Genomic DNA, 144,179 nt, shown 5'->3' on the forward strand with positions numbered 1-144,179 from the left:
TGTATAAAAGCGCCAATTCTGAGTGATTCTGAGTTGTATGAAAAATGAGAAAAACTCGGGTTTGCTTGTGCGACCATGATTAAGGGCTTAGAACATGTACATGTACGAGAAAAGCACAATCTTCGTCGTAAATGTTCAGGTACGGGGTAATCCAGGCGTCTTGGTTTAACCAGAAATGATGTCTTCCTTTTAAAGATTTTGGCTTGATAGTGCGATATTTAGTAAAAGAGGTATTACGATAAGTCTTCTCTACATTGCCTGTCATCATGATATATTATGATCGTTTTGACTTTAAGTTCCAATTGATCAAGCGTCAAGTGCTTGATTCCTATTTTATTTTGAGTTGATTAGTGTGTAACCCAGGGTTATACATTTGTTTCATCACCTTCCATTGTAAGTTTACTACATCTAAAATGATAATTTTTGATAATGATTTGCATTTTTAAACATATCACTTCTTTTATTCGCCAAAAGCTTGGTTCGAGTCTTAGTCTATCGTTTGCCTATAGCCTGGTTTGAGCTTAAGTCTATCCTCGTTCGCTAATAGCCTTTTTCGAGCTCGAGTCTATCCTCGTTCGCCATCAGACTTATTCGAGCCTATCCTTTCAGCGAAAGAATGGTTTCTTATTGATGAATGTGTAAGTTAAAACGATTTTCATCGTCAGCTTCTTCTCGTATTGAGAAATACTGCTTGTCTGACACGTATTTCATGTTATCCGTTACACATTTTTTTTTTATTTTTCTATTGAGAGAGAGAGAGAGAGAGAGAGCTATGTTCAAATGTTTTTTGTTCGTTACTTAAGGTGTATATACATACTCAATAAAATGTGTTCTGATCATGTTCATTATTCCTTGTCATTCATTGCCAGGTATTCTTGGGAGCCTTTCTGAGCAAGGATTCATTCCTGTAAGAGGACTTATACTTATAATACATATATTTAAATATACATATATGTCTAAAGTTCCATGATTTTCAGCAATGCTTCCGGAACACCTATATGTATCATCCTTCTTTCTTTCTTGTGGTATGAATTGTTATCCATTCGTTTGTCTTGCGGCAACAAGAACGTATGGAAGTCTGATGATTAACACTTGGTGAAATATTGACTCCGGCATTCCATATGTCCATTATCTTCAGTGACGTCATTGAAGTGTTGACTGTGACCTTGATATGTATTTGGGGTCAAAGATGATGGACACACAGAGAGTGTGCTGTCGGCATTGAATGACACACGCATAAGGATTTTTTTCGCTTCCATCGTCCATTGGATTCCCGAGTTCATTTCTACATCACTGAATATCGGTAACACTCATTGGTGAGCTTCCTCTGAAAAAGTTATGCAATGTACAATATATTTACTCCACATGCCTGTATTTTATCGACAATCTTAAAGTAGCATCTATGTTTTGTAGTGGAAATTGTTTTTTCCATATCGATAAAAGATTTTGTAAGCTTTAGGAATTGTAAAAGGCACACGAGATGTCAGAGCCTTTCAAAACAAAACGAGAGTTAGATACAGTAGCAAAATGAATTAAACTGCACCAAACAGCTGTTTTGTCCTTTTAGAAGTTTTCGGTGATGCTAAGGGCTTAAAGTATCGATATCTTGGAGACGGACAAAATTGAAGATGGTCGAAAGAGACAACAGAGATATTCAGAAGAAAAAAGACGATAGTGGAAACAGATAAAGATTGCTTTAGTCGCTACGTATTGATTACGAGATGGTTGCAGCAATTTTAAGAGTATTCTCTGTAAAAATTACAATGGTATGAAATGCGCATTGCAACTAACTCATTTTCTCTCTATGTAGCTCTGAACACAAGATAATATACGACCCTTGCATTATACTATAAAGAGAAAAACAGCCATTTGGTCGCTACAAATTCTAATTCTACACATAACCAAACATTGATGATGTTCCAATCCAGCACATATGCTGAAATTATACTCAGACGGTCATTTCCTACTTGGTTGTAAATATCGAATCAAAATACGTAAATCTTGGAAGCTGACCAGTGTTAGTACTTACGCAGTCGTTGAATTTTCCAATCAGGCTCTCGAAACTTATCCGAATAACCATCGAAGCCTACCCACAGGCACTTGCATAGAAAATGAGAATAAAAAAAAGAAAAAGAATCTGGACAGGCTGAGGGAGCAGTTTGAAAAATGGTGTTTTGTTGGAGGAATTCGGCGATGTTTTCAGGGATTATTGTGTTTTGGATGTAACACTTCGTATTGAGTGACACGGTAGGTTAAAGATGAATGTTTCTAGATGACGGTAGTATATAGTATGCTCCATGTCAGTTTGAATAAATGTGTTTTTTTAGTCGATTAAAGTGTGGTGATGTGCCGTTTCACTCGTGCCGGAGTTGCCAACCTTGTACTTAACAGAGTACATATACCACAACTGTACCACTGTCATATAAAAAAATGATTCTATGCAAACGCCTGTGAGCGTACCTGGTGCAAATAGTCTGTCTGAGCGTGATAAGGATTTCAGCATCAACACTGGAAATTACCCGATAGGTAATGAAGTTCTGCTGTTGAGAGGGGGTGAATACACAGTCGTACCGGGTAAAACATCTGACGGTTACTGATTGGATTACTTCGACGTCATCATTTACAAATTAACCACCACCCTCTCATAAAAGCATCTTCGATGTGATGAATGAGAAGGATTCTCTAAATAATTGAGTTTTAGACATGCAATCAATCAACCATTAGGTGCGTGGCCTTGACTAAAACCAGTCATTAACCAATCCGTACACTATGTCAGGTCACCGTTTAAAAAGTAAATAAAGACATTATTGTTTGCAAACCTCATATAAATAGGGATTGAAAACCCGGCAGGAGGGATGGGTATTTACCATCCAGGCAAATAAGAATGAGAGACAGAAGGGAAACTGATTGAAGCAACAATGTGTGATTTTATCACTTTTTATTCTAAATCTGGGCGTCAAGTAGTTTCCCCATACCTTGTTGATTTAGTAGGAGTAGGGGCGAATATTTTTTCTATAAATACTTACCAGATGCAGACACCTGTAGTTGCAGTATCCGGATTTGCCTCCTCCCCAAATGTTTTGAAACTCCGGCATCATTTCGGTCATCCAGACTACACGTGGCGTGTTCCGTCAGTGGTTACAATAGTGGCATCAAAGGGGTCTGCTGAGTTGGGGAAATCACAACTTAATACCAAAGATTTTGTTAGCTTTCACTAGTCACTGAATAATTGGCTTACACCCGTGAATATTGATCCACCACAGTTTCGTGAAAACGATTTTTAATTCAAGATATTGCATATAACAATTTCTTAGTGTTTTGTTTAGTAACAGATGACGTTCTCTGGAACCTAACAGAGATTTAGGTAGACCACCTTTTGTTTGGTAACAGATGACGTTCTCTGGAACCTAACAGAGATTTAGGTAGACCACCTTTTGTTTGGTAACAGATGACGTTCTCTGGAACCCAACAGAGATTTAGGTAGACCACCTTTTGTTTGGTAACAGATGACGTTCTCTGGAACCTAACAGAGATTTAGGTAGACCACCTTTTGTTTGGTAACAGATGACGTTCTCTGGAACCTAACAGAGATTTAGGTAGACCACCTTTTGTTTGTCCGGAATTGGCAATTAACTTCGAATTCGTGATAATGCATATTTGGAAACACTTAAATATATCCAGCATATAGTATAACGTTTTAAGTCACACATCACTGTTACAATATTGTGTTCTTCATTTCAAAATTATTGAGCGACAGTAAAATGTAGGAAAAACCTTGGGTATATAATAAATTAAACCAGTTAATTAAATCACAGAATAATAAGCAACAGCAAACAAAAACAAAAAAGCCCAATTAATTAATGAAAAGCAATATCAACACTCTTACATAGGCCACAGATTTCGTCTTTCATCAGACTTACGGATACTGTGTTGGTCAATCATCAGATTCAACGAGATTTTCTTTTCACTCGGCTACATTTTGTGTTGAAGAAGAGGTCACATTTATAGAATTCAGTGATTTGAATAATTTTAAACATATTTTTGTAATATGGTAAAATACAATGTGTATATTATAATTGGATAAAATACACTTCGATTAGAATTGACATAAAACGCATATTACAATGTAACAACATACATGCTTTGGTATACACAGGCTAGTAATTATAATGAGCATTATGAAGTAAGACTATACATGATAATACTCGATGTTCACTATCAAAAAAGCATCTTATTCTAAATGACCTTGACATATTTTGGAAAGTTAAGAGAGTTTACAACATATTTGATAATTTCAATGTCTTTTCTATAAATGTAATGCAAATTTTAAACATTCCTTTCATTTTCAAAGTTACGAACACCCGTTTTGTTCTGTTCTGTTATTTTTCATGTCTTTGGTGTTACCGGTAACTCAGATTCAAGAGTGTGTGACTGTTAGATATCTATTGGGAACGGCAGATTAACAATAGGTGAGGTTGCTGTACGGGTTATCGGACAGTCGCGATACACCATGTCTGTGGAGCAACAAGGCACGAATTGATGGAGACGGAGGCGTTCGCGGGGGTAGATGCGGAGTCGTCTCCAGGGGTGGCTTCGGTGGTGGAAGATGTGTATCAGACTCAAACATGTTCTTCATTTGATCACTAGGGCGAGTTTTGGTTGCATTTTCAACTGGCCGGTCACTTCAAAATATATGAAAAAGGTAGTGCTATCATGCGGTTGAAGATTTCCATCAAATGTTTCTTGTTTCCGCATTGGTGTTCCCTTATCGAAAGACCTCTGCTCCCCACGTGTCCCCGACTGCCATAGCCCAAGCAACTTCATCATCCAAGTTTTACAGTCTATTTTTTTAACTCATACCATCGATTCGGTTCATAAGTACACACCTGATCCGGGATTTTAAATTTCCGTATCTTGCCCATTTCATACTCAATCTGTATTTGTAATGTATCCATGTTGCTAGACTGTTAAATATTTTACAGGTAAATTACAGACTTCTTGTTCTTTGGTCTACTGACACTTATAATTAATAGAACACATCCGTTTCCATTAAAAGAACCACTAAACTGTGACAAATCCGGCTGCCGCTTGGGGCACATATAAAGTAACGGCGATACAAGGCATTCGCCGTGGTAAACAGCCTTATAATATAGGACACTGAACTTTTGTCTGGAAACACTTCTTTTCAGGCGAATCGAAATAACCTAATAGTTTCAATATTTCTCTTTAATTAACTTGACTGACTTCAGAATATCCAATTCCAGATCTAATACGATAGACGTCTATGATACCTAAAGATACTGAAGTGCTGTGACTCTTCCACATGTTTAGTGAATGGCCATCGGGCTGTTCATTGTATTGAATAAATGATATAATGCTGCTATATTTTTGTCGCCACATATTCCTGGCCTTTTGAAAATTATGAAATAATCACAATGATGTGGTATATACTCGATTCTTTCATTATTCTGCGCGAGTATTCCAACACACGGCTCGCAAAATATTATCAAGAGTCCTTGGACTCGATCTTCATCCGAAAGCTAACCTTACATATTCCTAAAACTGATGTTTCCACATATATATCCCATATATACATGTCATTGTGAAAGATGTATGGGTAGCAGCGTAAATGCATCAGATATGTCAGTCTTACACATAGTTTTGTCTCTGCCTTCTCGATAAGGTCATTGACATTGATCATGGGACGACAAGATATATACGATGAGGCGTGGTTTACCTGAAAACACTCTCCGTTAGATGAAAAAGGGATATTTCCAACGGACCTGGCAGAAAACTTTTACTAACTTCGCTATTTATATCTTAATATGCGACTTCGACAATAGATAGAGAATATTAATGGTAAGAACCATATCACATGCCATATCCGCCCTCGACCTCAGACCTCGGGCTCAGGATAAATGATTATATTAACCTGATAAAAATATTTACTGTAAAATGGCAATTAAAACTCATGTATGTTAGTGCTAACAAGTAGACGTGTAGTAGCGTGGGGGTAGCAGCAAATGGACATGGTCCCGATGATAGTGGACTAAAGTGTACTTCGCATTGTGTTTACTGTTTGATCGTTCAATTGTCTATGTCCATTCCTCACCCCACCCACGCTACCGTGGTTCAATATCCATTCCGGCGGGATGCCACGGGAAATAATACTAAAAGTCCCAAGTAAATTTCCACATTTAATAAACTTCTTTCAAACTTAACATGTTACAAGATAATTTATATACAAAACTAGGTAAGTGATATATCTATTCACCATATTGGCTCATATCCCTAAGCAGGCAGTTGTGAGGCTTCTGCTACACTCAGTTATCGCCCTATATACTCTTGTAGTCCATACATTGAAACTATTTACACTTTGTACAAAATCTACAAGGCTAATGTCTGGTACAATATTCTTGACTTTTTGCTACGCCAACATCTTGAGTCTGGTTTTAATTTCCTTCCTTCCCAACCCACTAGGTTGGCTGAGTGGCAACTTTCCCAACTTATATCTAACTTCCGGTCAGATCTGGGCAGTTCCGTTTGGATTCTTGCCCTTATATTATATTTTCCTGAAAATTTTTCTGAAAAAGAGACTAAAGCATGAAATGAAAAAATTGAAATTGTTTTATTATACTATCATACATTTTAAACACTTCACATTTCAAACAGTGAAACTATAGAGCAAAAACACAAATACGCTTTCGTAACTAACAACACTTAAACAATATCAGAGACACTTCTTATCTCTGTCGTTATTGCGTGAAGATATTGGGACATTGTGTCAAAAGGTGTCGGGGGTCCGTACCCAAGTTACTTCTTGGGATCCCTTATAGGTACTCTTACCGGATGCTCAAAAGTGCCGATATTTACAAAAATATATTCTGAGCATGCCTTGCTCAAAGAATGGTAGCAATAATATATACCCACACCCTTACTGAGCAGAACTGACTAACAATGATTACATATATCAACTACATGTAGAGCAAGGGGCAAAACGTCCAAAACGCTCCGGTTTTGTACATCAAGTTTATTTAGCTGTGTATTGAGCTCCTCAATTTCCTCATCAATTTTATTAGAAATGCCCCCATCTCCATCATCATAACTACCGAACCCCAACCAAGGGTCAATGATGGTGGTTCGTCGTGACTCAAACCCGGAATCTCTAGGTAAGTTTACAGTCCGTGGTAAGGAGGAATATGATGTTTTTCGGGTGCGAGCTTCTAAGCTAGGACTTCTATCACGGCTAGCTGACTGCTGACGCAGATCTTCAATGCGCTCATTTACTGATTCCATGGCATCTTCGTATGATGCCATTCTTTTAGGTATTTCAACAAATATTTATTACTCACAAAATACTGCTCAATATATATTAACAAAGATCAACTGATATCTAAATTGATAATAATAAGTTAAAGTCACAGGGATCCCACCGCTGCCACCAGTTTTTGTAACGTTTCGGAGTCTGTACCCAAGTTACTTCTTGGGATCCCTTATAGGTGCTCAAAAGTGCCGATGTTTACAAAAATATATTCTGAGCATGCTTTGCTCAAAGAATGGTAGCAATAATATATACGCACACCCTTACTGAGCAGAACTGACTAACAATGATTACAGATATCAACTACATGTAGAGCAAGAGGCAAAACGTATCTACCTATATCTGCTCACTACTTAAGCAACACTAAATATCAACTATCAATATATAAAGTATATAGGAGCATGTAATGTACAGCTTTCTTAGGGACCCAGTACTCTATGAGTACTCAACACCAGACTACTATGCATGTATCAAAGAGACATAACTCGTACAACACTCGCACAACAGCAAGAAAGCACCGCTGCTCACAGTCAGCTTCAAGTACCAGTGCTTAGAACAGAGCACTCAAGAGCACGCGTTACAGCGTCTGCTCACTACAGCAGAGCCCGTATATCTCTATACGACCGCTCTAACCTACTAAATGAACTTGAGTAGAGCCCGACTGAGAGAAAGCACTATTTCAGCTACGTCTACAGTCTGCTCACTCACTTCATCTCGGGTACCTGTAAAGTGCGAAACAAAAGCAAAACGAAACGAAACGAAACGAAATCAAACGAAACGAAAAATGAAAACATTGAAAAAATAGATAAATAGACAATTTTAGACTATACATAGGCCTAACTGTACCTTTCTCATCGGTGTTAAAACAACACATAGGAAAGAATGAATTTATTGCAATATTCACTCGGTTTTTTAAATATAAAATATTCTATTTCAATTATATGCTTAATCTACAATTTATAGGCGCGCAAATCGCGTAGTGTATTGGTGCACGCTCGATCTAAAATCACGTGACAGAGGTGATTGTAAGTAACTCCTTTTATAGTAGGAAAGCGTGGTGTGTATCTGAACGCGAAAAGTTCCGGGAAAATTGCTGGACTTGAAAAGCGCGATTCATATAAAAACGCCGGCTTACACGCTGTTCTCAATTAAATCTCAAACGTACGTCACCATCGGTATATTGACTCACACCAGAGTGTCCAAAACCAATACAACAAGCATGCTGGGTATTTGCTAAAACAATACATGTCCCCTAGTTGTCGGTCCCCGCTGAAATATAGTAACAGTGACCTTGCCCCAAAACCCTTGAGACTCGAACTTGATCTGTAGCTACTGATACTGAAGAACGCCTAGAACACCTGGACGTACTCTCCTATATTCCTTTGTTTATATTTGCCCTCGTTTCGTCTTTTTAAAATCAAAACTTTAATCTTTTTCATACGACGACACTTTTGTTTTTGAAAGCGACCTTGACATATAAAAAATGTCTTTACATTATTGTTTATGAAATAGCGTGTGCACTTTGTTGTCAGTCGCCACTGAAATGTTTAAAACTTGGTGAAATAATGGCTACCGCGTTCGGTATGACCATGTCCTTCATTGACGTTATTAAAGTGTTGACTGTGACCTTGACATGACCTTTTGTTGGCATTAAACACAAAGGACACACAAGGAGGATGCTGACGGCAATGCACAGCGCAGGCACCGGGGTTATTTGCTTCCACGGCCCATTGGATTCCTGTAGTCATGGTGACGTCCAGGAATATTGGTAACACTCGCCATTGTTGGGCTCCCCCTGAAACAGGTACACAGTGACACATTTACATGTATTTACTTCGAAGGACTAATTTTATTGATAATTTCAAATTAGGATTTGCATTCATCCATGTTTATAGTGAACAAAAATGTAGTGAATATTAATTAGAGCGTATGTAACCCGACCAATATTAAGGGAAGAACATGCCTATTGTATCGCATGTCGACGAATTGTGACCTCCTACCCCGGTCATGTTTCCATGGCTAAAGAACCTAGAGAACCCCCATAATATTTCAACTTTTATCCACTGTTTGTTGATTGTATCAACGACTATAAGTTATCTAGGATCTTCTTCGATTACTATTTTTAAGATTAAAATGATCAAAAGAAATCTGCTGCATCCAATGAAACACTTGAATTTTACTTCTTATCTTGTCTTTTTCTATTCTTCCTTTTTATATTTTCTATGCATCAAGATCAGTCTGTAATATCATGCCAATACCATTTCAAATTTGTATATATACACACGTCCACCCCGAGCCGTAAGTTTAAACGAGGGTAAACATGAACAGATGTTTACACGAGTGCGTTTAGAAATACTTTTTTTGTTTCTACGGTATATCTTTTGTGATTTTCCATAATAGTTCTATAAAATTACATACCGTAAGCGATCATTTCAAACGTAATTCTTTCTAGTTTAAAAGGTGGCGTAGAATTTCACACAAAAATCATTTTACACTAAACAGAAAATATTTCATAAATGTTTAAACTGCCCCCTAGAACACAATATTTAACCTGTTGAAAACCCGGAAGTAAAAATTCGCATCTTCAAATCTCGTGATACTTACTCAGACGTGGGATTTTCCACTGACCTATCCCGAATTTATCCGATATTCCAACAAAGCGCACCTGGTACATGTACGTGTGTTGCTTTATAGTGAGAAGAACGTCTTGAAAGACCATTCCACCACGGCCAACTGTTACTTCTCCGTTATTTCTCCAGGAAATCCAAAATGATCTATATTCGTCACAATTCAATGGGTTATTTACGTTCTGTGTCATCTGGTAGCTACTTCCTTGAGCAAATATCGCCACTTTCGTGTTCCCCCATCCTCCTATGATAATAAAAAAACGATCATCCGAATAGTGTTCGGATTCAAACAGCTGAATTTCTACATCATAGCATGCTTTTACCTGGAAGGTAATTGCCGTCTCCTGTGGAGAAGGCGTGAACACGTAGCCGTACCGGGTAAGATAGGTGATGGCGGAGGATGTAGCTAGTTCAACGTCATCACCTGCAAAGGATATTCATAGAGTACTAATTGTGTTGACGCACAATGGAGTTGATTGCTGTAGGATAAGGTATAATCAATACAAGATGATAAAGCTATTTTATAGCTGTTTTATATGGATGTGAAGTTTGGGATTTTTGTAACTATAAACTTATTGAACGTTTACACCTGAAATATTCTAATATTCTTTATGTTAAAACGTCTACACCCAATTTTATGATATATGGAGAACTTGGACGGTCCCCACTTGATGTTAATGTTAAAGTTAGAATGATTGGATGTTGGGCTAAATTGACTAAAATAAACAGAATAAGCTATAGTGTCCTATGATAACTCGTCTTGGTTGAAATATATGAAAAATATATTTGAAGAATGTAGCTTATATAGATATATTTAATAGTCAAAAATTTTCAAGTATAAATTGGCTAAAGAGTACTATATTTTATACACTTAAGGCATTTTTTTGCCAAATGGAGAGATGATAAAACTGAACTCTGTTTAGAGAATTATTTACTAGAACTTACTGTAAATTTAGAACAGGTAATACAAAAATACTAATTGGAAGTGGTAGATGGTCTAATATACCACGTGAAAAAAGAATATGCACTTTATATAATTTAAGAGAAATAGGCGGCCAATTTCATTATTTATTTAATAACAACTTATACTCAATAGCAGACACAAATATATGTTTATATATTATTCACAATACTGATGCCTATCATGTTTTACCATGCATCATTGTTATCCATTTGTTAATGTTCATAAATAAACAATTGTCATTGGCATTGTCAGTTAGTTGATTGCTGTATGATAAGGTATAATCAATGAACGATAAGCTGATGCTTGTACACGCGTATTACTTATGCAGGCTCAAAGAAGTTGTATATAAAAAAACACAAGAGAGGGCCGACAGGTGAGCGAAACTGTAATTCTAACTTAAAGTCGATAAACGAGGACAACTATGAACAAAGGATAGAAATACAATAAGACCATTTAGAAAAGTATGACTTGTGCAAGACCAGGTATTTCAAAAGGATGAACTCTTCTACTTCTAGATTGAATTCGAGTCATCTCTTGTTCAGAGTAGGATACAGAACCAAACAACGGAGCCACCAAACGTTTCAACAATCATCAAGTAAGTCTAATGTCATATCGCAAAAGGAAACAAAATGCTTCCCATTGTTATGAGACATAGAACTTCATTATGTTTTCCCTTAATCTGCAACATGTGTTATTTATGATTTAAGAAGGGAAAAGAAATCTCACAACTTATAATCCGTCGCTTTAAGAAGCCATTTCTCTGAAATATCATGTTGCAGGCATTTTGATAAATCACTAGGTTAAATTCGTAATACAATCATCGGAATGGTCCAATAAAAATCACGCTATACCCAAGATATTCAAGTATCATGAGAAAGAACTCGTGTTTTATCATCAGTCGGCAATCTGGACAGTGACAAACTGTACTGAATATTTGGTAAGCTACATAATGTATTAGATTGTCTATTGGGAAATAACGTCTTATATATGTAACAGTGTCATTATTTCATGACATTGATGCATTTTAATATTCTATTCTACTTGTGACTTATATGGTTATATTGGCTCTGCAGAATGGAATATTTACATGTACAGAGTACACATGTATAGTGTTATATGTGCATGATACCTGTGTTAGCCTGTTGGTAGAGTTAAGAGGTAAGGCTATTTTTATAATGGAATGACCAGGGGTCAAAGCTCACTCGCGCTTTTTGGGGTAGCATCGATATCACTAGCTCCCGTACTAGATGACGACACGGTCGGACGTGTACTCCCGTACTAGATGTCGACACGGTCGGACGTGTACTCCCCTACTAGATGTCGACACGGTCGGACGTGTACTCCCGTACTAGATGTCGACACGGTCGGACGTCTACATGTACAAAAGTATATGCAGTAAATATTGTTCAGTGCACCTTACATCGTTTGCTAATTATCTGTAACACAAGTTCCGGCGTGCGGGTTGTGTTCTCGGGAGTAGGGCCGTCTTCGTTTCAAAGAGGATTCTTTACGGACATTTAATACGCTTTTGAATGGAAAAATTGTCTGCTATTTCCCTCATTACACAGTATTTAAAGTCTGACACAGTTGTAAATTACTTGAAATGCCTTTAAACGAGAAAATGTGTTATTTCTGCAAATATGAATCACGTCATATCCGATAAAACAGTACAAAGTCACATGTAACACAAACACTATCAAACCAAACCGAATTGTTAAAGAGACCATAACTGTAGATCAAATACTTATTAAATAGTAATTTCTTCCTATAGATAGCGAAATTGTTTTAGGAAATAGTCTTTCAAAATATTACGCCTGAGAGCATTTCCCAAAAAAGTTTTTTACTTAAAGTCACTGAAACATGGACATTGTCACACAAATAGGGATGCGTAACACGGACACTGTCACACAAATAGGAATGGTTGACATAGACACTGTCACACAAATAAGAATGGTTAACACGGACACTGTCACACAAATAGGAATGGTTAACACGGACACTGTCATATAAATAGGAATGGTTAACACTAGACACTGTCACACAAATAGGAATGGTTAACACGGACACTGTCACACAAATAGGAATGGTTAACACGGACACTGTCACACAAATAGGAATGGTTAACATGGACACTGTCACACAAATAGGAATGGTTAACACGGACACTGTCACACAAATAGGAATGGTTAACATGGACACTGTCACACAAATAGGAATGGTTAACACGGACACTGTCACACAGATAGGAATGGTTAACACGGACACTGTCACACAAATAGGAATGGTTAACACGGACACTGTCACACAAATAGGAATGGTTAACATGGACACTGTCACACATATAGGAATGGTTAACACGGACACCGTCATACAAAGAGAAATGGTTAACACGGACACTGTCACACAAATAGGAATGGTTAACACGGACACTCACACCAATAGGAATGGTTAACACGGACACTGTCACACAAATAGGAATGGTTAACACGGACACTGTCATACAAATAGGAATGGTTAACACGGACACTGTCATACAAATAGAAATGGTTAACACAGACACTGTCACACAAATAGGAATGGTTAACACGGACACTGTCACACAAATAGGAATGGTTAACACGGACACTGTCACACAAATAGGAATGGTTAACACGGACACCGTCATACAAAGAGAAATGGTTAACACGGACACTGTCACACAAATAGGAATGGTTAACACGGACACTCACACCAATAGGAATGGTTAACACGGACACTGTCACACAAATAGGAATGGTTAACACGGACACTGTCATACAAAAGGAATGGTTAACACAGATACTGTCACACAAATAGAAATGGTTAACACGGACACTGTCACACAAATAGGAATGGTTAACACGGACACTCACCCCAATAGGAATGGTTAACACGGATACTGTCAAACAAATAGGAATGGTTAACACAGATACTGTCACACAAATAGGAATGGTTAACACAGATACTGTCACACAAATAGGAATGGTTAACACGGACACTGTCACACAAATAGGAATGGTGAACACGGACACTGTCATACAAATAGGAATGGTTAACACAGATACTGTCACACAAATAGGAATGGTTAACACGGACACTGTCACACAAATAGGAATGGTTAACACGGACACTGTCACACAAATAGGAATGGTTAACACGGACACTGTCACACAAATAGGAATGGTTAACACGGACACTGTCATACAAATAGGAATGGTTAACACAAGACACTGTCACACAAATAGGAATGGTTAACACGGACACTGTCACACAAATAGGAATGGTTAACACGGACACTGTCACACAAATAGGAATGGTTAACACGGACACTGTCACACAATAGGAATGGTTAACACAGACACTGTCACACAAATAGGAATGGTTAACACGGACACTGTCACACAATAGGAATGGTTAACACGGACACTGTCACACAAATAGGAATGGTTAACACGGACACTGTCACACAATAGGAATGGTTAACACGGACACTGTCACACAAATAGGAATGGTTAACACGGACACTGTCACACAAATAGGAATGGTTAACACGGACACTGTCACACAAATAGAATGGTTAACACGGACACTGTCACACAAATAGGAATGGTTAACACGGACACTGTCACACAAATAGGAATGGTTAACACGGACACTGTCACACAAATAGGAATGGTTAACACGGACACTGTCACACAAATAGGAATGGTTAACACGGACACTGTCACTACAAATAGGAATGGTTAACACGGACACTGTCACACAAATAGGAATGGTTAACACGGACACTGTCACACAAATAGGAATGGTTAACACGGACACTGTCACACAAATAGGAATGGTTAACACGGACACTGTCACACAAATAGGAATGGTTAACACGGATACTGTCACACAAATAGGAATGGTTAACACGGACACTGTCACACAAATAGGAATGGTTAACACGGACACTGTCACACAAATAGGAATGGTTAACACGGACACTGTCACACAAATAGGAATGGTTAACACGGACACTGTCACACAAATAGGAATGGTTAACACGGACTACTGTCACACAAATAGGAATGGTTAACACGGACACTGTCACACAAATAGGAATGGTTAACACGGACACTGTCACACAAATAGGAATGGTTAACACGGACACTGTCACACAAATAGGAATGGTTAACACGGACACTGTCACACAAATAGGAATGGTTAACACGGACACTGTCACACAAATAGGAATGGTTAACACGGACACTGTCACACAAATAGGAATGGTTAACACGGACACTGTCACACAAATAGGAATGGTTATCACGGACACTGTCACACAAATAGGAATGGTTAACACGGACACTGTCATATAAATAGGAATGGTTAACACGGACACTGTCATATAAATAGGAATGGTTAACACGGACACTGTCACACAAATAGGAATGGTTAACACGGACACTGTCACACAAATAGGAATGGTTAACACGGACACTGTCATATAAATAGGAATGGTTAACACGGACACTGTCACACAAATAGGAATGGTTAACACGGACACTGTCACACAAATAGGAATGGTTAACACGGACACTGTCACACAAATAGGATTGGTTAACACGGATACTGTCACACAAATAGGAATGGTTAACACGGACACTGTCATATAAATAGGAATGGTTAACACGGACACTGTCACACAAATAGGAATGTTTAACACGGACACTGTCACACAAATAGGAATGGTTAACACGGATACTGTCACACAAATAGGAATGCTTAACACGGACACTGTCACACAGATAGGAATGGTTAACACGGATACTGTCACACAAATAGGAATGGTTAACACGGACACTGTCACACAGATAGGAATGGTTAACACGGATACTGTCACACAAATAGGAATGGTTAACACGGACACCGTCACACAGATAGGAATGGTTAACACGGACACTGTCATACAAATAGGAATGGTTAACACGGACACTGTGACACAATTAGGAATGTTTAACATGGACACTGTCACACAAATAGGAATGGTTAACACGGACACTGTCACACAAATAGGAATGGTTAACACGGACACTGTCACACAAATAGGAATGGTTAACACGGATACTGTCACATAAATAGGAATGGTTAACATGGACACTGTCACATAAATAGGAATGGTTAACAGGGACACTGTCATACAAATAGGAATGGTTAACACGGACACTGTCATACAAAGAGAAATGGTTAACACGGACACTCACACCAATAGGAATGGTTAACACGGACACTGTCACACAAATAGGAATGGTTAACACGGACACTGTCACACAAATAGGAATGGTTAACACGGACACTGTCACACAAATAGGAATGGTTAACACGGACACTGTCACACAAATAGGAATGGTTAACACGGACACTGTCACACAAATAGGAATGGTTAACATGGACACTGTCACACAAATAGGAATGGTTAACACGGACACCGTCATACAAAGAGAAATGGTTAACACGGACACTCACACCAATAGGAATGGTTAACACGGACACTGTCACACAAATAGGAATGGTTAACACGGACACTGTCATACAAATAGGAATGGTTAACACAGATACTGTCACACAAATAGGAATGGTTAACACGGACACTGTCACACAAATAGGAATGGTTAACACGGACACTCACACCAATAGGAATGGTTAACACGGATACTGTCACACAAATAGGAATGGTTAACACAGATACTGTCACACAAATAGGAATGGTTAACACAGATACTGTCACACAAATAGGAATGGTTAACACGGACACTGTCACACAAATAGGAATGGTTAACACGGACACTGTCACACAAATAGGAATGGTTAACACGGACACTGTCACACAAATAGGAATGGTTAACACGGACACTGTCACACAAATAGGAATGGTTAACACGGACACTGTCACACAAATAGGAATGGTTAACACGGACACTGTCACACAAATAGGAATGGTTAACACGGACACTGTCACACAAATAGGAATGGTTAACACGGACACTGTCACACAAATAGGAATGGTTAACACGGACACTGTCACACAAATAGGAATGGTTAACACGGACACTGTCACACAAATAGGAATGGTTAACACGGACACTGTCATACAAATAGGAATGGTTAACACGGACACTGTCACACAAATAGGAATGGTTAACACGGACACTGTCACACAAATAGGAATGGTTAACACGGACACTGTCATACAAATAGGAATGGTTAACACGGACACTGTCACACAAATAGGAATGGTTAACACGGACACTGTCACACAAATAGGAATGGTTAACACGGACACTGTCATACAAATAGGAATGGTTAACACGGACACTGTCACACAAATAGGAATGGTTAACACGGACACTGTCACACAAATAGGAATGGTTAACACGGACACTGTCACACAAATAGGAATGGTTAACACGGATACTGTCACACAAATAGGAATGGTTAACACGGACACTGTCATACAAATAGGAATGGTTAACACGGACACTGTCACACAAATAGGAATGTTTAACACGGACACTGTCACACAAATAGGAATGGTTAACACGGACACTGTCACACAAATAGGAATGGTTAACACGGACACTGTCACACAGATAGGAATGGTTAACACGGATACTGTCACACAAATAGGAATGGTTAACACGGACACTGTCACACAGATAGGAATGGTTAACACGGATACTGTCACACAAATAGGAATGGTTAACACGGACACTGTCACACAAATAGGAATGGTTAACACGGACACCGTCACACAGATAGGAATGGTTAACACGGACACTGTCACACAAATAGGAATGGTTAACACGGACACTGTGACACAATTAGGAATGTTTAACATGGACACTGTCACACAAATAGGAATGGTTAACACGGACACTGTCACACAAATAGGAATGGTTAACACGGACACTGTCACACAAATAGGAATGGTTAACACGGATACTGTCACATCAATAGGAATGGTTAACATGGACACTGTCACATAAATAGGAATGGTTAACAGGGACACTGTCATACAAATAGGAATGGTTAACACGGACACTGTCATACAAAGAGAAATGGTTAACACGGACACTCACACCAATAGGAATGGTTAACACGGACACTGTCACACAAATAGGAATGGTTAACACGGACACTGTCACACAAATAGGAATGGTTAACACGGACACTGTCACACAAATAGGAATGGTTAACACGGACACTGTCACACAAATAGGAATGGTTAACACGGACACTGTCACACAAATAGGAATGGTTAACATGGACACTGTCACACAAATAGGAATGGTTAACACGGACACCGTCATACAAATAGGAAATGGTTAACACGGACACCGTCACACCAATAGGAATGGTTAACACGGACACTGTCACACAAATAGGAATGGTTAACACGGACACTGTCATACAAATAGGAATGGTTAACACGGATACTGTCACACAAATAGGAATGGTTAACACGGACACTGTCACACAAATAGGAATGGTTAACACGGACACTGTCACACCAATAGGAATGGTTAACACGGATACTGTCACACAAATAGGAATGGTTAACACAGGATACTGTCACACAAATAGGAATGGTTAACACAGATACTGTCACACAAATAGGAATGGTTAACACGGACACTGTCACACAAATAGGAATGGTTAACACGGACACTGTCACACAAATAGGAATGGTTAACACGGACACTGTCACACAAATAGGAATGGTTAACACGGACACTGTCACACAAATAGGAATGGTTAACACGGACACTGTCACACAAATAGGAATGGTTAACACGGACACTGTCACACAAATAGGAATGGTTAACACGGACACTGTCACACAAATAGGAATGGTTAACACGGACACTGTCACACAAATAGGAATGGTTAACACGGACACTGTCACACAAATAGGAATGGTTAACACGGACACTGTCACACAAATAGGAATGGTTAACACGGACACTGTCATACAAATAGGAATGGTTAACACGGACACTGTCATACAAATAGGAATGGTTAACACGGACACTGTCACACAAATAGGAATGGTTAACACGGACACTGTCACACAAATAGGAATGGTTAACACGGACACTGTCATACAAATAGGAATGGTTAACACGGACACTGTCACACAAATAGGAATGGTTAACACGGACACTGTCACACAAATAGGAATGGTTAACACGGACACTGTCACACAAATAGGAATGGTTAACACGGACACTGTCACACAAATAGGAATGGTTAACACGGACACTGTCATACAAATAGGAATGGTTAACACGGACACTGTCACACAAATAGGAATGGTTAACACGGACACTGTCACACAAATAGGAATGGTTAACACGGACACTGTCACACAAATAGGAATGGTTAACACGGACACTGTCACACAAATAGGAATGGTTAACACGGACACTGTCACACAAATAGGAATGGTTAACACGGACACTGTCACACAATAGGAATGGTTAACACGGACACTGTCACACAAATAGGAATGGTTAACACGGACACTGTCACACAAATAGGAATGGTTAACACGGACACCGTCACACAAATAGGAATGGTTAACACGGACACTGTCACACGAATAGGAATGGTTAACACGGACACTGTCACACCAATAGGAATGGTTAACATGGACACTGTCACACAAATAGGAATGGTTAACACGGACACTGTCACACAAATAGGAATGGTTAACACGGACACTGTCACACAAATAGGAATGGTTAACACGGACACTGTCACACAAATAGGAATGGTTAACATGGACACTGTCACACAAATAGGAATGGTTAACACGGACACTGTCATACAAATAGGAATGGTTAACACGGACACTGTCACACAAATAGGAATGGTTAACATGGACACTGTCACACAAATAGGAATGGTTAACACGGACACTGTCACACAAATAGGAATGGTTAACACGGACACTGTCACACAAATAGGAATGGTTAACATGGACACTGTCATACAAATAGGAATGGTTAACACGGACACTGTCACACAAATAGGAATGGTTAACACGGACACTGTCACACAAATAGGAATGGTTAACACGGACACTGTCACACGAATAGGAATGGTTAACACGGACACTGTCACACAAATAGGAATGGTTAACACTGGACACTGTCATACAAATAGGAATGGTTAACACGGACACTGTCACACAAATAGGAATGGTTAACATGGACACCTGTCATACAAATAGGAATGGTTAACACGGACACTGTCACACAAATAGGAATGGTTAACACGGACACTGTCACACAAATAGGAATGGTTAACATGGACACTGTCATACAAATAGGAATGGTTAACACGGACACTGTCACACAAATAGGAATGGTTAACATGGACACTGTCATACAAATAGGAATGGTTAACACGGACACTGTCACACAAATAGGAATGGTTAACATGGACACTGTCACACAAATAGGAATGGTTAACACGGACACTGTCACACAAATAGGAATGGTTAACACTGGACACCGTCATACAAATAGGAATGGTTAACACGGACACTGTCATACAAATAGGAATGGTTAACACGGACACTGTCACACAAATAGGAATGGTTAACACGGACACTGTCACACAAATAGGAATGGTTAACACGGACACTGTCACACAAATAGGAATGGTTAACACGGACACTGTCATACAAATAGGAATGGTTAACACGGACACTGTCACACAAATAGGAATGGTTAACATGGACACTGTCACACAAATAGGAATGGTTAACATGGACACTGTCACACAAATAGGAATGGTTAACACGGACACTGTCACACAAATAGGAATGGTTAACATGGACACTGTCACACAAATAGGAATGGTTAACATGGACACTGTCACACAAATAGGAATGGTTAACATGGACACTGTCACATAAATAGGAATGGTTAACACGGACACTGTCACACAAATAGGAATGGTTAACATGGACACTGTCACACAAATAGGAATGGTTAACACGGACACTGTCACACAAATAGGAATGGTTAACATGGACACTGTCACACAAATAGGAATGGTTAACACGGACACTGTCACACAAATAGGAATGGTTAACACGGACACTGTCACACAAATAGGAATGGTTAACACGGACACTGTCACACAAATAGGAATGGTTAACACAGACAGTGTCATACAAATAGGAATGGTTAACATGGACACTGTTACACAAATAGGAATGGTCATCACGGACACTGTCACACAAATAGGAATGGTTGACATGGACACTGTTACACAAATAGGAATGGTTAACACGGACACCGTCACACAAATAGGAATGGTTAACACGGACACTGTCACACAAATAGGAATGGTTAACACAGACACTGTCACACAAATAGGAATGGTTAACACAGACACTGTCACACAAATAGGAATGGTTAACACGGACACTCACACAAATAGGAATGGTTAACACAGACACTGTCAGATAAATAGGAATGGTTAACACGGACACTCACACAAATAGGAATGCTTAACACAGACACTGTCAAACAAATAGGAATGGTTAACACGGAAATTGTTTCTGATGACATCCCAAAGTTGTAACGAGCTTTGCTTTATCAACGTTTCTTAGATTAAAATAAATACACTTTAACTTGAATTTTTTAACAAAAAAATCATGTTTGGAATATAGGAACAATCCTTAATTAAGGAAGATTTTTTATTAAATCCTGTATATTTGCTATAGAAATTTAAGATTAGGATTTCCCTCTGTTAAGTCACATTGATGAAACTGAAGGCAGAAAAGATATTATGTACTTGAATCCCTGCGTCCGAAAGTACGACGGACCATACCATTAATCTGAATGAACCCTACCGTAACTCTGGACGGACCATACCGTAACTCTGGACGGACCATACCATAACTCTGGACGGATTATACCGTAACTCTGGACGGACCATACCGTAACTCTGGACGGACCATACCGTAACTCTGGACGGACCATACCATAACTCTGGACGGACCATACCGTAACTCTGGACGGACCATACCGTAACTCTGGACGGACCATACCGTAACTCTGGACGGACCATACCGTAGCTCTGGACGGACCATATCGTAGCTCTGGACGGACCATACCGTAACTCTGGACGGACCATACCGTAACTCTGGACGGACCATACCGTAGCTCTGGACGGACCATATCGTAGCTCTGGACGGACCATACCGTAACTCTGGACGGACCATACCGTAACTCTGGACGGACCATATCGTAGCTCTGGACGGACCATACCGTAGCTCTGGACGGACCATACCGTAATGCTGGGCGGACAATACCGTAACTCTGGGCGGACAATACCGTAACTCTGGACGGACAATACCATAACTCGCGCATAAGAGTGGAAGTTACACAACAGGTTCAATATCACAGTCTAAGTAAATGTGTATAATTACGTCATCACTTACATTTGCAGCCAAAATGAAGAATATCCAGCAGAAAACATAACGCAGTGTAACAGCCATCATGACTTCTACTTATGTTTGATCCGGGTAAAGAATAAACCACACCTGTTAAAATAAGTTTAATTTGATCATCTGTACATGTATTGCCCATTAATTATTTATATCGTAATTAACTTGTGATCGTATATTTCCCTAGAGATACCTTATGGAGGCACGTTGGTGTAGTAGTAGGACGCAGGGCTTTGTGTTAGGTCGAGATCCGCACTGGCGTTGTGTGTGTATCCTTAAGAAGTTACTTGGCTCCGTTGTAAATGAGTATGTGATAGAGCAGTGCAAAAAATGTCATGCGTAAGCTGTTTGCACCGAATGGTATATTCCCCGGTGAGTAAAGAAAGACATTGGCTGGTTGGATAAAATTCATCATTATCTTTTTTTATTATTGTTATCTGCTCAACACACAGTATGACGGTCACAGTGTGCTTTCATACACATGCAGTTTTAACAACGTGGCAATGTCATAATATATACATTGTACATGCTACCATCAATAATCAATGCAGTCTATAAAAGTCTACTGAATACGGCAGTGATCGGAGCCGTAACAACAGATCATACAGACCCTAGAGCTATTGTAAGTCGGGGATTTGGACTATTTTGAAAAATAACAGCATTTTATGAGGAAAATTTCAGGACCATGCATTTCAATTAAATCCAACAAGTGTAACAAGAGAAGAAGTTTAATACATGTTTTTCAAGATGTTGGTCATAGTGGCCATCTTGGTAAGCACACCGATCAGAGAAAGAACAACATTTGGTCGGAACTTGTGAGGGTCGTTTTAGGCAAGACTGATCTCAATATCATTGTAAGAACCTGAGAAGTTTAAAAGGGTGTTGTTAAAAAAAGAAGAAAAAGAAAACATGAGTATACAGTCATATTACAAAATGGACGTTGTAGCTTGCCATATCGAACTTTTGACGAGGCCCAAACTGTCAACACATTGTTGTCTTCCTTTCGTTATCATTCCCACCAACTTTAGCTTAATGGTACCAATGGAACCAGAGAAGAAGTTTATCATGTGTATTTCAAGATGGTGGAAATGGCGGTCATCTTGGATTTCAAACTGACCTGTAAAATAACAACATTTAGGTAGGCTCATTACAGGATTATTTCTGGCAAGTTTGTGCTGAATTCAACCGGTGGAACGTGAGAAGTTATTAATGTAAAAAGTTCATAGCACGGCACACGACGACGAATGAAACGCGATGACATTTAGGGTCCACAGGGGGAGTTTTCTAATACATACTTAACATAGAATTAGATTCCTGTGTTAAATTGATAACATTAGTCGCTGTCTGTCGTACCAATGAAGCGGATGTTCTTTTTTCTCAACAATTAGCCGAATAGTTTGAACTCTGTGAAAATACTTCTGTTATTATAAGCGGGGGATTGGAATGTTCCACAAGATTACAGGTTAGACACACAAAAAACTATGTACGATATTACCAATAATTGTAAAATACAGAGCGTACGTCAAAGTTTGATTTAATAGATATTTGGAGGGAAAACAACCCCGACTATTACAAGCTAAGCTGTATTATTTTTGGTGTCATCTGATCGTTTACGTTATGCTGAGTAAATGTGATATTGGTATAAATTTAAATCTGATCATTTCCCCATTCTATTATCTTTAGATTAAATCCATAAAACTGTAATTTGTATGAAAGTATAGAAGGGCTTTGTTTGTGTTTTTAGTGTTAGGTAATATAATACCCGTAGAGATTCGTAGTTGGTGCTCTCTGTACCTGGACGTTTGGAGCTTTGAGCCATACTCAGGTATCATTACATGTATTACTATTGTATAATCTATTTATTTGAAATGTAAGGATGGATAAATTCTTTACTTGTCTTTTAATTGTGGACCTTTGTAGAAGTTTCAGTCATTTTGTCATTGTAAGAGTTATGTCCCTTTGTGTACGCGAGTTGTGAATGTATGGCTAGCTTGATAGTGTATTTATTATTGTTTCATTATTTGTTACAGAGTGTCCGCATTTTAAAGATGACGTCTTGTAGGAATAAAACCTCGAACACAACCCCGTGGACTTGTTGTACAATAACATCACCACTATTACATATATAAGTACTGTTGAATTGATAACACAGTATCGATCGAAGACCTCAATCCTAACTTTAGAAAATCTTACCATATTTATGTACCTGTTATTCGGCATAGCCGTATAATTTTCTTTTGTTCCCGGATATGACGCGACAGGTGGCGTTACTGGTCAAGATGAAGTATGTGATTGGTCAATGTAGCGGTAAATGCAAAATGCAGACATGCAGTTAAAGACGAAACAAAATTAAGATTGAATGCAAGCTGAATAAGTGGATGTATCTATTCAAATGACACATTAATAGAATCATATTCCTTATTCAAATGCAGTCTTACTCTTATTATCTCCAAAAATGATTCAAACTGATATAATTTTGTTATCCGTGCTGAAATTGCGCATTTATTAATTAGTTCGTTAATTTATTTCACCAGCAGTTTTACATTAAAACCACCAGCATTAAAACTATGCCGTTTATCTTTTTAAAAGATATTTCTTGTTTTTAATTCAATTAAATTCAAACTGTATTTATAGTCAATATATAGTCTACATATCGGGGGTAACAAATCAATATTAGCTCTAATGAGCCATTTAAATCGACTCAAACAGTAAAAGACATGCACAGATACAAAATGATATACATGTATATAAAAATAAATAAAATATAAAAACATACAAGTGTATTTACCTGATTGTGAATTAAAAAACATATATTTTGGAACTTCAAATTGATTAAAACATTGTAAAAACATATTCAATATACATTTGTATCCCGAGGTAAATGTCTCGTGCAAAAGTCAATACAAATGTAGAAGCTATTAAAAGTATCATTAATAATAAATCTAATGAAATTATCAATGAAAATGTGGGCCAATATTTGTTGAATTGTAAATATGGTCGATGTTACATGTACCGCCAGGTGGCGCTGTAGCATACTCCATAGGTCAAAATTTGCATATCGTAGACACAGGTCACGGAAGCGTTTGAAAGGAAAAGATGGCTACACAACCTCACAGCAAGAAAAGAGTGTGCTATTATTACGACGGTAAGTACATCACGTTTTTACATTTTGTATCCCTTCTTTAAGGCAACACATCTGTTTATTTAGAACCACACTTGTTGTATTTTCGGTTGTTGCCTTTTAACCAAACTCTTATCAAGCCGGTGCCCCCTTTGTGTACCCGCGGTTCCATCGTGTTACGCTGAAGTCGTAAAAATCTAATATATTTGTAAACGCACGATTCTGTAGAAAATATTGCTCTAATTAAATAAAATCAATTATGTTGTTGCAATGATCAAAACGGTTAAGCGTTTTTTCACTTCGAAATAATTATTTTGGCGTTTCAAAGCGTTTGAAGTTCAGCGCGAGTGCAAGGGAAGTATGGAAGCCCAACTTCAGGCTTTGTTCGCGTACATAATTTGCAACTTCGTTTGCAGTGGTTTTAGAAATAATTTACGATATTTTGAATGCGCTGACCTACAAGAAAGCTACTACTTGCAGTTTTGACATGTATGTGGGTGTTAACATTCATGTTTGACTCTTGCAACGAGAAATTTGCTGTAATTTACTGAATATATTTGTATGGAAGCCCAGAAAACATGGGGGTGAGATTAGGCCTGTGATTCAGTGAATGAAATGGTGTACTCTAAAAACTGGTAACAATATCGTCCTGTTAGTATGCTAAGATGTCTATCTTTTTCGAGGATCTATAAGGACGGTATATAACAGTTATATTTGATTAAATGGGTGTTTTGGGATGAATAAATATCTCATTTATCCATATATAAGGAAGATGTTATGTCACATCTCATGATCCGATTTTATTGTATTTGCACCAAAATCTTAGTCACATCAAACGGTGACAGAGAAATCCACGTTTTCATATAGCAGTGCACTCTCAACAGACATGGTGTCAGGGCCAGAGGAAACTCAGACTGATATTTGATGGGATTTTTATAATTTTGCACCTTCATAATTATAATGAACCAATAAAAAATTGGGGTTGTATGGGCAGTGTGAAAAACTCTAAAAAGGGTTCTGGGGAAATTATTATGCTAGATGAATAAATATTTATTATGAAAGTATTTGAATTTCAAAAAGTACATTTTTACCTTATAATTAGGTTAACCATTAGCATTTTAATTAGTGGTAATATGTTTGGAAACAACATTGTACAATCATTGTCAATCAGTCCAATGGCTGGTCTATATAAGTAACCAACATACAGGGCTTTTTCTATGGGCTTTTTGGGGCCGTTAATGGGCCTCATTCCCAATTGGAATTATTTCATTTTAAAGCCAAATTCCCAAAATTTGCAGTTTACTCCTGGAAAAAATGAGACAAAAAGGATCCTTCCCAAACCAGTGAGAAAAAGCCCTGACATATATTGTTTTATTTCCCTTTGTGGTCATTGGCTTTCATTTAGAAAAAAAATTATACTGGCTGTAATTCCAATATTCTAAATCTCATTGATTTTTAAAAGTACCATGTCCATGTCCTGTTACATATTTAGCCTTACATAGATCTGTAAATCTAGATCAACAAAATCGTGTGATAATCTTGTTTGTGTAAATGTAATATTATGGAATAACTGGTACTTACAATATATACCTTGTGTATAACAATGCTAGTTATGATCTGGACTTGTTGATGGGTGTATTGCAGTGATAAATCTAGGATTTATGGTTGTGGGTCCTTGGGACCCACAAGTTTTGAATGTATGGGTCCTAGTAACTGCTGCCGCAGCAAAGCGACAAGGTGGGGGAGGGTGCGGGAGGTGGCAGCGGCCCCCTCTTGCTAGGGGGGGATGGGGGGTCTCCCCCAGAAAAATTTGAGAATGTAGATGCAAAATCCTGCATTCTGAGCATATTTCAAGTAACAATTCATACTTATTACTTTTGACATTGTCAGAAATGTTCTTTTTTTTAATTATATCATCACAAAAATTAATACTGTATGACTTCTACACCTCATCCCTACCCAGCCTAAAACATCCTGGTTACACCATATATAAAAGACAGTACAAACTGAAATAACAACAAGTATTATTTATTTTCTTAACATTCAGTAACAAGTACATGAATGGTATGATGTACTTGGCATTTCACTAGTCTACTTTAAGGCCTTCAGCTTGTATAACCACCTCTCTTTGCCCTCTTTCCAATGCTGCAATGTTGCCTCAAAGTTGTAATCTTGTCTTGATGGCCCGAGTCTTACTCGCATCAGCATGTCCTGCTTATCTATATTAAGCCGATTGCGAGAGGGAGTCAGCGTCTGGTTTTGTACGGAGAACCCCCTCTCGCAACCAGCTGTGTGAATGGCAAGAGTGAGGGCCAACTGTGCCAAAACAATAACATTGGGGAATTCTTTTCTGTGCAACTTATTGATAAGTGATAAGCCCCCAGAGAATTTGCATCAAGTCACGAGGGTACTGCTCGGCAAGGACTACCCTTTTCAGCAACGCCCATTCAGACTTAGTATCTGCCTCATTTCTGGTTTCGCCCCCTCCCCCTCTTCATCTATTACCTTTTCTCTCACAATGTTATCAGCAGGACGCTTTTCTAGGAGAGAAAACAGCGTTTGCTGTCCCTTACCCAGTCGTGCAACTTTTTTGGGAGGCATGTTTGTTTACATTCGAGACCAGTGCACTGAAGTAATGTGCGATTGGCTGGTTACAGAAATTAATATCCAATCAGCACGTCGCTTTCGTATTTCGCTATAATTAGAACAGAAAAATTCCCAGTATGACAGCATCCGGAACTCTTCGGGCTTTTCCTGTTTTCTCCAAAGGAAGAAAAGCGAGAGGTGTTCCGGACACATATGATGAAAGTTTTATTGACGACACGGAAAAGCATCTTTCGATTTTGGTCAGATTTATTTGTTAACCAGTTTGATATGAGGTTGTGCAACAAATTAGGCATATCTACTATTTAGTATGCGTCCCTAGGACGCCCGTGATTAGAATATGTGCGTCCCTTCCGATTTTTATGCGTCACAGACGCAGGACACGCACGTAGATTTATCACTGTAGTGTATGATTTGATGATTGTCTCTTATTCTTTTTGACAGGCGACATTGGGAATTACTACTATGGCCAGGGACATCCCATGAAGCCTCATAGGATACGCATGACCCACAACCTCATCCTGAACTATGGCCTTTACAGAAAGATGGAAATTTATGTAAGTTAGTTATTCAAACATCGATAAATCACGTTTTTATATCATATTTCAGTTTATATATTTCTTGCCTACTGCTGAGTTGGAACACTAATCTGGTGTAAGCCTTGAATGTCTCAGCTAACAACGTTAACTTGCTGACAAAACATTTTATTATTATTATAAGATTTACTTCAGGTAATTTTGGTAGTGCAACACTATTTCCTCTAAATCACATTACTTGAATACTGCATACCCCACCTCCTAGATCCACAGCATAGAACATTTCACTGGTTGTTAATTATAATTGTATGTTTATTATATTAATGGGAAATATAAAACGCCCATAAAATGCTATCTCGCAAGAAAAAGATTTCCAATCCAACTCTGACCATGTTTGAGTAGAATTTGTCTTATTTGTCCCCATGTTCACACTGATATGTTGACAGGAGGCAAGAACAGAATGAAAAGATGTAGGGGGGGGGGGGGGGGGGGGGGGGGAGTAATTTGGATATTTTGGTTATGTGACTGGTCAAGAATGTGTTATTATTTATTGTGGAAGATTTCAGTGTTCTAGTGGAAATATTGATTGTCATGTTTGACCAACAGAGACCCCACAAAGCCACACAGGAAGAGATGACTAAGTTCCACAGCGATGATTACATTAAGTTTCTAAGGAGTATCCGACCAGATAATATGTCTGAATACAACAAACAGATGCAGCGCTGTAAGTTTCTTCATTTGCAAGTTCATGTCACAATCACTTCTATCACCATGAAAATAAAAAGATGAAGTTATTATATATATACTTACCCAGAGGGAACAAATATCATTGAATAAGCAGATATTTCATACAGACAAAACATTCTGGAATTGGTGATACTGATAGACATGGTTGGCTTGATAGTCCAGTTCAGTATAAGTGTTTGAGGAAACTATATTGAGTTTATGTCAGAAATACAGTTAAATCCTCTTTATGTTTTTGTTGATAATTATAAAACTTTATCACTGAAGTTTATATATACCTATTCATATTCATTTATTCCTTTTTTAATCTACTCAGTTTCCTCAAGTATTTTTAAAATAAACATCTAAAACAGAACATGAATCAATTGTGCATGCAGAGTTGCATGCACGGATGATAAACAGAAAAATGTTGGTTTGTTTACGAATTGCTTGGAAATCTCGCTACAAATTCATGGTGGCTTTTTAAATATAATCTATCATCATTTTTTGTCTAATAGACCCATGTTGACTCTGTAAGTTGTAGATGAAGCTGTTAATTTACACAATCCTTTTTTCGCCAATAATGGCATATTTTTTCACTTACATATATTGAGTGGAGAACCACATTAAAGATGCCCTGTAATCAGTGGGTAGATTCCAGGTTTTAATTCCAATTGTAAAGAACTGGTATTGGTTTTCATATATCATCATTAGGGTATATATTTTCTATCGTTCAACATACTTTTGTAATTTTGTAATACATTACGAAAACAGAGAGGCTTTCATGTTTATTTTGGTCTGTTGCAAACAAATTTTAAACAATTTTTCCAAAACCCTTGAAATAAAATCACCTATCTACACTACATGATTGCATTGGTATGAAGAAAGACTTCAGATATAATTGTGTGATCCATCCTTGGGAACTTATCCGTTAGCCATCACAACTTACTAGAAAAAAGTTTATTTCCCCACTTGTACTGTTTACTTATTTGCTAATTGTACTGGAACATTTAAATATGCAGCCAATATGGAATGATTTTTCTTGCATGCTTAAGAACATGGCTTTGTCGTTGGAGGTCTACAAGCAACGGGTCAAGTATAATTTTCATGTCCCAACATTTAATACATGTACGTCGTACCTGATGACGTCCACTCTGATTCCAACATAATGTCATAGATTTGACTTGTTTTCCACAGTCAACGTTGGAGAGGACTGTCCAGTGTTTGATGGCATGTATGAATTCTGTCAGCTGTCTACAGGTGGATCTGTAGGTAAGTGTGAATTCTCTCTGCTATTTTGAAATGATCTGAAGGTAAATATCAATTCTGTCGGTCGTCGTCAGGTGGACCTGCAGGTAAGTATGAATTCTGACAATATTTAAATGTTTGTGTGGTTAAATGTTCTCAGTCCAACTGTAACGTACTCGACTGGCAACAAGTACCTGCTCAGCAATAAGTTGCCTTCCTATATATTAATGTAACCATGTTGCTTTTAAATATAGTAGAAAAGCCATTTAGTAAGGCAATGAGTTCTTTATTCCGAATTCGACAAGGTATCACACACAGCACATGTTTTAGAGAACGGGAACAAGAACGAATACAAATTACTCTGCAATAAATATATAAAGATATACTAAACACTGAGTAGGACGAACAGTAGAACTTACACACACATACATAGCTAAGGGAGATAACTCACTATTATAATTCAAATAAATAATTCTATTTTAAATAGAATTACTAAACTGTCCCAGATATAACCTTTAACATACAACACCACACCCTGTAACATGTAATGCCAATAAACGAACAAACACATACACAATACAATCTGGGCACATTTAAACAGACATCTGAACACAAATATCACATTTAGTATATAAAATGATAAAATCTAATAAAATTAGACCCTGTTACATTAAGACTTTGGATACAGGCCTACTTTCGGTAATAACCCCCTCCCAAATTTTGTTCTTGTCCCAAAAATCTAATATAATATAAATTTAATTTGAATGTTTAAAAAACAGACACTATTTAAAAAAAAAAAAGATTTTGTTACAGTACTTTATTAAAAGGTTATGTTTGTTTTACATATTGTGTAATGCCTAATTAATTGATAATCAGATCAATAGATGTGATGGTCATATCGACTGATTGAAAAGCTTAAAATCCTGGCAAGTTAATTCATCCATCAAATTTATTAGTGAAAGAGATGACAGTGATAGGTCAATTAATACCTAATATTCAAGAAGGTTAGGGTGATAAACTTAAGCTTCCATGTTGGCTATGTTTAAACAAATGCAATATCACAGTCCTTTTGACACCCTGAGTGGAAGACCGAGTTGAAACACCCGGAGGACAAGTCGTGGATTGTCATAATTTGGCCTGAAAGTCTGAATTCTGGAACAAATAATCATGCTGCAGTCTGTATGACTAAAACACTTGTCAACTGGCCTAGTTACTACCAGTAAAAACTATTTTATAATCACATGATCACTAGTGTTACTTCCCTTCCATAGTGTTTGTTCAGCTTCAAGATAAGATACTATGACTTAAACTCTGTCGGCTGCTCTCGTCCAATTGACGTAAAGTTTAGCACATTGTTACTGACAGGTGTTATGTACAATGTATGTTACAGAAACAGAGACCTAGTTAAACGTGCAAGGCATGTGAAACTTTACAGTTGCACATGAGTATTGCATTATAATTTCACAAGACTACTGTACATTTCCTTAATTATGCACTCATCTTTTCTACTACTGTGAAATGTTAAAAAAAACAACCTAAAATACCAATGAATGCCTATAATACAAACTGAAAAACAGAATACTAACACATATTTTAAAGGGTAGGCATAGATTGTCATTATATCAAAAACATTCGGCAATAGCCTCTTCCATTTTATGTACTTTGTATTTGCCAAAAACATAAGTTGGTATGAAACATGTTTTAGAACCAGGTCTAAATTCGGCCATAAGCCCCTATAGCAGGAACAGATATTTATTTTAATTTCTGCATTATTCAGATCGCTACAATGTCATAATATTGTTATCGAATATCTTTCAGCTGGGGCAGTTAAACTGAACAAGCAGGCATCTGACATTGCCATTAATTGGGCTGGAGGTCTTCATCATGCTAAGAAGTCGGAAGCATCAGGATTCTGTTATGTCAATGATATTGTCCTGGCTATTCTAGAACTTCTCAAGTGAGTTATTTTACTGTAATATTAAGTATGTGTGGGAATTTCATTTTGTAGTTACAATGTGTTTGATGAATTAGTAGCAATGACATTGGTGAATTCATCCTACACTGATTAATACTATATTGGCTACATTGGTAATATTTATTTGAAAAGTTTCTTATATATAATTAGTCTTTATGTAAATCATAATTTACTTTTCATCAGTTGCCTTACAAATATTAACATTTTAAGTTTGCTGTGGAGTATGGCGATGTCCTTCATGTAGAAACTGCACTATTTACTTAGTTAATCAGGCACATTAGGCTGACCCTATATCCATAGACTATAAAAAAGATCAGTGTTTACGGTATGCTTGAACTTGATTATCCAGATATCACCAAAGAGTGTTGTATGTGGACATCGACATCCATCATGGAGATGGAGTTGAGGAAGCTTTCTACACAACAGACCGTGTCATGACCGTCTCATTTCACAAGTACGGAGAATACTTCCCAGGCACTGGAGATCTCAGGGTAGGTCATATTACAAGTAGGGGGAGTACTGCCCAGGCACTGGAAATCTCAGGGTAGGTCATATTACAAGTAGGGGGAGTACTGCCCAGGCACTGGAAATCCAGGGTAGGTCATATTACAAGTATGGGGAGTACTGCCCAGGCACTGGAGATCTCCGGGTAGGTCATATTAAAGTATGGGGAGTACTGCCCAGGCACTGGAAATCTCAGGGTAGGTCATATTACAAGTATGGGGAGTACTGCCCAGGCACTGGAAATCTCAGGGTAGGTCATATTACAAGTAGGGGGAGTACTGCCCAGGCACTGGAAATCTCAGGGTAGGTCATATTACAAGTATGGGGAGTACTGCCCAGGCACTGGAGATCTCAGGGTAGGTCATATTACAAGTAGGGGGTAGTGTTGGGAAATCGGTTGAAAATCATAATCGATCATCGGTTGGAATCGGATACCCTATTCGATCCGATAATCGGTGAAATAATCGGTTTACTTTTCCAATGCATTTATAACTTTAATATCTTTAAAATTCCATTGAATATTAGTAACTTAGCATGGAAATAAACTGTTTTCAGTTATCTGCCTTTGTTTACTTTATTTTGTGTTGTATGTGTACTGTATGCTTCACCCCCTCTCTAGTATGTGAAACATAACTTCCTGTTGAACATGATAAAGTCTCTAATATGTTAATGCCACTTAATGAATCACTTAACCAGTTCCTTTAAGCACTATAGAAAAGGGGTGTTCCAACTTTATATGTTTTTGGGATTTGAGGATTTCTCAAAATAATTTTAATTACTGATCATGAGGACACATCAATCACAAAAAGCTACAATCAAGAAAAACAATATTTTTATTAACAATGAAAACAGCTCAATTGAGCTATTAAACTGATAAACAATAATTTAGTATAACAGACCAATAACTAAACATTCTTGACTAGACAATTGACAGTTTTTGACATTTTTGACAAACCATTCTTTTCACTAGAAAATAATAGTTAACATTTATTGAACATGAACAAGGGTGAAAAACTCACAAATGCAAATACAATACATGCACTCAAATCTCCCTGGAAATGATTGTTTTTTTTGTCTTTGCAATTTGGCTACTGGGGTAGCTAGATACTAGTGGATAGTAGATAATGTTCTGTAAAATCCTGATACAACATCACATCTTTTGATAAATGCAGCCGATATTGTTGGTTGAACTAATTTTGTTTCAACTTTGTCTGATCGTGATTGTGTGGAATTTCCCGACGGTAATTTGTGTTCCCCGTCAATATGGGCTCTGAAATTCGTAGTATTTCCTGAAAACGACGGAAGAAAATATTAAGTTGATACTTGTTCAAAGATAATAAATATACAACTGACAAGCGTTCTAAACGGCTGATACAATTTTGAGTTTACAAATGAAACACATGTTACGTCTGCCGTACGAGTTTGTTAGCTTGGTCTAGAACTTACCTGTATTTCTGTAAATCTTGCGGCATAGACGGCAAACAGCTTGCGTTGTATCCAAATTCTTTTTTTGATGGTGGTTCATTATCATTAATTTTATAAAATCCGAAGAATTTCCAAACATCTGATTTCGTTTTGGAGCCTGGGTTTGGGTATATTTCCCTTAGATTTTCTTCAGCGGCCGCCATCTTGGTACGGGCGCGTTCGATTACATATACTGAGGTTCGTTCGTTTCGGTACCTTTTTATATTTGCCGATGATCGATTGTTGATGTTTGCTATCGATCATCGGCATCAAGATGCTATAAACGATCGCTAATCGATCTTTACCGATCATCGTCCCAACACTAGTAGGGGGAGTACTTCCCAGGCACTGGAGATCTCAGGGTAGGTCATATTACAAGTATGGGGAGTACATTGACTCCCAGGCACTGGGCATTTCCCGCACCACCCCGGTTAAAAGTTATTTAATTCAAAGCGTTATTGTATGACTGTAATTTATTTCTGTATTCCTCCCGTTGGATAGATAGTTTACTGGAATAGCCCTCGGTTAAACTTCTAAACAATTTTCTGTAAATTAATAGATGTGTATCATACTTGCTTAATACATATTTTCTAACCACTATACAATTAAATATATATGCATCGTTTATGTTTTTTTTTGTCTTAGGATATTGGTGCCGGCAAAGGAAAGTACTATGCTGTGAATTTTCCTCTTCGGGATGGCATAGATGACGAGTCCTACGAATCTATATTCAAACCGGTATGTTAAAAGTGAATGCATCTACCTTATGAAAGTATATTACATATAGATATTCTACCCAATAATTATATAGAATTTGGGTCAGATGAGAGGCTTTGCTTGAGAAAAAGGATTTAACCTGGTAACCATCTGTAATTTTGTGTATTGTGGAGTTTGGCAATACTTTGAAACTAAATTGAAAATAGAAATATTTTAAGGATACCAAAAAGAGAGACTGGACAGTGTGTCATTTGTTTCTAATCCCACTTGATGAAAACCTAAATTTCATACTGTAAATTTTAGCCTCCCAAAACTTCACAAATGATACTAATAAACAAATGTTTACTTTTTATGTAATAATAAAAATCACTTGTATGAAAAAATCCACCTTGAATCAAACTTACGAGTTAAGTATGTCTGACCAGAATGTGATGGAGGGTGGGGCAAACATTTTGTGTCTCTGGTCATTTTGAGGGATGAAAATGTTATAAAACTAATGGTGTGTATAAATAGGTGATGACCAAAGTGATGGAGATGTACCAGCCTAGTGCTGTAGTGTTACAATGTGGAGCTGACTCTTTGTCTGGGGACAGACTCGGCTGCTTCAACCTCACTCTTAAAGGTAAATGTATTAAACTTAACTAAGACACCTAGCCTTTTTTAAAATTTAGTGTGTACACTTTATATTGACAAATTTAATTAAAAATGCATGTTCAGTGTGTTACTCTGAATTAATTATCCCAGTGGTTAATCTGTTATGCAGAAATATCTGTTAATCATGTATACATTACGTTTTTATTCTGGTTTAGAAATGTAAACAACTGTCCTCTTTACTGGACTCAATATTATACAATATTTATGATATAATTTCTAGTATACCTGGAATACTATATGCACAGTTATCTCCCCTGTAACAGGTCATGGAAAGTGTGCAGAGTTCATGAAGAAGTGGAATCTACCTCTGTTGTTATTGGGAGGAGGTGGATACACCATCAGGAATGTGGCTCGCTGTTGGACTTACGAAACATCTATAGCTCTGGGGGTAGAGATAGCTAATGGTAAATGTGCTAGGGTGGCTTCACATTAATTTGGTAACAATTAACAATAGTTTGGAGTTTGATGTACTGCTATATATCACAGCAACATAGCCGTTTTCTTAGCAACTCACAAGTTTTCTTCGATCTAGACATAAATATGTTGGCACTAATACATGTCCATTATTAATACAGAATGTAGCAGCTCCAGGATTTTTGAGTCCAATAAAATTTGATTTCATAGGCTTTAACCCTTCCTCTTTAAAAAAATATTGATACAAAATATTCAATTAATTATTTCAAACATGTCATTAAATTTTGATGATGTGTAAGGATATTGAGGATTGAAATTGATTGTTTCTTGGTTTCCAGAATTACCCTACAATGACTACTTCGAGTACTATGGACCTGACTTCAAGCTACACATCAGTCCATCCAATATGGCCAATCAGAATACAGGAGAGTACATGGACAAGATCAAGTAAGCCAACCTGACTTGTATTTTTTTTCTTTTTTTCAATAAAGAAATAATTTTGAAAAAATTTAATATTCTCAAAAAATTCAAGATTCTCAAAACACTAACATAAAATTTATTTGCATACTAAGCAAACCCTCACTATACCAATGTCAGAATCTCAAATGCACTTTTAATTTTGTATCATGTTAGGGTATAGCATTTCTAATGTTATTTTTCTACAAGAATGAAACGTCTTTTTCAGAACAAGACTGTTTGAAAATTTGAGAATGTTGCCTCATGCTCCTGGTGTCCAGATGTCAGGTAGGGACCTATTGTTACTTTGCCTATCCCATAGGGACCTGTTGTTACTGCGCCTATCCCATAGGGACCTGTTGTTACTGCGCCTATACCATAGGGACCTGTTGATACTCTGCCTATCCCATAGGGACCTGTTGATACTCTGCCTATCCCATAGGGACCTGTTGTTACTCCGCCTATACCATAGGGACCTGTTGATACTCTGCCTATCCCATAGGGACCTGTTGTTACTGCGCCTATCCCATAGGGACTTGTTGTTACTCTGCCTATACCATAGGGACCTGTTGATACTCCGCCTATCCCATAGGGACCTGTTGATACTCCGCCTATCCCATAGGGACCTGTTGATACTCTGCCTATCCCATAGGGACCTGTTGTTACTTCGCCTATCCCATAGGGACCTGTTGATACTCCGCCTATCCCATAGGGACCTGTTGATACTCTGCCTATCCCATAGGGACCTGTTGTTACTGCGCCTATCCCATAGGGACCTGTTGTTACTCTGCCTATCCCATAGGGACCTGTTGATACTCTGCCTATCCCATAGGGACCTGTTGTTTCAGAACAACCTTTGGAAACTTTGTAATGTTGCCTCATGCTCCTGGTGTCCAGATGTCAGGTAGGGACCTATTGTTACTTTGCCTATCCCATAGGGACCTGTTGTTACTGCGCCTATCCCATAGGGACCTGTTGTTACTGCGCCTATCCCATAGGGACCTGTTGTTACTCCGCCTATCCCATAGGGACCTGTTGTTACTCTGCCTATCCCATAGGGACCTGTTGTTACTGCGCCTATCCCATAGGGACCTGTTGTTACTCCGCCTATCCCATAGGGACCTGTTGATACTCTGCCTATCCCATAGGGACCTGTTGATACTCTGCCTATCCCATAGGGACCTGTTGATACTCTGCCTATCCCATAGGGACCTGTTGTTACTCTGCATACTATGAAGGGGCCAGTTGTTACTCTGGCTACCTTATAGGGAACTGGTATTACCCTGAATACCCCATAGGGACCTGTTGTTACTCTGCATACTATGAAGGGGCCAGTTGTTACTCTGGCTACCTTATAGGGAACTGGTATTACCCTGAATACCCCATAGGGACTTGTTGTTTCCCTGCCTGCCCCATAGAGACCATGTGACATGACACATAAAAGGAGGACAATTCAAGTTCGACTTTATAAACATTTTGAAAGAAGGGGACAAATAAAAGAACCACTTACCTGTTTTTGTGTATTCTGCAGATGATGTTATTTGACAGGATGTTGATAACAGTCAATTATCTTGTGTCCACTTATATTTGTAGTTAATGTTGATTTATTTTCCTACCAGCCATTCCTGAAGATGCTTTAAATGATGAAAGTGATGATGAAGACAAAGAAAACCCTGATACTCGTGTGTCTATCAGGGCTAATGATAAAAGAATTGCCTGTGACGAGGAGTTTTCTGACAGTGAAGACGAAGGTGAAGGAAAACGTGACCGACAGAACTACAAACCCAAAATCAAGCGACCTCGCACTGATGACGAAAAAAAGGAGGGAGAAAAGGGTAATATATTTAGATGGGTGTTGACTGTTCACTTATTCAAAAGTATCTATCGTAATAAAATACTTCCATCTTGTCTAATTGATCTCTGTATACAGGTAATTATTTTATAAAGGATTCCAATACCTAGATATTTCCTGATATTTAATATCATAGCATGCAAGTTGTGTAGTAAGTTATTGTTCTACAAATCTTTGTAAATATTGTTATTCAGATGACATTGTTCTACAAATCCTTGTAAATATTGTTATTCAGATGACATTGTTCTACAAATCCTTGTAAATATTGTTATTCAGATGACATTGTTCTACAAATCCTTGTAAATATTGTTATTCAGATGACATCGTTCTACAAATCTTGTAAATATTGTTATTCAGATGACATTGTTCTACAAATCTTTGTAAATATTGTTATTCAGATGACATTGTTCTACAAATCTTTGTAAATATTGTTATTCAGATGACATTGTTCTACAAATCTTTGTAAATATTGTTATTCAGATGACATCGTTCTACAAATCTTTGTAAATATTGTTATTCAGATGGCATCGTTCTACAAATCCTTGTAAATATTGTTATTCAGATGACATTGTTCTACAAATCTTTGTAAATATTGTTATTCAGATGACATCGTTCTACAAATCTTTGTAAATATTGTTATTCAGATGGCATCGTTCTACAAATCCTTGTAAATATTGTTATTCAGATGACATCGTTCTACAAATCTTTGTAAATATTGTTATTCAGATGGCATCGTTCTACAAATCTTTGTAAATATTGTTATTCAGATGACATCGTTCTACAAATCTTTGTAAATATTGTTATTCAGATGGCATCGTTCTACAAATCCTTGTAAATATTGTTATTCAGATGACATCGTTCTACAAATCCTTGTAAATATTGTTATTCAGATTACATCGTTCTACAAATCTTTGTAAATATTGTTATTCAGATGACATCGTTCTACAAATTTTTGTAAATATTGTTATTCAGATGACATTGTTCTACAAATCCTTGTAAATATTGTTATTCAGATGACATCGTTCTACAAATCTTTGTAAATATTGTTATTCAGATGACATTGTTCTACAAATCCTTGTAAATATTGTTATTCAGATGACATTGTTCTACAAATATTTGTAAATATTGTTATTCAGATGACATTGTTCTTCAAATCTTGTAAATATTGTTATTCAAATGACATTGTTCTACAAATCTTGTAAATATTGTTATTCAGATGCAAAAGAGCCTAAAAAAGATTCACCTGCGGAGAACAAAGAAGAACCTCCTAAAGCAGTGGCTGAAAAGAGGTGAGTTGGTCGTCATAATTTTATAACAAACACCTGTTTTTGAGAGATAATAATTAGACCTCACATGGTAATAGTGGGTGAAGTGATAAATTAGAGGATATAATATTAAAAGATATTGACGATAAAAATACTTTCTAATTTCAGTTCTTAAATAGTTGAAATATTCTTCATTGTTGCATGTCTTCAAGTGAGATGTTACTATTAAAGTTTTAACCAATTTCTGTTTTCTTTTTCTAGTGAAGAGAAGACCGAGACAGCTGAAAAGAAAGGTATGAAATCAATAATGTTTTAAGTGTTCACAGTGGGTAATTAGGTCACCTGAGACGAAGTCTCAGTTGACCTATTGCAATCGCCTTTTGTCCGGCGTCGTGCGTCGTAAACAATTTACGTTTTCAACTTTTTTTTAAAAACTGCTGAACTAAATTCAATGAAATTTTACAGGAAGCTTCCATGGCTGAGGGTGAACCAAAATTGTGAATTATATGGTCCCCACCCCCCAGGGGCCTGAGGGGCGGGGCCAAAAAGGGTCAAATTGACTAAAACTTCAAAAATCTTCTTCTCTACTCTCAGATAAGGTGGAATCAAACACTCTTCATAGATGAAAGGGTCTTAAGGTGCTTTACCAAAATTGTGAATTTCATGACCCTGGGGTCTCATGTTTGCCCCTGGGGAGGGGGTAAACTTTACTATAGTTTATATAGGGAAATCACATTTTTGACTATTATTTGTTGGATTTGTATATGAATTCATTCTAACTTGTATCAAATTATCAGCATGGGATGACAGTTTGATGGTATGTACATGTTGGCCCTAGTTGACCCCCAGGGGCTGGTGGGTGGGCCAAAAAGGGTAAAATTTACAAAACTTTCAAAAATCTTCTTCTCTACTCTTAGATATGGTAGAATCAAATACTCTTCATGGATGGAAGGATCTTAAGGTGCTTTACCAAAATTGTGAATTTCATGACCCTGGGGTCTCATGTTTGCCCCTGGGGAGGGGGTAAACTTTACTATAGTTTATATAGGGAAATCACATTTTTGACTATTATTTGTTGGATTTGTATATGAATTCATTCTAACTTGTATCAAATTATCAGCATGGGATGACACTTTGATGGTATGTATATGTTGGCCCTAGTTGACCCCCAGGGGCTGATGGGCGGGGCCAAAAAGGGTCAAATTGACTAAAATTTCAAAAATCTTCTTCTCTACTCTCAGATATGGTAGAATCAAATACTCTACATAGATGGAAGGATCTTAAGGTGCTTTACCAAAATTGTGAATTTCATGACCCTAGGGTCTCATGTTTGCCCCTGGGGAGGGGGTAAACTTTACTATAGTTTACATAGGGAAATCACATTTTTGACTATTATTTGTTGAATTTTTATTGGAATTCATTCTAACTTCGTTAACATTATCAGCTTGGGATGACAGTTTGATGGTATGTACATGTTGGCCCTGACTGACCCCCAGGGGCTGATGGGCGGGGCCAAAAAGGGTCTAAATTAACAGAAATTTTAAAAATCTTCTTCTTACAGCCCAAATAAGGTAGAATTAAATACTCTTCACAGATCGAAGGGTCTTAAGGTGCTTTACCATAATTGTGAATTTCCTAGCCCTGGGGTCTTGCATTTGCCCCATGGGAGGGGATAAACTTTACTATAGTTATAGGGAAATCACATTTTTGACTATCATTTGTTTTATTTGTTTTGAAATTCATTCTTTCATTCAAATTTACTTGTTTAAAGTTAAGGGATTAATCAGCCAAGAGTTCAAGTCTGACATAGAAGTGTAAAAGGTGACTGAAGGAATGGTCTACCCAAGTCTGGTTTGTGTCGGTACCTGATTAGAGAACCTGACCAGTTTCCTTACTATTGTAAATCTTCAGAGGTGTAGTGTGTCTGCAGCTTAGCGCTCCCTTATATAGGCTCTGGAGGGTGGTGCAGAGTGGCAGGGGTGGCGCAGGGTGGTGCAGTCCTGTGAGGGGTGGCGCAAAGTTGTCAGATGGCTTGGGGTAGTATCGGAACGTTTTATTGCTCCACTTAAGAAAGGGTTAAAATCCAAGTATAAATAGACAATGGTTTAAGTTCAAGTAGAATGTATTGCGTTCTGGCAATAGGTGCAGGTCGACGATTCCGCCTGGTGCGTGTATCATATGTGTCTGGTAAGGCTCCATTCCTTGGTAAAGTGGTGTGTTGTGGTTATCTGTAGTATGTGTTGGTGATTCTTAATGTGAACTGTTATGTACATGTGTACCGAATGATGTTGACAATTGTGTGACGTCATAATATAGTTGTGCTGTAATTGTGACATCACTTAGTTGTGATCACCTATGGTAAGATGGAGTATGGGTAGTCTGGTGTATCTACGGTGGGTTGGGGTTCTAACTTGGATAAATCGTTGGGTACCAAGTAGGTTGTACTACGTTAGTAGTAGTTATAGTTTTCCCGATCACATATAACTGTCGCCATAAGCGGGTCCAATAGGTAAGGTGCATTTAAAGGAAAAGGACACAATGAAGGAATGCCTGAGAATGCAATGTTACCTTGGACATTGATCCCCAGTGATGTCAGTGTCCAGTAGTATTCTGATTTTCTCCTGCGAGAGGTGGATTCAGAGGATGAGGGATCCGTGTGCAGGATGTGAATGATTTTGATAATATACATCCTGTAATGAATGTGATTCGAGGTTGAAGTGTAACGCTACTGGACTGTCTCTTTGTATTCTTATGTCCCGTAGGTGTTCAGCAATGCAAAAGCGGAATTTGTGTTTCGTTTTTCCTACGTATCGTTGTTTGCATTTAGAGCATATGATGAGGTAGACCAGGTTTTTGGTTGTGCAGCTTCTAAGTTTGCACGTGTACTTAAGTTTGGAGTGTGTGCTAACAATACTTATATTATAATGCAAAAAAAAGATACAAAAATGTTTTATAATTTTTAATTTATCAGGGCTATTACATTCTTTGTCTCATCATTATTGTCAACTGGGAACACATTGACAACCTACAGTTTTAATTGATGGTATTTTTCTGAAAGGTCTTTGACTATGAATAGAATTTCCATCTTAATTATCAAGTCCTCTGTCATCCTTTTTTAATTCCTACATCCGACTCATCTGTGTCTGTACCAGGATAAGCTGGTCGGATGATGTCAAGAAGTGTAATTTCCCATTCAGAAAAAATACCCTCAATTTTGAGTTTATTTCCTATACCGGTAGCAGTGTTATGATTAAAAACATGAGCGAGATATTTTATTTCTTCCTACAGTTATTGTGCAATTGTGGAACTCATGAGAGGAAGTCGCACTGGCATATTTCAGCTGGTTGTTATTGTATCCGACACAATTACGTACATCGTAATATGTTTCAATACAGGCAACGTTTTGATGTGTGAAGAGAGATCAGTTGTCTGGCTGTCAGTGTCTACATTGACAGTGACAATACAGAGTTAATTGATACTTTACCTGTTCAGGGGTGTGGTTGTCAGTGTCTACATTGACAGTGACAATACAGGGTTAATTGATACTTTACCTGTTCAGGGGTGTGGCTGTCAGTGTCTACATTGACAGTGACAATACAGGGTTAATTGATACTTTACCTGTTCAGGGGTGTGGCTGTCAGTGTCTACATTGACAGTGACAATACAGGGTTAATTGATACTTTACCTGTTCAGGGGTGTGGCTGTCAGTGTCTACATTGACAGTGACAATACAGGGTTAATTGATACTTTACCTGTTCAGGGGTGTGGCTGTCATGCAGTGTCTACATTGACAGTGACAATACAGGGTTAATTGATACTTTACCTGTTCAGGGGTGTGGCTGTCAGTGTCTACATTGACAGTGACAATACAGGGTTAATTGATACTTTACCTGTTCAGCACTAGCCACCCCTGAACACTGGACAAGAAAAAATTCCTTAAACGGTTAAGTCTAAAAAAAAATAATCAGGAAATTAGATTACTTATTGTCTGGAGGAACCTCCATATTCACTTCAACCAAAAATAGTTGTATATTATATAGTTTAAAAAAGTTGTATATTATAGAGTTGTAATTGTGTTCATTGTTATATTATAGAATCTTCAACACCCCCTAGTAAACCTGAACAGCCAGCAGAGACAAAGGAAGATACAGCAGGTGCAGCCAAGATGGAACATTGACAAGCCATGAATGTGGACCAATCATGACCTGAATAATACGCTGGACCATCTAGAAGGGTCACCAGATCAGATCTGACATTGTTTATTTGTCCAGGATAATGACAGGAGATTCAGACACACTTTGTTGTCAGTGCTGGATGTGTGTTCAGCCTTGTGAGATGTGTGCTAGTCGTGACTGGAGCATGTCACAAGTTCATCACCAGTGCGTTGTCATTACTCCTATATTGGACATACTTGATCAGCATGTGTTCATTCTACAGATATGTTATCACAACTCATACACAGTAAAATTATTTTCCTGTGGAATTTATTACTGTTGATTTTATGGATGGAGTTTAATTCATACAATCACCAATATTCTGCAGCCACTAAACTGTTGCAGATAATCATATTTATTGATGTCATACAGTGTATAGGGGGAGGGGGATATAACCTGTTTGTTGTCTGGGAACATACCTGAGATTTATGTGAGTGCTGTATATCTGTATTCTACAGATTCGGGGTGTGTTACACCAACATAATGATGATTATATTAAAAAATATCGATGAAATCTTTGGAATCCGTATCAACCTATTTGATGTCTATATGAAATAATGATTTTACTGTATCTTGGAGGTATTATATAATATCACAACTATTGTGTTGTCGAAGCTTCCATGATGTACATAAATGTATTTATTTATGTGTCTATATTATTGACATGGACAGCATCGAGGAATTTTCATCAATTGGATAATACTTTTAACAGCCCCCTAAGTGTAAAGCTATTTTATCAATAATGTCACAAATTTGTGTTTGTTGATTTTTGAAACCTAAGTCAGTAGATATCCAATTTCTTGAGTTGAAGGGGAAATATTAAGATAAAAGTAAAATTTGTGGTTGATATTTTTATATGAAATGAAGAGAAAAAAACTTAATGGTAGAAATGATTATTAATAGTCATGTTTTTCATGATCACATGTTATATTGTGTTGATCTCCACCATTAAAGTTGTTCTTACAATTTTTTTGTGATGTACTTGTTTTTTTCCTTCCACTGACCATTGTTTTCTGTTTCATAGATAAACAATTCTGCTATCACCATTAATTGAGAAGCTTTTAAAGTGCTTAGTGAATACCTATATGCCATGTTCAACAAAAATTGTCCATCTATCTAGTGAACTTTTTCCGAAAAGGACTCAAATATGATAAGAAATGACTTTAACCATGAATTAAGGTCAAATTTGTTCAAACTACTTCTCACAAAGTAAAAGACTTACATGTAGAATCATACTTGACTAGAAAGTTCCTGCGATAGTTTTCCACAAAGTTTGTGGAAAGAAATGACCTTGGTCCATATTCAAGGCCAGAGGTGTCAAATGTGTTGAAACATTCAAACGACTTTTATGACAAATGAAGACATAGAATCGTGTTATTTGGCTTGTAGGATCCCGAGATCGTGCTGCTCAATGTTTGTGATAAGAAGTGACCTTGACCCATAATTAAGGTCATAGGGGTCAAACAATGACTTCTCTCAAAACGGAAAGGCCTAGAATAAAGTCCTTATGAGACTGAGCGAGGCAGATCCATTGGGCCTCTTGTTAGTCATAGGTGGCATTTAACATCACCTTTGTCTGTCATGCATCTGTGAACATTTTACATTTCAACAACTTCTCTAAACTTCCATGGCCAAAGGACGACCAAACTTTGGGACATGGTCTATACCCTAAGTGACATGGAGATCGAGGCAAAAAGGATCAAATTGATCTTTGAAAATCTTCCCAAGATCCAGGTATGTTGATTCAAACTGTAAGAATCATTAATTTTACATGTAAACAGCAGCGTGATTGTATGTACATATTGGCATGTACATGTATTAGTCCTGACTGAATTGATTAATTTGATGACCTGGTATCTCGAATTTCCCATTTACTAGTTGTACAAGAAAATCACATTTTTGAGAATGTTTTGCATAATCTGGCCCTCGCTGTCACCCAGGGGCTGATGAATGGAGTGAAAATGGTCAAATTGACTAAAATCTTAACAAATTCTCAAGACCCAATAAAAAATTCTTGGTAGATGGAATGAGTTTCAAATTTCATGACCAGGGATCCTGCTTTAATTTACCCCTGGGGAAGTCTAAAACTAGTTTATACAGGAAAATCACATTATTAAACATCGCTTGTTAAATTGCCAGTAGAAAAAAAAACTTGATGAGAATTATTAGTATGGGGTGGCAGCTTGATGGCATGAACATATTGGTCAGTATTGATAGAAAACAATATTGGCCACTACTCCTACTATAGGGCTATCATTTTCTATTAATATTAAACAGAAGCAGACGTCTCATTGACTGAAATATTCAGAACTAAGGTGACTAGTAAGGACCATGGGCCTCTTAAGCTTGATGATTTTACGAGATGTGTCGTACTTAAGAAGGCTTGAAAAGAACCATCCACTGACATTTGCGGCATTGGCCAGTAGTGCCACCATCTTCCTCTAGTGTAAGATTGTATTAGCAGAATGTTTAAGCTACAGTTATGATTACTTCGCTAGTATAAGGTAGGGAAGGTTAGGGTTATCATGACGCTCAATGACTCTAGCAAGAGAAAGGCGTTCAGGTGAAAACGGGGGAATGGTCAGCAATCAAGGACATGCAGGATGCAAAAAGCGGCCTTAGACACAGTTTGACCAGTACGTCAAGGAAGACATGGTCTGATAATATCAATCCACTCACAGGCAACAGTGGAAAACGCCTGACTTCAGAGAGAGAATGGCATTGGTTCAGAACACATGAGGAGGGAAGGAAGACAAAAGCTGTGGAGAATGGCTGCCAGATTGTCTGGACAAGAGGAAGCGACTCACCTGGCAGAACATCTGGAGATATCCACCAGCTCAGCACGTTCTATCTGACGTCTTAGCATCGCCGGTCAATCTCCACAGACCGGGTCTGGTACCAGATCCTAATATGTGTACTGTGCAGCAAAAGGGGGTTCTTGGACCATTTGCTGACAAACTCTCATCAACACATGCACGTTACACGCGGAGGCATAATGATGTTATGTAGCTTGTAGATCTTACCATCAAGTTTGTGAAGGAAGGCCGAAATTCAATATCGCACGGATCCAAAAGGAAAAGACAAGACTTTTGGCCCATGGAAGTGGATCTGAACGGAAGATAATCCTTTAGAGCTCTCATGTTCAACATCTCGCTGTTGTCTAAAGGGGAGCAAGAAATAAAGAAATTGATATTGGCAGAGCTGACTCTGCCATGAGTATGAGAGGAAAGGTGCCAAGTACAGGAAAACGTTGGCAGTGTCGGGAGCACAGGGACTACATGTATTTGGACCTCCCCTAGTGTGTATAGCACATTTTGAGATGTTTTGGGGGCTAGATTAAAATTCGGTAAAAATGACTCCCCCGGTGTTCATTATATACAGGACTAATGTAATCATTATGTACATAAGTCCTGTATATAATGAAAACCGAGGGAGTCATTTTTACCGAATTTTAATCTAGCCCCCAAAACGTCTCAAAATGTGCTATGCACACTAGGGGAGGTCCAAATACATGTAGATTGTAACTAATTCTCAAGTCCCTGTGGTCGAGAGCAGGTATGACAGACGTGGAACTTGCTTTAAGAGGTTAGGTGCACACAGGCAAAATGTCTTCAAGTCAATTTCAGGTTGACCTGAACAGAGCGGAATAGTCAATTCATTTCAAGACTTTTTTCAGGTCAATTTCTGGTCAATTTCTTGACATTGAAATTGACCTTGAATTTCTTCCGTGTAGAGTTCAGATCAAATCAGACCAATTTCAGGTCGATATTTTTTTCAGGTCAAATTTATCTCAAAGTATTTTGCCTGTGTACCCTACTTGGGCTAGCTAAAGATCTCTGGCTATTTTTTGGTTCTGACGCCATACCCAAGACCGACATTTGAATGATCCAGTGGTCGCTATTTTCCTGTTAGAGACGTGTGTTTTTAGTGTGAATGAGGATTAACACTGGCGGAGTTCATATACTTTCTGAACGTGTCTTTGACATAGGTCTATACATACATTTATGACAGACAGATAAATTCCACTGCCTTTGAAAAACACATCTTTTATAGAAACCAAAGAATTTAATAGTTTTGTTTGACAAATATGTGACGTCAACATATGTTTGACTGATAGAGGATTTTTTTAACCGTTTGCCATCTGCCGTTCAAGAAATTATGCATACCCAATATATTTTATTGATTATATAGAGAATTCTTTATTGAATCTTAAATAAGATTTTTAAAAAATCAATCCAGTTTGTCCTTTATTGTATGTACTAAGTATTCGGTAATCCAGAGATATAGCCGTGCTAGATACGTCTTCATTTTAAAATGAAAACAAAAAACAAAAAAAACTCTAGTCTATAAAGTTCTATGTCGCAACTGAGCAACATATTACATCTTATAATACACCTGTCGAAAGTATTCTTTATTATGCCCATGAAGTATGGGGAATTAATAAAGCGGTAGGCCTATAGGGGAAAAAAAAAAAGCTTGGTGTAAAGAAATCTAGGTCGCCAACCTCTAGCAAATACACAATTGCTTAGAATGTTACAATATTTTTTTTTAATTATTGAAATCTGATAATTGTATCTTAACGGAGGCATGTAATTTTCTTATATGGAAACAGAGGAAGAAAAAGAAAAAACCCAGTTGGATGGTTTATATTAAACAAAAGTTATTTGAGCTGTATTCGGATATGTTTGGGTGAGACAGACACCAGCCGATATCAATTTTTTGCCTAAAATTAAACAGATAATCAATTATCATTCCAGCCAAATTTTGTTTAATCGAATGTCTCGAGTAAGAAAAAGTCACTTTTCTGTTTCATCTAACTAAATCTTTACCAAAACAACCGAAGAATTATGATAACTAAATTGTCTTTCTGTACATAATTTAGCCATAGAATCCGGAAGTTATAGGGGATAAATATTAGCAGGTGTTACAGATATTGTTTAAATTGTAATTCATTGGATGTTGAAGACGAATATCAATTTTTTTTGTCGGTATTTTTCGGATATTATGAAAAAAATGTAAATAGAAATTTTTTACACAAACCGTCAGTTTTTAATTATTTAAGGTTATCGAACTATTGTCGAACTATTGAATTCAAACAATCAAAAAGAAATTTGTTAGTAAAGTTTATTTCAGAAGCTTACAAAACAACAATTTTTGGCCTGAATGTATTTTTCTGTATCACTGTCTGTCCGATTGTCATCTGTTCGTCTGTTCGTCCGTATGTCCACTACGATAGCGATCTTTTTTTCATTTTTGTACGTGTATATAGTTACAGCAATAACTTTTGTTCTATATTGGGTGTAACATTCTGTTAATTAAACTTAGCCACATAGTGTAGTTTACTATATTGCTGAAATAATCTAATGCTATGTATATGTATTGTGTCGCTCTGTAACATGAGTATACATATGTACTGATGTGCCGTAATTACGGCTAAATTTAGTTAATGCAATGAATGAATGTGAATGGTATACACCTGTGTATCCACCTGTAGTACTATAGTCTGCATATTAAAAGTTATATGGTTGTGTAATTGTCTTGTTTACTGTGAAATACACACATAGAAATATCACAAGATGGTACGTTATACCGGTTCCAAATTAAGATTTGCATGGTGGAAAGTCTTCGCCTTGTTGTATTGTTGCTATGTGAAAGCGTCTAAGTTGTCAAGTGCAAACTTGATTTGATCACGTGATACCAACAAACATGGCGTACGTCTGAACGGGCACCTGCATGGAAGTGGCTGTCATTACACAGCTCTATTAGTGATAAGATTAATCATTGGTGAGTTTTTAAAGATGATTTAAGCGAAATATACACGTATTTAATGTTGGTTACTATTCATATTGGAGTGCCATATGAATTGAAGGTAAACGCAGACAAAATTATCGGATATTTTAAAGTCCAGTAGGATCGGAACATCGATCAGATCTGGACAACTGTCAACTATATACTTGTGTTGAACTGTGTGTTGTATCAGTCTTTGTTTTCCTACTATTGAATTGTCAATTACAGCATTGTGTGTTGAAGCTCGGTACAAGAATAACCAATATTGGGAGAAAGTATATATAGTTATTTTTATGTGTACTCCATGCTTATTTTGTTGATTGTTATTGATTTCATTTTGGGAGGGGGAGAGGAAGAGGGGTGTAAAATTGTATCTATGGATATACAATGTTAAACCCTGATTAGAAATGTAAAGTTCTGTGGTAGACCCATTCAGTCTGCCAAAATACTAGAAGGAGGGATATATATCCTACAACAGAACGGATACCCATCCTCCCATTCCACTTCCCCTTCAATCTGCACCTCTCTGCAATGTCACACCTCCCCACATACCACACCTCTCCACATATCACACCTTCTCTAACAGACCACACCTCCCCATATGTCAAACTTCCCCACATTCCAACCTCCCCACATATCACACCTCCCCACAGACCACACCTTCTGACAGACCACATCTCCCCACAGACCACACCTCCCCACACGCCACACCTCCCCACATGCAATACCTCCAGACTTTCCACACCTCTCCACATGCTACACCTCCCCACATACCACCCTTTCCACATACCACACCTCCCCACATGCCAACTTCTCCACAATTACCACACCTCCTTACATGCCACACCTCTCCACATGCTACACCTTCCCACATGCCAACCTTTTAGCTTCCCACATGCCAACCTCCCCACATGTCACAAGGCCCAACATGCGACACCTTTCCTCATGCCACATGTCTGCTGGGGACATGCCACACCTCCCCACATACCACACCTCTGATGGTGACATGCCACACCTCCCGTAAGGCACATGTACTCATAATATGTTTTCAAATCCAATTTAAGTACAGGATATTATAGGAATGCAGCTGTTATAATGTACTCTAGCATTCAGCAACATAAATAAATAAGTCCTTACAATGCAGATTTGTCAAGATCCTGATCAATTTAAAACCAGTTAATATTTGTGATACCTTTCCTTAGTCTTTTATCTTCTGATGCATTATACGTCTCTGTAATAAATGGACATATCATTTAACTGTACAAATTAAGTGTCAGTTAACTGTACATATTAAGTGTCAGTTAACTGTACACATTAATTAAGTGTCAGTTAACTGTACAAAGTGTCTATTAACTTGTACAAAGTGTCAATTAATTGTACGAATTAAGTGCCAGTTAACTGTACAAATTAAGTGTCAGTTAAAGTGTCAGTTAACTACACATTAATTAAAATTCAGTTAACTGTACAAAGTGTCTATTAACTTGTACAAATTATCAGTTAACTGTACAAAGTGTCTATTAACTTGTATAAATTGTCAGTTAACTGTACAAAGTGTCAGTTAACTGTACAAAGTGTCTATTAACTGTACAAATTGGAAGTTAACTGTACAAAGTGTCAGTTAAATGTACAAAGTGTCAGTTAACTGTACAAAGTGTCAGTTAAATGTACAAAGTGTCTATTAACTTGTACAAAGTGTCAGTTAACTGTACAAAGTGTCAGTTAACTGTACAAAGTGTCAGTTAACTTTACAAATTGGAAGTTAACTATACAAAGTGTCAATTAATTGTACAAAGTGTTAATTAACTATTAATTTTAACTTAAATTAACAAATTAAGTGTCGGTGAACTGTACAAATTAATTGTCAGTTAACAGTACAAGTGTCAATTAACTGTACAAAGTGTCAATTAACTGTACAATCTTAAAGAGGCTTGCCCGCAGAGAGATCAGAAAAATTGGCTAATAGAAAAAGATTTTTTACACATGACAGATTGTTGGAATTGTTGAGTTTTTCATTTTATTTTCCTTATAAAACGCTGAAAAGTGATATTAAAACCTCATTTTTTAAATATTATTTATTTAATCGCAACCCGCAATAAGTCCCCGCTATAAAGTGGAGTCTAATTTGATTGACACATCAAAGAAACAAGCACTGTGCACAGTGCCGCACAGTGATAACTTCAAAGGCAGCGGCGATTTACAAAGAAGATTTGCCGTTATATTCCATACATTTCCCTCTCAGGTTGAGTTTTAAAACGTCTTTTAAATACATATTCTGTAATTGTTTTCAAGTAATAAAGTCGGAAAGCCTCTAATTTTGTCACATAGAAACGTGTACTGAAGTTTATTTAGTGATAGGAGATGTGCCGTTTACCGGTCCGTCTGCGGGTAAGCCTCTTTAAATATTGCCGTAAATACCTGGTTACCATAATTGTATACTGTAATTTATCTTTTTTTATTTATCAAAGGAGAGGGGAAAAGAATAAAAAATGATATGATTATCTATAAGAAGATGTATTGAAAATAAATTTTGTGATTTCATCAATGCTTTATATAAACTTTAGACTCCTAAAACTGATATTTCTTATTATCAAAAAATTTATAACTGTTTGGTTTTGTATTATAACCCATATTAAAATCAGTTAACAACCTGCAGACAGCTAATCAGTTAAATAATTAAGCTATATACCATCATTATATGTATTCGTGTAAATCAGACTGAATTTCCATTTGTGTAAAATTACTCATGTAGGGAAATTTACTGGCACTTGTGTGTGATTGTTTACATTAGAGACAGCACTGTTTTACTGGCATTTCTTTATATTATTACAAATGAATATCTAAAAGTGGACGATTCTTTTCTATGCTACCTATGAATAATTTAGTGATGATTTTAAAAACAATGTAATATTTCTATAAATAACATGGCAATTTCATCTACATGTACATGTATATTGTGTAGGTAAAAACTATTATTATCATCATATATCATCACCGATACAGGCCATTGGTATGGATTGTATAGTGACGTAAAACATTTAACTCTATTGTGAACTGATTTCATGGTTGAGTTATTTCCATAAGAAATACTTCATGCCTCGGGACTCCATTGTGAATGTTTAAGGTTCTCCCATTGTAGGGTATTTAACTATAAGACTATTCCCCAATACAGACAGAAAGCCACTACCAGTGTGTGGAGTTCATCCATCAGAATAGTAGATATTTTTAACCATTCTATAGTTTCATTTTTTCTCATTCTGAGCAGGAAAGATGTAAATAAGTTAACAGTGTTAGTGAGATAGGACTGAACACAGGACCTCCAAACCATGTATAAATAGATTCATTACAAGTTGTGTGACATGTAGTATTTCCTGGAGAGTCTTGGGAGAAGTTCTAGTAACGATGGCAGTTGTGTCTTATTATTGTAGGTAGATTGATGTTTACCTGGCAGTTAATTGATGTTAACCTGATTTTACCTGGTGGTTAATTGATGTTTACCTGGTGGTTAATTGATGTTTACCTGGTGGTTGATTGATGTTTACCTGGTTGTTAGTTGATGTTTACCTGGTGGTTGATTGATGTTTACCTGGTGGTTAATTGATGTTTACCTGGTTGTTAATTGATGTTTATACCTGGTGGTAAGTTGAGGTTTACCTGGTGGTTAATTGGTGTTTACCTGGTGGTAAGTTGATGTTTACCTGGTGGTAAGTTGAGGTTTACCTGGTGGTTAATTGGTGTTTACCTGGTGGTAAGTTGATGTTTACCTGGTGGTTAATTGGTGTTTACCTGGTGGTAAGTTGATGTTTACCTGGTGGTTAAGTTGAAAATAGAATTCCTGCTTCCAGTGCAATTTGAACATTGTTAGATTCTTAATTACCATCTGAAGACAAATAGACATCAGGACGATGTTGATCTGGAAGTAGAACTGTGATTTGCTGGTGGAGTTGTATTCATTTGCTGCATTCACAACAATGTTAAGTATCGGGGTCAACTTGTCTGTCTCTGACATATTTGGAGACAGAATCTCTGGGTGGTTCCTTGATTTTTTACAGTTTTTTTTTTAAATTTGTGTTCACAGTTTAACTTAATCACCATCACACTACTGGGAAGTTGTGTTAATTTTTCAATTTTTTATACTAGTGTGATAATGATTCCTATTCCTCAAAATCTTAGGAGTCAAATTCAAGGTCATGAGTACTAAAAGTGATGTCCTAAGGTTTATAAGGATGCAATGTTTTAGTATAATTTTTGTTAAATTTTCCAGTTCTCTATAGATAAATTTTGCATTGTTGTAGATTATGTAAATTAATAGTTTTCAAATTCAAAAAGTATAAAGTTTACATTGTAGATATTGAAGGTTCAGCATAAATTCCTTTAATTTGGTGATGCTTGAGCCTGAAACTATTAGTAGTTGCAAGGTTTAGAAACATATCTTAAACCGTGTTTTAATCATAAACTGTGTTCACAGTTTGATATTGAGTATGCCCTATATATATATAAAATATCATAGATGTTGGTATATCTTATTGAAAACCGCACCTCTTATGCTTATTATAAACAAACAACTTTACCTGATCAGTTTTCAATTTTTGACAAATTTCTTTTTTTTGTTGCTTCTTTTGAAAAAGGTGATTTTGGATGATCCAAAATTGGTATAAAATGGAGAAAAAAAATCTTAATTAGCAAAAGTTGTTCATAATTGCAAAAGTGGTGCAATTTTTATTAAAATATATCAAAATCTCTAATTTCGATGTCGTAAAATACAAAGAAATCTCGCAAAATCAAGACTGTCTCGACTTTCCAACCCAACCTGTATAATATACCGTACTTATATGTACACATGTATATGTAGCTCACAGTTAACTCACTGTCAGACCCACTCCCATTACCCTGCTCTACTGAACAAATAATATATAATATTTACATTTCTTTCATTTACTGTACATTTAGAAATAAATATTTACTTTATTGTAGGTATATACTTTTGTGTAATACATAATATGTAGATGGTAAAAAGCCTTCCCTTTAATTCAGTATTATTTGAAATCCTGTTTCGACAAAAGAAAGGGTTTCTTTAGGTTTATTATTTTAAACAATGGGAGCATTAGCTGTGAATGTGTAGATTTACCCAGAGAGTGACAGGTTGGCTATAATTGTATAATATAGATTTATGGAACCGATTAACTGTTTAGAGCTGTATATATATACATGTCATGTATGTCCTTCTATAGTGACTGTATACAGCCCTGCGTGGAGTACCCTCAGAAGGTTGGTTGTCTGCCAAAATATAATTCTAAATTTGTGGTGTACTAAATCCAACCCCAAACTGATTAGGTACAGTAAATGGAAAGTTTTATCATCAGGTGTAAATTTGATCATTTGAGAAAATTCAATGTTAAACATGTGTGTGTGATTGTGTGGTACAATCTTCATTACAAAGAAGGACAAAGTTTTATGTCATTTTACTTGAATGGAGCAGCAACAAATGATTTTTCTCTTTTATGGGTACATACTTTTGGATTTTACAATATGTTTTAAATGTTATTGAACTTTTCTTTCATTTCATGTTTTACAGATTCATCAGATAGAACCTATGGCTTAGATTCAGAATTCTGTGTGTTGCAATGGAAATAGAGGATTTTACATTAGAAGATCTTTTGGATTATAATTTGAAATTGACTTAATTTGATTGGATGATAAGACAACCAAAGGCGGGGCTTGAAAGGATGCCAGGCATGAAGCCTAGCTCCTCTGTCAGCTCCCTGGCATCAACTGAGAAGCAAGGTAAGGATAACAGGATTGGTTGGATTTGGAGCCATTTTTCAGAAGTTGCACCTCTTCACTGAAAATCTTGACATTATGATGGCGTCTAAGGCTGTATTATGTATATGGTTATTTTTCTGTAGATATTTTTTTCAAACTTTTGAGATATATATTACTTTGACCTATGTAGTTGTACCCCTTCTCACATAATGTTTGAGTTGATTAGCATTGATAAGAGGGCAAGAGTATCAAAAGTCAGTCATCCTGGTGTCAGCTTTAAGTTGGAACTGTTATAGTTCAGCTATGAGTGCATAACGGGTATACAAGTTTTATATCTAGTTTAAATTAAACACATGCATTTTTTGGCTTGAAATTTTTTTATACTACTAAGGAAAATGTACAGACCAAAGTATGGAAATAAGACATTTAAATTCAACCCTAGTGAATGTTATTGTAAATGCAAACTTTTATAATGACTTCCTGTTACAAATAGGAACTTGTTTGATTGGCTGTGAAAATGTTTTAAATAGAGACCTTAATTAAGGGCTTAGTTGTAAATTATCATACACAAAGTTCAATTATACCACACTATTGTGTGAGAATTTTACTTCCTGATGGACGTGTGAGTATACTGTCCTTATACATATGGTCATGTGAGAATTGTCAGACATTACACAAACAGGTACATTATGATTTACCTGACCAGACATTACACAAACAGGTACAGTATGATTTACCTGAATATACCAGACGTTACACAAACAGGTACATTATGATTTACCTGACCAGACGTTACACAAACAGGTACATTATGATTACCTGACCAGACATTACACAAACAGGTACATTATGATTTACCTGACCAGACGTTACACAAACAGGTACATTATGATTTACCTGACCAGACGTTACACAAACAGGTACATTATGATTTACCTGAGTATACCAGACATTACACAAACAGGTACATTATGATTTACCTGAGTATACCAGACATTACACAAACAGGTACATTATGATTTACCTGACCAGACATTACACAAACAGGTACATTATGATTTACCTGACCAGACATTACACAAACAGGTACAGTATGATTTACCTGAATATACCAGACGTTACACAAACAGGTACATTATGATTTACCTGACCAGACGTTACACAAACAGGTACATTATGATTTACCTGACCAGACGTTACACAAACAGGTACAGTATGATTTACCTGAATATACCAGACGTTACACAAACAGGTACATTATGATTTACCTGACCAGACGTTACACAAACAGGTACATTATGATTTACCTGACCAGCATTACATAAACAGGTACATTATGATTTACCTGACCAGACGTTACACAAACAGGTACATTATGATTACCTGACCAGACTTTACACAAACAGGTACATTATGATTTACCTGAGTATACCAGACATTACATAAACAGGTACAGTATGATTTACCTGACCAGACATTACACAAACAGGTTCATTATGATTTACCTGACCAGACATTACACAAACAGGTACAGTATGATTTACCTGACCAGACGTTACACAAACAGGTACATTATGATTTACCTGACCAGACGTTACACAAACAGGTACATTATGATTTACCTGACCAGCATTACATAAACAGGTACATTATGATTTACCTGAGTATACCAGACATAACACAAACAGGTACATTATGATTTACCTGACCAGACGTTACACAAACAGTTACATTATGATTTATCTGACCAGACATTACACAAACAGGTACATTATGATTTACCTGACCAGACATTACACAAACAGGTACATTATGATTTACCTGACCAGCATTACACAAACAGGTACAGTATGATTTACCTGAGTATACCAGACATTACACAAACAGGTACATTATGATTTACCTGACCAGACATTACACAAACAGGTACATTATGATTTACCTGACCAGACATTACACAAACAGGTACATTATGATTTACCTGACCAGACGTTACACAAACAGGTACATTATAATTTACCTGACCAGACGTTACACAAACAGGTACATTATGATTTACCTGAGTATACCAGACATTACACAAACAGGTACATTATGATTAACCTGACCAGACGTTACACACCAGGTATATTATGATTTATCTGAGTATACCAGACGTTACACAAACAGGTACATTATGATTTACCTGACCAGACGTTACACAAACAGGTACAGTATGATTTACCTGACCAGACGTTACACAAACAGGTACATTATGATTTACCTGACCAGACGTTACACAAACAGGTACATTATGATTTACCTGACCAGACGTTACACACCAGGTACATTATGATTTACCTGAGTATACCAGATGTTACACAAACAGGTACATTATGATTTACCTGAGTATACCAGACGTTACACAAACAGGTACATTATGATTCACCTGAGTATACCAGACAATACACAAACAGGTACAGTATGATTTACCTGACCAGACATTACACAAACAGGTACATTATGATTTACCTGACCAGACATTACACAAACAGGTACATTATGATTTACCTGACCAGACGTTACACACCAGGTATATTATGATTTACCTGAGTATACCAGACATTACACAAACAGGTACATTATGATTTACCTGACCAGACGTTACACAAACAGGTACATTATGATTTACCTGATGAGACGTTACACAAACAGGTACAGTATGATTTACCTGAGTATACCAGACATTACACAAACAGGTACAGTATGATTTACCTGACCAGACGTTACACAAACAGGTACATTATGATTTACCTGACCAGACGTTACACAAACAGGTACATTATGATTTACCTGACCAGCATTACATAAACAGGTACATTATGATTTACCTGAGTATACCAGACATTACACAAACAGGTACATTATGATTTACCTGACCAGACGTTACACAAACAGTTACATTATGATTTATCTGACCAGACATTACACAAACAAGTACATTATGATTTACCTGACCAGACATTACACAAACAGGTACATTATGATTTACCTGAGTATACCAGACATTACACAAACAGGTACATTATGATTTACCTGACCAGACATTACACAAACAGGTACATTATGATTTACCTGACCAGACATTACACAAACAGGTACATTATGATTTACCTGACCAGACGTTACACAAACAGGTACATTATAATTTACCTGACCAGACGTTACACAAACAGGTACATTATGATTTACCTGAGTATACCAGACATTACACAAACAGGTACATTATGATTAACCTGACCAGACGTTACACACCAGGTATATTATGATTTATCTGAGTATACCAGACGTTACACAAACAGGTACATTATGATTTACCTGACCAGACGTTACACAAACAGGTACATTATGATTTACCTGACCAGACGTTACACAAACAGGTACATTATGATTTACCTGACCAGACGTTACACAAACAGGTACATTATGATTTACCTGAGTATACCAGATGTTACACAAACAGGTACATTATGATTTACCTGAGTATACCAGACGTTACACAAACAGGTACATTATGATTCACCTGAGTATACCAGACAATACACAAACAGGTACAGTATGATTTACCTGACCAGACATTACACAAACAGGTACATTATGATTTACCTGACCAGACATTACACAAACAGGTACATTATGATTTACCTGACCAGACGTTACACACCAGGTATATTATGATTTACCTGAGTATACCAGACATTACACAAACAGGTATATTATGATTTACCTGACCAGACGTTACACACCAGGTACATTATGATTTACCTGAGTATACCAGACGTTACACAAACAGGTACATTATGATTTACCTGACCAGACGTTACACAAACAGGTACATTATGATTTACCTGACCAGACGTTACCCCAACAGGTACAATATGATTTACCTGACCAGACGTTACACAAACAGGTACATTATGATTTACCTGACCAGACGTTACACAAACAGGTACATTATGATTTACCTGACCAGACATTACTAAAACAGGTACATTATGATTTACCTGACCAGACGTTACACAAACAGGTACATTATGATTTACCTGACCAGACGTTACACAAACAGGTACATTATGATTTACCTGACCAGACGTTACACACCAGGTACATTATGATTTACCTGAGTATACCAGATGTTACACAAACAGGTACATTATGATTTACCTGAGTATACCAGACGTTACACAAACAGGTACATTATGATTCACCTGAGTATACCAGACAATACACAAACAGGTACAGTATGATTTACCAGACCAGACATTACACAAACAGGTACATTATGATTTACCTGACCAGACATTACACAAACAAGTACATTATGATTTACCTGACCAAACGTTACACACCAGGTATATTATGATTTACCTGAGTATACCAGACGTTACACAAACAGTAGCCCGAGTTTTCTCTGGCCCTGTCACCATGTCTGGTGTAGGGCCAGAGCGCACTACTATATGAAAACGTGGAATTATCCGACACCGTTTGGTGTCGCTAAGAATTTGATGCAAAAACAATAAAATTGGGTGTGACATAACACCTACCTTACATATATGGATAAATGAGATATTTATGTACCCCAAAACACCCATTTAGTCTCATATAGGTGTTTTATTTCGTCCGTAAAGGCCCTCGCTTTACGCTAGTCAAAATTTCATACTGTTGACCCGCCATTTTGTAAGTGACAGTACGACTAACCACCCAAATCGGAACGCAATGGACCAAAAAGACCACATATCATTTATTGTGTTTTTCTTCTTACAAAGTTTAAATTATCAAAACTAAGTTGATTATTTCCCAAAAGATGTTATATTCCATTAAAAAAATCATTATTTATAAATTATAAGCGGTAAAATATATAAAAATAAATGTTGTATTTTTTTTTCTTTTCGCTCCATCGCGCACAGATTAGGGTAATTAGGCGGACCGCGACCTACATAGTTAGCAATATGGCGTCGAGTCAAGTATGAAATTTTGACTAGCGTAAAGCGAGGGTCTATACGGACGGAATAAAACACCTATATGGGACTAAATGGGTGTTTTGGGGTACATAAATATCTCATTTATCCATATATGTAAGGTAGGTGTTATGTCACACCCGATTTTATTGTTTTTGCATCAAATTCTTAGCGACACCAAACGGTGTCGGATAATTCCACGTTTTCATATAGTAGTGCGCTCTGGCCCTACACCAGACATGGTGACAGGGCCAGAGAAAACTCGGGCTACACAAACAGGTACATTATGATTTACCTGACCAGACGTTACACAAACAGGTACATTATGATTTACCTGACCAGACATTACACAAACAGGTACATTATGATTTACCTGACCAGACGTTACACAAACAGGTACATTATGATTTACCTGAGTATACCAGACGTTACACAAACAGGTACATTATGATTTACCTGACCAGATGTTACACAAACAGGTACATTATGATTTACCTGACCAGACGTTACCCCAACAGGTACAAATATGATTTACCTGACCAGACGTTACACAAACAGGTACATTATGATTTACCTGACCAGACGTTACACAAACAGGTACATTATGATTTACCTGACCAGACATTACTAAAACAGGTACATTATGATTTACCTGACCAGCATTACACAAACAGGTACATTATGATTTACCAGAGTATACCAGACATTACACAAACAGGTACATTATGATTTACCTGACCAGACATTACACAAACAGGTACATTATGATTTACCTGAGTATACCAGACGTTACACAAACAGGTACATTATGATTTACCTGACCAGACGTTACACAAACAGGTACATTATGATTTACCTGATGAGACGTTACACAAACAGGTACATTATGATTTACCTGACCAGACATTACACAAACAGGTACATTATGATTTACCTGACCAGACATTACACAAACAGGTACATTATGATTTACCTGACCAGACATTACACAAACAGGTACATTATGATTTACCTGAGTATACCAGACATTACACAAACAGGTACAGTATGATTTACCTGACCAGACGTTACACAAACAGGTACATTATGATTTACCTGACCAGACGTTACCCCAACAGGTACAATATGATTTACCTGACCAGACGTTACACAAACAGGTACATTATGATTTACCTGACCAGATGTTACACAAACAGGTACATTATGATTTACCTGACCAGACATTACTAAAACAGGTACATTATGATTTACCTGACCAGCATTACACAAACAGGTACATTATGATTTACCAGAGTATACCAGACATTACACAAACAGGTACATTATGATTTACCTGACCAGACATTACACAAACAGGTACATTATGATTTACCTGAGTATACCAGACGTTACACAAACAGGTACATTATGATTTACCTGACCAGACGTTACACAAACAGGTACATTATGATTTACCTGATGAGACGTTACACAAACAGGTACATTATGATTTACCTGACCAGACATTACACAAACAGGTACATTATGATTTACCTGACCAGACATTACACAAACAGGTACATTATGATTTACCTGACCAGACATTACACAAACAGGTACATTATGATTCACCTGAGTATACCAGACATTACACAAACAGGTACAGTATGATTTACCTGACCAGACGTTACACAAACAGGTACATTATGATTTACCTGACCAGACATTACACAAACAGGTACATTATGATTTACCTGACCAGCATTACACAAACAGGTACATTATGATTTACCTGACCAGACATTACACAAACAGGTACATTATGATTTATCTGACCAGACATTACACAAACAGGTACATTATGATTTACCTGACCAGACATTACACAAACAGGTACATTATGATTTACCTGACCAGCATTACACAAACAGGTACATTATGATTTACCTGAGTATACCAGACATTACACAAACAGGTACATTATGATTTACCTGACCAGACATTACACAAACAGGTACATTATGATTTACCTGACCAGACGTTACACAAACAGGTACATTATAATTTACCTGACCAGACGTTACACAAACAGGTACATTATGATTTACCTGACCAGCATTACACAAACAGGTACATTATGATTTACCTGAGTATACCAGACATTACACAAACAGGTACAGTATGATTTACCTGACCAGACATTACACAAACAGGTACATTATGATTTACCTGACCAGACGTTACACAAACAGGTACAGTATGATTTACCTGACCAGACGTTACACAAACAGGTACATTATGATTTACCTGACCAGACATTACACAAACAGGTACATTATGATTTACCTGAGTATATATACCAGACATTACACAAACAGGTACATTATGATTTACCTGACCAGACATTACACAAACAGGTACATTATGATTTACCTGAGTATACCAGACATTACACAAACAGGTACATTATGATTTACCTGACGAGACGTTACACAAACTGGTACATTATGATTTACCTGACCAGACATTACCCCAACTGGTACATTATGATTTACCTGACCAGACGTTACCCAAACAGGTTCATTATGATTTACCTGACCAGACATTACCCAAACAGGTTCATTATGAATTACCGTTTGATCTAAGGTGTGAGGTACCATTATGTAAATGTATAGTTACAAAGCAGTAACATTTAGCAGTTAAATGTCTTTAAAATTGAAATTTGAAAGACGTAAATAAGTTTTGTCAGTGGTATTTTATTTTTCGAGGAGTCAATATTAAAAAGGAGCATATACTGATAATAGTAGTTAATGGACAGCTGACACTGGGTCGGTGGAACGTTTCAATGTTTCTGCCTCCTCGGAGTATGATATTAGGCTGTCATATTAAACTGAGGCTTTTAAGATAATTCATAACTTCATTTTGTTGAAATAATCAGCCATTAGGGCTAAGACCATTTTATATAAACAGTTATTTTGAAAATTGGAAAGCTTACAAAATTCAGATAATTTTTGTATCCTTCGATGTTTGATTTGGTTTCTGTATAAATATTATTGATGTAGTCATACATACATGCATTGATCGGACAGGTAAAACAGGTTACTAGTTGTGTGTGATTTATCCTGAGGCGGGACATCAAACAGGAATGATTAACCATGACAGAGATCATTTATGGATACATTTCCTACCTAATGACACAAAGAGAGAAAGAGAACCTGTATAATTGGCAGCACAAAACATATAACTTCCTGTGTGACAGACACGGGATAATGGGTTGCTGTGTGGGCCAATTTTGTAGCGGTATTAAACAGATATTCTACTGTATCCTAAAACTTTATTAGACTCATGGTATAAGATACTGTACTCAAAATAATGACATAAATTCTTCACACACACACCAACCATATACAATGTAACATTTTTGTGTTTAAACAGTTTTCCTTTTCATTGTATTAATGTAGCTCGTATTTTTGTCAGCTGTTTGAGTACTCCATTCAGTTATTTGCTCTGTAGATATAATGCTTTACTCTATTGATCCAATTAGCACAGACACAAGGTAAAGACAAACCATCTGCCTGTAGAAAAAGGGTACATTATATTTTGAAATTACCGATTGTCTTACATTTGGGACTGTACATGTCTTGTCATTGGAAATAGCAATCAGACTTGGTGGGATTTAGAAGTGATGTTATGGGACTTAAATTGTGTCTCAGACCAGACTGTTGGCGTGGGGATATGGAAGTGTACAGTGTATCTACTATGTAATCTGTCTTGGATGACAATATTGGAGTAGTATTTGGGAGTGTAATGTAATGGGAGTCATGTCTCAGACCAGATTATTTGGGTGGGATATTGAAGTGTAATGTAATGAGACTCATGTCTCAGACAAGTCTGTTGGGGTGGGATTTGGAAGTGTAATGTAATGAGACTCGTGTCTCCGACAAGTCTGTTGGAGTAGTATTTGGGAGTGTAATGTAACGGGAGTCATGTCTCAGACCAGATTATTTGGGTGGGATATTGAAGTGTAATGTAATGAGACTCATGTCTCGGACCAGACTGTTGGGGTAGGATTTGGAAGTGTATGTGATGGGACTGGCTCGGACCAGGCTGTTGGGGTGGGATTTGGAAGTGTATGTGATGGGACTGTCTCGGACCAGGCTGTTGGGGTGGGATTTGGAAGTGTATGTTATGGGACTGTCTCGGACCAGACTGTTGGGGTAGCCCATTTGGAAGTGTATGTTATGGGCTGTCTCGGACCAGACTATTTGGGTGGGGTTTGGAAATGATTGACATTGTTATGTAATTTGGGTGTGTACAGTATGATGGGGCAGTCTCAGACTTGAGAATCATAGGATGGGATTTTAAGTTGGAACTCGTTGCGTCAGCTAAAAAAGTCCTTATAACAAAATGATTGTCATTGTCAATACTTGGTGTGACATTGGATCATTATTTGTAAAATAGCACTTTGTATGAATGATTCCATACACTGCAGTACAGTTGTATGATAACAATAGGGTATACACTACAGTACAGTTGTATGATAACAATAGGGTTTATACTACAGTACAGTTGTATGATAACAATAGGGTATACACTACAGTACAGTTGTATGATAACAATAGGGTATACACTACAGTACAGTTGTATGATAACAATAGGGTATACACTACAGTACAGTTGTATAACAATAGGGTATACACTACAGTACAGTTGTATAACAATAGGGTATACACTACAATACAGTTGTATGATAACAATAGGGTATACACTAGAGTACAGTTGTATGATAACAATAGGGTATATACTACAGTACAGTTGTATGATAACAATAGGGTATACACTACAGTACAGTTGTATGATAACAATAGGGTATACACTACAGTACAGTTGTATGATAACAATAGGGTATACACTACAGTACAGTTGTATGATAACAATAGGGTATACACTACAGTACAGTTGTATGATAACAATAGGGTATACACTACAGTACAGTTGTATGATAACAATAGGGTATACACTACAGTACAGTTGTATGATAACAATAGGGTATACACTACAGTACAGTTGTATGATAACAATAGGGTATACACTACAGTACAGTTGCATGATAACAATAGGGTATACACTACAGTACAGTTGTATGATAACAATAGGGTATATACTACAGTACAGTTGTATGATAACTATAGGGTATACACTACAGTACAGTTGTATGATAACAATAGGGTATACACTACAGTACAGTTGCATGATAACAATAGGGTATACACTACAATACAGTTAAACAATAGGGTATACACTACAGTATAGTTGTATGATAACAATAGGGTATACACTACAATACAGTTGTATGATAACAATAGGGTATACACTACAGTACAGTTGTATAACAATAGGGTATACACTACAGTACAGTTGTATGATAACAATAGGGTATACACTACAGTACAGCTGTATGATAACAATAGGGTTTACACTACAGTACAGTTGTATGATAACAATAGGGTATACACTACAGTACAGTTGTATAACAATAGGGTATACACTACAGTACAGTTGTATGTTAACAATAGGGTTTATACTACAGTACAGTTGTATGATAACAATAGGGTATACACTACAGTACAGTTGTATGATAACAATAGGGTATACACTACAGTACAGTTGTATGATAACAATGGGGTATACACTACAGTACAGTTGTATGATAACAATAGGGTATACACTACAGTACAGTTGTATGATAACAATAGGGTATACACTACAGTACAGTTGTATGATAACAATAGGGTATACACTACAGTACAGCTGTATGATAACAATAGGGAATACACTACAGTACAGTTGTATGATAACAATGGGGTTTATACTACTGTTACAGTACAGTTGTATGATAACAATAGGGTATACACTACAGTACAGTTGTATGATAACAATAGAATTTCCATAATTTGCTATTTTAGTACCAAGTTGGCTGTCCAAGATGGATTGATTTATGGCAGGGCCAATCATTGGTAAAACAGATATACAAGAATATCATATTACAAGCTTCTAAAGAAAATAATTAAGTTACATGAAAAGGCAGTGTTTGTTTTGATAGAAAGACTTGTCATTGAGTAACCATACTTCTTACTGTAAGCTGGTAACAGTGAAAATATTCTCAGATGATGAGAATTAGTATTGCATAATAGTTTCAAATGTTAGAACCTTCCTTACCATTTATCATGAGTGGTTTGTATATATAAGTAGTGTCTGGATCACCTGTACATATTGATTCTGTCAGTATTCTATGGTAAAACAGTGACACAAGGAGGCTTGATAGAAGTCAACAGTTGATAAAATGCCGGTATTGCTCCATTATAATGCCTCAAAATACCTGTCACTTGGTCTAGCATGTGTCTTATCTGTCTCTAGTAATGTTTGTATAAATTCATTCTGGAGAGTAGTCTGAAAAGCCAAGGGTGGCATTGCTGTCAATTGTCCTGCCTCCATCAAGAGTGGCATTGCTATCCATTGTCCTGCCTCCACCAAGAGTGGCATTGCTGTCAATTGTCCTGCCTCCATCAAGAGTGGCATTGCTATCCATTGTCCTGCCTCCACCAAGAGTGGCATTGCTGTCTATTGTCCAGCCTCCAACAAGAGTGGCATTGCTGTCTATTGTCCAGCCTCCAACAAGAGTGGCATTGCTATCCATTGTCCTGCCTCCACCAAGAGTGGCATTGCTATCCATTGTCCTGCCTCCATCATGAGTGGCATTGATATCCATTGTCCTGCCTGCATCAAGTGGCATTCCCATCCATTGTCCTGCCTCCACCAAGAGTGGCATTGTCGTCCATTGTCCTGCCTCCACCAAGAGTGGCATTGCTATCCATTGTCCTGCCTCCATCATGAGTGGCATTGATATCCATTGTCCTGCCTGCATCAAGTGGCATTACCATCCATTGTCCTGCCTCCAAAAAGAGTGGCATTACTGTCTATTGTCCTGCCTCCACCAAGAGTGGCATTGTCGTCCATTGTCCTGCCTCCATCAAGAGTGGCATTGTCGTCCATTGTCCTGTCTCCATCAACTTTTTTTCTTACAAGTATTTAGAATGAATGGCTGCAAGGACCACAATACACTGAGTTTTCTGAAGTCAATGACTGTAGGGACCACAATACACAGTTTTCTGAAGTCAATGACTGTAGGGACCACAATACACTGAGTTTTCTGAAGTCAATGACTGTAGGGACCACAATACACAGTTTTCTGAAGTCAATGACTGTAGGGACCACAATACACAGTTTTCTGAAGTCAATGACTGTAGGGACCACAATACACAGTTTTCTGAAGTCAATGACTGTAGGGACCACAATACACTGAGTTTTCTGAAGTCAATGACTGTAGGGACCACAATACACAGTTTTCTGAAGTGAAACATGATAGTGTTTGTGAAAAAGCTGCTCCTTGACCTGGTTTTTTTAGGTCACTTAAGCATCATGGGGACAAAATTCCAACAGCTTCTTCTGAAGTTCTTGATGTTTCGCTGGGTAAAGCTTGCTGTTATTAACTTATTGTTTGTGAAAAGAACTTACCATACTTGCCATATTGCCTGGGATTTCTGAGGATAGATCATGCATATGTTAAAATTTGCATGCCTCAGTAAAATTTACAACTACATTTGTATATAGACAGTTTAGCACACCTGTTTGCACATTGCCTGATGTCTTGCTGTCAGAAGTTTCCTTTAAACAACTTCTTTTCAATAGCCAAAAGGTCTTAAGAATTCAAGATATTTGGTTGGTAGGTTCCTCGGAAAGCACCCAACAAATTTAGAAAAAAATACTCTGATCCACATTGAAGGTCACAGGAGTCAGATTTTGAACACATTCTTGAAACTTTTGATCAACCAAATATGCAAAAGACATAGAAGGTACATTTGTATTTGACTGGTTAAGGCTCTGGGGTTAACACCATTAACAAAGTGTTCAAGGATTTACAGAGGTGTCACCTTTGATAAAATATTCAAACCACTTTTTATTAACCGATGAAAGGTAGAGAACATTGCAGTGAATATGCAGGTGAGTTATGCAGGTCAATTGTGCCTCTTTTTCAAAAGATATTGAATAATTGTGAGAGATGCAGGCCATTTGGGCCTCTTGGTTACAAGTTAAATATTTGACACTTAAGATATATGAGATGTGGGTGTTGGACAGTACTGACAAGATATAAGTTGTTCTGGGTCAGTTATGGGGAAGGGCCATACATTATTGATGACTTTGAACCAGCCCTTGGTTAAAGATAGGTACATTGCTTTGTTTGCTCCAATGTCACATTCACTTGTAGCTAATACACCTGCTGTATTCATTCAATATTGACTCTAAAATAAAACGGAAGCATCCACTGCTGCAATCAATAGAAACAGGAGATCGAATATCTATTTAAATGCTGTAGGCATATCAGAAAACCACAGAGCCACACACTTGTATTAGAACATGTCAGTTGTATAGAACATACTTATATATATCAAACAATTGCAAATAACACAGTTGTCAGGAACAAACATGTAAGAAACACACTAGTATATAACACACCTGTATATTACACACCCTGTATATTACACACCACATGTATATAACACACTTGTATATAGCACACCTGTATATTACACACCTGTATATCATATACATGTATATAACACACTTGTATATAGCACACCTGTATATTACACACCTGTATATCATATACATGTATATAACACACTTGTATATAGCACACCTGTATATTACACACCTGTATATCATATACATGTATATAACACACTTGTATAGAACACACATGTATATACCACACATGTATATAATACACATGTATATATATAACACACATGTATATATATAACACACATGTATATACCACACCTGTATTTCATATACATGTATATATATAACACACATGTATATAACACACATGTATATATATCAGACAGTACTGGATCTGTAAACTATATCAGACAATACTGGATCTGTAAATGTTATACCAGTATATATGTAAACTATATCAGACAGTACTGGATCTGTTAACTATATCAGACAGTACTGGATCTGTTAACTATATCAGACAGTACTGGATCTGTAAACTATATCAGACAGTACTGGATCTGTAAACTATATCAGACAGTACTGGATCTGTTAACTATATCAGACAGTACTGGATCTGTAAACTATATCAGACAGTACTGGATCTGTAAACTATATCAGACAGTACTGGATCTGTAAACTATATCAGACAGTACTGGATCTGTTAACTATATCAGACAGTACTGGATCTGTTAACTATATCAGACAGTACTGGATCTGTAAACTATATCAGACAGTACTGGATCTGTTAACTATATCAGACAGTACTGGATCTGTAAACTATATCAGACAGTACTGGATCTGTTAACTATATCAGACAGTACTGGATCTGTAAACTATATCAGACAGTACTGGATCTGTAAACTATATCAGACAGTACTGGATCTGTTAACTATATCAGACAGTACTGGATCTGTTAACTATATCAGACAGTACTGGATCTGTAAACTATATCAGACAATACTGGATCTGTAAACTACATCAGACAGTACTGGATCTGTAAACTATATCAGACAGTACTGGATCTGTTAACTATATCAGACAGTACTGGATCTGTTAACTATATCAGACAATACTGGATCTGTTAACTATATCAGACAGTACTGGATCTGTTAACTATATCAGACAGTACTGGATCTGTTAACTATATCAGACAGTACTGGATCTGTTAACTATATCAGACAGTACTGGATCTGTTAACTATATCAGACAGTACTGATCTGTTAACTATATCAGACAGTACTGGATCTGTTAACTATATCAGACAGTACTGGATCTGTTAACTATATCAGACAGTACTGGATCTGTTAACTATATCAGACAGTACTGGATCTGTAAACTATATCAGACAGTACTGGATCTGTTAACTATATCAGACAGTACTGGATCTGTTAACTATATCAGACAGTACTGGAGACTGTAAACTATATCAGACAGTACTGGATCTGTAAATGTTATACCAGTATATCTGTAAACTATATCAGACAGTACTGGATCTGTTAACTATATCAGACAGTACTGGATCTGTAAACTATATCAGACAGTACTGGATCTGTAAACTATATCAGACAGTACTGGATCTGTAAACTATATCAGACAGTACTGGATCTGTAAACTATATCAGACAGTACTGGAGACTGTAAACTATATCAGACAGTACTGGATCTGTTAACTATATCAGACAGTACTGGATCTGTAAACTATATCAGACAGTACTGGATCTGTTAACTATATCAGACAGTACTGGATCTGTTAACTATATCAGACAGTACTGGATCTGTTAACTATATCAGACAGTACTGGATCTGTAAACTATATCAGACAGTACTGGAGACTGTAAACTATATCAGACAGTACTGGATCTGTTAACTATATCAGACAGTACTGGATCTGTTAACTATATCAGACAGTACTGGATCTGTTAACTATATCAGACAGTACTGGATCTGTAAACTATATCAGACAGTACTGGATCTGTTAACTATATCAGACAGTACTGGATCTGTTAACTATATCAGACAGTACTGGATCTGTTAACTATATCAGACAGTACTGGATCTGTTAACTATATCAGACAGTACTGGATCTGTAAACTATATCAGACAGTACTGGAGACTGTAAACTATATCAGACAGTACTGGATCTGTTAACTATATCAGACAGTACTGGATCTGTTAACTATATCAGACAGTACTGGATCTGTAAACTATATCAGACAGTACTGGATCTGTAAATGTTATACCAGTATATCTGTAAACTATATCAGACAATACTGGATCTGTAAATGTTATACCAGTATATCTGTAAACTATATCAGACAGTACTGGATCTGTTAACTATATCAGACAGTACTGGATCTGTAAACTATATCAGACAGTACTGGATCTGTAAACTATATCAGACAGTACTGGATCTGTAAACTATATCAGACAGTACTGGATCTGTAAACTATATCAGACAGTACTGGATCTGTAAATGTTATACCAGTATATCTGTAAACTATATCAGACAGTACTGGATCTGTAAACTATATCAGACAGTACTGGATCTGTTAACTATATCAGACAGTACTGGATCTGTAAATGTTATACCAGTATATCTGTAAACTATATCAGACAGTACTGGATCTGTAAACTATATCAGACAGTACTGGATCTGTAAACTATATCAGACAGTACTGGATCTGTAAACTATATCAGACAATACTGGATCTGTAAACTATATCAGACAGTACTGGATCTGTTAACTATATCAGACAGTACTGGATCTGTAAACTATATCAGACAGTACTGGATCTGTTAACTATATCAGACAGTGCTGGATCTGTTAACTATATCAGACAGTACTGGATCTGTTAACTATATCAGACAGTACTGGATCTGTAAACTATATCAGACAGTACTGGATCTGTTAACTATATCAGACAGTACTGGATCTGTTAACTATATCAGACAGTACTGGATCTGTAAACTATATCAGACAGTACTGGATCTGTAAACTATATCAGACAGTACTGGATCTGTAAACTATATCAGACAGTACTGGATCTGTTAACTATATCAGACAGTACTGGATCTGTAAACTATATCAGACAGTACTGGATCTGTAAACTATATCAGACAGTACTGGATCTGTTAACTATATCAGACAGTACTGGATCTGTTAACTATATCAGACAGTACTGGATCCGTAAACTATATCAGACAGTACTGGATCTGTAAACTATATCAGACAGTACTGGATCTGTAAACTATATCAGACAGTACTGGATCTGTTAACTATATCAGACAGTACTGGATCTGTAAACTATATCAGACAGTACTGGATCTGTAAACTATATCAGACAGTACTGGATCTGTAAACTATATCAGACAGTACTGGATCTGTAAACTATATCAGACAGTAATGGAGACTGTAAATGTTATACCAGAATGTCTGTGGAGTAGCCTGTGGAATAAAAAAAAATGTTGTGTTCAAATTAGTTTGGATGGAAAAGCATTGTCCCTTAATTCACTTTAGAATATTTCATCCTTCAAGTGAATAAAATCTTCTTTAAGGAGGAAATAAAGGGAATAATAATAATACATGTGGGTGTAATTTCCACGTTCAATTCAACTTCATTTGTAGTTCTTCATTAAGCAAATTGATATCAAAATATTATATGAGTGGATGAAATTATCGCGATCAAAAGGACTTTTACACTTAAGTATTCAGAGTTATAACATGTGAGATATGACATCATTATCCCCCCTTGTGTTGGTAAAAAAGTTCATCAATTAGTTATAGATTCTGAAACCTGAGAAGTTGTTTGGAAGAAACAATTAATGTTCAGTTTTTAGCTTGATATTAGCTTAAAATAAAGTTGAAACACTTTTCAAGTTATTTGCAACATTTGAGTAATATGAATGCATTATCAGCTTCAGTATTTTTGTACCATCAGTGTGGTATGGAGGAGATGATAAGGTTTGGTATGTGTTTTTCACCTGTGTAGCTTTATTGACAAAGTAAGATACAAGTTGTTCCTTCACCTGAATGGTTTGAGGCCGCCTTGGATGTGTAATAAACCCAGATCTGGTTAAGAAACATAGCATTCACTTGTGACTTACCTGTAGATATGTTAATATTCCCACATCACCAAGCTTCAGGATCTTAACCTCATAAAAAATGTCACCATGGATTTACCATCTACAGCACACAATATGATGAATTAGGTCTGTCATACAAATAATTGTAAAGATCAGGACATTCAGACTATGGGGGTATAGGGACAGTCAGACTGTGGGGGTAGGGATAGTCAGACTGTGAGGGTAGGGACAGTCAGACTGTGAGGGTAGGGACAGTCAGACTGTGAGGGTAGGGACAGTCAGACTGTGAGGATAGGGACAGTTAGACTGTGAGGGTGGGGACAGTTAGACTGTGGGGGTTAGGGACAGTTAGACTGTGGGGGTAGGGACAGTTAGACTGTGGGGGTAGGGACAGTCAGACTGTGAGGGTAGGGACAGTCAGACTGTGAGGGTAGGGACAGTCAGACTGTGAGGGTAGGGACAGTCAGACTGTGAGGGTAGGGACAGTCAGACTGTGAGGGTAGGGACAGTCAGACTGTGGGGGTATAGGGATAGTCAGACTGTGAGAGTAGGGACAGTCAGACTGTGGGGGGTAGGGACAGTTAGACTGTGGGGGTAGCGACAGTCAGACTGTGAGGGTAGGGACAGTCAGACTGTGAGGGTAGGGACAGTTAGACTGTGGGGGTAGGGACAGTTAGACTGTGGGGGTAGGGACAGTCAGACAGTGGGGGTAGGGTCAGTCAGACTGTGAGGGTAGGGACAGTCACACTGTGAGGGTAGGGACAGTTAGACTGTGAGGGTAGGGACAGTCAGACTGTGGGGGTAGGAACAGTCAGACTGTGGGGGTAGGGACAGTCACACTGTGGGGGTAGGGACAGTCACACTGTGGGGGTAGGGACAGTCACACTGTGGGGGTAGGGATAGTCAGACTGAGAGGGTAGGGATAGTCAGACTGTGAGGGTAGGGACAGTTAGACTGTGGGGGTAGGGACAGTTAGACTGTGGGGATAGGGACAGTTAGACTGTGGGGATAGGGACAGTTAGACTCTGGGGATAGGGACAGTCAGACTGTGGGGGTAGGGACAGTTAGACTGTGAGGGTAGGGACAGTTAGACTGTGGGGATAGGGACAGTCAGACTGTTGGGGTAGGGACAGTTAGACTGTTGGGGTAGGGACAGTCAAACTGTGAGGGTAGGGACAGTTAGACTGTGAGGGTAGGGACAGTCAGACTGTGGGGGTAGGGACAGTCAGACTGTGGGGGTATAGGGATAGTCAGACTGTGGGGGTAGGGACAGTCAGACTGTGGGGGTAGGGACAGTCAGACTGTGGGGGTAGGGACAGTCAGACTGTAGGGGTAGGGACAGTCAGACTGTTGGGGTAGGGACAGTCAGACTGTGAGGGTAGGGACAGTCAGACTGTGGGGTAGGGACAGTCAGACTGTGAGGGTAGGGACAGTCAGACTGTGGGGGTAGGGACAGTCAGACTGGGGGGTAGGGACAGTCAGACTGTGGGGGTAGGGACAGTCAGACTGTGGGGGTAGGGACAGTTAGACTATGGGGGTAGGGACAGTCAGACTGTGAGGGTAGGGACAGTTAGACTGTGAGGGTAGGGACAGTTAGACTGTGGGGATAGGGACAGTCAGACTGTGGGGGTAGGGACAGTTAGACTATGAGGGTAGGGACAGTCAGACTGTGAGGGTAGGGACAGTCAGACTGTGGGGGTAGGGACAGTCAGACTGTGGGGGTAGGGACAGTCAGACTGTGAGGGTAGGGACAGTCAGACTGTGAGGGTAGGGACAGTTAGACTGTGGGGGTAGGGACAGTCAGACTGTAGGGGTAGGGACAGTCAGACTGTTGGGGTAGGGACAGTCAGACTGTGGGGGTAGGGACAGTCAGACTGTGGGGGGGAGGGACAGTCAGACTTATACAGTGGGGGTAGGGACAGTCAGACTGTGAGGGTAGGGACAGTCAGACTGTGGGGGTAGGGACAGTCAGACTGTGGGGGTAGGAACAGTCAGACCGTGAGGGTAGGGACAGTTAGACTGTGAGGGTAGGAACAGTCAGACTGTGAGGGTAGGGACAGATAGACTGTGGGGGTAGGGACAGATAGACTGTGAGGGTAGGGACAGATAGACTGTGAGGGTAGGGACAGTCAGACTGTGGGGATAGGAACAGTCTGACTGTGAGGGTAGGGACAGTCAGACTGTGAGGGTAGGGACAGATAGACTGTGAGGGTAGGGACAGTTAGACTGTGAGGGTAGGGACAGTTAGACTGTGGGGGTAGGGACAGTCAGACTGTGAGGGTAGGGACAGTTAAACTGTGGGGGTAGGGACAGTCAGACTGTGAGGGTAGTGACAGTCAGACTGTGGAGGTAGGGACAGTTAGACTGTGGGGGTAGGGACAGTCAGACTGTGGGGGTAGGGACAGTCAGACCGTGAGGGTTAAGGGACAGTTAGACCGTGAGGGTAGGGACAGTCAGACCATGAGGGTAGGGACAGTTAGACTGGGAGGGTAGGGACAGTTAGACTGGGAGGGTAGGGACAGTTAGACTGTGAGGGTAGGGACAGTTAGACTGTGTGGTAGCCGTAGGGACAGTTAGACTGTGAGGGTAGGGACTAATTATTAGGAACATTAATTGAGGTTGATTTTGGAAGATCGGGAATTTATCGTATTTAATAATTCCTTGGTCCCCACAGAGGACCTCTCTCATCATAGAAATGCTTCATTTGAATTATTAAATGATATAGTTGTACTTTCTACAGGAAGAGTCTCCACATAAAGAGTAATATTGATTACAGGTACTGCAGTGTGTGTGTCTATGTACTTAGGGCCCTGTATCTCATGTGGCACAACAGTCAAGGAAAGTTCACATTTAGTAATCCAAGTTTTCTTCCTACAAAGTCAACTAGTCAATAGGGATATTGATTACTATTGTACACGTAATTGATCTTCTGATACAATGTGGCTCTCAGGTAAGGTCATATCTCATTGTTTATAATTTACACCTATTTATCGGGATTGATGAGGTTATAGAATGTAGTTTTACCACACGAGAGACGGGGCAATGTGATTATATCTTCTCAATGATTTGTAATAATCGTCTGCTATAATCAAGACAAAGTGATACAAATATATCTTCTTGAGAATGTTATAATTATAATGTTACATTAGAATGAACGCAATAGTGTAATTACTGTATCAATATTCTGTATAATTTTTGATAATGAAAGTTTTTTTAAAGGCACCTGCAGCACGGCTTCCATGAACTGTCACTCACATGCTACAAAGTACATAACTTGTATTATTAAGTCACAAATTAGCTAAGTGGTGCGCAGTTGATCATTGCAAAGTCAGTGTTATTTTAATATGTAATTCTTTTTCAGTTACTATAAACCCAGTGCTATCTGATAGGAGGTCATTTATATATGAAATACTATTTTTAATTTTCTTTTTTTATTGAAAAACATTATCTTCATTATTTCAGGATATACAACTTGTATATTGCATATTATAATTGCAAAACAATTTTCCAGTAAAAAATATGCTGCAAAACATCTTCTTGAGAATGTTGTAATTGTAATGTTACATTAGAATGAACGCAATAGTGTAAACGGTGATTTGTTTAGTGTGCATGTTTACCGAACTATGTTTTACGTATAGTTTGTGGGTAACATTTAATTTGAGTAAAGGAGTCTAAACTCTGTAGACAAGTCACAGTATAATGACGTTATCCTAAATATATCATGTCGGTCAAGATAAATTGATTGAGTTTAATCCAGTGTTCCACTTACACTACATATTGTTAGAAATTGTGGAAAAGCCCATAAGTGGATGTCTCATCATTTAGCTATACTGTGTAGTACAGACTACCAGAGAAGCTAGGAGATCAAAATAGGTCAGATTAATTTGTGGTGATTTGGAAATCTCGGCATTCAATATCCTGTAAAAATTTCTTTTGTAATCCAACTTGATCAATTAACATGAATGAAATAGATAGTAAAAGATACATATTATATATATATATAATGAGATGTTTTATCTTATAATAGTTACATATCTCTAATCAGATGTTTTAACTGTACATTACATATCTATAATGAGATTTTTAACTGTACATTACATATCTTTAATGAGATGACATAACTGTATATTACGTATCTTTAATGAGATGACATAACTGTACATTACATATCTTTAATGAGATGACATAACTGTACATTACATATCTATAATGAGATGACATAACTGTATATTACATATCTATAATGAGATGACATAACTGTACATTACATATCTATAATGAGATGACATAACTGTACATTACATATCTTTAATGAGATGACATAACTGTACATTACGTATCTATAATGAGATGACATAACTGTACATTACATATCTATAATGAGATGACATAACTGTACATTACATATCTTTAATGAGATGACATAACTGTACATTACATATCTATAATGAGATGACATAACTGTACATTACATATCTTTAATGAGATGACATAACTGTACATTACATATCTATAATGAGATGACATAACTGTATATTACATATCTATAATGAGATGACATAACTGTACATTACATATCTTTAATGAGATGACATAACTGTACATTACATATCTATAATGAGATGACATAACTATATATTACATATCTTTAATGAGATGACATAACTGTATATTACGTATCTATAATGAGATGACATAACTGTATATTACGTATCTATAATGAGATGACATAACTGTACATTACATATCTATAATGAGATGACATAACTGTATATTACGTATCTATAATGAGATGACATAACTGTATATTACATATCTATAATGAGATGACATAACTATACATTACATATCTATAATGAGATGACATAACTGTATATTACATATCTTTAATGAGATGACATAACTGTACATTACGTATCTATAATGAGATGACATAACTGTACATTACATATCTATAATGAGATGACATAACTGTACATTACATATCTTTAATGAGATGACATAACTGTATATTACATATCTTTAATGAGATGACATAACTGTATATTACATATCTATAATGAGATGACTTAACTGTATATTACATATCTATAATGAGATGACTTAACTGTACATTACATATCTTTAATGAGATGACATAACTGTATATTACGTATCTATAATGAGATGACATAACTATATATTACATATCTATAATGAGATGACATAACTATATATTACATATCTTTAATGAGATGACATAACTATATATTACGTATCTTTAATGAGATGACATATAACTGTATATTACATATCTATAATGAGATGACATAACTGTATATTACATATCTATAATGAGATGACATAACTGTATATTACATATCTATAATGAGATGACATAACTATATATTTTTAGATGTAACCTTAAGTTCCCTGATGCACTACACACAACGACCAAGTGCCAAGACCACAGGACCACTTCAACAAACAGGTCGACGCCATGACGATCGTCTCGACGAAAGACAACAGGAAATGGCAGAAGCAGATGACAGACTCAAAGGACCTCTTATACCTAAAAAGAAACGGAAAAAGAAAAGTCTGATCACTGTCAACCTTAGTGGCACCCGTTATGATGTCAGTAAGTATTGGGTAAATGTACCTGATTATAGCCCTAATGAAGGCCAGAAATTTTCAACATCTCTTATCGATCTTATTAGTCCCCTACCGCAGAAACTGGGGGGGGGGGGGGGGGGGACTATATATTTTTCATCTCCATCTGCCTGTACATATGTATATATGTAACACATGTAACACCACTTGTCAGCACTTTAGTGGCTTCATTCCTTGAGGGATTTGGATCTATCTTCACTCAAATACATTAAAGGACTATTAAACCTCAGACAGTTGGAATTTCAGGGTTGTCAGGTCAAGATCAAGGTCACTAACTATTTTTAGAAAATCCTTGTCAGTGCTGTGGTGGCTTAATTCATTTCTTGAATGATTTTGATCAAATTTCACACAAATGCAAGGAACCATAATATCTCAGACAAGTTTGAGTTGCAGGGTTGTTGGGTTAAAGTCAAGGCCACCGTTATTATTTTTAGAAAATCCATTGTCAGCACTTATGAGGCTTCATTCCCTGAGGGATTTCAATCAAATGTCACACAAATACAAAGGACTGTAATCGTAATATATCTACAAGTTTGTGTTTGGGTTTAGGTCAAGGTCACGGTTACTATTTGTTAGAAAATCCTTTGCCAGCACTTAATTCTTTGAGGGATTTTGACCAAATTTCATATGAATACAAAGGACTATATGTATAATATCTAAGACAAGTTCATGTTTCAGGGTCATCAGGTTAAGGTCACTGTTGCTATATTAAGAAAGATCTTGTCAGCACTCTAGCAGCTTCATTCCATTAGGAGAGAATAAGTATTGTCAGTTGTCAGCATGAGTCAGAGACTTCAACTTGTCATTGTGAGAATTAGGTCAGCTTCTACTTGTCAGTGTGAGAATTAGGTCAGCTTCTACTTGTCAGTGTGAGAATTAAGTCAGCTTCTACTTGTCAGTGTGAGAACTAGGTCATAATGCCACTTGACAGTGTGAGAATTAGGTTAGACTTCCTCTTGTCATTGTGAGAATTAGGTCATGCTGGCACTTGTCAGTGTGAGAATTAGGTCAGCTTCTACTTGTCATTGTGAGAATTAGGTCAGCTTCTACATATTGTGAGAATTAGGTCAGCTTCTACTTGTCAGTGTGAGAATTAGGTCAGCTTCTACTTGTCAGTGTGAGAATTAGGTCAGCTTCTACATATTGTGAGAATTAAGTCAGCTTCTACATATTGTGAGAATTAGGTCAGCTTCTACTTGTCAGTGTGAGAATTAGGTCAGCTTCTACTTGTCAGTGTGAGAATTAGGTCAGCTTCTACTTGTCAGTGTGAGAATTAGGTCAGCTTCTACATATTGTGAGAATTAGGTCAGCTTCTACTTGTCAGTGTGAGAATTAGGTCAGCTTCTACTTGTCAGTGGGATAATTATACTCAGGTCAGGTACCACTTGTCAGTGTGAGAGTTAGGCTAGCTCCTCTTGTCAGTGTGAGAATTAGATTTACTTGCATTTGTCAGAACTTTCTCTTCCAATTATTAATTAAAATTTGTATATATTCTCTTAGTTCGTCAGATGTCTGAAAAGCTTGGATATGCTGTTGCCAAAGATGACGACCCAAACAGGTTGGTAGATCAGGGCATTAATGACAAGATGGTGTGTAAATTTTGTTTTTGACATTGAAGGACTTTTGAAGGTCAAATGATCTTCACAGATTGTAGAAATTTAAGCTATCAATCCTGATAAAGGTTATGTTTCTCTCCCAAACTATCTATCTGCTCAATTAAAAACAGAAAATGTGTAATTTTTGTCCACAAGAACCCATTCTGATCAATAATATTACTTTGTCGTCAAGTAACTATGCTGATAAGTATAATATAATTTTGTCTTCAGCTATCTATTTTGGAATGACTGTTTTGTTGCCACGGATCGGATCTCGGAGATGAAATCTTTCCAAAGGATCAACCATTTCCCAGGGATGGGGGAAATCACACGCAAGGATTGTCTGGCCCGCAACATGGCTAAGTAATTTACCATTTAACCAATCTAAATCATAACTAACCTGTTCCATAAAACCATTTTATTTGATGCGTCAGCTTACTATGATGACCAAAAGTGTCACCAAGTCAGCAGATAAGGTTAACGAGTGTCAGAATGTGTAACAGAATTTACAGTGTTAACATGATAGTTGTACACAACATAATACTCACTCAGGGTCCTAAGTAAAACCAAGAAAATGCAGACATGATAACACACTTTTCTAAGTTTAAACATAAAATGTCTAAGAACTAGAAAAGCAAAATATACCAAAAAACCAAAAACAAAACGTGTTACCCTGCAGCCTAGTAACAGTTGTCCCCTACGTGTTACCCTGCGGCCTAGTAACAGTTGTTCCCTATGTGTTACCCTGTAGCCTAGTAACAGGTGTTCCCTGTGTTACCCTGTAGCCTAGTAACAGGTGTTCCCTGTGTTACCATGTAGCCTAGTAACAGGTGTCCCCTACGTGTTACCCTGCGGCCTAGTAACAGGTGTCCCCTATGTGTTACCCTGCGGCCTAGCTAATAGGGGTCACACACAACTTGAGAAGCTCGCTTTTGAAGTGGTGAACAGATAGCCTGACGACGTATTCTCTCCACCCTATTTCTGTGTGGGGTGGTTATGAATTGTTAATGAAGAGATGATTACTATCTGTTGTTATAGCCACCTTTATTAAGTTGGCCCGATGGTCTCATATCAATCACGGCTGCCAGAGGTTAATTCTCCTAATGTAAGCTGTTCCAGTAGCTTGATATATCATACAGCTTCCATAACATAAAAGCAGTTTGTGTGCAGTATCAAATTTTGTTTTAATATATTTAAATGGCCCATAACAACAGCTGTATAATTATAAGTCAGTTATGGACAAACTTTATTGATCCAGTACAAATTAAATACTGTCATCTACATCTTGTTGTATATTTACAATGTAACAGAGGCTATACATATCATATACAGATCTCCTATGTAAATCTGTACCCATCAGATCATATAGAATTATACCTAGTTAATCTTATAGTGATATATCATCCTTCAATTAGTCTGTACATGTATGTAGCTATGTCAGTTTAAAGAATAAACTAACCATGCTCTTCTAACTCATCCTTTGTTTTCTTCAGAGTACAGAAACAACTTGCTGATGACTTTTCCTTTGCTCCTAAAACCTGGATCCTCCCTGCCGACCACAGCCTTTTACTTAACTACGCCAAGGACCTACGTGCAAAGAAAAAAACCAAAACATTCATCATTAAACCTTCCAATGGAGCTCAGGGACATGGGTAAGAAATATAGACTACAACGGAGGGGCCGTGGTGGCCGAGTGGTTAAGGTGTCTCCCGACACTTTATCACTAGCCCTCCACCTCTGGGTTGCGAGTTCGAAACCTACGTTGGGCAGTTGCCAGGTACCTGACTGTAGGCCGGTGGTTTTTCTCCGGGTACTCCGGCTTTCCTCCACCTCCAAAACCTGGCACGTCCTTAAATGACCCTGGCTGTTAATAGGACGTTAAACAAAAACAAACCAAACCAAACCTTTAACTAGACCTCAGGGCCATGGGTGATAACTATAGACTACAACCTTCTAACTAGACCTCAGGGCCAGGGGTGATAACTATAGATTACAACCTTCTAACTAGACCTCAGGGCCAGGGGTGATTACTATAGACTACAACCTTCTAACTAGACCTCAGGGCCAGGGGTGATTACTGTAGACTTAACTTTCTAACTAGACCTCAGGGCCATGGGTGATTACCATAGACTACAACCTTCTAACTAGACCTCAGGGCCAGGGGTGATTACTATAGACTACAACCTTATAACTAGACCTCAGGGCCATGGGTGATTACTATAGACTACAACCTTATAACTAGACCTCAGGGCCAGGGGTGATTACTATAGACTACCACCTTTTAACTAGACCTTAGGGTCATGGGTGATTACTATAGACTACCACCTTCTAACTAGACCTCAGGGCCATGGGTGATTACTATAGACTACAACCTTCTAACTAGACCTCAGGGCCATGGGTGATTACTATAGACTACCACCTTCTAACTAGACCTCAGGGCCATGGGTGATAACTATAGACTACAACCTTCTAACTAGACTTCAGGGCCATGGGTGATAACTATAGACTACAACCTTATAACTACACCTCAGGGCCATGGGTGATTACTATAGACTACAACCTTCTAACTAGACCTCAGGGCCATGGGCGATTACTATAGACTACAACTTTCTAACTAGACCTCAGGGCCATGGGTGATTACCATAGACTAAACCTTCTAACTAGACCTCAGGGCCATGGGTGATTACTATAGACTACAGCCTTCTAACTAGACCTCAGGGCCATGGGTGATTACTATAGACTACAACCTTCTAACTAGACCTCAGGGCCATGGGTGATAACTATAGACTACCACCTTATAACTAGACCTCAGGGCCAGAGGTGATTACTATAGACTACAACCTTCTAACTAGACCTCAGGGCCATGGGTGATTACTATAGACTACAACCTTCTAACTAGACCTCGGGGCCATGGGTGATTACTATAGACTACAACTTTCTAACTAGACCTCAGGGCCATGGGTGATTACCATAGACTAAACCTTCTAACTAGACCTCAGGGCCATGGGTGATTACTATAGACTACAACCTTCTAACTAGACCTTAGGGTCATGGGTGATTACTATAGACCCACACCTTCTAACTAGACCTCAGGGCCATGGGTGATTACTATAGACTACAACCTTCTAACTAGACCTCAGGGCCATGGGTGATTACTATAGACTACAGCCTTCTAACTAGACCTCAGGGCCAGGGGTGATTACTATAGACTACAACCTTCTAACTAGACCTCAGGGCCAGGGGTGATTACTATAGACCCACACCTTCTAACTAGACCTCAGGGCCAGGGGTGATTACTATAGACTACAACCTTCTAACTAGACCTCAGGGCCATGGGTGATAACTATAGACTACAACCTTCTAACTAGACCTCAGGGCCAGGGGTGATTACTTTAGACTACAACCTTCTAACTAGACCTCAGGGCCATGGGCGATTACTATAAACTACAACCTTCTAACTAGACCTCAGGGCCAGAGGTGATTACTATAGACTACAACCTTATAACTAGACCTCAGGGCCAGGGGTGATTACTTTAGACTACAACCTTCTAACTAGACCTCAGGGTCATGGGCGATTACTATAGACTACAACCTTCTAACTAAACCTCAGGGCCAGAGGTGATTACCATAGACTTAACTATAGTTAAGCAACTTCTTGACAATAACCAAGATGCCCAGGAGGATCATGATATTGTACCGGTTATGAGCATCCTGGTATGAAGCAAATAATCATGGTCAACTGACCAAGATCAAGGTCAAACTTTGTTAAGATTTTATGAAAAAGATTAGTTAGAATCAAACAAGCAGTTAACTGACCAAACGATCAAGGTCACTGGGTCAGAGGCCACTATCATTTGGGTCCAAAGTTCAAAGACAAATTGGATCTCTGACAACCCTGGCTGGTAACAGGGTGAGGTTTTCAAAGTTCAAATGAGTATTATATGTCTGGTATTTCTGTTAGCCCAGCAAAGTTGGAGGTAGAAAGAAACATGAGCCACATCATAGTACATTGATATGCCATAATGGGCTGATTTAAGGCTTCTTAATGGTTATTGAGGATGCATTACCACATGACGAGTCAGTGTTCTAATTCAAATGACTAAACCTTGGTCTACTTTCAAGTCACAGGGGCGAGGTATGTTAAATGTTAATAAGTAAAACATATATCAGTGTACATAACTCTCTTGTTGGCAATAAACTTTGTTTTTATTTTTCAGGATTCAGCTCTTTAGAAATGCAGAAAAAATTCCCCAGACAGAACATTTTATAGTACAAGAATATATAGACAAACCACTGCTGATGGATGGCTACAAGTTTGACCTCCGTCTCTACGTACTTGTGACCTCGTGTGACCCACTCAGGGTGTTTCTATTTGACGATGGCCTTGTCAGACTAAGTACTGAAAAATATCTTGCACCAACTGAAGCCAACATTGTGAGTATTATCTATACCCTAAAGTATGTGATTTAGTTTGATTAAGAAACTAGTAAGTAATTTAATAGACTTTTTTTATTTTGATAGACTCAGAAGTAAACTTAATACAATTTTGATTGGATCAGACACTATTAATTGAATGGAATTTAAATTTTGATATGTTTAGAAACAAATCAAGTACAATTTTTCAACTTTACTATTTAACAACTTCTCTCCAACAAAGAGACTCATGGTCAAGATATTGGTCCATTTTCATGCAGGGCTTAACAGTTTCCAAATGATTGACCATGACCTACACTTGTGTACTTCAAGGTCACAGGGGTCAATTGTGTTTATCTATTCAAACACCTTCTTGTTTAGGAAGATGCCCAGGTTCATGGTTTTGGCCAGTAGTATGCTCGGATGAAGGGCTACAAATATTTACCTTCTTCACGGTCATTGGGGCAAAATGTGTCAAAATCTTTAAACAACTTCTCATAACTAAAAGGCCCAATGTCAAGATATGGGGGCCAATAGCAATTGCTGGGATGAGAGCCTACCAACTTTGTACAAACCAGTGACCTTTAACGTTTTTTCGATGTTATAGGGATCATTCTGGGTTGTTAAAATGAATGACCTAGTTGACATACTTTCAAGGTTATGTTTATAAGCAAGAGAGCTTATATATATTAAGGGCCATAATATTAGGCAAGTATCCTCCTTGGATGAAGGACTACATAATTTGTTGAGATGAATAACCTAGCCTCCCTTATAATCTAATGAAGTCAATGTAGTTGGTAATCAGCTCAGCATCCACAAACATATAAATAATCTAGATCAGCATTAAAGATTCATATTTGTCGCAAGTGAGTGATACAGGCCCATTGGGCCTCTTACATCAATAAGCCCAGAGATCTTAACCAAATACAGATACAATTTTGTTGGGTTCAGGTTTTAATTATTGGAATAACTGTTTTTTTTCATTGATATCATAATAAAGTGTTTATTTTGTAAGGTTTTAATAAAGAATTACTATGTAAGGACATCTATACTTGAAATCATTCAAACTAAGTCCTGTCTTACCTTGGCCTTCATTTTTTATTTTCTACAATTAAAAACATTTGATGTTTATGTTTTTATTTATTTCAGAACCATTCATTCATGCATTTAACAAACTATTCTGTGAACAAGCATAATGAGTTCTATGAGAAAGGAGAGTCTCTTAGCTCAGGAAGTAAACGTTCAGTTCAATTCTTCCGTGAATATTTGAGACAAAATGACATCAACGATGGACTTCTGTGGCAAAACATTGGTGATATGATCGTGAAGACACTGATTGTGTCAGAGCCACACTTGTTGCATGCTTACCGGATGTGTCGACCCGGAGCTGCACCAGGAAGTGACAGCGTTTGTTTTGAGGTGCTAGGATTTGATGTGTTAATTGACAGGAAGCTCCGCCCATGGCTACTAGAGGTAATATCACCTGATATAAGTAATAAGAAGATGACTCTACCACATTTACCATTGATACTTATAAAGACCCCCTTACAGTTAGACTTTAACCCTAACCTTTGACAAGTTGATGTCAAGTGCCAAAAAAATGGTTTCTGGTGTTTTACCATGAGTCTGCGAGTCATGCATTCATGGAGATCCTGATTATAAGAAAGCACCGAGTTTTGTACTAAAATGGGAAAATGACAAGCTCTATTTTACCTTATGACCTCAGGTACTGAATTATATGTTTCTCTACCAATTTTAGTGTAGATATACTTTCCATTGTTCAAGCACATTAAGATGAAGCTGTGTGTCATATACCAAAATGGGGTCATTTCAGCCTCTGTTTCTGATTTTCACATGGATTTTAGGGGATTTGTTAAACTTACTGATATTTTTTATCAGTATTGCTACCTGGAGATTGTATTAACAGGAAAGATACTTAAACAATTTTTCCTGCTTTAACAGGTAAATCGTTCGCCTAGCTTTGGGACAGATGAGAGAGTAGACTACGACATAAAGTCAGCCTTGATAGAGGACACAATCAGATTGCTCAACATTAAGTAAGTAATAGGTATAAAGTAAGTAATTTACAGGTCATATCAGGTAAGTGATAGGTATTATAATTGATATTAATTAAGAATACTGTGATAGGTGATGTATACATGTAGGTATTATAATTTATATTAAGTAAGAATACTGTGATAGGTGATGTATACATGTCGGTATTATAATTGATATTAAGTAAGAATACTGTAATAGGTGTTGTATAGGTATTGTAATTGATATTAAGTAAGAATACTGTGATAGATGATGTATAGGTATTGTAATTGATATTAAGTAAGAATACTGTGATAGATGATGTATAGGTATTGTAATTGATATGAAGTAAGAATACTGTGATAGGTGATGTATACATGTCGGTATTATAATTGATATTAAGTAAGAAGACTGTAATAGGTGATGTATAGGTATTGTAATTGATATTAAGTAAGAAGACTGTGATAGGTGATGTATAGGTATTGTAATTGATAGTTAATTAAGAAGACTGTGATAGGTGATGTCACAGGAACAAATTACTGAAGGAAGGTATCACATTAATTCTGTACTGATATGTAACGTAAGTTTACCTCTTGTTTGCTTTTTTATATCTCCGATTTGTAGATGATTATGTAAAAGAGCAAACAAATATTCTTACTTTATAACTTGCACAGGTATAATTATATTGACATCTCACACACACCTGTCACCCTGACTGTTGTGAGGATGACCTGAAAAACAAGAATAATATTAGTTTATCACTGATTAACCGTCCAGACTATCTACCTATATATGAGTAGATGTTTTACTGAGAGACATTGTATGATATTATTTTATCTTTGATTAACTGTCCGGACTATCTACCCATAAGTAGATGTAGGAGTAGGAACATCAATTTTGTATAAACAGTGGGTCTGGTGCCCAAGCGTTTTGGGGACAGGGACCAATAATTGAAATGTAGGAATGTGTAGTATTTGATCCCCATATTCACTGTAATATTCCGGTAAGTGATACAGGCCCTCTGGGCCTCTTGTTTTGACATAGTTTGATATTAGTTTCTCACTGAATAATCTTTGCCCAAACCACTGATGGGTTTTTGGTCTGATTATAATGATTTCTCATTTAGAATAAGTGACAAGAGCAGAAACATGGCTGCCCAAAAAGCAGAGGCCAGAAAGAGGCTTTTCCGACAAAATAAACGGACCGATGGACCTGATATAACAGAATATGAAAAGAAGCGACAGAGCATAGAGAAACGGAAAGAGGAGCTTGTAAGTAGGGGAATGATATATTACTGCTTTATGTTTTAGTTAAGATGAATCCCACTTTATAACAGTAATGTACAACCTAATTACTGACTGGTGTACGAATGGAGAAAAGTTTGAATCTTTAAAACATTATTAGTGATCTAATCAAAGAGACCATTCTATTATAACATGTATATTTTGTGAGGAAATTTTGTGTGTTACTTCTCAGAAAGAGACACTGGCTAGAATAAGGAAGGTATCAGCTAGAGAGGACTATGAGAACAGAAATCGTGGCCGATTCCGACGAATCTTCCCTCCGGATGACAAAATCAGGCATGAACGCTATGTCCAGTTGCTATCCTCAACATTTGGAATTTTCATGTCGGGCAAAGCACCAGCTATGCAAAAAGAAATCCAGAGAGTTTATAACAATAAATTGAAGGTAGGTTAACTTGTTGATATTGGTGTCTCTGCCACAAAGACTCATCACTGATCCGTTGAGGAGAAAACGTAATGTTTAAACAAAAGTCAATGAAATTTCAATGTTATTTTAATATATAGTATTTCATTGTGGTTTTAATGTTCAGCTAGCCATTGAAAGATCATTGATTTGAAAAATAATCTCATTTGCAATATGGCCAGTAAAGTACCTTTGATAATTATGTTTCAGTTGACGTCTGAAAACAAATTATATTTCAATAGCATTATATGATAAATGGTCTTTTTAAAGTTTCTATGCCCTTTGTTTAGGCTATTAAAGTGTTACTATGAAGATCTGCAGATGAATGTGTGCTTAATGATACATAAAACATAATAATATGTCTTTCCAATAAATATTTTTGATCTTGATTGTGTGACTTTTCCAGGAGGTTGATGTCATGGATATGTTGGCAGAATGTGAAGCAGATGAAAAAGAAGGGAAATATTATACAGGTGGCACAGGCAAACCTAGAGGCCCGAAGGTACTAATTCCCTGGCAGGTTCTGTCTGCGGTGCCAGAGTTACCTCCCTTTTATGTATACACTGTTTCTTATAGATGTGATAGTCTTATTGATATGTTGATAATTTTAATATCACAAATAAATCAACAAATCTTTAATTATTACTTAAATCACCAATTAGTAAATAAATAAAACCTTATGACTTAACAGGACATTTTAATAGTGATTTACAACACAAATCCATAAATCCTTGGGTTGAACTTTGACCTCTCATCAAACTTCCTTGGGATCATTTTCATATTTACTCTAGGTTCAGATCAAATTTCATTCTCCATTTCATGCATGTTGAGAAAAGAAATGTTTCATAATCTGAACTAATAGAATGTTTTAACTTATTGGTGTCTTTGTACCATTCAGATTATGTTTGTAGCTAAAAACACTATGTAATATTTTCATACAAATCTAACTCTTCTGACATGGAAATCATATTGTATAGAACTTAATCACACAGACTATAACTGTATGTTAGTGAAGCACCTCCTCTACTACTCTATACAATTAGTTCAGTAGATAGTGTAGCATATTTAGTCCATGTAAATTATGTGTTTGTCTATATCAAATATTAGTATTAACTAATATAGCACCCCCTGAAATGTATATCCAGTAGAGTTCATTCTTAAGAATTTTTTTTAACAAATATGAGATCAGAATCTATGTCAAGATTGTGATATAGTCAACAACTTAACTCAGTCACCCTGATCAGAGATGACTAACTTTACTAAGAGTAAATCATACCCAACGTACAAAGATATCAGTATTCCTACTTTTATCTATTAAAGGTATCTTACATGTACATCAGCTCAGAGAACGCTACTAGATTGTTTAAAATCTTATCAATAGACCTCTGTAATGTTTTGCCTTTTAAGAAATATTTTATAGTTAGTTACCAATTATGTCCTGGTGAGATAATTATGTGATAGTTTAGGACAAAGATTTATTGACAATTTTTTTAAGATGTATATTTTCTCATATCGAAAAAAATTAACCCAACTCAAAAGCATTATCTTTTTGGTTTAATTATAAGTGGACAAAAGAAAAACATTAAAGTTTATATGACAATTAAGGTTGGGTGTTGTTGATAGATTTGGCAGTATCACCGTAACTCTAGTTAACTTGAGAACATGACTTTGTATGCCGCGAGAGTAGTCTGATTATTGTACTTTCTTACAGCCTCTTTATAACACAACAGGAAGGTTTCATTATAATCACGGCAAGGTAACCCTGACAGTGGAGCATGTCCATATACCATATAAACAACACTAACATCACTGCATGGGCAGAGCTAGCGAGTCTCACACTTCAGCGAGCAAAAACATATTGGGGTCAATCATTTTAAAAAGATTTATAATTTTCATTTCCTTGCATTTTAAGAATTTCATGTCCCATATTTTATTGTGTCCTTTTATAATTTTATCAAAATAACATGTTTATCAAAGAAATTCTAGTCTCTTAACTAGAGTACTCCTTGACTTATTGGTGTACAATTTTAACCCTTATATCCAATAGCCTAAACCTCAGCCAAGAAGAACAAAGAGATATGTAATTATGTGAGGCATAATTCTAATAAAGTTAATATTTTAGAAGGATGTTTTTTAAGTTAAAATATCATATTTGAAAATACAACATTTTGTGATCACAACAAGTATGAAATTAACATCAGATCATAGATCACAAACATCATCAGAACGGCCCAGGATCACAGCCACTCTAACGCCAGATCATAGATCACAAACATTATCAGAACGGCCCAGGATCACAGCCACATTAACGCTAGATCTTAGATCACAAACATCATGAGAATGGCCCAGGATCACAGCCACACTAACGCCAGATATTGGATCACAAACATTATCAGAACGGCCCAGGATCACAGCCACTCTAACACCAGATCATAGATCACAAACATTATCAGAATGGCCCAGGATCACAGCCACTCTAACGCCAGATCATAGATCACAAACATTATCAGAATGGCCCAGGATCACAGCCACACTAACGCCAGATCATAGATCACAAACATGATCACAACGCTCCAGGATCACAGCCACACTAACACCAGATCTTGGATCACAAACATTATCAGAACAGCCCAGGATCACAGCCACACTAACGCCAGATCATAGATCACAAGCATGATCAGAACGGCCCAGGATCACAGCCACACTAACACCAGATCATAGATCACAAACATTATCAGAACGGCCCAAGATCACAGCCACACTAACACCAGATCATAGATCACAAACATCATCAGAACGCTACAGGATCACAGCCAAACTAACACCAGATCATAGATCTTACTGTTTCATTGTTTATTTATCTGAATCAAATTAACAGTTTTTACCCAGAATTTTAAGGCAGTCAAAATAAAAAGTCAGACAGCAGAGATAACACATTATAATAAGGTGTACAATATGTGTTCGCTCGCTCATTTAGTGAAATTCTGTCTTCCTGTGCATTGTGATTCTAGCAGCTACTTATATTGTTTTTCTGCGCAGTATTGATTTGTGATTTATTTCCTTGGCAGTATTAATTTTTGATTTTATATTATTCTTAATAATCAGATGTTTGGTTTCTCAGCGTCAACTTCTTTATGTTTTTGTAGTCATATTTTCTATAGAATGCATGTCACAAAGTCAACCTGATTAAAATACAAATCATCTTCATGTATGAAGACCTGGAGGTGGCCAGTATTTAGGGTTCATGTTTAGGTGACCAAATGTTTGTTAACAAACAACCAAACAATCAAAATTGTCTCTCTTTGGTCTGTTCATGATCAGTAGTGCATGGAAAATGGTAGAAAAAGATGAAGTGATGTAAATTATAATGAACGTTGATAAATTGTCCTTTCTGTGTTGTTTTTGTTAAAGACAAAGGAAAATCAACAAACTATATGCATACCTAAGTGTCCAATTAATACGCCCTTTTAGGCGTGAGGAGGCGTAGCTGTGGTCGGTAAAGTCAGTTTGGGACACTCGGACATAATGGACTTAATTACTACCAACTGTAATAGATGCTGAGGAGAAAGAGATTCTGGTAGAATTTGGCCACACACATTTTGATTGGTTGGTTGAAAGTTCATCTAAATATAACCTGTTATGGCCAGCTTCAGATCTTCATAACATAGTGAATAATGATGATCTGTATTTTAATCAGGTTTGCCACTATATGTACTGGGCAATATAAAGTTTCATTCTCATTCAATTAACACTCAGTGGGTTGGGAATGATAGAGATTACCAATATATTTGGCCATTAGGTACCTGAATGGAGGGCTATAAATTACCCTATATAAATGGCCTTGTCCTATTCTCAAGGTCACAGGGTCAAATATATTAAATCTGATAGGATTCGGCTCATAATTTGTTAGACACTCGGGGGGCCTGATATTTTTTACAGCTACCTAGGATGGTTCGTGGTTTCAAGATTTTACATATACATTGTATATACAATCAATCTGACACGTTTTACGTAACAAGAGGTCACATACATATTAGTTATAATAGTACTAGAATGATAACATTTTCTGTAAATACTGATAAATGACTGTTGTATATTAACATAGAGAAGGAACACAACATTGTACAGAAATTAACGTAATACTTTGTCAAGATTTTCTAGAAATCGGCAATTTTTTTAGATATCTGAAGATCTTGAATTTTACATTAAATATGTTAAACAATCGTTGAATGGTTATTTGACTTGGATATACATTGTAGTTAAGATATTATCTTGGTGTGATGCATTTCTCTCCAAACTTTTAACTGAATCACTTTCACACTTATATAATGAAGCTCATCTCCATGCATAAGTAGGTAACTGATAAATGGTGATTATCTTAACCTTTACTTCCAAATAAATGTGTGTGTACTTTCCAATAGGCAGTTGAAGAGAATTAAGGGTTTTGCAGCCTTTTATAAAATTTTGTCAACTGTTAGCTTCACCAAAATGATTTTATCAGGATTTCAAAATTGTTGTTAAACTTAATTAGCCTACCCTGGTAATCACTTTTTGAACAACTGGGCCCTGGATTCCTGATACAATTGTTAACAGATTGTGATAATATCATCCATCAATGTTCACTGAATCATTAAACTACATTGTATCTCCTATCTTTATAAACACAAACATATCAGGTCAACATCAAAACTGAAACAAAAACTGCCAGAATTGTCCTTTACTATCCATGTGATACAGGCCCTCTGGACCCCTTGTATAGTTAGAACAAAATACAAACACAGGGTGTCAAAATTTCTGTAGAAATTGCATTAGCTGATATCATCAGTTGAATTAAAATATGATTTTCACTATGACAATTGACTACTATGTCAATTATAATTACTCATTCAATTTTTCAATTTGTTTTACAATCTAGTTGGACCAAAAATGCATTTTATAGAATAATATTTGGCTCTTATATATATCCTGTACATAACTTGTCCTTAATTAACAATAGAATTTCTTAACTTTTATGAATTAATCATTGAGTGGATATATACCTTTTTTTTTAAGTATGACTGAAATGTATTGATAATACATGTACATGTAGTGTATTTTTGACAATAACCACTTTTTCATTTTCATATACCTATTTCTAATTATTACACTTGTACTTCTAATCAGATGTATATTAGTATTATAACCTGTTTCTACGTCCTGTGAACGTCAAGGTAAAGGGCCTTTGTGAGCTGACACCATTTAGCTACATGTATTAATTAATTTTCCTTATCTCACAACACTTTTATATATATGTATATACTTATTTTTATATCTAGGTAAAACGTCACGTTAAGCAATATTATAATTCATCTTTGGCCATCTTGAATCTTAATTATGTATAATATTTCAATGATGAGATGTTTTTGTTAGATTGCCAGCTTTAATGAGGGACACCATCATTACATGCATGCTCTGTGATTTCAGTCATTGATCAGATGTATATCCTCACAGAAAACACCTGTTAGCCAGGCATTTTAACACCTTCAGGAATAGCTTTGATCATTCATAATCATTATCATCATTTTATAACAAAAAAAAGAACAAATGGGAATAGAAAACTTATTAATCGTTATAGACCTTTTTCCATAATGATAAATGTTGAGTGGCACGTTTCCAAGCTGCTCAAGGGACACATAATTTATTTGATCATGCAGATATTCCAATACATTACGATTAACAGCTAAGCTTGCTCCGCCAATTGCAGGCATGAGTTTGGATGATTAATTGAAAGTTCTGACATTTCACATTCTAATATGTGGCCTTCTGCATTAAAATAAAATTCAATTTGTAGTTCTTAACTATTGAAGGACTTTTGAGCTATGAGATTTTGATTTTTGTTATTGATGTAAGAGGTATTGAAGGACTTTAGGTATGAGATGATGATTTGTGTTATAGATGTATGAGATATTGAAGGACTTTAGGTATGAGATGTTGATTTGTGGTAGATTTATGAGATATTGAAGGACTTTAGGTATGAGATGTTGATTTGTGGTAGATTTATGAGATATTGAAGGACTTTAGGTATGAGATGTTGATTTGTGGTAGATTTATGAGATATTGAAGGACTTTAGGTATGAGATGTTGATTTGTGGTATAGATTTATGAGATATTGAAGGTCTTTAGGTATGAGATGTTGATCTGTGTTATAGATGTATGAGATATTGAAGGACTTTAGGTATGAGATGTTGATTTGTGGTAGATTTATGAGATATTGAAGGACTTTAGGTATGAGATGTTGATTTGTGGTAGATTTATGAGATATTGAAGGACTTTTGGTATAAGATGTTGATTTGTGGTAGATTTATGAGATATTGAAGGACTTTAGGTATGAGATGTTGATTTGTGATATAGATGTATGAGATATTGAAGGACTTTAATTTTGAGATGTTGATTTGTGGTAGATTTATGAGATATTGAAGGTCTTTAGGTATGAGATGTTGATTTGTGGTATAGATGTATGAGATATTGAAGGACTTTAATTTTGAGATGTTGATTTGTGGTAGATGTATGAGATATTGAAGGAATTTAGGTATGAGATGTTGATTTGTGGTATAGATGTATGAGATATTGAAGGACTTTAGGTACGAGATGTTGATTTGTGGTAGATGTATGAGATATTGAAGGTCTTTAGGTATGAGATGTTGATTTGTGTGAGATGTATGAGATATTGAAGGTATTTAGGTATGAGATGTTGATTTGTGTGAGATGTATGAGATATTGAAGGACTTTAGGTATGAGATGTTGATTTGTGTTATAGATGTATGAGATATTGAAGGTCTTTAGGTATGAGATGTTGATTTGTGGTATAGATGTATGAGATATTGAAGGAATTTAGGTATGAGATGTTGATTTGTGGTAGATTTATGAGATATTGAAGGAATTTAGGTATGAGATGTTGATTTGTGGTATAGATGTATGAGATATTGAAGGAATTTAGGTATGAGATGTTGATTTGTGTTATAGATGTATGAGATATTGAAGGTCTTTAGGTATGAGATGTTGATTTGTGTTATAGATTTATGAGATATTGAAGGACTTTAATTTTGAGATGTTGATTTGTGGTAGATTTATGAGATATTGAAGGTCTTTAGGTAGGAGATGTTGATTTGTGGTATTGATGTATGAGATATTGAAGGTCTTTAGGTATGAGATGTTGATTTGTGGTATAGATGTATGAGATATTGAAGGACTTTAGGTATGAGATGTTGATTTGTGTGAGATGTATGAGATATTGATTTGTGTTAGATGTATGAGATATTGAAGGACTTTAGGTATGAGATGTTGATTTGTGGTATAGATGTATGAGATATTGAAGGTCTTTAGGTATGAGATGTTGATTTGTGTGAGATGTATAAGATATTAAGGACTTTAGGTATGAGATGTTGATTGTGTTATATATAGATGTATGAGATATTGAAGGACTTTAGGTATGAGATGTTGATTTGTGGTAGATGTATGAGATTTGAAATGAGATATTGTTTATTTTTACTTTTTAATATGCATTGCAGCCATTACTTAGCATGCCTGTGAGTGTCCCATCACCCCTCGAAAATGATGAGGATGAGGATGAGGAGATGGAGGATGAGGAGACAGAGAGTATGTCGGCCTCTGGCTCACCCTCCATGGCGCGTCAGGGCTATCATCCTGGTAGACGCCCTGGCTCTTCTGGCCGACCAGACAGCAGATTGAGTAACGATGGTACATCAAGTACTTTCAATTCTAGACCAAATTCGGGTGTTAGGTCAAGGCCAACCAGCAATATGTCAGCAGCTAACCAAAGGTCAAGGTCACTGTCCCGTACAGGCAATGGGAAGCATACACCGCTACAGCGATCCACAGTGGTAGGTTTAGTACTTAATATACTCGGCCAATAGGATGGTTATCTCTACATGTATAAGGTCTATTTTACCTTGCCAAAATAAAGCTTATATTTCAAGACACTTAATTACCTTGTATTCTATTTATCATGCAACTGTCATAAAAAATAAGCATTTTTAAGTGAAGCGGTTTAACAATGTTCCAATTATTTTCGCCTTTTAAATGTTTTTTCAACTGACTATAAGTCAGTTGAATCGACACATGTGCTAGAATTCTAAAACACAGTTGTAATTTCCGTCATTGTCTAATACAGCAAAAATATATGTGGTACATGTGACAATATTCCAAAAAAAATGTGGATGCCAGTTGCAGGATTAATATATATAAAGGGTTGTCCTGTCAGGCCATCATCAGGGCTAATAGTTATATATATATAGGGTTGTCCTGTCAGGCCATCATCAGGGCTAATAGTTATATATATATAGGGTTGTCCTGTCAGACCAACTTCAGGGCTAATATATATATAGGGTTGTCCTGTCAGGTCATCATCAGGGCTAATATTAGGGTTGTCCTGTCAGGCCATCATAAGGACTGATATTTATATATTAGGGTTGTCCTGTTAGGACATCATAAGGACTGATATTTATATATTAGGGTTGTCCCACTGTTAGGACATCTGATAAGTTTGAAGCTGGGAAAGAAGCAGTGTAACGTAAATCAACATATTTGTTCTAATTATAGTTCAATACAATGCATCAATCTATGTTAGCTCTACCACTGTTAATTGAAGATCTCGTCCAACTCAAACATTGTAAATGAAAATATGATATCTTGAACAATAGAGCTGGAAACTGTTGACTGTATGTAGAATGCTTATCCAGAATTGTTTCTATATCCATGTTGTCTCTCTTTATTACCTGCGTGTTGAATGCATACAGCATAATTTGTAATAAACAGCCCATTCCTTTATTAAAATGACTCACATATTCCACCAAAACCTAGCTAGGTCAAGTTTTATTCGACTTGGTAAACTGTAAAATACTTTAGTTATATATATAGAATCTCTAAATTGAATTAGTATTGAGTTTGAGGTTTTACTGTAAAGCAGGACGACAACTTCCTACTGAGTGTGGTGAAGGAACGGGAGGACGAGTTAACTAGAAAGACACTAGTCGCTCTCAACGAGATGAGAATCAAGTTCCCTGGCAAGTCTGACCAGGAGGCAGAATATATTCTGGATAAGGTACAGTTTGGAATCAAAATTTATTTATTTTTACATTGCCCCATAAGGTAGTGATGACATTTCATAAGTAAATACATAATATACATTGTAATATGAAATTTAAGCAAAAATTTGTGTGTTGATTATTGAAGTTGTTCATCTGTTTTTTACTGCTAGCCTATTCTGTCTTGGAATCTTTAATACAAAATCATGTTTGATTCATTTATACAATAAAATATATGCACAACTTTAACGGTTATATATATATATACATTATTGTCAAGAAAAAATTCTTTTGTGTAGTTAATCAACCTTCTCTTCATGATTGATTGAAGAGAACATGTGGTTATCCATGCCATGCCCGGGAGTTTAGCCTTATTATACCAATCCACAGCACTCATAGCCCTGTACCCTATTGTAGGTCACTATGACTGACTCACTGACTTTACTTTGAATGTGTTTTTAACTTAATAGTCATGATAATATGTTTATAAACATGGAGAGTTGTTCACAGATACATACAAGGTTACTGTGACCTACATGTTTACATGTTCCGTTTCATACTATGTAACCTACAATAATGTACATCTTCCAAGACTTTGATCTACCTCAGTTGTTTTGGTTTGTCCTGATCTGACCGACGTCTCTTATCTGACCGACGTCCCTGATCTACCTCAGTTGTTTGGTTTGTCCTGATCTGACCGACGTTCCGGATCTGACTGACGTCCCTGATCTACCTCAGTTGTTTGGTTTGTCCTGATCTGACCGACGTCCCTTATCTGACCGACGTCTCTTATCTGACCGACGTCCCTGATCTACCTCAGTTGTTTTGGTTTGTCCTGATCTGACCGACGTCCCTGATCTACCTCAGTTGTTTTGGTTTGTCCTGATCTGACGTCCCTGATCTACCTCAGTTGTTTTGGTTTGTCCTGATCTGACGTCCCTGATCTACCTCAGTTGTTTTGGTTTGTCCTGATCTGACGTCCCTGATCTACCTCAGTTGTTTTGGTTTGTCCTGATCTGACTGACATCCCTGATCTGACTCAGTTGTTTTGGTTTGCCTGACCTGACTGATGTCACTGATCTACCTCAGTTGTTTTGGTTTGCCTGACCTGACTGACATCCCTGATCTGACTCAGTTGTTTTGGTTTGTCCTGATCTGACTGACATCCCTGATCTGACTCAGTTGTTTTGGTTTGCCTGACCTGACTGATGTCACTGATCTACCTCAGTTGTTTTGGTTTGCCTGACCTGACTGACATCCCTGATCTGACTCAGTTGTTTTGGTTTGTCCTGATCTGACCGACGTCCCTGATCTGACTCAGTTGTTTTGGTTTGCCTGACCTGACTGACATCCCTGATCTACCTCAGTTGTTTTGGTTTGTCCTGATCTGACCGACGTCCCTGATCTACCTCAGTTGTTTTGGTTTGTCCTGATCTGACTGACATCCCTGATCTGACTCAGTTGTTTTGGTTTGTCCTGATTTGTATCCATCAAAGCTGTAAACATTTCCCGAGAGAAGTCCAGATGATTTAGTAGAATTTGGAAGGATTGTTTTATTCTGACATATTTAGATTTTAACATAATTTAACTGTGTAATGTTTAATCATGACATCACATGTTGTTAAGTGTATCTTTGGTTTGTATTATAGTTGCACGAGAATTGGAAATTCCACAAACCAAGGATAGCATCCTACTGGCTGGTGAAACTAGACTCCATCAAACGCAGAAAGGTTAGGCATGCTACTTTAATTCTTTAAGGTTTATTTCATGTCTATTATTTGAATTGATCTTTAATGTAAAAGAACAGAAAATAAATGTGAAAATAATGTCCTTAGTTTAGGTTTATTTTCATCACAAGTAAATGATACATGTATGTCATTAAGTTAGGAATATTTATTTTAAATAATTAAATTAAGTAATATTTAAGCCCACCATCTATGATAGTAGGCTATTCAAATTGGTCTGTCATTTCTCAGAAATTCCTTCATGGATCTTTCCCAAATTTCACGTTTAGGTTCCCCTTAGCCCATGGCTATATGCATGTACCATTTTCAGACTGATTAGAAACAAGATGGCCAACAGGGGGCCATTTTGAATATTGACAGTTGAAGTTGTTAATGCCATTTCTCAGAAAATTCTTTATGTATCTTTCTCCAATCAAATGATCAAGAGGAAGAAGAGAAAAGTAAAAAAAAAAGATCAGTTTTACAAAGATCAAATCAAGGTCAATCAATGATGGGTGCCAAAATATCTCTGGGATCTCTTGTTAAAGAAAGGAACACTTGTTTTCTAAGTGAATAGTAATCACTCTACCTGAGTGGATAGTAATCACTCTACCTGAGTGGATAGTAATCACTCTACCTGAGTGGATAGTAATCACTCTACCTGAGTGGACAGTAATCACTCTACCTGAGTGGACAGTAATCACTCTACCTGAGTGGATAGTAATCACTCTACCTGAGTGGACAGTAATTACTCTACCTGAGTGGATAGTAATCACTCTACCTGAGTGGATAGTAATCACTCTACCTGAGAGGATAGTAATTACTCTACCTGAGAGGATAGTAGTCACTCTACCTGAGAGGATAGTAGTCACTCTACCTGAGTGGATAGTAGTCACTCTACCTGAGTGGATAGTAGTCACTCTACCTGAGTGGATAGTAATTACTCTACCTGAGTGGATACTAATCACTCTACCTGAGAGGATAGTAATTACTCTACCTGAGTGGATAGTAATCACTCTACCTGAGAGGATAGTAATCACTCTACCTGAGTGGACAGTAATCACTCTACCTGAGTGGACAGTAATCACTCTACCTGAGAGGATAGTAATCACTCTACCTGAGTGGACAGTAATCACTCTACCTGAGAGGATAGTAATCACTCTACCTGAGTGGATAGTAATTACTCTACCTGAGTAGATAGTAATCACTCTACCTGAGTGGACAGTAATCACTCTACCTGAGAGGATAGTAATCACTCTACCTGAGTGGATAGTAATTACTCTACCTGAGTAGATAGTAATCACTCTACCTGAGTGGACAGTAATCACTCTACCTGAGTAGATAGTAATTACTCTACCTGAGTAGATAGTAATTACTCTACCCGAGTGGACAGTAATCACTCTACCTGAGTGGACAGTAATCACTCTACCTGAGTGGACAGTAATTACTCTACCTGAGTGGACAGTAATCACTCTACCTGAGTGGACAGTAATCACTCTACCTGAGTGGACAGTAATCACTCTACCTGAGTAGATAGTAATTCCTCTACCTGAGTGGATAGTAATCATTCTCCGAGTACTACGGCTTTCCTGCACCAGTCTAAAACCTGGCACGTCCTTAAATGACCCTTGCTGTTGATATTGGATGTTAAACAAATAAACCAAGTCATTGCCTTGTTTTAGTCTGTTCAATTTACCGAAATAAATATTTTGTGGACTAGATAAGTTTTATACTAAGTTATGTATTCCAGGTGATTGATATTGTGCGTTCTAATGTGCGGGCGGTGCTCCTGCGTACATGGCGTGTCAGTGATGTGGATAGCCTCAAGGTGTATCGCATCTTCAACAGGGTGTTTAACCGCTTACTGTGGAGTCATGGCCAGGGGCTGTGGAACTGCTTCTCTTCATCCAGGTAACATATTACACTACATGTAATCTGTCACTGTTTCCTTCATGTGTGAGGTGATTGACAGCCTTGACCTTCATTTTTCCAACAAAAAGTACAATTTTAAGATCAGCATTTTTAAGATTTACAATAAGAAGTAAATAGGGCACCTGATAGCAAATGAAAGTAAGTCAGTTTCTTTCACAGCCATATATTTTATTTTAATTTGTACAAAACAGTATGTTTTAATTTTAGTGTTAGACACTATAACATGTTTACATTTTGTTATTCAGCAATGCCACTAGCTGGGAGGCCATTTTCAGTAAAAGTTCAGAGAACATCTGTGAGGCTGAACTAAACTGCTGTCGCCGTATTGTCCAGCTCTGTCGCGACTGCCTTCTTATTGTGTATCAGTTTGCTGCCGAGGCCAAATCTTCCCAAAGCAACACTCCTCACCCTAGTAGTGTGGATGAGCATTCTTCTACTGGGTAAGGAAACAATAGCTCAGTCATTTTATTTAACCTGTACAGTGTTGACCATGTACAATGTTTGTACATTGTTTGTACATTGTTTGTTCAGCATTAACTATGTACAATAATTGTACATTGTTGACTATGAACACTGCTTGAACAATGTTGAATGTATGCATCGTTTGTATATTGTTGACCATGTACATTGTTTGTATATTGTTGACTTTGTACATTGTTTATATATTGTTGACTTTGTACATTGTTTGTATAGTGTTGACTTTGTACATTGTTTGTATATTGTTGACTTTGTACATTGTTTGTATAGTGTTGACTTTGTACATTGTTTGTATAGTGTTGACCATGTACAATGTTTGTATAGTGTTGACTTTGTACATTGTTTGTATAGTGTTGACTTTGTACATTGTTTGTATAGTGTTGACTTTGTACATTGTTTGTATATTGTTGACTTTGTACATTGTGTGTATAATGTTGACTTTGTACATTGTTTGTATATTGTTGACTTTGTACATTGTTTGTATATTGTTGACTTTGTACATTGTGTGTATAATGTTGACTTTGTACATTGTTTGTATAGTGTTGACTTTGTACATTGTTTGTATAGTGTTGACTTTGTACATCGTTTGTACAGTGTTGACTTTGTACATTGTTTGTATAGTGTTGACTTTGTACATCGTTTGTATAGTGTTGACTTTGTACATCGTTTGTATAGTGTTGACTTTGTACATTGTTTGTACAGTGTTGACTTTGTACATCGTTTGTACAGTGTTGACTTTATACATTGTTTGTATAATGTTGACTTTGTACATTGTGTGTATAATGTTGACTTTGTACATTGTTTGTATATTGTTGACTTTGTACATTGTTTGTATATTGTTGACTTTGTACATTGTGTGTATAATGTTGACTTTGTACATTGTTTGTATAGTGTTGACTTTGTACATTGTTTGTATAGTGTTGACTTTGTACATTGTTTGTATAGTGTTGACCATGTACAATGTTTGTATAGTGTTGCCTTTGTACATTGTTTGTATAGTGTTGACTTTGTACATTGTTTGTATATTGTTGACTTTGTACATTGTTTGTATAGTGTTGACTTTGTACATTGTTGACCATGTACATTGTTTGTATAGTGTTGACTTTGTAAATTGTTTGTATAGTGTTGACCATGTACAATGTTTGTATATTGTTGACTTTTTACATTGTTTGTATATTGTTGACTTTGTACATTGTTTGTATATTGTTGACTTTGTACATTGTTTGTATAGTGTTGACTTTGTACATTGTTTGTATAGTGTTGACTTTGTACATTGTTTGTATATTGTTGACTTTGTACATTGTTTGTATATTGTTGACTTTGTACATTGTTTGTATAGTGTTGACTTTGTACATTGTTTGTATATTGTTGACTTTGTACATTGTTTGTATAGTGTTGACTTTGTACATTGTTTGTATAGTGTTGACTTTGTACATTGTTTGTATAGTGTTGACTTTGTACATTGTTTGTATATTGTTGACTTTGTACATTGTTTGTATAGTGTTGACTTTGTACATTGTTTGTATATTGTTGACTTTGTACATTGTTTGTATAGTGTTGACTTTGTACATTGTTTGTATAGTGTTGACTTTGTACATTGTTTGTATATTGTTGACTTTGTACATTGTTTGTATATTGTTGACTTTGTACATTGTTTGTATAGTGTTGACTTTGTACATTGTTTGTATAGTGTTGACTTTGTACATTGTTTGTATAGTGTTGACTTTGTACATTGTTTGTATAGTGTTGACTTTGTACATTGTTTGTATATTGTTGACTTTGTACATTGTTTGTATAATGTTGACTTTGTACATTGATTGTATAGTGTTGACTTTGTACATTGTTTGTATAGTGTTGACTTTGTACATTGTTTGTATATTGTTGACTTTGTACATTGTTAGCTCACCTGGTCCGAAGGACCAAGGTGAGCTTATGCCATACCGTTGCGTCCGTCGTCCGTCGTCCGTCGTCCGTCCGTCCGTCAACAATTGACTTCTTCTTCATAACCACACATCAGAATTTGACCAAATTTGGTCAGAAGCATCCCTATGGGTAGGGGACTCAGAATTGTACAAATGATGGGGCTGACCCCCTGGGGGCCTCTGGGGCGGGGCCAAAAGGGGTCATTTTTGCGCTATTGATATAAACGACTTCTTTTCTGAAACCAAGCAATGGCTATCACTCATATTTGCCTGGTAGCATCACTATGGGGTGGGGATTCAAAATTGTACAAATGATGGGGCTGACCCCCCAGGGGCCTGAGGGGCGGGGCCAAATGTGGTCAATTTGGCTATATTGATATAAACGACTTCTTCTCTGAAACCGAGCAATGCCTGTCACTCATATTTGCCTGGTAGCATCACTATGGGGTTGGGATTTAAATTTGTACAAATGATGGGACTGACCCCCAAGGGGCCTGAGGGGCGGGGCCAAATGTGGTAAATCGGGCTATATTCATATAATTGACTTCTTCTCTGGAACCAAACAATGGATATCTCTCATATTTTACTGGTAGCATCACCTTGGGGTAGAAATTTGAAATTGTACAAATGACGGGGCTGACCCCCTGGGGTCTGAGGGGCGGGGCCAAAAGGGGTCAGTTTTACAGAATTGATATAAACGACTTCTGCTCTGAAACTAAGCAATGGATATCACTCATATTTACCTTGAAGCATCCCTATGGAGTGGGGATTCAAAATTGTACAAATGGTGGGGCTGACCTCCAAGGGGTCTGAGGGGCGGGGCCAAAAGGGGTCAATTTGGCTCTCTTAATATAAACGACTTCTTCTCTGAAACCAAGCAATGGATATCGCTCATATTTGCCTGGTAGCATCACTATGGGGTGGGGATTAAAAATTGTACAAATGATGGAGCTGACCCCCCCGGGGCCTGAGGGGCGGAGCCAAATGTGGTCAATTGGGCTATATTGATATTAGCGACTTCTTCTCTGAAACCAAGCAATGGATATTGCTCATATTTGCCTGGTAGCATCACTATTGGGTGGGCATTCAAAATTGTACAAATGTTGAAGCTGACCCCCCGGGGGCCTGAGGGGCGGGGCCAAGAGGGGTCAATTTGGCTGAATTGATATTAACAACTTCTTCTCTGAAACTAAGCAAGAGATATCGCTCATATTTGCCTGGTAGCATCTTTTTGGGTAGGGATTCAAAATTTTATAAAGGAAGGAACTGACCCCTCACTCCCCCCGGGGTGCAGAAGGCGGGGTCAAAAGGGGTCAATTGGTTTAAACAACTTCTTTTCTGAAACTAAGCAATGGATATCACTCACATTTGTGTGGTAGCATCCCAATGGGGTTGTGCCAAAAGTTAATTTTATTTCATGGATTAATGCATTTTTTGACATCAAATCCTCACGTACCCATATAAAATGCCTATGATATATTGACATAGCAATACCAGTGACAAATACACTTAATCATCATTCTTGTTTCATATCTCATGAAATACAGGTGAGCGATACAGGCCCTCTGGGCCTCTTGTTTGTATAGTGTTGACTTTGTACATTGTTTGTATAGTGTTGACCATGTACAATGTTTGTATAGTGTTGACTTTGTACATTGTTGACCATGTACATTGTTTGTATAGTGTTGACTTTGTACATTGTTTGTATAGTGTTGACTTTGTACATTGTTTGTATATTGTTGACTTTGTACATTGTTTGTATATTGTTGACTTTGTACATTGTTTGTATAGTGTTGACTTTGTACATTGTTTGTATAGTGTTGACTTTGTACATTGTTGACCATGTACATTGTTTGTATAGTGTTGACTTTGTACAATGTTTGTACAGTGTTGACCATGTACAATGTTTGTACAGTGTTGACCATGTACAATGTTTGTACAGTGTTGACCATGTACAACGTTTGTACATTGTTGACTTTGTACAATGTTTGTACAGTGTGAACCATGTACAATGTTTGTACAGTGTTGACCATGTACAACGTTTGTACATTGTTGACTTTGTACATTGTTTGTACAGTGTGAACCATGTACAATGTTTGTACAGTGTTGACCATGTACAACGTTTGTACATTGTTGACTTTGTACATTGTTTGTACAGTGTGAACCATGTACATTGTTTGTATAGTGTTGACTTTGTACATTGTTGACCATATACAATGTTTGTACAGTGTTGACCATGTACAATGTTTGTACAGTGTTGACCATGTACAATGTTTGTACACTAGTGTTGACCATGTACAACGTTTGTACATTGTTGACTTTGTACATTGTTTGTACAGTGTGAACCATGTACATTGTTGGTTCAGCATTAACCATGTACAACAATTGTACAGTATTGACTATGAACACTGTTTTGCAAAATGTTGACTGCATGCATTGTTGGTACAGTGTTACTAGTGTACAATGTTTGTATAGTGTTGAATTTGTACAATGTTGACTGTACAATGTCTGTACAGTGTTGACATTGACTGTGCACAAATATTCGTACAGTGTTGACTGAACAATGTGAGTACAGTGTTGTCTGAATTTGTACAGTGTTTGTACAGTGTTGATGTTCTACAGTGTTTGTACATTGTTTGTACAGTGTTTACTTTGTGAGATGTTTGTACAGTGTTGACTGGGTACAGTGTTGACTGGGTACAATGTTTGTACAGTGTTGACTCTGTACAGTGTTTATACAGTGTTGATGGTGTACAATGTGTGTATATTGTTGACTGTATACATTGTTTGTTCATTGTTCTACATTTTGCAGTATTTTTTATTGTTATAGAGGTGTTATTGGTAGAATGCTGTGGAATTGTTGTGGGCATAACTGTAGTGTTGTCTTGTAGCTGTTTGTTGTTGACAACAGTGTTTATGTTTTATATTTCAGGCAATCCATTTCTGCCAGAGACAAATCACTGTCACTCATCCCTCCCAACACGCAAACCATGAGTCAGAAGTACTCCAAACTTTACCCAGCCACTCGAACACCAAGCATGGGATCATGACAGGTCAAAGGTCAATGATTGTCATCATTAGATTCAAAATAGAACACAGAAACTGTGATGCTGCAGTATGCTTTTATAGAAAATGCTGATCTTATGTCATCTAAGTCTGTTTTTAGTCTCCAACATTTTATAGAGCCTTCATTGTAGTATCACAGGAGGCTTGCTAGACCAGAGGTGTTAGTCAGATCAGTGTAGGACTACACATTCTCATCTGGATGTTAGGAGAAAGGGACTATACAGGTTTTCAAATGTCAAATGTTCGACTGACACACTGTCTGTAATCCAAAATGGTGGTAGGTGAAAGGCTCAAAAAGATAGGAAAAGAATTCAAGCTTAACACACGCAATGCTGACAGTGTATTTCTGCCTTCTTTCTTGACGTAATGTGTGATCATATTTTGAAACACAATTTTTAAAGAAAGCCAAATAAGTTGTTATCAACCCTGTACTTGACTGGATGTAAATTTTCTGACATCTTGTGTCAGAAGTCAGGGTCCAATGTTCAAGTTATGAAGGTGGAAAGGTCCATGCCCAGCTTTTTTGTAGCCTATATATGGGCTAGACTAAGCTATATTATAGTGTTGTAGTATCAGACAGCAATAGGTCATGAAGATATTTATACATATATAACAAACGATTTATAAACCTGATATAGTAAAGCTTTAGATATGTGTCAATTTGTGACATTGAAGTATGAATGAATTATTAAAGTGCTACCATAGATTTTATATTAGAAAGTTTTTTTTTTAATTATTATAATTTGTAAATATACAAATATGTAGATATATGTATGTTACCACCGAATCCAGTATGTATAGCGTCACCTATTTATCCAATCCAGGAGAAAGATGATTTTATTAGAATGTTGATATATATATTTTTAGTACTAATTATAATATTAAAATACAATATGTAGATCATACTACACTATAGTTATAAAGCTAACAATTCTGTAAATCTAGATTAAAATTGCTTCCAATCCAATTTTTGTGGTTATTAGTGTGAAATGTCAATAAAAAGATATCTCGAGTCCCATCAGTACATTAATACCAGTGGCTAATTAAAAGGAAATGTAAGTGAATATTAAATAAAATGAAACTTTTTATGTAATTTAAATCTTCATTAATGAAATCCTGTATTTTGATAAATTGTCCGTTATAGTCACCCGAACACCTACCTCTTTTCATTCCTCACACTTGCCATATGAGTTAAATATGTACTATGTTATTCAGTATACATGGCAGCCTTAAAAGACATCTATCTCTCAGATAAATGAGAAGTCAGATCGGTTTTTAAAGATAATCTCAACAACAAAAAATCTCAAATGGAAACAAAACTCGCAGTTCTCTCTTAACGAACCATGGAAACAAAAGGTGTAGTTCTGTCTTAACGAACCATGGAAACAAAAGGTGTAGTTCTGTCTTAACGAACCATGGAAACAAAAGGTGCAATTCTCTCTTAACGAACCATGGACACAAAAGGTGTAGTTCTGTCTTCACGAACCATGGAAACAAAAGGTGCAGTTCTCTCTTAACGAACCCTGGAAACAAAAGGTGCAGTTCTCTCTTAACGAACCATGGAAACAAAAGGTGAAGTTCTGTCTTAACGAACCATGGAAACAAAAGGTGTAGTTCTGTCTTAACGAACCATGGAAACAAAAGGTGTAGTTCTCTCTTAATGAACCCTGGAAACAAAAGGTGTAGTTCTGTCTTAACGAACCATGGAAACAAAAGGTGTAGTTCTGTCTTAACCTTAAACAGTCAGAACCTCCCAACATCATCTAACCAGACCTGTTTGTATAACACTGTGACCTACTCCATAAACTGTCTGTATCAAACAGTGACCTGAACTGTCTGTATCAAACTGTGACCTCAACTGTCTGTACCAAACTGTGACCTCAACTGTCTGTACCAAACTGTGACCTCAACTGTCTGTACCAAACTGTGACCTCAACTGTCTGTACCAAACTGTGACCTCAACTGTCTGTACCAAACTGTGACCTCAACTGTCTGTATCAAACTGTGACCTCAACTGTCTGTATCAAACTGTGACCTCAACTGTCTGTATAAAACTGTGACCTGAACTGTCTGTATAAAACTGTGACCTGAACTGTCTGTATAAAACTGTGACCTGAACTGTCTGTATCAAACTGTGACCTCAACTGTCTGTACCAAACTGTGACCTCAACTGTCTGTATCAAACTGTGACCTCAACTGTCTGTATCAAACTGTGACCTGAACTGTCTGTATCAAACTGTAACCTGAACTGTCTGTATCAAACTGTGACCAGAACTGTCTGTATCAAACTGTGACCTCAACTGTCTGTACCAAACTGTGACCTCAACTGTCTGTACCAAACTGTGACCTGAACTGTCTGTACCAAACTGTGATCTGAACTGTCTGTACCAAACTGTGACCTCAACTGTCTGTACCAAACTGTGATCTGAACTGTCGGTATAAAACTGTGACCTCAACTGTCTGTATCAAACTGTGACCAGAACTGTTTGTATAAAACTGTGACCTCAACTGTCTGTATAAAACTGTGACCTCAACTGTCTGTATCAAACTGTGACCTCAACTGTCTGTATCGAAATGTGACCTCAACTGTCTGTATCGAAATGTGACCTGATCAGAATTAAATGAAATATTTACCTAGCAGGAGTTGAGGCTGACATATCAAGGGCTGTATGATATCTTTAGTGAGGGAGGAACAGGTGTGATTAAGTCTATAAATGTAGCTTTATATATTAAATCATGTACATGTATCTGTTTTTTTCCTACATTGTCCTCAGAGGTATATTCTAAGTATTCTTTTATTCTAAATCTTTTTATATATGTTTAATTCTTTGAATTAAGCAAATTGACTAGTGGGTCCAAGATAATATTTATCTATTTTATTAAAATCACTTTGAATTTCTCTGATATACAATGTACCAGTATGTTTATATTTCAAGTTAATAAAAATAGATGCTAAAAAAATGTACACAATGTATATTTATTTAATTATTTACATATTCATTATGTATGCTATCTTTATGAAAGATTTATGCTTGTATGAGCAATAAATTATATTGATTTTGAACAGCTGTTATTTATTTTACACTCCTTTTTTATTTATTAAGTCCGTCCACGTTTTTATATTTCTACATATTTTCTTTATGTCAGAAAAGTTTGTGATAAGAAGCAAAAAAGCACGACTATAACGATAAGCAGCTTATTTGTTTTATCCACCGATAGACTTAATTATTGTTTACTATCAAATTAATATTTTAAAACAATATGTTGAGTCTGTGTGATATTTTCTCTGTGATAAACAATAGCTAGTCAAGTTGTATGTCTCCTGTCCGAGTGACAGACTTTGTGAAAAATATTTTAATGGTGATATTTACTGTACTATTTCTCAGATGGAGTAAAACTGGTGTACTATTTCACTCTTGGAGAAAAAAATTGAGACTCTGTAATAGGTAAAGATAGTTGTTGATGACATTTATGCAACAGAAAGTTTCTGAACTGTTTGATGAAGTGTTTTTTATATTTTTTTCTTGGTTGTTTTCTAATTGTGAATCTCATTGAAAACAAACACTAGACCACAATATGTCCGGGTGAATAACTTGTATTTCTAACATTATGTAATTAGAATGTAAAGTTCAATTTAACATAAATCAAGATCTTGATTGTGGCAGAATTAGTTATAGTCAGATAACACATTTGTAGATGGTGTTGTCCCCATACATATGATAAAGTTCACTATCTTAATTATTACTTTACAAAGTTGTTTAATGGAGCAATTGACTTTAGTGGCACGTTATAGGATTGTAGTCAATATCATCAGTTAATATTAAACCTGTAAATACTAGCAAGATCAACTCTTTTGAGTTGATAAACACCAGTAATTAGACAACGCATTGTGAAAACTCGGAGTTAATTTTGCGGTGTTAATTGATGATCACTGAGTGACTCTGGTGTTAATTGATGATCACTGAGGGACTCTGTGGTGTTAATTGATGATCACTGAGAGACTCTGTGGTGTTAATTGATGATCACTGAGGGACTCTGTGGTGTTAATTGATGATCACCGAGGGACTCTGTGGTGTTAATTGATGATCACTGAGGGACTCTGTGGTGTTAATTGATGATCACTGAGGGACTCTGTGGTGTTAATTGATGATCACTGAGGGACCTTGCGGTGTTAATTGATGATCACTGAGGGGCTCTGTGGTGTTAATTGATGATCACTGAGGGACTCTGCGGTGTTAATTGATGATCACTGAGGGGCTCTGTGGTGTTAATTGATGATCACTGATCATGAAGGACTCTGTGGTGTTAATTGATGATCACTGAGGGACTCTTTTATTGATCACACATTAGAATATCATTATGTCCCATATGATGCTTTTAGTATGTTCATAGACTAATCATTTTACAGTTCTTGTTAGATTTACCATATTAATATTTACATATAAATGAATACTAAATTAAAGGTTGTCTTAAGTTACATATATTTTTCCAAGGATGCTTAAAACTGATAGTTATTTTGAATAATGAGATATATATTTTTGTTCTTTGCCTGATGAAATAAAAATAGAACTGTTGTTTTCAGCATACTAATTTTATTTCTAATAATGTAATAGTAATATTATAAAGATATTTTATTACTGCAGTATGAAATATTATATACTTTAAGTAATTTAGTGATTATTCATTGCCAGATGGTATTTTCATGTAACCATGTTAACCTTGTTGATAGAGTAGCAAATACTTTTACCAATAACATCTCTTAAGTTTGGATAACATGATTCTAGTTTATTTAATTGCTGTTACTTATGACAAATTAGCATCAATATTTTGTGATGAAAGAATTTTTACCATTGTCAAAATGCATGGTCTACATGAAGGGTATTCCAGCATGATTATGAAAATACATTGTTCTATAAATTTCAAAAATAAACTGCATTACTATGATATAACAGAAGAAATATATATTCTAGGGTGCACTCAAATGTCAGGTACACTCCCCTGTGTACGAGTGTATTCCCCTGTAGGAGTGTACTTTCCTGTAAGAGTGTACCCCCCTGTAAGAGTGTATTCCCTGTGTAAGAGTGTACTCCCCTGTAAGAGTGTACCCTCCCTGTAAAAGTGTACTCCCCTGTAACAGTGTACTCCCCTGTAAGAGTGTACTCCCCTGTAAGAGTGTACTCCCCTGTATGAGTGTTACTTCTCTGTAAGAGTGTACTCCCCAGTGTAAGAGTGTATTCCCCTGTAGGAGTGTACTCCCCTGTAAGAGTGTACTCCCCTGTAAGAGTGTACTCCCCTGTAACAGTGTACTCCCCAGTGTACCCCTGTAAGAGTGTACCCCCCTGTAAGAGTGTACCCCCCCTGTAAAATTGTACTCCCCTGTGTAAGAGTGTACCCCCTGTAAGAGTGTATTCCCTGTGTAAGAGTGTACCCCCCTGTAAGAGTGTACCCCCTATAAGAGTGTACCCTTCCTGTAAAATTGTACTCCCCTGTGTAAGAGTGTACTCACCTGTAAGAGTGATCTCCCCTGTAACAGTGTACTCCCCTGTGTAATAGTGTACTTCTCTGTAATAGTGTACTCCCCTGTAACAGTGTACTCCCCTGTAGGAGTGTACTCCCCAGTGTAAAAGTGTACTTCTCTGTAATAGTGTACTCCCCTGTAACAGTGTACTCCCCTGTAGGAGTGTACTCCCCAGTGTAAGAGTGTACTTCCCTGTAAGAGTGTACTCCCCTGTAAGAGTGATCTCCCCTGTTAGAATGTACTCTCCTGTATGAGTGTTACTTCTCTGTAAGAGTGTACTTTCCTGTAAGAGTGCACTCCCCTGTGTAAGAGTAAGCTTCCCTGATTCTAGAGTGCACTCTCCTCTGTGATAGCATGCTATCTGTGATAATGTTGTTTATGTATCACCATATTTAATATCCTTGTTGTAAGGAAATTGTTTTATCTTTAGTTCTGTACATCATTGTTAAAATTTAATATATTTCCTGGCTGAAATTAAGATAATAAAATCATACAACACTGTCAAAGGGTTCCTATCAAGTCTTTTTAGGTCACCTGAGAAAAAGTCTCAAGTGACCTATTCTTATCGCCTTTTGTCCGTCGTCGTGCGTCGTGCGTCGTTCGTCGTCCGTCCGTAAACAATTTACATTTTCAACTTCTTCTCCAAAAACACTGAACCAAATTCAATGAAATTTGGCAGGGAGCTTCTATGGCTAAAGTTCAACTAAAATTGTGAATTATATGGTCCCCATCCCCCAGGGGCCTGAGGGGCGGGGCCAAAAAGGGTCAAATTGACTAAAACTTCAAAAATCTTCTTCTCTACTCTCAGATAAGGTGGAATCAAACACTCTTCATAGATGAAAGGGTCTTAAGGTGCTTTACCAAAATTGTGAATTTCATGACCCTGGGGTCTCACGTTTGCCCCTGGGGAGGGGGTAAACTTTACTATAGTTTATATAGGGAAATCACATTTTTGACTATTATTTGTTGGATTTGTATTGGAATTCATTCTAACTTGTATCAAATTATCAGCATGGGATGACACTTTGATGGTATGTACATGTTATCCCTAGTTGACCCCCAGGGGCTGATGGGCGGGGCCAAAAAGGGTCAAATTAACTGAAATTTTAAAAATCTTCTACTCTACTCTCAGATATGGTAGAATCAAATACTCTTCATAGATGGAAGGGTCTTAAGGTGCTTTACCAAAATTGTGAATTTCATGACCCTGGGGTCTCACGTTTGCCCCTGGAGAGGGGGTAAACTTTACTATAGTTTATATAGGGAAATCACATTTTTGACTATTATTTGGTGGATTTGTATAGGAATTCATTCTAACTTGGTTCAAATTATCAGCATGGGATGACAGTTTGATGGTATGTACATGTTGGCCCTGGTTGACAACCCAGGGGCTGGTGGGCGGGGCCAAAAAGGGTCAAATTGACTGAAATTTCAAAAAATCTTCTTCACTCTCAGATATGGAAGAATCAAATACTCTTCATAGATGGAAGGGTCTTAATGTGCTTTACCAAAATTGTGAATTTCATGACCATGGGGTCTCACGTTTGCCCCTGGGGAGGGGGTAAACTTTACTATAGTTTATATAGGGAAATCACATTTTTGACTATTATTTGTTGAATTTTTATTGGAATTCATTCTAACTTCGTTAACGTTATCAGCTTGGGATGACAGTTTGATGGTATGTACATGTTAGCCCTGACTGACCCCCAGGGGCTGATGGGTGGGGCCAAAAAGGGTCAAATTAACTGAAATTTTAAAAATCTTCTTCTTACAACCCAAATAAGGTAGAATTAAATACTCTTCACATATTGAAGGGTCTTAAGGTGCTTTACCATAATTGTGAATTTCCTAGCCCTGGGGTCTCGTGTTTGCCCCATGGGAGAGGATAAACTTTACTATAGTTATAGGGAAACCACATTTTTGACTATCATTTGTTTTATTTGTTTTGAAATTCATTCTTTCATTCAAATTTACTGAAATATTTCAAAAATCAGCTGACCGTTAAGGCCCATGGGCCTCTTGTCTGTATGAACATTTTTTTAATACGACAAAGACTGCACTTCCAATCCATGATTGGCACGTCTTCTATGTGTCACCGCAAACACGACTTATCCTATAGTACCTTATGAAACTTTTACTCTGGATGAAAAATAAGTCCTATTTCAAGTCCTATGATATGATCCGGTTATCATACTTACCAATCCGATAGAATCATTTCTTACTTTAAAATTAATGAGGACATATTTATCATGGGGCCCAGCATGTTAACATAAGGCTTATCATGGTGACATTGAAGTGCAATTTATACTGGTGTTTGGGCATCAATTCATTTTATCGTTTAATGATAGTGGGTCTATTACCTTTTCAAATTTTAAATGATATTATCACTTAGTCCATAACTTATTCGAGAATACATTGTATTTTATTGAACTTCTTTAATTTCCTCCACATTCAAAACCCGGTTTCACCTCGAAACAATCGCTCCCAAGGCATAATCGTTCTCTTATGCTAATTTGTAACTGAGTACGACGTTATTTTCTGTTTCAAAAGGCATGCTTGCGCACGATTTTAAATTGTTTTCGTAAGGTACGACAAGGTGGATATGGCGTAAAGTTAAACAAGTTTTTTGCGTAAGTTAAGAAGTTTTTGTGAAACGATACCCAGGTATATACGTCTCTGTATAATCCTAAATTTTTTAACACAAGATCGTTCAGAAGCTTTGCAGTGCTGACTCTTTCAAACGCACAGATGCTCTGATTTGAACAAAGATTCGTCAATGTGACTTACGCAAAATTCGTAAGTTACGAATCTTTGTGAGACGATAGGCAATGTCTCTACAAGCCCTCTCCCTAGTGACAACAGGCAATGTCTATACAAGCCATCTCCATAGTGACAACAGGCAACGTCTATACAAGCCCTCTCCCTAGTGACAACAGGCTGTGTCTATATAAGCCCTCTCCCTAGTGACAACAGGCAACGTCTATACAAGCCCTCTCCCTAGTGACAACAGGCTATGTCTATACAAGCCCTCTCCCTAGTGACAACAGGCATTGTCTATACAAGCCCTCTCCCTAGTGACAACAGGCAATGTCTATACAAACCCTCTCCCTAGTGACAACAGGCAATGTCCATACAAGCCCTCTCCCTAGTGACAACAGGCAATGTCCATACAAGCCCTCTCCCTAGTGACAACAGGCAATGTATGTACAAGCCCTCTCTCTAGTGACAACGGACGTCTATACAAGCCCTCTCCCTAGTGACAACAGGCAACGGGCAATGTCTATACAAGCCCTCTCTGTAGTGAGTAGTGACAACAGGCAATGAGGGGCCGCGGTGGCCGAGTGGTTAAGGTGTCCCGACACTTTAACACTAGCCCTCCACCTCTGGGTTGCGAGTTCGAAACCTACGTGGGGCAGTTGCCAGGTACTGACCGTAGGCCGGTGGTTTTTCTCCGGGTACTCCGGCTGGCTGTTAATAGGACGTTAAACAAAAAACAAACAAACCAACAGGCAATGTCTATACAAGCCCTGTACCTAGTGACAACAGGCAACGGGCAACGTCTATACAAGCCCTCTCCCTAGTGACAACAGGCTATGTCTATACAAGCCCTCTCCCTAGTGACAACAGTCCATGTCTATACAAGCCCTCTCCCTAGTGACAACAGGCTATGTCTATACAAGCCCTCTCCCTAGTGACAACAGGCTATGTCTATACACGCCCTCTCCCTAGTGACAACAGGCTATGTCCATACAAACCCTCACCCTGGTGACAACTGACAACATATATACAATCCATCTCCATAGTGACAACAGGCAATGTCTATACAAACCCTCTACCTAGTGACAACTGACAACAGGCTATGTCTATACAAGCCCTCTCCCTAGTGACAAAAGGCTGTGTCTATACAAGTCCTCTCCCTAGTGACAACAGGCTATGTCTATACAAGCCTCTACCTAGTGACAACAGGCAATGTCTATACAAGCCCTCTCCCAAGTGACAACAGGCAATGTCTATATAAGCCCTCTCCCTAGTGACAACAGGCAATGTCTATACAAGCCCTCTCCCTAATGACAACAGGCAATGTCTCTACAAGCCCTCTCCCTAGTGACAACAGTCCATGTCTATACAAGCCCTCTCCCTAGTGACAACAGGCTATGTCTATACAAGCCCTCTCCCTAGTGACAACAGGCTATGTCTATACAAGCCCTCTCCCTAGTGACAACAGTCCATGTCTATACAACCCCTCTCCCTAGTGACAACAGGCTATGTCTATACAACCCCTCTCCCTAGTGACAACAGGCTATGTCCATACAAACCCTCTCCCTGGTGACAACTGACAACATATATACAATCCATCTCCATAGTGACAACAGGCAATGTCTATACAAACCCTTTACCTAGTGACAACTGACAACAGGCTATGTCTATACAAGCCCTCTCCGTAGTGACAACAGGCTGTGTCTATACAAGCCCTCTCCCTAGTGACAACAGGCTATGTCTATACAAGCCTCTACCTAGTGACAACAGGCAATGTCTATACAAGCCCTCTCCCAAGTGACAACAGGCAATGTCTATATAAGCCCTCTCCCTAGTGACAACAGGCAATGTCTATACAAGCCCTCTCCCTAATGACAACAGGCAATGTCTCTACAAGCCCTCTCCCTAGTGACAACAGGCTATGTCTATGCAAGCCCTCTCCCTAGTGACAACATGCTATGTCTATACAAGCCCTCTCTCTAGTGACAACAGTCCATGTCTATACAAGCCCTCTCCCTAGTGATAACAGGCTATGTCTATACAAGTCCTCTCCCTAGTGACAACAGGCTATGTCTATACAAGCCCTCTCCCTAGTGACAACAGTCCATGTCTTTACAAGCCCTCTCCCTAGTGACAACAGGCTATGTCTATACAAGCCCTCTCCCTAGTGACAACTGGCTATGTCCATACAAACCCTCTCCCTAGTTACAACTGACAACATATATACAAGCCATCTCCATAGTGACAACAGGCAATGTCTATACAAGCCCTCTACCTAGTGACAACAGGCTATGTCTATACAAGCCCTCTACCTAGTGACAACAGGCAATGTCTCTACAAGCCCTCTACCTAGTGACAACAGGCAATGTCTCTACAAGCCCTCTCCCTAGTGACAACAGGCAATGTCTATATAAGCCCTCTCCCTAGTGACAACGGACAATGTCTATACAAGCCCTCAACCTAGTGACAACAGGCAATGTCCATACAAGTCCTCTACCTAGTGACAACAGGAAATGTCCATACAAGCCCTCTACCTAGTGACAACAGGCAATGTCTGTACAAGCCCTCTCCCTAATGACAACCGGCTGTGTCTATACAAGCCCTCTCCCTAGTGACAACAGGCAATGTCCATACAAGCCCTCTACCTAGTGACAACAGGAAATGTCCATACAAGCCCTCTACCTAGTGACAACAGGCAATGTCCATACAAGCCCTCTCCCTAATGACAACAGGCTGTGTCTATACAAGCCCTCTCCCTAGTGACAACAGGCAATGTCCATACAAGCCCTCTACCTAGTGACAACAGCCAATGTCCATACAAGCCCTCTACCTAGTGACAACAGGCAATGTCTATGCAAGCCCTCTCCCTAGTGACAACAGGCAACGTCTATACAAGCCCTCTACCTAGTGACAACAGGCAACGTCTATACAAGCCCTCTACCTAGTGACAACAGGCAATGTCTCTACAAGCCCTCTCCCTAGTGACAACAGGCTATGTCTATACAAGCCCTCTACCTAATGACAACAGGCAATGTCTAAACAAGCCATCTACCTAGTGACAACAGACAATGTCTCTACAAGCCCTCTCCCTAGTGACAACGAGCAATATATATACAAGCCCTCTCCCTAGTGACAACAGGCAATGTCTATATAAGCCCTCTCCCTAGTGACAACAGGCTATGTCTATACAAGCCCTGTCCCTAGTGACAACGGGCAATGTCTATACAAGAACTCTCCCTAGTGACAACAGGCTATGTCTATACAAGAACTCTCCCTAGTGACAACAGGCTATGTCTATACAAGAACTCTCCCTAGTGACAACGGGCAATGTCTATGCAAGCCGTCTCCCTAGGGACAACAGACAATGTCTATACAAGCCCTCTACCTAGTGACAACAGGCAATGTCTATACAAGCCCTCTACCTAGTGACAACAGGCAATGTCTATACAAGCCCTCTACCTAGTGACAACGGGCAATGTCTATATAAGCCCTCTCCCTAGTGACAACAGGCTATGTCTATACAAGTCCTCTACCTAGTGACAACAGGCTGTGTCTATACAAGCCCTCTCCCTAGTGACAACGGGCAATGTCTATATAAGCCCTTTCCCTAGTGACAACAGGCAATGTCTATACAAGCCCTCTCCCTAGTGACAACAGGCTATGTCTATACAAGCCCTCTACCTAGTGACAACAGGCTATGTCTATACAAGCCCTCTACCTAGTGACAACAGGCAATGTCCATACAAGCCCTCTACCTAGTGACAACAGGGATACATTTAAACAATGATAGAATTATAATTTAATCATTAACATCAGAAGTATATTGGATTTGAATTTAAATTTCCATGTATTGAAGTTCAATAGATGGCAATTAAAATTCTAATATTTTGTATATGTATACATCTATATCCAAATACACATATACGTGTTCAGAATGTCAGATCAGCATGCATATGCTTCCTATCAGTAGAAAATATTAATGTTGACAAGTAGGGTACCTGTATCAGCATGTCATGTAATTTAACTTGTGACCTCTCTAAACTAGAATAAATAGTAAAATGACTTGTGTTTTGGACGTGTGTCGTATCTATGCGATGCTGTATGGACTGACAGGAACACTTACTATTCCGGAGCTCTCCGAGGTCGATAATATCACTATTTCACAATATTACAAAACAAAATGTAAAATATACACAAAGTTTTATTACTAAGATCAATAGGTAACATAAATGATATCAACATGATTTGGTAAATACTACACTAATTCATAGAATTGTAGATTTTCTATCTAGAAAACACACTTTAAAATGCTGAATTTTATATAATCACAAAAGGGTTGATGTCTTGTGGTTTACACACTAATAACAGTCGTATCCACTTTACCAGAAAATACATTTGTAATAACCAGCTTACAAATGTAGGTAATTTGGATGGATTATCTTGATCGCTTGCTTGAGTTAATAAAGGCGTACCATTTAATTTCAGTTATTATAATATGAACGCTGTTACAAACAGTGGTATACAGATATATATAATATAATAGTTGATAAGATCAACAATGCATGTTATAAAATGTGCATGCGAGAATATACAGAGGCATGAAAGTATTCATAATATGTTGATGAAATTTGGTTTGATTGAACAATAATTATATATATAATCATAATAAAGTACTTATTCAGAGACGCGAGCTCAATTCGAGAGGGTGATTATCTTGCACAGTAAGACAACTTTTATCATGTCCAACCTCGGTTAATGTTGTATCTTTTGTATGGGGATTTCTGGACTGAGAAACAGAACTGTTAGATAAAGTAGGGTCTAATATTGTATGACCTCTCGATGAATTAATGCCCCTTTTCTTGTATGCAATATAGAGTTCGTAAACCCTCTTATTGCATACAAACGAGAGCATGATGAACACGCCTTGTCCAGCGAGCAAAACGATAAATAGATATACAAAAACATCCTGATTGAAAATTTCAGCAATAAAACCAAACAGCCAGGCCACTCCTGTCAGAGTTGAAAGCTTTACATAAATTAAAAATCGTTTCGAGTGATGGCGACAGGTTGAGGACCTGGACATATCCGGAAGCTGGCTGACTTTAACTATTACAATACAGAACATTACAATATTTGCTACAACGAGTACCATAACCGGTAGTGTGAAACTATACAATAGAGCATTCGTGTCGTTAATAAAACATATCCGGATTCCGTAACCAGACCTTCCGTTAGTTACGACGCTGTACACACTTCGACCCAGGACGAATAATGCGCTGCCGCCGTAACTGTAAACAAGAGATATTACAAAATGGCGTCTTTTTTCTTCCTCTGTCAAAACGTATTGCCTGTCTAAATGATTAAATACGCGGAACATATGTATTGAACATACGTTCATGATAAATACACTTGCTAACATTGTCAAATGGATTGTAATTCCAAATACTTCACACAAGAAACCGATCTTGACAGCACCGGCTCCAAAGGTAAACAGGACATGAGCGACAGTCAGTGTTGCGCACAAAGCCATTGTGAAAAGTCCAGGAAGTGTCCTTAAAACTGGAAACAGAATATACGTTACCATAGTTACGATAAGACATATAACTGACAAACTTGAACACACGAGAGACACTAATACTTTACCTAAATCTTCTTCACGTGAAACAATGTTATCTGGCAAATGAGATGCAAAAAATGTATCTGCACAAATCAGGACAGACGACATATCGTCAGAGAAGATGCATTTTTCTGGCTGAAAACAGGAGTTATGCATATCAAAGCACACCTTGTTAGAGTGACGTGTTACATTATAATCATTCAGAGATATGTTCACATGTGGACATAAAAAGGTTGGTACCAACCGTGATACCCACGGTTTGAAAGGACAATAGCTAATTTCATCATAAGTTTCAATATTCATTTTATCTCCATTTGAAGGATCTCTGTATTGTCTGTCTAGCGGAAATACTATCCTAAATTTGTTGGAACTAGATTCGAACTCATAAAAATTACCGCCAACTACTTCCGGTTTTAAGTCAGTACAAAGCAAAGGTCCTGTATTGGTTCCGGATTCAATATGGAGCGCAGATGTATCCAGAAGGTTCTCTGCTACTTCCTTGGGATCGTGGTAATCTTGCACAAAGAGTTCCACGTGAATGACTAGATAGTCTGTATTGATTATTGTCTCACTGGAACAGTTGTTACTAGGAAACAGGACAGTTAAACCACAGACATATTTATAATAACCAATAAGTATCAAGTGCGTTTTCACATATTCCTGGATCAGACGAGGTGTAAGGCGAAGACACAGGTCACAATTCGTATGGTAGGATGGCAATGTATTGAATCTAAGGAACATCTCGTATCTCTGCGAAGCTACATTGCTGAAGGCATTTTCACACACTCCATTGCTGTATCTGAACGGTGGTGAGCAGGTGATCTCGCGGCAAATGTTCTGTAACATAAATACAATGATGCAATATACGGGTTTGCAACAGTCAGTAGTCAGTTAATATCGGGATATTATACATCTTTAATTCAACTCTGCCTTTTTTACTCGGTAAAAAAAGGAACTGGTAAAGTCGACGTCCGCACTCCCCCACCCCCCAGCTCATGTATTATGTCTCTTGAGATATCTAAAATGAAATGCATATCCATTCTATATAGCCCGTTTTACAAATATTTTCGATTTACAAATATCACCGTCGGTATCAATTATCCGGCCTTTATCGGTATAATATCTCCGGCCTATATCGGTATAATATATCCGGCCTGTATTGGTATACTATCTCCGGCCTGTATCGGTATAAGATCTTCGGCCTGTATCGGTATAATATCTCCGGCCTGTATCGGTATAAGATCTCCGGCCTGTATCGGTATAATATCTCCGGCCTGTATCGGTATAATATCTCCGGCCTGTATCGGTATAATATCTCCGGCCTGTATTGGTATACTATCTCCGGCCTGTATCGGTATAATATCTCGGCCTGTATCGGTATAATATCTCCGGCCTGTATCGGTATAATACCTTCGGCCTGTATCGGTATAATATCTCGGCCTGTATCGGTATACTATCTCCGGCCTGTATCGGTATAATATCTCGGGCTGTATCGGTATAATATCTCCGGCCTGTATCGGTATAATATCTCGGCCTGTATCGGTATAATATCTCCGGCCTGTATCGGTATAATATCTCCGGCCTGTATCGGTATAATATCTCCGGCCTGTATTGGTATAATATCTCCGGCCTGTATCGGTATAATATCTCCGGCCTGTATCGGTATAATATCTCCGGCCTGTATTGGTATACTATCTCCGGCCTGTATCGGTATAATATCTCCGGCCTGTATCGGTATAATATCTCATGCCTTTATCGGAATGATAAAACGGTAAAGCAGGGGGTTAAGAGATGTATACTTCTGCTTTCCCTCGACCATGACTCGACCTGGTCTCGGGAAACCCGACACTTGCCCCCATACTTTAACTGTTTGATATCCTTTGCTTTGATGAGACGTGATACTTTGCAATAAGAACTGTCTCTATATGATGATTCAGTTCGTTATATTGTTAAAACAGCTACAGTGTAGGTATGTATGACAAAATCTATAATATTTGTTCATAGTTTGCCATCTTTTGATCAATTCCAAGTTAGAATCTCTGTTGTCTTTTAAACTATTGTTAAATCACTTAGGTACACATATTATGTAAAATATTTGTTAAATTTATTATTGTTAATCGACTTTCAGAATGATATGTGTTCATTCCTGTTTTATTAGACTAGCTTCTTTGAAATATCCGAAGCATTCCCAATTGATAAAATGAGGGGTTAGCGTGTTAGGTCCCTAGGACCTAGAAGGACGAACCTGCTATTCTGTGTGAAATGAACACTTACAATGGAGGAATAGATAACGAAATGATCGCCAACTGTATTACAGATAAAACAAGAAATATCTTTTAAAAACATATATGGCATAATTTTAATGCTGGTGTGGCTATAATGTAAAACTGCTGGTGAAATGAATTAACGAACTAATTGTGTTTCAGCACAGATAACAAAATTATATCAGCTTGATTCAATAAAGAAAAAAACCTACTTTTTTCTGTTATCAAGTGGGCTTTTATATTGTCTATACCCCGAACTGGAATACAAGTTAATGTGTAGTATATATACGTACATCAAAATCCAGTTCGGATTCTTCCTACTATAGGAATTACATGGTGGCATTGTTTAAGTTCGGAGATGTTTAGACATCAAAATAATGAAAAAATATGAACATTTGAGACCTCGGATAGCATATGTTATAAAAGCTGAAATACCTATCAGACAGCATTATTCATTATTACTGTAGCAGTATTACGTACACACTATCGCGGGGGAGAAAACCCAATTTCCATTTAACGATTGCAGAAGAAACAGTAAAACTGCTTATTAAGAAACATACTTACCTTGTAAGTGTCAAAAAGGAAATTCGGGGCGCATACTTGGGTGGTGTCCTTTGCTTGCACAGTTGAAGAATCCTGTATGAAATTAAACAATGCTGCAAACGATGTTAAACCTAGGTTAATTCCGCCTCCTCGCCCACCTCCCGCAATTGTATATCCAAATACGCATGAGGGGATTATTGAAGCATTAGTGTTACAAATATAGCAGAAGACGTTCTTGTAATATGTATCAGCATATTCATAGGTATTTCGATAGTGTCTACACGCCCAGTCTATGTCACGGTTATATTCTGTCCAGAGACCAGTGACGTTACACTCTGTATACATATAGGTTTCATCTTCACAGGGAAATGGAACGGGAACATCTGGAGGGTGGTAAAATAAATTGCAGCCATCTTCGTTAATAATGAAACTGAACAACTCTCTGGCTTGATGTGGAAACACAAACTGACTTCCCCGACAGCTAAAACTTGTTTTCCAATTGATCAAGTCCTTGTCATGTTCCCAGTTACAGTATCCACAGTACCTGTTACGATAAGTCTCGTTTGTTCTTACAGAGGAAACAGGCAGATAATTTGTCACATCTGTCGGCGTAACGTTTCCACTACGGCACTTTCTGGCTATGTTCTCATCCACAAACGTTTTCTGACAATCGCCTATCATCAGGTAATGATCCATTGTGTTCAGTCCGTTTTCTTCAAAAGGTTTAAGTTGCGATAGAACACAAGAACTTCCTTTTTGATATAGAACATCTAAACTATCCCCTGCTAGTGCTTTGTCTATACAACAACTTCCTGTTATCACACATGTATCCTCACAGGAACAGGGTACACAGCAACTTAGAGTGCTTCTATTTTCCTTTACATTTCCTATACTACACAGACGCTGGGAGGTACAGTATAACAGCTGATCCATGATCAACATTTGATGGGTTTTATTTAGTATGTGTTCTGTCATGTTGAATGCCCATTGCGTGGTGTCGTTAGAGAGGGCACATGGTTGGACCAATAATGAAATAAACACCAACATCTTTACAGTTGCTGCCATTTTTATCTGAAAATATATATACCCCGTCATCTATTAAAATGTGCACATCAAAAATGAAAATAACAAATGTATTCGAAAACTAAATTTCGAAAATCCAATGCTCAATACCGTGTGGTGTCTAAGTTATTAACATTAAGATAGGTACCACTTTAACACACCTGCTATTGTACTAAACAGTCGTGAAATATTACTCCTGTTAGCGTGCAATAAGTGAAAGGTTCGGTATAATTGGTGAAATGTCCCGTATTATTGTTGGAAATCTGGTATATTTGGTGAAATGTCCGGTAAAATTGGTGAAATATCCGGTATAATTGGTAAAAGTCCGGTATAGCTGGTGAAATATTGGTGAAATATCCGGTATAATTGGTAAAAGTCCGGTATAGCTGGTGAAATATTGCTGAAATATCCGGTATAATTGGTGAAATGCCCGGTATAGCTGGTGAAATATTGATGAAATATCCGGTATAATTGGTGAAATGCCCGGTATAGCTGGTGAAATATTGGTGAAATATCCGGTATAATTGGTGAAATGCCCGGTATAGCTGGTGAAATATTGGTGAAATATCCGGTATAATTGGTAAAAGTCCGGTATAGCTGGTGAAATATTGATGAAATATCCGGTATAATTGGTGAAATGCCCGGTATAGCTGGTGAAATATTGATGAAATATCCGGTATAATTGGTGAAATGCCCGGTATAGCTGGTGAAATATTGGTGAAATATCCGGTATAATTGGTAAAAGTCCGGTATAGCTGGTGAAATATTGCTGAAATATCCGGTATAATTGGTGAAATGCCCGGTATAGCTGGTGAAATATTGATGAAATATCCGGTATAATTGGTGAAATGCCCGGTATAGCTGGTGAAATATTGGTGAAATATCCGGTATAATTGGTAAAAGTCCGGTATAGCTGGTGAAATATTGATGAAATATCCGGTATAATTGGTGAAATGCCCGGTATAGCTGGTGAAATATTGGTGAAATATCCGGTATAATTGGTAAAAGTCCGGTATAGCTGGTGAAATATTGATGAAATATCCGGTATAATTGGTGAAACGTCAGGTATGATTATTCTTTCTGCTTTGCACAAAATGATAACATAGTGTAAATATCTGTTTAAATTTTGTTTTTATAAATCTTGAATTAAATGGCAATCAAATAATCTAGATATCAATTTTTCTAAAGAAAATCAAACTTCTTAATAAAGATGAATGTGAACTATTAGACAAATTTATACCAAACCACAACGTATAAACCTGACGAAATCGCCCCTAACTCTGGAGTAGAACATATTAGACCATATTGACATTTGAAAGGTGCATATGACAGTTGTGCAGTGGTAGCCAGAGTTTGACCCCAACATTAAAGCTCATCATCATTATAACAATCGTATGAATTAATAACATCACTGGTATAGATTATATACCCCAAAGTGTTGCATGTTAGGGCGAGTATTAATACCAGATGTACATTACTGGTATTAATGCCTTCAGGGACTACTTTCTAAAATCGAGATGTCAACAAATTTGATGAACACGGATGACTCGCCTACCAGTGGAAGATTTGACTTACCTGTCGAGTGCGTGCAACATATCGATGCGTCGTGTAAAATAAATATTTACTTGAATGCTGACATAATATTGTTATTATTTCTGTACACAGACGATATCATTTGTATTTCCGTATTTTACATATTATCTAGAGACCTACCCATCAGACAGGACAAAGCCATTGCTTTCACAAACGTTTGTCACCAGGTAGAGCATGCTCAGTTTATAGCAATGTAGGATGGCAGCATATTCTGTTTACATAAATCACTTGTCTATGAAGGGTGGGGTTTAAAAAGCCATGCACTTCCATTTTCAATTAATCCTGACGGAAAAAATATCAGACATCAGATCTATACATATATTAATTATTGATGGGATTGTTTTAATGATGACGAGGGATTCCGTATATAAGCGGCCAATATTATATTAGTTGTCTCATCGACTGAGTTACTAGCGGTGTAGCTAGTGAGCGTAAGTTGTAGATGGTGGCTGATCTCTTTACCATATAGTTCTTTGTTGTTAATAAGAACATGTTTCGTAGACTTTGAACAGTATTGTCAAATGTTTATTCGACACCAATACTGGCTGTTTAACTTCGTGACAATGCCTAATTATGATTGTTAACATAATTCTCTTTTCGCATTCCTTTCTAGTATTTGATCATACAGTGTCACTATATATTGTATATAATTTTTTAATAATATTTTTATCTAGCCTCAAAATATACATGATTTAGCACAATTTTTCATTGAGTTTATGTTGATGGCGTGATTTATATTTTCAGAACAAAATGGCAGCAACTGTAAAGATGTTGGTGTTTATTTCATTATTGGTCCAACCTGACAGTATACCATGTGCCCTCTCTAATGACACCACGCAATGGGCATTCAACATGACAGAACACATACAAAATAAAACCCATCAGATGTTGATCATGGATCAGCTGTTATACTGTACCTCCCAGCGTCTGTGTAGTATAGGAAATGTAAAGGAAAATATAAGCACTCTAAGTTGCTGCGTACCCTGCTCCTGTGAGGATACATGTGTGATAACAGGAAGTTGTTGTATAGACAAAGCACTAGCACAGGACAGTTTAGATGTTCTGTATCAAAAAGGAAGTTCTTGTGTTTTATCACAACTTAAACCTTTCGAAGAAAACGGACTGAACACAATGGATCTTTACCTGATGATAGGCGATTGTCAGAAAACGTTTGTGGATGAGAACATCGTCAGAAAGTGCCGAAGTGGAAACGTTACGCCGACAAATGTGACAAACTACCTGCCTGTTTCCTCTGTAAAAACGAACGAGACTTATCGTAATAGGTACTGTGGATACTGTAACTGGGAACATGACAAGGACTTGATCAATTGGAAAACAAGTTTTAGCTGTCGGGGAAGTCAGTTTGTGTTTCCACATCAAGCCAGAGAGCTGTTAAGTTTCATTATTAACGAAGATGGCTGCAATTTATTTTACCACCCTCCAGATGTTCCCGTTCCATTTCCCTGTGAAGATGAAACCTATATGTATACAGAGTGTAACGTCACCGGTCTCTGGACAGAATATAACCGTGACATAGACTGGGCGTGTAGACACTATCGAAATACCTATGAATATGATTTTACATTTTACAAGAACGCCTTTTGCTATATTTGTAATACGTATGCCTTACCACCACCAATTTGTATTGTCACACCTAGTCAGCCGCCTTCGACAATCTTGAATCCCATTTATATAACATCGTTTGCAGCATTGTTCAATTTCATCGATGACACTCCGAAAGTGCAATCCTCGGAAACAGTTCATCTATGTCCGAAAGATCATAAATTTGACACGTATAAGGTAAGGACGTTAGTGCTCTTATCAACAGAACTTTACAACAAATCTTATTCATGGGTGATACTGATAAATTTTGTCAGAGGAACACATTGTTTTCTGGGGTTATAATGGTAGATTTTGTCAGAGGAACACCTTGTTTTCTGAGGTGATAATGATAGATTTTGTCGCAGGAACAAATGACATTCTTGGGTGATATGATGATAGGTTTTGTTGTAAAAGCAAATGTCTTTTTGAGGTGATAATGATAGGTTTTGTCTGATAAACAAATATCTTTCTGGAGTCATAATGATAGATTTTGTCTGAGGGACAAATGTAAATTGTATATTGAATTATTACCTGTACTATACGAATAGACGTTCCTTTTCAACCAGTATTACATTTTATATATGTCACGTTCACCAGACAACTGACAATTGACGTGCATACAGTGCTCACTTGTATCAGTTGGGGAGATAAAGGCCAATTACATCCAATACCTGTAATATGAACAACTTCAATTTAGCGTATTGCGGGTACAATCCACTAGGCTATTATATAATGATTATCCTTGACAAGAGAATATCTAAACGGTCAATTTACAAATAACTCGTCACTCCCGTCTACTTCTGTTGATTTTGTCAAGGTTTATTTGTAATACACTGCACTTATATTTCAACACTGAATGATATATATAATTAATAGGGCTAACGTCTAATCCAATTCTCTGTCAATAAAAAATAACATATTTCCTCACACACGTGGTGTAAAAACCGCACGGGTCATTTATATTCCGGGTGTTCACACTTTTCAATTGAATACGTAAATTATTATAACTAGAAACAGATTAATGCGTACCTATTTCATATATTGTTTATAGAAGCTGATATGTGTGCACTTCTGTACTAAAGACTATTTTTTAATTATATTACAGAATATTTGCCGCGAGATCACCTGCTCACCACCGTTTAGATACAGCAATGGAGTGTGTGAGAATGCCTTCAGCAATGTAGCTTCGCAGAGATACGAGATGTTCCTTAGATTCAATACATTGCCATCCTACCATACGAATTGTGACCTGTGTCTTCGCCTTTCACCTCGTCTGATCCAGGAATATGTGAAAACGCACTTGATACTTATTGGTTATTATAAACATGTCTGTGGTTTAACTGTCCTGTTTCCTAGTAACAACTGTTCTAGTGAAACAATAGTCAATACAAGCTATCTAGTCATTCACCTGGAATTCTTTATACAAAATTTCCATGATCCCATTGATGTTGCCAGGCGTTTCCTTAACCCATCTGTATTTCTGCCTGAATCACTTGAAGGAGTTACTGTTTGTATTGACTTAAAACCAAAAGTACTTGGCGGTAAATTTTATGACTTTGAATATGGTTTCAGCGAATATGATTACGTTTATCCACTAGACAGACAATACAGAGATCCTTCAAATGGAGATAAAATGAATATTGAAACTTATGATGAAATTAGCTATTGTCCTTTCAAACCGTGGGTATCACGGTTGGTACCAGCCTTTTTATGTCCACATGTGAACATATCTCTGAATGAATATAATGTAACACGTCACTCTAACAAGGTGTGTTTTGATATGCATAACTCCTGTTTTCAGCCAGAGGAATGCATCTTCTCTGACGATATGTCATCTGTCTTGATTTGTGCTGATACATTTTTTGCGTCTTATTTGCCAAATAACATTGTTCCACGTGAAGAAGATTTAGGTAAAGTATTAGTGTCTCTCGTGTGCTCAAGTTTGTCAGTTATATGTCTCATCGTTACTATGGTAACGTATATTCTATTTCCAGTTTTAAGGACACTTCCTGGCCTTTTCACAATGGCTTTGTGCGCAACACTGACTGTCGCTCATGTACTGTTTACCTTTGGAGCCGGTGCTGTCAAGATCGGTTTCTTGTGTGAAGTATTTGGAATTACAATCCATTTGACAATGTTAACAAGTGTATTTCTTATGAACGTATGCTCAGTACATATGTTCCGCGTATTCAATCATTTAGACAGGCAATATGTTTTGACTGCGGAAGAAAAAAGACGCCATTTTGTGATATCTCTTGTTTATAGTTACGGCGGCAGCGCATTATTCGTCCTGGGTCGAAGTGTGTACAGCGTCGTAACTAACGGAAGGTCTGGTTACGGAATCCGGATATGTTTTATAAACGACACGAATGCTCTATTGTATAGTTTCACACTACCGGTTATGGTACTCGTTGTAGCAAATATTGTAATGTTCTGTATTGTAATAGTTAAAGTCAGCCAGCTTCCGGATATGTCCAGGTCCTCAACCTGTCGCCATCACTCAAAGCGATTTTTGATTTATGTAAAGCTTTCAACTCTGACAGGAGTGGCCTGGCTGTTTGGTTTTATTGCTGAAATTTCCAATCAGGATGTTTTTGTATATCTTTTTATCGTTTTGCTCGCTGGACAAGGCGTGTTCATCATGCTTTCGTTTGTATGCAATAAGAGGGTTTATGAACTCTATATTGCATACAAGAAAAGGGGCATTAACCAAACGATTTCGAGAGGTCATACAATGCTAGACACTTCTTTATCCAACAGCTCTGTTTCTCAGTTAAGAAAACCTCATACCAGAGAACCAACGATATCGACTGAGATTGACACACACTGCCATTCTGTGCGAGATAACATCCCTCTCGAATTCAGCACGAATCTCTGACGACGTTAAGCGTTATTTTGGTACATTTTAAATGTGTGCTATCGCCTTGACGGCACCGGTAACTTAATTATGACGACACCTTTAGTAAAAATATCATTAGTTAACCAACAAAAGTTGTAACACACCCTGTGACCTTGAATATGATTCAAGGTCTTTTCTTCGCAGACTTTTTCAAGCCTGTCTTAGGAACCTGCCAGTCAAATGCCATGACTATCCATCGTATCCATGGTTTCTTTGTTTTTATCGCCAGGGTCATTTTGAGGAGGGGGGTCTGATTGTAATAGTTGGTGATTACTTCACAGAATAACATACTGGATGCAATTAGGGCAATTAAGGTAGATTGTTTTACCCAAGGACATAACAACGCCATAACCTACTAAGCAATCTTTGCTTAAAAAACCTATCGGCCAAATATAATGACGGACGACAGACAATCGACGACAGACAACCGACAACAGACAACCGACGACAGACGAACGGACGTGTGTATGAAAGTATTTGGTTTGTAGTCACGTGATTGTTTCTTGATCTTGACCAGTGACAAACGGAAAGTTGACCTACCACCGACTTTACCCAACACCCCTTCGACCCGCGCCCTTTCAATTCGCCCGAAATCTCGCCACTAGTCACTCCTGACTGAAACTAGCAACGATTCGGTTGTTTATATACCTCTGGTAACTTTTACTACCAAGGTCATATATACGGAGTTGATGGGGATACTGCCCGCATGGACGATGGTCCGCTCAGGAAGGTAGGTAAGTGTATACATGTATGTTTTAGTTTAGTCCGTTCTATTTTTGCGTGTGACAATTGTGTTTAACGTGTATTTCTGTGTAACTCCAAAATAAAGAAATTGAAGATAATGGAAGAATTGTCGTTATTTACACCCCGACTTTAACGATATTTTTTTCTGATTTTCAAATGTTGTTAATACTGTAGTATTTTCAAATGGAATCATACTTAACATAATATCAACAGATTTTCGTATAAGAAAGTGTATAAAGTATTCCTTTCGAAATAAAATTGATATTAAAATCCATTTAGTCTTTTTATATTAAACCTATATTTAAGTTACATCAGCTGGGGCTAAACTCAGTGGCATAACGGTCTCAACCATCCCTGAGTGACAAAAACACAAAGAGTGACACCTTGGTCATTATAAACCCTAGGGTAACAAATACATAACGAGTGACACCTTGGTCATTATAAACCCTAGGGTGACAAAAACATAACGAGTGACACCTTGGTCATTATAAACCCTAGGGTAACAAAAACATAACGAGTTACACCTTGGTCATTATAAACCCTAGGGTGACAAAAACATAACGAGTTACACCTTGGTCATTATCAACACAACGGTGACAAAAACATAACGAGTTACACCTTGGTCATTATAAACCCTAGGGTGACAAATACATAACGAGTGACACCTTGGTCATTATAAACCCTAGGGTGACAAAAACATAACGAGTTAAACCTTGGTCATTATAAACCCTAGGGTGACAAAAACATAACGAGTTACACCTTGGTCATTATAAACCCTAGGGTAACAAAAACATAACCAGTTACACCTTGGTCATTATAAACCCTAGGGTGACAAAAACATAACGAGTTAAACCTTGGTCATTATAAACCCTAGGGTAACAAAAACATAACCAGTTACACCTTGGTCATTATAAACCCTAGGGTGACAAAAACATAACGAGTTAAACCTTGGTCATTATAAACCCTAGGGTAACAAAAACATAACGAGTTACACCTTGGTCATTATAAACCCTAGGGTGACAAAAACATTACGAGTTAAACCTTGGTCATTATAAACCCAAGGGTAACAAAAACACAACGAGTGACACCTTGGTCATTATAAACCCAAGGGTGATAAATACATAACCAGTGACACCTTGGTCATTATAAACCCAAGGGTGACAAATACACAACCAGTGACACCTTGGTCATTATAAACCCAAGGGTGACAAATACACAACGAGTGACACCTTGGTCATTATAAACCCAAGGGTGACAAATACATAACGAGTGACACCTTGGTCATTATAAACCCAAGGTGACAAATACATAACGAGTGACACCTTGGTCATTATAAACCCAAGGGTGACAAATACACAACGAGTGACACCTTGGTCATTATAAACCCAAGGGTGACAAATACACAACGAGTGACACCTTAGTCATTACAAACCCAAGGATATATATATCGAGTGACACCATGGTCATTATAAACCCTAGGGTGACAAACCTTTAACAAATGACATTATTTTCACCACAAATCCAAGGGTGTGTCTACACCAAATAACACAGGGCTGAGTGGACAATTAATATTCTATTCTATATTAAATATTTATGCAATAATAATTGAAACCCGTACCCGACCACGGATGCCATTAACGTAATGGATTATATAGATACGGGTATATTAATCATCGTTGTGTGTCATATCAAGAACAGTCAGATATTGCTATAAAATCTCGAAACTATTAGCGGGTCAATAAGCTTTCAGTCGCACGATAATGAATAAAATATTAAATATGGATTGAGTTGTGTCAGTCAGCTTTGTAATGTATTATAATAAATCTGTATATTTCCAAATCAACTGACTAAGGATGGTCTGATGTTCGAGCACTATAACCTTATAAACGGAGTGATTAATTTGAGTGGAGACAAATTGTATTGGAACGAGCAACTCACTACTACACTGACATCAGGTTTACAATGTTAAGCTCATGTTTCTATAATCTTTAATTTCAATTTTATGATAACTGTAAAACCAATAACAATCGCACAGAGTTTCTGATTACAACGTTGGTAGTAATTACAACATGTACTACTTCACACGTTACGGGTACATTACCACTTCTGTTTTCATTCCGAAATTTTATAATGAAATGAAATACAAAATAAAAATCATGATTCAGCGAAATTGAAACAATCAAGTAACGTCATCGATAATGTCAAACATTGTAAAGTACAACTGAAGGCCCCATGGTTTTTGTTCACAAATACAACTTACAACAGTAATTACAGGGTGAAAATTATTAATCACTGTGTAATCAAGAAAGAGATATCTCAATCATTGGGATAAGAGCATTTTGTCTATGATACACGGGTGAAATATTCTTATAGAGTGGGGTTTTCCCCAAAAGAAGAGTAAGGAGATGAATGGAAAGATTTGTACAAGTTTCCGGAAGGCTCACATTTAGTCTATTGAACCAGGACAGTACACACCGACCTGATGTATATACTCTTGCATTTATTACTATACCAAATGAAACAGCGTATGCCACATACCTAATTGTAAAACGGAAATGTCCAAACTATTTTATCTGATGTTCCCTGAAGGCACGAAGGGAGGACATGGGTATAAATGATAAATGAATATCAGTTCATTGCTCCTTTTAGCAATTCGGCTTACTGTCCTTCCTTCATACTTTGACCTTAAAAGCGCTCCAGCTGCAGCCTTGATATAATCACCACTCTCATGGCAGTGTTATGGTACATATATTTGAATACGTTATAAGCCTGTCTGTATATCATCCGGGTAGAGGAAATGTATGGCATTGAAGTTTGTTTTACTTTTTTTGATCACTTTGTAATAAAAAAAAGAAAGAAAATTAATGTAAACACCTATGCAAACATGCTTTGATCATTGTAAATGCATAAACAATAAAAGTATAATAAAAATAGATTTCACTGCATACATAAAATTGAACGACCAATCATTCAAGCTGAACTCTCATAAGGGTTAAATTTCTACCAGTAGGAAATAATGTATGGTGGAGTACTGTTGAAGTAACAAGGCTTTGATCACAAATGAACGCATAGGTGTTTCGATCGTGCACCATAGGTGAGAATCGTAGAGACAAGAGATGCAGAAAACGTAGAAGGCGATTCGTCAGGTGGGAAGAACGGCGTGTGGCATGTGCCGTTCTCCTGCACGTGCGCAAAGCTCAGTCAAAGTGCAACGCATTATGCATTGTCGTGCGATCCACTACTGGAAAAATCATTCGCACGATTGATCATCGTGTGATTCATTCTGGCGATCTGAAACTGATTGCATGATCAATCGCGGTCTCTGCCAGTCAGTCGTAAGATCAGTCGTAGCCTTTCGCAATTGATCGTAGCTATTTCCAACAGGTCGCAGCTTATCGAGTGATTGATAATTCGATCATTCGATCATATATATTGCCACGTGTACAAACGTGTAACCATGCCGCCGTCATTTTGTCGGCATTGCCATTGAGAAGTCGCAAAGGGCTTGCAATCAGTTGATGAATGTTGTGAATGGCGCTACCACCAAATATCAGTATAATATCAGTATAATATAGTATAATATCAGTATAATATAAATGAAGTATGCTATAAATGTTCCTAATTCCACGCGTATAATATGACGTTATTAACCGCATGGATATCGTCAGACCTCTATGTACAAGTTTTGAAAAGAGCTACATCCTTTTTACCACCAAACATAGATATGGCGTGTTCTAAAATGTCGATTAGTAGACATATGACAAAATTACCGATCATTTTTGCCTCAAGAAACAACAAATTGTTTTATGTTGACGATAAAGAAAATAAGTATATCGGCATTTCCTATAAATAACACAAAAGCACTGAATGCATATTTGCTATAATGTTGGGTTTAATATATTAAATATATCTATATAAAAAAAAACGCACCTCAAGAGATACGAATCAACTCGTGATTCAACATTGAGATTCCGGAAGGAATTTGATGCCGTTCGTTTGCTAATCATGTTTGCCTCTTAACTGTCGATCTTGTAAAATGTAAAATTAGATTCCACTTTCATTTTTTTTTTGTCTAGCACATGTATTTTTAACCACTTCTCGTTCTAAGTATTTTGGTTACATAATGAAGATTCTGGTAACGAACGACAAGAAGAAGCAAAAAAAGTGACTAGGGAGTAAGGCGAGGAAGTACCGGTATAATGATATATCATCTATATAGTGGAGTTAAGGCACCAAAGGGCTCCCATAACTTCATTGTTAATGTATGAACGCATTACCATGTATTAATCATAATATTGCTTTGATAATATTTTAGTTTCAACTCTCACCAAGGACATCATATACGTGATCATATAGCTAGAGTCACCTTATATAGATACATGTACAACGGCGTGTAAAAATATCTGAATCATGTTTGCTGTCCATACTGCTGAATGAAGGTAATTATGAAATATTAATTATGGCTTATATTGTATGCATTTGGTATTTATGATATGAGTCTTATTATGGCAGGAGTTATCGTTCTTTGTGTAAGGTAGATTGAATGAAACTGCGTGTTAAATAAATGAAAATAAATGGTACTTGTTCAACATGATAAAAACCCAAGAACTCAAGAAGTTAATATTTATGGATGTCGAATGGTGCCAAAGGAAATCTGAAGAATACAATGTACTTGAAATTGCACGTTGTTTGAATATATATTTTAGAACCTAGCTTATTCTAGAAAGATGGAACTTGAATCTTGGTTTCCAATTTTTTAGATGCCAAAATCGGTTTTTCTCATGGATTCCTAAAACATTATTAAGCAAACCAATGTGACTAATGCATTTTAGTATCTCACGTTTGGTTTACCTAGATGATAGTATTCGTGCAGTTTTCCTTTCAATAACTACAATTATATACCTTTATAAATGCTAACATGAACAATGGTCTGTTTTAAATTAGATAGTCAACCAGAAAAGGGACAACACCTATCATTATCTACACCACAATAATATGGTTCCCATTGATGGACCTTGACGTTGGGCTTCGACATGCTCCTTAAGATTCGTGTAAAACCTTGATATCGTTTCTGTTCAGATTTACCAGAGGTACCATGTCTACTACCACGACAAGTGTGGCTTTTATAATCCTTGGGGCAACAATTCTTTTACCGACGTCTGTAAACACAACAAACGACTTTCTACAGTACAGCAACAGTGGCCGTTTACCGGACATAGCTCAGTTGTTTGGAGACTATTGTCCGGGCATTAGTCTCTGTACAACTAACCAATCAGGAAGCCCAGCTAATGTTAGATGGTGTTGTAATACCTGCAGCTGTTCTCTTAAATGCTTCCAAGAAGGAAACTGTTGTCCAGATGTACTTCAATATACAAAGGGGACTTTGAAAGAGACCTGTGTTCGACCGCAGTATCTGGCATACGGTGTCACAAATTCAAGTGCGAGGACGTCTTACTTTTTTATCCATACATGTTTACCAGAGTTCAAAAATAAAAACATTGCTGAAAACTGTGAAATCATTCCCCGAAATCCGAGAAATTTAGAAGACTTCCTTTCTACCCTGCCCGTCTCGAGGGTGAACTCGAGTCTGTCATATCGAAATATTCACTGTGCTCTGTGTAACGGAGAATCTCGGGAGGATTTGGTTCCGTGGACGATTGAGTTAGTGTGCGATTCCCGAAACGACGTATTAACCACTTCCTTTGATGAACTGTTGTATGTTTTAAATCGAGACAAGAAATGTAACCTGTTGTACCGTGCGCCCATTGACATAGGAGTCAGGACTCGTTATTGTAACTGGGGATACATCACAAGTTGTAATCAGACTGGGAATATGGAGAGCTATGATGAAACCCTAGTCGACATGTGTGGTGCTTTTACTTCGATATATGCAAGCAGGTATCGAAATGTGTTCTGTTATCTGTGTAATAAGAACGTACAAGGAGGAAACGATTGTCCAGAATACGAACCAATAACTGGCGGCTTTGATATCATGTCGTTCACAGCCATTTTGGATTTTAGGATACTAAGTTCTACAGTCCCTTCCCCACCACATGACACCGAGAAGTGTTCATCAAATCAGCAGTACGACAGATACAAGGTATGTATTGATCGCAGGAAAGCATTTAAGTCTGAGGAAAAGTCACCCTCTTCAAAATTGTGAATATTAGATTATATACAAGTAAACACATGCGATATGTCTAGCATCACTATCTAGACCTAATGTCTCAAAGTTCCAAATTACAATATCTGGTCAGCAATAGTTACTACTCTACCCAGAAAGTGACATGTGTTTGTCATTTCCGAGTTTGTGTGTGATTTTTGTTTTCCCAATGTAAGGTGGCCTTGTATAGAACGCACTAAAATGCACTCTATAATACTAATTATGTCAGATGTTGTTCTTTTCAGGACGTCTGTAGAAACATGACGTGTGCTACGGGGTCAATATACATGGACGGGGAGTGTAAACGACAATACACCAGTGAGGCTTTCAAGTCTTATGACGTCTATTTCCGGATAACACCGGAACATGATTTCTGCGTGGCTTCCCTTGACCTGTTTGGTACCGAGCTGAGTATGTCTGTATTCTCAACACTTAATGGCTCCTCCTCTCTCAGGAACAGTATATGTTCGTTCGCTCCTCTATTCATGCCCGGAAATGAAGACTGCGACGGCAAGAACTTATCATCAGTAACATACGCACTGATCCATGTAGGAATCTACTTGTCTGCCGTTCATTCTGTTGACCAGGTATTGACAGAGTTGTCGTTACTGGACAACAGTTTAATCGTTGTCGGTTCCCACAGATTCACAATAACAATCGATTCGAGATATTATGGAGAAATAGCGTTTGACTCCCTCATTGACACACGGCGTTATACGGATCCCGATACAAAGAAGATACTCTTGAGGCTGCACTCCAATCGTATCGTGTCCAACATAGGCCAGTATCCTATACGACACCTGCGCGTGACGGAGTTGATATACTGCAGACGCGTGTTTTTGCCATCCAAAGAGTATAGCGTCACTTTTAATGAAGGCTCCATCTGTCTGGAAATGATCAGTCTATTTCTGACGAACGGAACATATAAACAAAAGCAGAACGGTCTAGAAATGTGTGCAGATCTTTATTTTGCGCATGTTCAAAAATTGTCACGTGATAGCCCAAAGACTGAGGTTTGTGACTCTATACATGTTAGTACATGGAATGCGTTGGGTCTTATGTCGTTGATTCCTGCAACCATGTCGATAATTTCCCTTATTTTGACTATTTTGACGTATGGCTTATTTGAATCTTTGCGAACAACACCCGGTAAAAACAATATGTTCCTATCCATAAACATCCTCGTCACTCAGTGTCTGTTTCAGTTTGGGTCGGGACAGAGATCTTTGGGAGTAGGTTGTGTTGTGATCGGTGTCTTGATGCACTACTTCTGGCTGTCGGCCGTCGTCTGGACGAACATTTGTTCCTTTCACATGTTTAGAGTTTTCTCTAGCTTGAAAGCAAAGACCATGAGTTCACTGAGAGACGAGAAAAAACACATGGTAACGTACATAATGTATTCAGTGTTGACTCCCTTGGTAGTCGTGGCTGTAAACATCCTTGTTAACTTAGTGACGTCAGACTGGTCAGACATCGGTTACGGAGGCTGCGTCTGTTATATTTCATCAAAACATATGATTATTTACACTTTTGCAATTCCTTTATTTGTTATTCTTTTGCTTAACATAATATATTTTGTAATTGTGGTAATGGCTATTCGACGATCACAACATTCCAAACTTTCTTCTAACAAAGACAATGTATCGATCTTTGTGTATGTGAAGCTTTCCTGTGTGACCGGCGCCTCCTGGATATTTGGCTTTCTATACATCTGGAAAAGATATGACGTATTTTGTTACCTTTTCGTTATTCTTACTGCCGGACAGGGGATCTTCATCTTTTTGTCGTTCATTTGTTCCAAACGAGTTCTGAAAATGTACAGTAAATTAATGAGGTGTCCCAGTTCAAACAGAAACACATCCTCTTCCGGGACAAATAAGCCGGTATTATCATACCTGTCGTCACATTCACAGAACAATGTACATCAATGTACAACCAGAATGTAAAGATATGAATGGCATATTGATGGGTGGTGGGACGGCACAGTGGTAATGGAACTGCAATTCATTTAAGCGGCCAGGGTTCGATTCCCCCATCGGACATGAAAAGGTATGGGTCACGTTTCCGACCATGTGAGCTTTCCCTGGGTACTCCGATTTCCTCTCATAGTAAGAACCCTCGCGCGCTTTCGTCAGGGCTAAAGATCGTGATTAATATAAGTTGATATAACTTGCTTGCAATTGTTGTAGAATATGTAAAGTTAACTTGTTTTTGGGATAAAATAATTCAATTCCAAGGAATTTCTATTACAATGCAGACAACATGATAAACACGAATCATATTACTTGCGTAACGTCCATGTACATGACAATAATTTTATCTTTATTCATCCAGTGATCGGGAACATAATAAAAGTGGTGATGGTTGCGCTCAAGAAGAAGTGCTGTCCGTCAGAGTACACAAATATAACCTGGGTATAACTTGCAATAAATTGTAAAAAATAAAATCAATGTGCAATCTGATATATTTACCTAGCGTTTAAACAACACTTTGTTATAAGGTGATGGCTATGCCATAAATAAGGATACGTGTACTTCGATTAATTTCTTTCGTCTGGTTATTTTGGCGGAGATATTTGTGAGCTAGCAATTACAATAATACCTTTACGTTATGTGTAAATGTTCCTCTTATTATTATTTCTTTGCACGGTGTTTATAAAATTACGATGACAAGTTCTTATATCCATTTAATGCATTTATTTCAGTAGGAATATGATTATAAAATATATACATAAAACACAACAAATAAATACTTACTATTTTCTATGAATGGACTTATTAGTCACAACTTGAATAAACTGGAAGTCGACAAAGCATGGTATAAGTGGCATACCACAATCAAGTAAATTAATTAAATATAATTAACGGTTTCCGGGTGACCAGCTTCCCAATTTTAATGACGCAATCAATGAACATTTAATTTACGGTTTCCGGATGACCAGCTCCCCGCCATTTCAATCAATAATTATTTACAATTTCTGGTTGATCACATACCCGCTTATTATGGGTCAAATAAAGGGCAGATCAATTAATGGAGTCTTGGTGCCCATATCCCTTTTAAATAGAATATGAATTCAACTTTCAGCTGATCAATATACAGCTGCACAATCAGCAGATCAGTGTTCACATCAATAAATCAATAGTCCATAACATTGTCAATGATTTGTTTTATCAATATACTGGATTATAAAACATAATCAAATTTCACTTTTGCCGCAAATCATGCTTCATGTATACTGAAATATACCTGTTAGTTTCACAAACAAACCAACTCCAATACTGTGGCACATGAAGCTTACACATAAACCAGTCTGTTCTTCAGATATCGGGGGGGATGACGAGGTTCTATACTCGCACAAATTCAAAATGCGTAGATCTTGACTGGCACATGCTGTCTGGTCATCCCAATTAACTGAAAGTCAATGCTAGAGAAGCAGCAGCTACATAGCAGATAAAGGGTGGGGGAATAGTGGGCTTTACGAAAATTCTCTTTGCCGATGGTAAACTTATTAGAATTAAATAGACCATTTTCATATTCAAGTATGCATGCGCCGTAACCTATACTACGACAGGGACGCTAAGCGAAATCACGCGTGACTATCCGTTACTTGAATTTGAGGGGGCAAGCGAGAAAGTATGGCGGAGGCCTAGGGTTAACGTGTAAGCTAGGAGTAACCGTAGATCAAAGAATTCAGTAGTATCGTTCTTTAGATTCCCTCTAAATGCACATCGGAGAAGATTGTGGAAAGTTGCCAGTCAGCGTGACGAAAAATCTTCAGAATTACTGAGCACACGAAGGTGTGTTCACCATTTTGTCACTGGTAAACCGTCGAAAGACTCGAAACATGTTGACTTTGTGCCTACTCTTAAACTGCACAAACGTGAGATAAGTGCTAAATGCAGAACATCTTCTACTAGTAAAAAGATCTCAGAATGGACGACTTCAGTTGACGCAGGCTTCTATTTCCATATCAGTTAGTATTTCACAAATTATAACATATAAACATAATTATATAACAGAATATCAATAACCATAGGTTACATTCTTGAGGTTGTTTAAACGTGCATTCATCAATGTACATAAAAATTCTTCTGATGATGCCCAGTACGGAATTTGCTTTATTAATGGCGTTTCGTGTATGTATTGGACAGTTCAATCTATCATCTACTGATATGCCAAAATATTTTCAAATGAATTATTTTTTAGTGTGAAGTGTTCTCTGTTTTGTCCTTTTAATTTATTTTCCCGGTGCTCAAACATTTTTATGTGGAGGAGCTTATATTTGACAATTTCTGAAGTGTATCTAAATCAGGCGTAAGATGTACCCTAGAATGGTTGGCTTACTATCATCTGCTCTAAATTTGATATTTCACCTGGTGGTTCCTTGGTGAAGACGCTAGTAAAGAAGTGTTTTGTCCTTTTAATTTATTTTCCCGGTGCTCAAACATTTTTATGTGGAGGAGCTTATATTTGACAATTTCTGAAGTGTATCTAAATCCGGCGCAAGATGTACCCTAGAATGGTTGGCTTACTATCATCTGCTCTAAATTTGATATTTCACCTGGTGGTTCCTTGGTGAAGACGCTAGTAAAGATATTAACTAGTACATCTGCCTTCTCCGCATCACTTGAAGCAATTTGTGTTATGTCATCATTGAGTCATTTTACGACTTTGAGATTCTTGATCTAACTTTCCTTTTTTCGTTTATATATTTCCAAGCCCGTTTAGTCTGATGCTAAACGCTGTTCGCTATAACCTTTTCTATGACTCTCCTTACTTTCCTCAGTTCCCATTTCACTTTGTTCCTGTGCCTTGCACATTGTTGATATCTTTCCTGTGTTTCACGTTCAATTCGTCGGATCCATCCTCAATGTTTCTTATTACCCGGAAACACTCTTGAATAATGACTGTTTTTGTACCTTCTGTTTTTCCTTCCACTAATGCCCATCTCCTTACAAACTTCCCTGAAGACCCTAATCAATTTGCTGCATGTTTATGCATTTGGTTTGTTTTCAAACATTTAACCAGCCAAAAAATGTTCAATAGATTTCTCCCCTAATTTTCCCTTCACACCCAAGTCAATAAAAGTGAAAAATTCTGCATTGATAAACACTTATCAACACAAAAAAGGTTGAAATCTAACGGATGTATTGGTATAAGTCGGGACGCTGATTTAACATCCATTTTTCCTAATTATAATTCCCCGTTTCACCGTAAAATTCACATTATATGAGGATAGCCTTTGAATGTTTGAAACAATATTCTGTGAATAATCCGTTGCCAGTCAAAGAATCTTGGATGCGTCAAATGTACTTTCAACCATATGTCGATAAATGGGAAGTCGCGGGATAGGAGTAAAAAGTAAGACATACTTACCGAGAAGTGAGAGATATATCCGCCATGTGTTCTTTAAGTAACGTATGTGACGTAGTTTCCCCATCGTATTGTACTATACTGTACATGATCCTAAATTTGAAATATACATTAGAACCTGTTTGCTATAGTCTACATGTTGAATAGATGAACTGTTAACAAAGTATTATTGTATTTACAGTTGTTTATACCATTATACCATATGTTTATGTGAGCTGGCCCCGTATTAGGTTCATGTACGATGGCTGATAAGTTGTGAGCCTCGTATTGAAGGAGGTACTCAAGGATGTTCTTTTTAAGTGAGGACTTACCTTCCTACATTGTACATTAGTTATTTAACTTTCTCAAATGGACTATATGATTCTTCAGTGTTCAGAGGTTTGTTTTGTGATTTTCAATTTAAGTTACATGAGTAGCAGTTGTCAACAAACTTGGTCCCGTCTCTAAGGGCATAGGGTACGTCATGGCCGAACAACTTAGGTGAGCTGCCTAGTCAGACTCGTGAGGCTTACGAACTTTTTGATGCGGCATCATCGCCCTTGGTATTGATATGAATTCGTCATCCTTTTTGAACCATTGACAGACTGATTACTTGGTTACAGACAAAGAGCCATCATCGGCATTGGGAGGAACCGCCAAATGAGTCGAGCCGGTACCGCCGTTTTGTAACTCTCCATCAGCATCCTCGCCAACTTCATGTGCAAATGAGGAGCTGTCTGAGACTTGTGCGAGATCTCGTGAGACTGTATCAACCAAGATGGCTGCACCTATGTCAAATACTATTCAGGCTCTGTCGGCTTTTTTTGATGTAGGTACGTCTAATACACTCACCGTGAACATATTCTGCCAAAAAGAAACGTAAAAGGGACTGGAGTCTGCAAAACTCGAGTATTCCTTAGGAAAGGAAATGATTCTTTGGACTTTAGCGAGAGAAGAAAAGGGAATAGACTTGAATTTCGATTTTGCCGGACGTCAATTGGATTTCTGGTTTGCTTTTGAACATTGTCAACTTCACCGATCTGAAATGTT

At 37.4% G+C, this 144,179-nt stretch overlaps 6 protein-coding genes and 1 long non-coding RNA gene across 12 annotated transcripts in view; 5 read left to right on the forward strand and 2 right to left on the reverse strand.

Annotated features, from left to right (window-relative positions):
• LOC117325286 overlaps positions 1 to 792 on the forward strand; it is a 6,724-nt gene extending 5,932 nt beyond the window's left edge. The window contains exon 2 of the mRNA XM_033881400.1: positions 1 to 792. This exon is cut by the window's left edge and continues 1,318 nt beyond it. The gene's annotated coding sequence lies outside the window, so the exon portion shown is untranslated.
• A 24,692-nt stretch (positions 793 to 25,484) lies between these two features.
• On the forward strand, positions 25,485 to 45,155 carry LOC117325287 (probable histone deacetylase 1-B). Its single transcript, XM_033881401.1, has 15 exons — positions 25,485 to 25,584; positions 28,609 to 28,721; positions 29,307 to 29,424; positions 30,621 to 30,695; positions 32,490 to 32,628; positions 32,996 to 33,137; positions 35,260 to 35,352; positions 35,845 to 35,953; positions 36,249 to 36,389; positions 36,738 to 36,846; positions 37,085 to 37,143; positions 38,475 to 38,690; positions 39,924 to 39,996; positions 40,234 to 40,265; positions 44,067 to 45,155. Exons 1-15 carry the CDS (start codon positions 25,536 to 25,538, stop codon positions 44,147 to 44,149), a joined length of 1,551 nt encoding a protein of 516 aa, XP_033737292.1. The 5' UTR covers positions 25,485 to 25,535; the 3' UTR covers positions 44,150 to 45,155.
• A 4,726-nt stretch (positions 45,156 to 49,881) lies between these two features.
• LOC117325288 (tubulin polyglutamylase TTLL7-like) lies at positions 49,882 to 109,090 on the forward strand. Of its 5 annotated transcripts, XR_004532232.1 has the most exons (20): positions 49,882 to 49,970; positions 55,546 to 55,754; positions 78,809 to 79,030; positions 80,563 to 80,620; positions 80,889 to 81,020; positions 82,151 to 82,309; positions 84,875 to 85,091; positions 86,220 to 86,543; positions 87,033 to 87,127; positions 88,231 to 88,375; positions 88,581 to 88,793; positions 89,218 to 89,313; positions 90,523 to 90,567; positions 96,359 to 96,691; positions 97,774 to 97,911; positions 99,544 to 99,624; positions 101,369 to 101,529; positions 101,796 to 101,990; positions 106,882 to 108,443; positions 108,480 to 109,090. XR_004532232.1 is itself a non-coding variant. In XM_033881402.1 (19 exons), exons 2-19 carry the CDS (start codon positions 55,664 to 55,666, stop codon positions 106,997 to 106,999), a joined length of 2,823 nt encoding a protein of 940 aa, XP_033737293.1. In that variant the 5' UTR covers positions 49,882 to 49,970; positions 55,546 to 55,663; the 3' UTR covers positions 107,000 to 109,090. The 5 variants fall into 5 exon arrangements, 4 of the variants coding, with proteins under 4 accessions (XP_033737293.1, XP_033737295.1, XP_033737296.1 ...); XM_033881402.1 differs by having other exon boundaries at positions 106,882 to 109,090; XM_033881404.1 differs by having other exon boundaries at positions 97,777 to 97,911; positions 106,882 to 109,090.
• Positions 109,091 to 110,415: 1,325 nt separating this feature from the next.
• Positions 110,416 to 112,313, reverse strand: LOC117325289. Of its 2 annotated transcripts, none has more exons than XR_004532234.1 (2): positions 111,344 to 112,313; positions 110,416 to 111,177 (listed from the first exon to the last, which is right to left on the reverse strand). It is a non-coding gene; the product is annotated as an uncharacterized LOC117325289 (long non-coding RNA). The 2 variants fall into 2 exon arrangements; XR_004532233.1 differs by having other exon boundaries at positions 111,312 to 112,313.
• Positions 112,314 to 119,473: 7,160 nt separating this feature from the next.
• LOC117325290 lies at positions 119,474 to 124,835 on the reverse strand. Its single transcript, XM_033881408.1, has 2 exons — positions 123,736 to 124,835; positions 119,474 to 121,744 (listed from the first exon to the last, which is right to left on the reverse strand). Exons 1-2 carry the CDS (start codon positions 124,807 to 124,809, stop codon positions 119,969 to 119,971), a joined length of 2,850 nt encoding a protein of 949 aa, XP_033737299.1. The 5' UTR covers positions 124,810 to 124,835; the 3' UTR covers positions 119,474 to 119,968.
• A 2,008-nt stretch (positions 124,836 to 126,843) lies between these two features.
• LOC117325291 lies at positions 126,844 to 131,712 on the forward strand. The gene is made up of 2 exons (XM_033881409.1): positions 126,844 to 128,169; positions 129,077 to 131,712. Exons 1-2 carry the CDS (start codon positions 127,120 to 127,122, stop codon positions 130,847 to 130,849), a joined length of 2,823 nt encoding a protein of 940 aa, XP_033737300.1. The 5' UTR covers positions 126,844 to 127,119; the 3' UTR covers positions 130,850 to 131,712.
• A 5,803-nt stretch (positions 131,713 to 137,515) lies between these two features.
• Positions 137,516 to 142,148, forward strand: LOC117325292 (adhesion G protein-coupled receptor L4-like). Its single transcript, XM_033881410.1, has 2 exons — positions 137,516 to 137,714; positions 138,023 to 142,148. The coding sequence occupies exons 1-2, from the start codon at positions 137,607 to 137,609 to the stop codon at positions 139,721 to 139,723; spliced, it is 1,809 nt and encodes a 602-aa protein (XP_033737301.1). The 5' UTR covers positions 137,516 to 137,606; the 3' UTR covers positions 139,724 to 142,148.
• The last annotated feature ends 2,031 nt before the right edge of the window (positions 142,149 to 144,179 follow it).

This window comes from Pecten maximus, chromosome 4, assembly GCF_902652985.1.
Source record: "Pecten maximus chromosome 4, xPecMax1.1, whole genome shotgun sequence".
Taxonomy (NCBI): Eukaryota; Metazoa; Mollusca; class Bivalvia; order Pectinida; family Pectinidae; genus Pecten; species Pecten maximus.

What these genes read in the sequence shown, in the direction of transcription:
- LOC117325287 (XM_033881401.1), top strand. Translation starts at nt 25,536, where the DNA reads ATGGCTACACAACCTCACAGCAAGAAAAGAGTGTGCTATTATTACGAC. An exon ending in AGTGTGCTATTATTACGACG is followed by an intron (nt 25,585 to 28,608) that starts GTAAGTACATCA and finishes TCTTTTTGACAG; the next exon opens with GCGACATTGGGAATTACTAC. An exon ending in CAGGCACTGGAGATCTCAGG is followed by an intron (nt 33,138 to 35,259) that starts GTAGGTCATATT and finishes TTTTTGTCTTAG; the next exon opens with GATATTGGTGCCGGCAAAGG.
- LOC117325288 (XM_033881402.1), top strand. Translation starts at nt 55,664, where the DNA reads ATGATAAGACAACCAAAGGCGGGGCTTGAAAGGATGCCAGGCATGAAG. An exon ending in TTCATTATAATCACGGCAAG is followed by an intron (nt 90,568 to 96,358) that starts GTAACCCTGACA and finishes TATGCATTGCAG; the next exon opens with CCATTACTTAGCATGCCTGT. An exon ending in CGCTACAGCGATCCACAGTG is followed by an intron (nt 96,692 to 97,773) that starts GTAGGTTTAGTA and finishes TTTACTGTAAAG; the next exon opens with CAGGACGACAACTTCCTACT.
- LOC117325290 (XM_033881408.1), bottom strand. Translation starts at nt 124,809, where the DNA reads ATGACGGGGTATATATATTTTCAGATAAAAATGGCAGCAACTGTAAAG. An exon ending in TCCTTTTTGACACTTACAAG is followed by an intron (nt 121,745 to 123,735) that starts GTAAGTATGTTT and finishes TTTATGTTACAG; the next exon opens with AACATTTGCCGCGAGATCAC.
- LOC117325291 (XM_033881409.1), top strand. Translation starts at nt 127,120, where the DNA reads ATGGCAGCAACTGTAAAGATGTTGGTGTTTATTTCATTATTGGTCCAA. An exon ending in ATAAATTTGACACGTATAAG is followed by an intron (nt 128,170 to 129,076) that starts GTAAGGACGTTA and finishes ATTATATTACAG; the next exon opens with AATATTTGCCGCGAGATCAC.
- LOC117325292 (XM_033881410.1), top strand. Translation starts at nt 137,607, where the DNA reads ATGTCGTTCACAGCCATTTTGGATTTTAGGATACTAAGTTCTACAGTC. An exon ending in AGCAGTACGACAGATACAAG is followed by an intron (nt 137,715 to 138,022) that starts GTATGTATTGAT and finishes TGTTCTTTTCAG; the next exon opens with GACGTCTGTAGAAACATGAC.